The sequence below is a fragment of the Manis pentadactyla genome, chromosome 9 (assembly GCF_030020395.1).
Source record: "Manis pentadactyla isolate mManPen7 chromosome 9, mManPen7.hap1, whole genome shotgun sequence".
NCBI lineage: Eukaryota > Metazoa > Chordata > Mammalia > Pholidota > Manidae > Manis > Manis pentadactyla.
In genome coordinates, this window is record NC_080027.1 from 90251757 (window position 1) to 90391797 (window position 140041).

At 46.6% G+C, this 140041-nt stretch overlaps 7 protein-coding genes, 2 long non-coding RNA genes and 1 pseudogene across 25 annotated transcripts; 4 read left to right on the forward strand and 6 right to left on the reverse strand.

Moving 5' to 3' along the window:
* The first annotated feature begins 10409 nt into the window (after positions 1-10409).
* On the forward strand, positions 10410-13423 carry CD63 (CD63 molecule). Of its 2 annotated transcripts, XM_036918347.2 has the most exons (8): positions 10420-10532; positions 10978-11054; positions 11866-12054; positions 12249-12323; positions 12440-12535; positions 12642-12782; positions 13012-13095; positions 13273-13423. In XM_036918347.2, the coding sequence occupies exons 2-8, from the start codon at positions 10989-10991 to the stop codon at positions 13336-13338; spliced, it is 717 nt and encodes a 238-aa protein (XP_036774242.1). In that variant the 5' UTR covers positions 10420-10532; positions 10978-10988; the 3' UTR covers positions 13339-13423. The 2 variants fall into 2 exon arrangements, with proteins under 2 accessions (XP_057363766.1, XP_036774242.1); XM_057507783.1 differs by lacking the exon at positions 11866-12054 and having other exon boundaries at positions 10410-10532.
* Positions 13424-13560: 137 nt separating this feature from the next.
* On the reverse strand, positions 13561-18042 carry RDH5 (retinol dehydrogenase 5). Its single transcript, XM_057508220.1, is given in 7 exon segments — positions 13561-14420; positions 14423-14493; positions 14799-14960; positions 15947-16008; positions 16209-16414; positions 16567-16677; positions 16680-18042. Coding segments are annotated over 7 exon segments (903 nt in total). The 5' UTR covers positions 16924-18042; the 3' UTR covers positions 13561-14373.
* Positions 18043-18175: 133 nt separating this feature from the next.
* BLOC1S1 (biogenesis of lysosomal organelles complex 1 subunit 1) lies at positions 18176-21644 on the reverse strand. Its single transcript, XM_036918348.2, has 4 exons — positions 21488-21644; positions 20720-20792; positions 18659-18791; positions 18176-18374 (listed from the first exon to the last, which is right to left on the reverse strand). The coding sequence occupies exons 1-4, from the start codon at positions 21546-21548 to the stop codon at positions 18264-18266; spliced, it is 378 nt and encodes a 125-aa protein (XP_036774243.1). The 5' UTR covers positions 21549-21644; the 3' UTR covers positions 18176-18263.
* Positions 21645-22913: 1269 nt separating this feature from the next.
* On the reverse strand, positions 22914-24811 carry LOC130684926 (uncharacterized). Its single transcript, XR_008999302.1, has 2 exons — positions 24582-24811; positions 22914-24080 (listed from the first exon to the last, which is right to left on the reverse strand). It is a non-coding gene; the product is annotated as an uncharacterized LOC130684926 (long non-coding RNA).
* Positions 24812-24818: 7 nt separating this feature from the next.
* Positions 24819-28209, reverse strand: LOC130684924 (uncharacterized). The gene is made up of 3 exons (XR_008999300.1): positions 28073-28209; positions 27855-27986; positions 24819-27125 (listed from the first exon to the last, which is right to left on the reverse strand). It is a non-coding gene; the product is annotated as an uncharacterized LOC130684924 (long non-coding RNA).
* On the forward strand, positions 27563-46030 carry ITGA7 (integrin subunit alpha 7). 16 transcript variants are annotated; one of them, XR_008999296.1, is made up of 27 exons: positions 27567-28009; positions 32239-32366; positions 32466-32545; positions 33449-33704; positions 34144-34275; positions 34542-34661; positions 35490-35697; positions 35815-36056; positions 36356-36444; positions 36568-36695; positions 36829-36924; positions 37086-37147; positions 37281-37450; positions 37851-38000; positions 38635-38750; positions 39207-39399; positions 39479-39559; positions 39666-39745; positions 39867-39941; positions 40079-40181; positions 40741-40917; positions 41084-41215; positions 42914-43027; positions 43252-43350; positions 43446-43562; positions 43657-44243; positions 45184-45447. XR_008999296.1 is itself a non-coding variant. In XM_036918344.2 (26 exons), the coding sequence occupies exons 1-26, from the start codon at positions 27804-27806 to the stop codon at positions 43684-43686; spliced, it is 3384 nt and encodes a 1127-aa protein (XP_036774239.2). In that variant the 5' UTR covers positions 27567-27803; the 3' UTR covers positions 43687-45447. The 16 variants fall into 16 exon arrangements, 13 of the variants coding, with proteins under 13 accessions (XP_057363751.1, XP_057363749.1, XP_036774239.2 ...); XM_036918344.2 differs by having other exon boundaries at positions 43657-45447; XM_057507764.1 differs by lacking the exon at positions 43657-44243 and having other exon boundaries at positions 27570-28009; positions 41084-41181; positions 42892-43027; positions 43446-43571; positions 45332-46030.
* On the reverse strand, positions 45988-48576 carry TMT1B (thiol methyltransferase 1B). Its single transcript, XM_036918346.2, has 2 exons — positions 47704-48576; positions 45988-46739 (listed from the first exon to the last, which is right to left on the reverse strand). The coding sequence occupies exons 1-2, from the start codon at positions 48241-48243 to the stop codon at positions 46503-46505; spliced, it is 777 nt and encodes a 258-aa protein (XP_036774241.2). The 5' UTR covers positions 48244-48576; the 3' UTR covers positions 45988-46502.
* A 27705-nt stretch (positions 48577-76281) lies between these two features.
* On the forward strand, positions 76282-76558 carry LOC118928762 (U6 snRNA-associated Sm-like protein LSm5). The gene is given in 2 exon segments (XM_036918296.2): positions 76282-76344; positions 76346-76558. Coding segments are annotated over 2 exon segments (276 nt in total).
* Positions 76559-86974: 10416 nt separating this feature from the next.
* On the forward strand, positions 86975-87868 carry LOC118928764 (olfactory receptor 9-like; annotated as a pseudogene).
* Positions 87869-99203: 11335 nt separating this feature from the next.
* Positions 99204-100138, reverse strand: LOC118928763 (olfactory receptor 10P1-like). Its single transcript, XM_036918297.2, is given in 2 exon segments — positions 99204-99844; positions 99847-100138. Coding segments are annotated over 2 exon segments (933 nt in total).
* Positions 100139-140041: the final 39903 nt, after the last annotated feature.

Here is a 140041-nt window from a genome sequence, read left to right on the forward strand (position 1 = left end):
TGGGCTTCAGGAGGCCTCAGGCACTGGCTACAATCTGCTGTGCATTGCACTGGGTCTGGCCGATGCCTAGGGGACCCCAGTGGCCCCCATGTCTTGCTGCTGGCCCCAGGTGGAGGCGTGTGGAGCTGGAGGGCAGCCTGGCTCTGCTGCATGGGGAAGGGCAAGGGTGCCTGCCCCAGCTCACCTACCACTAGCCAGTGCTGGGCACCCACAGGACAACAGCTTGAGTCTTCCAGGGTGGCTCAGTGGGTTATCTGGATGCCAGGCACTTGAGCAGGTGATGGGGGCACTAAGGGGCCAGATCTGAGGTCAGCTGTGTCCTGACTCAAGAGGTACCCTTTCCAGGCTAGGAGCATGACTATTCTTTAAAAAAAAGATTGTGTGAAAGCATACATAATTTAAAACTTGCCATTTTAACCATTTAGTTAACCTACCATTTAGTTTGGCAGCATTAAGCACATTCATGTTGAGTGACAATCACTGCCATTCACCTCTGGAACTTTTTCATTTTTCCAAGTGGAAACTGCACACCCACTGGCCACTAAGCCACTAACTCTCTCCCCGCAAGCCCACACAGGCCTGTTCTGCAGGGGTTTCCCTGGCCCTCTCCTTTCCTTTCCTGTCCCCTGGCACCATCTTCCACTCTGCACTTGCCAGCCTGCTGCTAGCCCTTTCTCCTGGTGTTCCTCTGGCAGCCTCCCATTCTCTTGACTTTCACCTCAGCCCTACCGTTGCTCCACCTGGAGGTCTCCACCTTCTTGGGACAGCAGGTGCTCTGGACCTGCCTGACCCTCTTCTGGATACTTCCTTTTCCTTTTGGCTCCTTTACTGGCTAATGACTCCTCCCCAACGTTCCTTAAAAATAAGGGTTCCCTGAAGCTTCATCTCTGTCCTCTTCCTCTGAGCCTCATCCATCAACAGATTTAGAGATCTTTTTTTTATTGGAATAAAGTTGATATACAATATTGTCTTGGTTTCAGATCTACAACATAGTGATTATTAGATGCTTGCCACAGTAAGTGTGGTTCCCTGTTGCCATACCAAGATATTACTGTAAGATAAATTCTAACCAAAATGAGCAGGCGATGAGAGGCAACAAAAGGCCAGGCAGTTTATTTGAGCGCAATCCCAGGCGAGGTTCACCAGTCTGCACAGACACAGGCCAGAGAAGTCACCTGGTGGGGAGCAGAGAAGGAAAGGCTGCTTATAGTGATGTCTCAAGGTCACATTTGCTTCAGGTGTCTCAAATAATGGTACCTCCCCGATAAGTTTGGGCTTTGAGGGAGGGCCTGGAGGGCAAGGTAGGTTCTGTCTTGGTGGTGCCTGAACTGCTACCACAGGGGCTTCTATAAGGGAAGTGCAGAGGAAGCATTGAGTCAAGGAAATATTGGGGAGGGTGTGCTGGAATAAATCCAGCCCCTCCTGTAGGAGACAACCCAGAAAAGGGAAGGGTCCTAGCGTTTTGTTGTATGTGAGACTGTAGGTGGGTTTCCTGGGTTTTAATGGCCTGTTGTACTTCTTCAAGATGTTTGGGGGTGCTTACCTCCAGGTATCGGTGAATTGTGATGGTCTGGCAGGGGTATGCTTGAAAATTATTTAAGTAGACACCCCTTGTGATGCCCTCATTCCAGTGATTATGTAAGGGGTCCTTGATGTTTAAATACCTCTTTGCCCAGGGTGACCAGCGTTGAAAAGTAAGCATATGGCAGCTATCGCCCAGGTGGCCTTCTACCATCCAGTTCATGACACAGGAGGCCCAGGGGCACCCAAAATTTTCCTTGACCCACTGTGTTTTGCACTTTCCTGTTTGTTGAAAGGTGAAGCAGAGGGCCATGTTGGTAGGTGTCTCCCCATCAGGGCACCAAACTCGGTTAAGAGGGAGGGCAATTATGGACTGACAATTGTTAACCTCACAGAAGGCTGTCCTGATCATCTCCTCTACCTGCCCATTTTTTATGGTGTATCTTTGGGTGGCCTCAAATCGATACTTGACGAGAGGAAGTGAGGCCACTCCACTATGTAGGAGGAGGAGTAGGATGAGAAGCCTGTTGGAGTTGGATCCATAGAGGTCCAACTCATTCTGCTTACCAAACATCATCAGGGGGAGGGGCTTTTTTTAGTCGGGAAATATGGTACCATGCAGGGTGTCCCGATAGTTTGGCAGCAGTCGGGGTGGTGAGGATTGTAGTGTATGGTCCTGTCCAGCGAGGCTGGAGTGATCAAGGCTGGAGTTCTCTTAAAAGTACCTGTCTCCTGGCTGAAGGATCGCTGCATTTTCTGGGTTGTTGGATGACGTAGGTTGGGGTAGGAGCTGGTCTGTGTGTTCCCTGAGAAGATGTCTCAACAGTGAAAAGTAAGGAAGGTAGGAGGCCAAAGGAGGAGAGGTAGCAGGCAGGCCTGTGTGCAGTAAGAAGGGCCTGCCATACATTAGCTCAAATGCGCTTAGTCCAGCTGGTTCACGGGAGGCAGCACACAGCTGAGCGAGAGCGATAAGGAGAAGATCGGGCCATGAGAGCTTTACCTCTAGAGACAGCTTAGTTGGTCTTTTAAGAGACCGTTAGCCCTTTCAACTTTGCCTGACAATTGGGGGTGATAGGGTATATGGAGGTTTCAGGTGATATTGAGAGCCTCAGCTGTTAGCTGAGTGACCCGGGAGATGAAGGCAGGTCCGTTATTGGATTGGAGTGAAGTGGGGAGCCTGAAACGTGGAACAATGTGTTCTACCAGCACCTGCACCACCTCTGATACAGTTTCTCAGTAGGTGGGGAAGGCCTCAATCCACCCTGAAAAGGTATCAACCAGAACTAGTAAACACCGGAGCTTTTTATGCCTAGGCATATGGGTGAAATCGACCTGCCAGTCTTATCCGGGGATTGTTCCCCTCATCTGGTGGAGGGCCATCTGGGTCTTCAGAGCACCTTGAGATGAGACGCGATGACAAGTAGTGCAGGCCTGGTGCACCTGATCTACTGCCTTGCGGAGATTATAAGGGGCAAGTATGGGGGAGAGAAACCGGTGCATGGCCTCCGGCCCAATGTGTAGAAACTGATGAATTTTGGATATGATATCTCGGCCTTGGGCTCGGGGGAGGGCAATTCGTCCCCCGAGGTATATCCATCCCTGATCTCCCAACGCGACCCCCTTGATGTAGATGTCATCAGGGTATTGGGGCAATAGAGAGGGGGAAAGAAACAGCACAGAGGGTTGGCTAGACCCGCATGTTAACTGTCAGGCCATGGCGTCTGCTAACGCCTTATCCCTGGTTACTGGATGGTTTCTAGTCTGATGTCCCTTACAATGCACGATGGCCACCTCCTTGGGGTCCTGTAGGGCCTGTAGCAGGTGGCTGATAGCCCTGCCATTGATGATTGGGGTTCCCTTAGTGGTAAGGAAGCCCCTTTCCTTCCAAATTGCAGCATGAGTGTGTGTAATTAGGAAGGCATATTTAGAGTCAGTATAAATTGTGGCCCTCTTCCCAGCTGCCAGTTGTAATGCCAGGGTAAGAGCCACTAATTCGGCTTTCTGGGAGGTGGTCCCAGATGGGAGTAGGTTTGCTTCTATCACCTGCCACAGAGTCACCACTGCATAGGCCACCCTTCGCATCCCATCACTTTCTTTCACCGAGCTTCTGTTCATGAAAAAAGTCAAGTCAGGGTCTTCGAGGGGCAGTCTTGTAGGCCCTCTCTAGGTTTTCTAAGAGCCTCTACAATCTTTACACAGGCATGAGTGGGCTGATCTGCCTGATCGCTGACGGGAAGCAAGGAGGCTAGGTTAAGTGGTGGAGAGACTTGTAGGGTTACCTGTGGATGTTCAATGAACAGAAGATGGAATTCCTGTACCCTTGAAGGACTCAAGGAGGCTAGGGATTTATGACTCAAAAGATCCTGTAACTGGTGTGGGGAATACACAGTGATGGGCTGTTGGAGAGTTAATTTCAGGACTTCTTGGGCCAGACTTCCCACAGCTGCCAGGGCTCAGAGGCAAGGCTGCCACCCCCTGGCAGTGGTATCTAACTGTTTGGAGAGAAAGGCAATGGGACGGTACCCCGGCCCTACTGGCTGTACTACCACCCCAGTTGCCACCCCTGCCCTCTCTGCTGTATATAGGGTAAAGGGCTTAGTTAAGTAGGGGAGCATCAATGGGGGGGATGAGAGCAACGCATCCCACAACTGATTGAAAGCAGAAGTTACTTCAGTGGGGGAAGTTAGCTGCCCAGTAGGAGTCTCTGTGGCAGCCACATAAAGTGGTCTGGCCAGAAGGGCAAAGTTAGGCACCCAGTGTCTGAAAAATCCTACTAATCCTAGAAAGGATAGTATCTCAGCTCCTGAAGTAGGTGGCAAGAGAGCTTTAATTGCAGCCACTTGGTTCGCTGTTAGGGTTCTAGTGGTGGGAGTTAGAGCTAGCCTGAGCTATGTAACTTGAGATAGAGACAGCTCTGCTTTGGCAGGGGATACCCTATATCCCATGTCTGCCAGGAAATTAAGAAGGGATGTGGTGTCCAGGACCAAGGTCTCCTTCGAGGGGCTGCAAAGTAAAAGATCATCTACGTATTGGAGGAGAGGACTCTCGCCCATTGAGTGTCACGAGAGGTCCTCCACCAGGGCCTGTCCAAAAAGATGGGGGCTATCTCTAAAACCTTGAGGTAGAACTGTCCAGGTCAATTGTCTAGATTGACAGGTGTCAGGGTTCTCCCACATAAAGGCAAATAGCGGCTGCGAGTCTGAGTGGAGAGGTATAGTGAAAAAGGCATCTTTAAGGTCTAGTACAGGAAAATGAGAGGTACCGGAAGGGACTTGAGACAGAAGAGTATATATGGGTTAGGCACCACTGGGTGTAAGGGAATAACAGCCTTGTTAATTATTCGGAGGTCTTGAACAAGGCGATACGCTCCAGAAGCCTTTTTTTATTGGCAAGATGGGAGTAGTGCATGGAGAGTTAGTGGGTACTAAAAGCCCCTGCAAGAGCAGACGATTAACAATAGGCTGTAGTCCCCTTTGGTGAGCCTGTGAAACAGGAAATTGAGGCCGAGAAGGGAAGCGGGATGGATCTTTAAGGCGTATTAAAACTGAGGTGTGGTGGGTTGCTACTACAGGGGTGGAGATGTCCCACACAACTGGATTGGCAGCAGTCCAGGGAGTTGGGAAACTCAGGTCCCTGTCGTCTAACCCCCCTTCGCCGACCAAAGAGGGAATTTCTGGCATCCTGTAAGTGTTCAAAAGGTGGGAGGGAAATAGAGGCTCTTAACGTATAGAGCAAATCCCGTCCTAACAGAGGGGTAGGACAGGAAGGCATGACTAGGAAGGAATGGGTAAACGGGATGCTTTGAAAGGTGCAGGCTACTGGGCCCATCTCTAGAGGCCTGGAGAGGGTTTCCATGACCCCAACTATGGGGACTTTGGCAGGATATAAAGGCCCTTTAAAGGAGGGGAGAACAGAGTAGGTAGCCCCTGTGTCCACCAAGAAGGAGATGGGCTTACCTGCTACCCACAGCTTGGCCCTGGGCTCGGCGAGGGTGATCGGGGTGTCTGAGTCCAGGCATCTTCAATCTTCGAGGATGCCCAGCAGGTCTGAAGCGTAGTTTTTTGAGGGCATTTGCCCCCCGTGGGGCTCTGCCACTGGAGGAGGACTACCCCCTAGTGGACAGTCTACTTTCCAATGACCTCGCTTACCGCAGCTGGGGCACAGTTTGGTGGTCTGTGTGGTTGGTTGGGGCACTTCCGTGCCCAGTGCCCTTCGCTGCACCAAAAGCAAGGGCCCGGAGGTTCGAGTCGATCTTCAGGGACACCCTGATGATCTCTACGAGCTGGCTGCAGAGCAGCTGTTATGGCACAAGTCTGTTCCACCATTCAAGCAGCTGACCTCCTCTCACTCTTGTCCTCTTGGGCATGAAAAACTTTAAATGCCATATCTACCAGGTCTCCTAGAGGGGTCTGGGGACCATCCTCAGCCTTTTTAAGCTTGCGCCTGATGGCGGGAGCCGACTGAGTTATAAAATGCATGGCCAGGAGAGAGGAACCTAACGTTGAGGCTGTGTCGATCTTAGTAAAAGCCCTAGGGTTTCCTTTTGGCACTTGAGGAATTCTGATGGGTTTTCATCAGGCCTCTGGGTAATCTCTCTAAGCTTATAGTAATTGATGGCCTTTTGAGCAGTTAAGTTCATACCCGCCAACAAGTAGCAAACCATGAGATCCCGGCACGCCTCACCCTTGGGAGAATTATAATCCCACAGCGGTTCTTGTAGAGGAACAGCCTCTCTGCCCACAGGTTCCTGTTCATCTGTGGTGTGGGCCTCATTGGCACGGTGCTGTGCCGCCGCTGTGACATGGTCATATTCTTCCGGGGTTAGAGTGGATTGGAGGACTACATGTACATCGTGCCAGGTGAGCTTGTAAGCTCGAGTGAGATACTTAAACTGTTTAGCGAACATGACAGGGTTGGAGGAGAAGGACCCCAATTGCTGTTCCACCTGGGACAAGTCTGCCAGGGAAAAGGGAACATGAACCTGCACCACCCCTTCTCAGAGGACCCATCACATGAGCTTGAGACTGCTGTGACTTAGAGTGGGTTACAGGAGGGCTAGACCATTTGGGCGCTAGCCATGGCAAGTAGGATGGTGGCGGGTTTGAAGGAGGGGATGGAAGAGGCGACACTGGCAGTGGGGGATACAACCTGGGAATCGATGCGGAAATTGAAGGCTGGGGACCAGGATATGGGGAAGTTTTATCTGTTTTTTCCGAAGTGGAGTTGGCACCTGTGGAGCAAGACGGCGGCTGACCAGAAGAGAAGGGGAACAAGATGGCGGAGAGGCGGGAAGAGAAGGGGAACAAGATGGCGGAGAGGCGGGAAGAGAAGGGGAACAAGATGGCGGAGAGGCGGGAAGAGAAGGGGAACAAGATGGCGGAGAGGCGGGAAGAGAAGGGGAACAAGATGGACATTGAGGAAGGGAGCTGGCCCCCGTGGTGGGCCCGGAGGAGCGGGAAGGGGAGTAGCCGAGATCCTCCACTGAGTCCGTCAGAGAAGAGCCTCCCAGTAATAGGAGTGGTAGAGATCGGCAGTCCTTGGAGGACGCCTGGGCCAACAAAACTTGGGAAGGAGTACACTGAACACACAGATCTGGGTGGGCACACAAAGTTAAAAAAGCCTGTACATATGGGATTTCACTCCATTTTCAGCTCTGGTGGCAATAATTAGTCAAGTCGGTGAGGAGGCCAAAATCGAAAGTTCCCTCAGGGGGCCAACGAGATTGGTTGTCCAAGGGATACTGAGGCCCGGCCTCAGAGCAAAGGAAGACTAGCTTCCATTTGTGAACTTTCCAGGACAAATATAGAGTAGATAAATTAGAAATGAGACACCGCAGCAGGGTCTGAGCCTCTGCTTTTGAGGGCTGTTTCCCCATGTCTGCGTCACTCCCTCCCAACTAATCCTGCTGAGAGGAGCACCCAGCATCCCAAGTATGCCAAGTCAGGGGAGATGCCCTGGGATCCTGGGTGAGGGATGTCTCCCACACCACAGGGCCAGGGGCGGGCCGGATGCCCGCAGAGGATGGGCTGGATGCCCAGGGGCTGGATGCCCCAACCTGGACATAGCTATGATTTTGAACGGACCAGGTGAAAAGGAGTTAGGAAGGGAAACAGACCGGGGGAAACTGAGGGACTCACCGGAAAATAGTCCATGCAGCGGAGAGCAGGCTGAGGTCCTGGATTGGGGAAGGAGGGGGCAGGGCCACCGATGGCTGGTCAGGGCCCTGTGCTCACACTCCTTCCCGGGTTTCAGCACCAAATGTAAGGTAAATTCTAACCAAAATGAGCAGGTGATGAGAGGCAACAGAAGGCCAGGCAGTTTATTTGAGCTCAATCCCAGGTGAGGTACACCAGTCTGCACAAACACAGGCCGGAGAAGTTGCACCCAACCAGACAGGCAGGGAGTTTTTATAAACACAGGGAAGGGAGGGGGAAGTTGGCCACACCAGGGGTATGTGGGGAATTTTTATTGGCTCAGGGTCGGGTGATGGACAGCCAGAGGTCTCCTCCTTCCAGATGGAGGGGGTCTGCATCCGGGGTTTGTTGGCACGTCACGGGACTGGAATCCAGGAAGAGTTCTCCATTCCTTCCTTATATGGCACAGAGCTATTTGGTGCTTTGTTCTGCTTGCATTGTCCTCACTTTCCTCCCTCCAGTACCTCTAAACTTACAATTAGAACATCATTGATTATATTCTATACATTGTACTTTTTTTCTCCAATATGACTGCTCTTCTCTCCTGAGTTTCATGTCCCAATTACTGGTGGGATGTCTCCACCTGGGTGTCCCTTGTGTGCTTCCTGGCCTGGAGGACCACCACCTCCTCCCATGATGGCCTGGGTTTGGAAGCTCTGAGTCATCTTGGACTCTTCCCATGTCCTGTTCCACTCCCAGAGGCAAGTGATTTGCCCTCTGAAACACCACTCAGACTTCCGTCCTCTCTGAGGTCCGGATCTTCATCACCTCTCCCTGGACTGTGGCAGTGATGTCCCAGGCGTTTTCCAGGTCATCTGACATTCATTCCTCATTCCCAAGACAGCCCATTTCACCTCCAAACCTTCTTACTGCATCACATGGCCTTTAGAACATGTTCAACATAGCCTCCTAAGTTCTCAGCAGTCCTAACACCTAGACTACCTTCTTTGTGCTTCATTTACTGTTTGTGAAATATTCCAAATTACAGATATGATATTTCAGCCTTCAGCATTTTAGCATATGTCTGTAAAAATAACTCCTATATATGCATGCTATCATCATAGCTAACAAAATTATTTTCTCATGTTTAATTTTCAGTCAATATTCAGATGTTCCCAGTTGCTCCCAGTATGTCTTTCACAGTTGGTTTGTTCAGCAAAGATTCAAAGACCAAGTATTATTCTCTGTTGTTAGGTGTCTAAAGTGTCTCAATCTTGACTTCAGACCACCTTCCTGTCCATCTTTCACCACATCCTTCCTGAGACCTGTGGACCAGCAAACCCACCTGCCATGGACTTTTGAAATTCCTCCTTTTTTACTCTACACCCTTTCCTGTCCCTGGACCTGAGCGCTTGCACCTTATTTCTTGAAAATCATCTGGGACAGCACCTCCCACCTCTGTGAAATCTCCTCCTTTCATTTTCCACCACCTGTCCTTCCCTCTGATCTTGTCCAGGGGTTTCTGCCTCTGTTCCCAGTGTGGGCTTGGTTTTGCCTGCTGGCTGAGGGCACGGCCATTGTCTTTCAGCCTTGCTGCCCCTGAGCCCAGCATGATGAGAAAATGGATGACACTCTTTTCTTTGCCCTCCCCATGGCCTGCTTACTATGGTAATTGGGAACAAGGTCTAGCATGGGCCTGGAGTGTTGTGCTGGAAGGTTGTGCTCCTGGAAGCTGGCTCTCAGCCCAGTCCAGATTTCCTTCTGCTCTTCCGGTTTCTTTCCTTTTTTTGTGTACACACACCAAGACTCAGGAAGTGGTTCTTGAGGCAGGACCATAAGATCCTAAGGGCTGGGACCCAGGCTGGGGTTGCTGGAGAGGTACAGCTGGTTCTGTCCTTGGCCTGTTCACACAGCTCCTTCTGGGGACCACCATGGCACACAAAGGATGGAGCCAGCTTGAGCCCTGCTGCCTCCCCTTCCAGTCCTCACTGGGCTTTGCTGGCGGGGATAAGGAGGGATGTCTGCTAGGACGGCACAGGGAAATCAGGGGCTCTATCTATGTCATGCCTGTCTTGGTGTCCTCCCCCATGCCTCCACAACAGGCTGACCCAGGAGTGCTGGGGACACTGACTTTGCCGGTCTTCTCCCAGAGCGAGGGACAGGACTCTGATGTGTTATGATCAATTGGGTGGGATGTCCTGGGAACGGCTTCCTTTCCTACTCAGTCCACCACTCAGGACCCACAGAAAATGGAGAAGAGACTCACAGAGGTGGGTACCTGAACACCCACTCTAGAATCTTGGGGTACTTCCAGGACTCGAGGCCAGGGACTTTCTGCAAGTGTCACCGACCCCAGGGAGCCAGTAGCGCCCTCTGCTGACCCCGGAATGGGAGTGGGAGCCTGAACAGGGATGCAGCCAAAGGAAGGGAGTGGGCTCTGGGCGGAGGATGAGGAGGCCTCTTCAGGACCTTTCTGGCTGGGTGCAGCCCAAGCGTAACTCCAGGCCGTTCACCCGTCCTCTGGCTCTGGTGCGCCTCCTCCGCTTCCCCAAGCCAGGGCACTAGGCGGCGCTCGTTCCCGCTGTCCGGCCCCGACTCGGCACAGAGGTGGGGGCGCCGGGAGGGCCCCAGGGGCCCAGAGGCCCTGCTTACGGCCCGCGCTTTTGCGGGGTGGGTGCTGTCTTCGGGCGGGGCCACGTGGCCTTGACAGGGCGCTCGCCTCCCCCCTCCCCGCCCCCCGCCCGGCCGGTGACTCCGGCCGCAGCTGTCCGCGCATCACGTGAGGCGGCAGCGGGGGAGGGGCCGCGGGGGCGCCGGGGCGGGGCGGCCTGGGCCGCAGAGTCGAGGCGCGAGCGGAACTCACAACGCGGAGCGTAGGTGAGGCCACGGCCCTGTCCCCTCGCGCGCGCGTAGCGGGCCTCGAAGAGCCGCCGCGCCGCCGGCCGCCCGGGCGGAGTTGCAGAGGCTGGGCGGGGCGCGGCCGCACCTCGGTTTGCGGCGACCGGAGCCTGGGGTCGGGCGTGGGCCGAGGGCCGTGTTTCGGGGCCGGTTGGGTAGGGAGCTGGTTAGCGCCTCGGGCCGGCCGTCGGGGTGAGCGTCTGGCGCCAGCCCCGCCGGAGTCCCTGGTCGGTCCGGGGCCAGAGGCGGAGGGGCGGGGTCCGCACCGGCGGCGGTGGCCGCCCCTCTGCAGCGGGGAGCTGAGGGGGCGAGACGTGGGCCGACGGCGGTCTTCTGGCGGGAGGGGCCGGGAATGCGGGCCAGCGGGGAGCCCGGAAACCGAGGCCCCTCGCTGGGTCTAATCCCCGCGCGGCCCTCTGCCCAGGGCCGGCAGCCATGGCGGTCGAAGGAGGAATGAAGTGCGTCAAGTTCTTGCTCTACGTCCTTCTGTTGGCCTTCTGCGTGAGTGGGAAAGGGGGCACGAGCGGGGAGCGTGGGCACCGTGCGGGGAGACGTGACCCGGCAGTGGTAAGGGCTGAGGGCCGGGAATGGGGACCGCCGGAGACCAGCAAGTGCAAGGCAGGCCGCGGAACGGCCCGAGACGCACTGCCCCCTGCCCTATCTCTCAGGGACCCCAGAGGCTGGCCTGGACCGAGAGAGGCCAGCCTCGGGGCCAGCACCCTCCCCCAGGCCCTCCGGCCTTTCCTGTTTGGTGACCCAACCACTTATGATACGGGTTAGTGGGGCAACCAGCCAACGGCCGATGCTATCACCGCGGGCTTCTCTCTGCTCCTACCTTCTTCTGCCCGCCCTCTACTCCACCCACCTTGTTGCTCTCCACTCCCTCCTTCCTCTTCACCCCTCCCAGCTGCCTAGAGGTTGGGGAAGGTTTGCTCACCTCAATGTGCTCCTGGCTTGAGAGGACCGTCCAGCGAGGTGCACACCTCCTTTCTCCCTGACCTGAGGAAGCCTAGTCGCATCTAGTGACAATGGGTTGGACTTCTGAGGATAGTGACAGGGCAGCCCTGGAAGCCTGAGAGGCCCTTAGGAAGCATGCTCTTGGTTAGGAATTTGTGCCCAGGGTCAAGGCATTCTAGGAACTTCTCCTTTTGCATTTGATCAAACTGTGGGGTAAGGATGGGTGATCTTCCTACAGTTAGATGTTTCCCAGAGGCGTGAGAATCTGTCTCTCCAGGATGCAGGTTAAGGGGGCCCACTGTGGAGGGCTGATGGATTGTGGGTCTGGCCTAACCCTGACCTACCTTCCTTGCAGGCCTGTGCAGTGGGACTGATCGCTGTGGGTATATGGGCCCAGTTCATTCTGACTCAGACTATTATCCAGGGGGCTACCCCTGGCTCCCTGTTTCCTGTGGTCGTAATTGCGGTGGGTGCCTTTCTCTTCCTGGTGGCCTTTGTGGGCTGCTGCGGGGCTTGCAAGGAGAACTCCTGCCTTATGATCACGGTGAGTGTGGTGAGGAGCCAGCACGGGTGCCTAAGCTTGCTGGAAGGGCATTTCTCCGGAGGAGGATCAGGCGGGCCGGTGACACGAGGTGGGTGGGTGAGGGAAACCTTTGAGTGTTCCAGAGATTGGATGGGCCACAGCAGGCCCCCTCTCACTCAAACTCCAAACCTGACTTCTGTCCTTTGTTCCTGCAGTTTGCCATCTTCCTGTCTCTTATCGTGCTGGTGGAGGTGGCTGCAGCCATTGCTGGCTATGTGTACAGAGACAAGGTAAGCAGGGACTGGGTGTGTGTGTGTGTGTGGGGGGCCCTTCCTCATAGGCCTGAATGCTCTGTGACCCAGGTGCCCTGAATTCTGACCTCAATAGTACTCCTCCCCATTCTCAGGTGAAGTTAGAATTTAATAAGGACTTCTGGCAGCAGATGCAGAATTATAGGAAAAATAACCACACAGCTTTTATCCTGGACAAGATGCAGAAAGATGTGAGTGGGGTTGTGGGAGCAGGGTAGTGGGGGAAGAAGAATCTCATCTCCATGTTCAAGGTGGAGGTTCACTGACAACCTTCTGCCCCCATCTCTCCTCTCCCAGTTTAAGTGCTGCGGGGCGGCTAACTACACAGACTGGGAGACCATCCCACACATGCTCAAGGGCCAGGTCCCTGACTCCTGCTGCATCAATGTCACACAGGGCTGTGGGACTCATTTTAAGGTGAAGGAGATCCACACCAAGGTAGGAAGGAGGCTGAGATAGCAGGGGACTTGGGAAACCTGGGAAATGTCTCAAGAGGCAAATGGAACCAGGAATGGAGATGGAGAGGGTTGGGGCTCTGCAGAATTGGGGGTCAGGGATGGGGAGGCGATCTGGGAATGCCAAGGGAAGGGGCATGGCAGAGACCAGTGGAGGTTGGTGTGTGGTGTGTGATGGTGTTGCTTTGTGTGCCTGCCCTCCCCCACCCCAGGGCTGTGTGGAGAAGATTGGGGGCTGGCTGAGAAGCAATGTGCTGGTGGTGGCTGGTGCAGCGCTGGGCATTGCCTTTGTGGAGGTGAGAGGTGTTCTTGGCACTTACTCCAGGTCATTTGGGTAAGAGAGGCAATAGGGAGGAGGGTGCTTGAGCAGGAGTATTGGCCTGGGGAGAGGAACCCTGGTTATGTTTGTGGTCTTCGGTGGGTGTGGGGTACCTTGCCCTTTGACTTCCCTCCCCACCCTCCTTCCCTTCTAGGTACTGGGAGTTGTCTTCACCTGCTGCATTGTGAAGAGTATCCGAAGTGGCTATGAGGTGATGTAGGGGGTCCGGTCTCTTTAGCCCCCTCATCTAGGGCAGTGGGGTTTTACACTCCAGGTTTTTCAATTAAATGAATTATTTTTTCAGACTGATAAGATAAGTCTCAGTTTGTCATAAGAGGTCTACTTTATCCCTTCCTTCTCTTTATCCATGTTCCTGTCCTCATGGACCTGTTCTGTTTGTACCTCTGGGAAAGGCAGGCCTATTTGCGGGAGTGTTTGGGAAAGGCAGATTGTGTTCCAAGTATTGGCTGGGCTGGCAGTGAATGGGGTTTGAAGGGGGCTGTGACTCACTGCCCTCCTTATCTCCTAGTCGTGGGCTGCCAGGTTCCCTCCTGCAATGCTCACTAAGCCATCTCCTCCGAAAGTCAAGGGATTTCCCACAGAGGCCCTACTTGGGAGAGGTCAGTCCATGTCTACAGTGGACATGTCCTCCCTGGCCTTCTGCCTACCAGCTCCTCCCCTACCAAGGGTGCCTGTCTCCTCTCAGAGTGGTAGTAAGTTGCTTTGACATCTGTGTGGCCAGTGTCCATGTTTCTTGACTTACACTGGATAATCGGAGAATTTAAGTGGCTATTGCCGTTTTTTTCCCATGGAAACCACCCAGCCTGGTCCTGAGCCCTCTTCACCAACTTCCCTCCCTCGGAATAAAAGTAAAGGCCATTTCCACTCCAAATACTTAATTGCAGCTTTAGTGCACGTCAAAAATAAAGGAAACGTCCAACAGTGCCCCCTGGTGGCCATTCTCCAGGGGCTGCATCAAAGATCTTGTACAGATGCAAGGCAGTGCCCTTGCGCCCCCCCAGTGGGCACTAGTTGTTTTGCAAGCACTAAACAGGCCAGAGCCCCTGGGCCACTCAGCCTGGGATAGTTAGCACTTAAATGGTGTCAATTTCCCACTGGGTGTTTTCTCCTTTTTAGGAATTTTTTAGCAGTACACATTTATTGAGTGCTTGTTCTGTCAGGCACCAGGTAGTACCAGGGTGGGGAACAGCAGTGAAGTCCTTGCTCTTGAGGAACAGTTGTTGGAAGGCTGGGTTCAGCAGATGGCCTGGGCAGGCATGGGAAGGACTCAGGTGAGCACACCACCAGGCTGGCAGGTAGGTAGGAGGCTGGCAGCCAAAGCAGGTTGGCTTCCTAGCCTGGGCCGTGGTGGGTTCTGAGGCAACATGCGGTCAGCATAGTCAGCTCAGGCGCCTGCCCAACTTGGTCAGTCTGAGCTTGGGATGGACTGCTGCACTCCTAGGCCTGTGGCCCAGTGAGTAGCCATAGTCAGTGTCCCTGTCCCACCCCAGCCCTTCTCAGGTTGGGTCCTGGGAGAAGGATCTTTAGTCCCCTCCTGTCGGGTGAGGGGCAGGTCCACAGGGCCTGGGTGTTCTGTGGCATCCCATTCACCTTCACCTGTTCCCTGACCACTGCCCACCTCCTCCCAGCAGGGGTAGGACTGGCCTTTCTGGCACTCACTGCCCTTCATGCTCCCCTGTGTGGGCCCAGTTACTCCACCTGGTGAGGAAGGCCTCCCCACAGTGGCCCTGTATGGCTGGAGGGAGCTGTGCCCAGGCCTGCAGGGCATCTCCCAAACTCTTCAGGTTTGCTGTGGGTTTGGAAGAAGCCAGACTTACACCCCTAAAGGAGCCACACCCCACCTGTAGAGGGCGCAGAGGAAGGTTTCTGGGTTCTTGCCCTCCAGGACCATGGGTGTGGGGGCTAAGATGGGCGTTATCTTAGGGGTCCTGATGGTGAGTTAGATCTCTGCAGCTCTGGGATGAGGGGCAAGTGGGACAGAGGGATGGAGGTACTTGAGATGTATTTTCCTTTACATTTTCTTCTATGATCTAGAGCAGGGGTCAGCAAATTTCTTAAAGGGCAAGATGATGAGTATTTTCAGCACTGCAGGCCTGAACATTAATAATATAATATATAACCATTTATAAGGTGACCATTTAAAAATGTAAAAATCATTGTTAGCTTGTAGGTGGTTCACTGGATATGGCTTGAGAACCACAGTTTGCTTACTCCTGACCCTACTTCCTACTTCCTAAAACACAGGGTTGAGTCCTGAATGCTAGATAGGAAGGGTATATATAGACGGGTGTTTCCTAGGGGGAAAGCCGGGATACATCAAACTGTCCTGGCACAGATGCAGAAATCCAAGTGTATAGTACATGTTCTGTGATGCTGATTAGAAATTAAAAACAGGCTCAGGGACAAAAGTAGATACTGAAATGATCCCAGCAGGTGATGGTGTCAAAGGCAAGCTTTCTTCAGAAGGTGGGATTGGCTTGGGTTTGTGCTGCTCACAGCACAGGCCCTCCCATCATCCTCACCAAGGCTACCTTGTGCTTTCACGGGACTCTGAGCATTTGTCTAAAGATGAGGGCCAGGACAACACAGTGACCAGGCTCAGTAGGCAGGCAGGCAGGCCTGGGGGTAGTCCCAGCGCTTCTACAAAGTAGTTGTGTGGTCTTAGGGAGGTCATGTTACTCTCAGGGTATTAAGACCTACCCTTACAGGGTTGGGAGAATTAAATGAGATGTTCTATAAAGGTACTAGCTTATAGTCAGTAATAGTTACTGTTACTAACAAAAGTAATACTGGTGCCAGGCACATACCTCATTTCACTCACAACATCCACAAAGCAGGTCTTTTCATTCTGACAACAGATGAGGATGAACTGGGCACAGAGAGATAAACTGTTCAGGTCACAAAGCTCACAGGGGAGAGGGCTGGGATTCGAAGCATAAGGATGGTCCTACACTGTTCCCTTTTTGGTATTCCAGCAATTGCTGTTTTAATCATCTCTGTAGGGCAGGCTCTCATTCATTTGCTGAGTGTGCCACCCTTAGTCTGGGAGCCTGGGGCCCTGTACCCTCACCTCAGACTGTCAGAGAAGGTCTCCAGGCCAAACTTGGACACACAGTGGACCCCACCACTGGCTGCCAGGTGACCCTGGGCCTGCAGCAGGGCAAGGGTGACCCTGATGGGTCCCAGTGTGTTTGCATCCAGCACCCGACGGACATCATCCCGAGTCAGCCATGGCACGGGCCCTACAGCAGTATTACTTGTCAGGCCAAAAAGCCCTGTGCGAGGTGAGACAGCGCCTGGGGCAGGTGAGAGGCTCTAATGGTCTTCCTGGGAGGGTCTGAGCGCTGCTCTTCCCCAAATCCCTCTAACTGCCCACAGTCCTTGCAGGTGAACACCCTACACCATGTTTCTGGTGGCCCAGCTGTACTCCTGTTTCCCCAGTGTGTTTCCACCCAGTTGGCTGCCCGTTGGACACTGGGGATTGGTGGTAGCAGTGTGGTGTGGAGGAGGGGGGAGGCCACCCGCTGTAGGTCCTCTGCCCTGAGGGGCTCAGGCAGCTGGCCAGTCTCAGGGCCAGAGGCCACCTGAAACCTAAGGTGCGGCAGGGGATGAGGACCAAGGCTCCGCACTCTCCCAGTAGGCACAGCGTGGCCCCAAGCATGGCTCCCGGCAGCAGGGGCAGCCACATGGCCAGGGCCCAGTGACTGCAGATGGCAGCTGAGGCTGGGCACGAGAACTTGGCTAGTTCACTGTGGCCCTCAAAGGCCTCGCCTCTTACAGCCATCCTAACTGGGAGTCTCTGGTCTGAGCAGATAGAGGAATTATCTGCCTGGCTTGTAAGCAAAGATCTGGGCAGACGCTGTGATATGGCTGACACAGCTAAAGGCAGGTCAACCAGCTCCTGTGTGCAGACCCTGCTGCACAGGGCATAGGGATCTTCTCTGTTTCCACTGCTCCTGGCCAGACTAGGGACACCTGAACTCTCTAAATGTAAGCTGGGCCTTGTTTTTGGAAACACATACCAGGCAAAGAACCCTGCACTTCAGTCCTGATGGTCCCACACTGTGATGCTGAGTATTTCACTGCATCTCCGGATCTATTTTCTCACCTGCCAAGTGGGGCTAACGCCCACCATTCCCACTTGGGAGTTGTGGAGGGCCAAAGGGGCTTGTGTGTGGGGAAGCAGACAGAATGCTTAAAGCCTTCCGTTATCAGTCTGGGTAACATCTGGCTACTCTGCTCATGGTACCCTAGCTCCCAGTACCCTGCTGACCTCCTCTGGGAAAGCTAGGTGGCACCATATGCCTGTAGCTGCTGCTTTTCCTTCATCTGAGACTTTGCTCCCAGTACCCCCAGGCTCCCACACTAGCTGCAGCCAGAGTCTACAGTGGGCGGACTTGGTGCCAGAAGTGTTCAGTGCATGTGTGTCGGGGAGGGGCTGGGAGGTGAAGCCAGGGAAGCTGGAGGCTGCTGGTTGAAGCTGGGGCTTGCCACAGGCCAGGGATGCCTAGGCCCCCTTCCCGGCTGCTTTTCCAGCTAGGGCTCCTGACTACCTCTATCATGGGCTCCCAGGAGAGGGGATCTGTCAAGGATGGCAGCTGCCCCTTCCTGTTGGTTACCTTGGGCCTCTAATCCCTCTCCTTTCCCAGACCTGAAGTGCCCCCATGCTAAGAGTTAATCTCCCACCAGGTCCAGACTCATGACCCTGCTTAGCACCAGGCTAGGAGAGGCCATGAGCATGTGGAGAGGCAACAAGGCAGAGCTGGGACCAGGCTTGCCTCCTATCTTATTTCTCTGCTGCAAGAAGCTTGGGGCAGGGCCCACTGACCTTTTTGGGTGGTGTGGGAAACGCTCACCCTCTGCTTACCCAACAGGCACCTGCACCAGGCCCAATGAGGAAAAGAGTTGGGATGGTAAGAGGAAGCTAGTTCCACCCTCTACCCAAAAGGTACCTGTCCCTTAGGGAAATAGGTTTTGAACCTTCTACTTCCACCCCACACTGAGCTAATAGCTCCTTGAAACATGCCACAGATAAATGGAGGTTTGTGTTTTATTCATGGCCTGTCAGACTCCCTCCTGCTCCCATGGGGGAGGTAGGAGGGTGTGGGGGTGAGGGCAGAGGGGTTAGGAGGGAGCAGACTGCAGCTGCCCTTTGTAGACATATTCCAGTGCGGTGGCAATGGTGCGCATGTCCAGCTCAATGCTCCGAGCCCAGTTCTCAACATCCCCGATTTCCTAGGAAGGGGAGGATGTAGGAGTCCGGAAATCAGGGTGGGTAGAGCGTGGATTGAGGGGATGGAAGGATGGACAGGGGTGCTTTCCATCTACCCCTTAAAAGGACTTTGCTTGGACCCCCGAACTTTTACCTCTTTTTCTCTAGCTTCTCTGACTCTGGGGTCATAGATGGGATATCTGGGACCAACCCACTTCCTCTTTACTCCCAGGCCTGAGGTGACTTGACTGGAGGCAGTCCATGGAGGTGCAGGATGGGCCTGGTGATGGGAGGGAGGGTGGCCCACCTTGAGTGCCTGGTTGAAGTTCTCCACCATCCCAATCCACTGGCCTGTCTGCTTTGCAAATTGGGCAGCCTGGACCTGCAGAGTCTTCACCTCATGGTCCAGCTTCCTCTGGTTCATGTAGGCCTGGGCCACACTACAGATTGGAGGAGGAAGGTGGTCAGTGCATCCGACGGGGGTGGTGGTGGTGGTCTCCATGACTAATGCTCCAGGCGAGAGTGGGAGGCCAGCCAGGAGTCAGGCTGGGGAAAACCCCATGATTCTGGCCATTTTTGGCTGTGATGCAAATTATTACTGTACATGCAAGTGAACCCAGTTCCTTCCTCCCACTCCCAGGATTCCCAGGAGAGCCCATCTGGGAGCTGACTAGAAACATACCATCTCCTACACCCTAAAGGAGTTCCTAAAGCTGGGTGGGAGAAGGGAGGGTTAACCCTGGGGAACATCTCTGAGGAAGAAGTCAGGAGGGAAAAGGGAGAGTGGGGAATGCTGGGAAAATCCAGCAGTGGAAACACATCTGGCAGTGATTGGAAGCCCAGGGATCTGTGCAAGAAGTTGGGCCCTTCCCTGAATCTGGGGTGGGAGAGCAGTCCTCTCTCCAGGAACTCAGGGCCAGGAGAACATATTCCAGGGGCTACTTATTGACACCTCCCCCCCCCCCCCCCCCCCCCCCGCCGCCCAGGCTTTCTTTCCTCGTCAATCAAGGCTGCCTGCAGTTACTGCTACTGCCACCAGGTGGCACCTCCAACCCTTTGCCCCACCCTCACCAGCGTCCGCAATTATTCTATTTGGGCTCCTATCCCAAAACTCCAGGTCAGCCAAAAGACTCCACTTCTCCCTTCCCCCATGGAATCTGTGGGGGCTGGAGGGGGCAAGGGTTGTGGGGGGAGTTGAGAGAGTGGGAAGGACACCTGGCAGGGGCTGAGATAGAGTGCGCCTTTGTTTTCCTTTCCGGGGAAGGAGAGGGGCCGTGGGCTGCAACACAAAGTCCTTTCTAATCTGGCTTTGGCTTAGCTGCCCTCTGAGCTGAAAGTGGGGTGGCCCCTAGCAAAAAAGAGGAGGAGACGCCTGGGCCAACTTCACAGCAGAGCCCCAGAGGCGCCAGTGTGGGAGGGAAAGGGGGCAGACCCTGCCCCTTCTCTTTGGGATATAGCTGGGCTGAAAAAATGATAGCAGGGGTTTCTCAATGCTTTTGAGAGAATCCCTTGGGAGTTCGAGACCCCCAGTTTTTCCCTCTTGGCCCCTTAATTTCTATTACACTGAGTGAAGGGAGAGGCCTGGGGGGAAGGAGATGGGAGGCCCCAGCCCCAGCCTTCTCTTCCCCTATCTTCCCCAGAGATGAGTGATGAGGGCGACAGCCCTTGCGTGGCTCACTTGGGTGACTCAGTCTCTGGGTTCACCACCAAGCTACTTGACTTGCTGTGGGGCGGAAGGCATCATATTGCTTCCAGCAGATGGTACATCAGTCATCATCTGTGCCCTCCCAGGGTCGAGAGGCAATCTCTTTGCTCTTCCCAACTGTTTGGTTTGTTATCGACACTCTCATTTAGGACTGGAGCAGGGGTGGTCGCTGGGGACCCAGAAGGAAGGGAAGAGACAGCCTGGCTCTGCAACAGCTTCAGGCGTAAGTTCTGCCCTCACCCTTACCAGCTGTGCCTCTTTCCTGCCAGCTGCTCCTTGGGCCTGCCAGAGGGTGGGAGGTGGAGAAGGAGAGGGTGGTAAGTTGTAGGGAAGGAGGGTGCTTTCCCTCCCGCTGAAGTGACAGCTGGTCTTGGAGGGGTGAAGGGAGGTGGGCAGATGGCATCAAGTTGTGAGCATCAGGGAGGTGCTCCCTTACTGTGGGGAGGGGGAATCTGGCTGCTTCTCCAGCCACTGCAGCCGCTCCTCCCTATCCAGTGTTAGGGGTCGCAGCTGACCCAAGCCCTTGTCATAAAGTTAAGCTGGGTGGGGTTGAGGGTAGAGGAAGAAGTGGAACATTTCATCCCTTCAAGAGCAGTCTGAGGGCTAGACCCTGCCAGTGCCTAAACTTGGAGGGTGCTGGCGTTGATGTGAAAAGGTTCATACCCCACATTGAGGTGATCCACCAAAGCTTCTGTCAGGCAGGTCGCTGCAGTGATGGCCTCTCGCCTCCTCTTCTCTGGAGGAAAGGGGAAAAGGGATTGGAGTGGAGACTTCGTTTTTCTGACAGGTGGTGCTGGAGATTCCCCACTCATTCGTTACCATTCTGCTAGTTGTGGGTGCCACAACTAATCTCAGAGTGCCACAGCTGAAAAGAACCTTGCAAAACATAAAGCAAGCCCTTTCATTTTAGAGGTGTTTACTGGGACCCTGAGAGGGAGAGCCACTCGCCAAGGGCCGCTGAGACAGTCGTAGGGCGCAAGACTCCAGACTCCCAGGCACTCTTTTCCCACTCTTTTGGCCTGAGGATGGGTAACTCCGCGATTCCCAGCCCAGACTAGGGAAACAAGGGCCTCACCCTATTCCGGTAGTTTCAGACCCCCAAGAATCCCATTTCTGTTCAAGTCTCCAACACCCTCCGGCCTTCAGGAGCGTTCCTTCCCACTTCCAGAATGAGCGGCTCCCTCGGCCAATCGGCGCGGCGCCCCACGAGCAGGGGGCGGGACTACGATGTCGCCTAGACGGCGCTGGGGCGTCGCCGCGGGGAACCCGAGTGTTGCCGGAGGGGCAAGGGACCCCTCCATTCGCTCTCCGCGACACCATACCCACGAGCCCGCGCCCTTGCCTGGATCTGGGCCGTTACTCGAGGCTCAGGCTGCGGGCTGAGGCTAGGCCGCGGCGGGAGGGAAAATGGCGGGCGGGTATTTGGCTCACCCTGCAGCTCCTTGCGCTCGTTCTGCTTGGCCTGGTGGTCTTTCAGCAAGCGGGAGAGCATGGCTGCGGAGGGCTGCGCACGTCCGGCCCTTCGACCCCGGGAGCGGGGACACGCACCTCCGCTCGCGCCGGCAGGGTCACGTGAACACAGGGTCACGTGCTCCCCCCCACTTTTTAAACCAGGACTGGTCGGTGAGGAGCTCGGCCCAGGCAGGGGAGCGGTGGCGGGCTGGGGCTGGTGGGTACCCGTCTTTGTTTTGGGTGCACTTTTTTGGTGGGTATTGGGGGAGGTGGTGGTAGTTCCAGTATCGCAGAGCCAGTTTGAGTCTTTGGATGTCAGGCTCAGGGGAAGGTGGTGTCTTCGGCCTGCTGAGCACTGCTCCGGGGTGGGGGAGCAGCGGCTTTTCCTTTTTCTCTGGGTTGTCACGGCCGCTTCTCGGTCGATTCTCAGCTCCCTCTCTCTCGGAGGGAATGCGTGACTGCCTTACAGCCCTTTCTCTTCTCACCACCCCGCCAAGGTCCCTCAGCTCTGGATGACCACTGGAGAGAGGAAGCATTTGAGGCATTTCAAGCGCCCTCTTAGGAAGCTTTGCTAATTTGGCTGGCTCTGTGTGGTGAATATTCCACCTCTGTCCTTTTGTGGTCAGGGAATGCGAACCCGTTTCAGTCTTACCAGAAGACTTAGTGCTGCTGTCAAAGTAAAAGGTAAATTATGTAATACCTCTCTGAACTAAAGAGAAATGCTTCAGGGATTAACTTCAACAAGAAAAATTAAAAGCACAGTCAACATACTCATGCTGGTGCCACAGTCTGTCTTGGAGCACCATGCCGGATGACTTTGGGCAAGTGGCTTACTCACTCTGGATTTGGGCTTCCTCCTTAGTGAAATAAGACAATTGGATTAAATCAGTAGTTCTCAACCCTGGTTAAACATCAGCCCCACTTGGGGAAATTTAAAAAATGTCTTGTTCTTGGACTAATTAACTAGATTTCTGAGGGGCAGAGCTCAGGGCTAAGTATTTTTTTAAAAGTTGTTTAGGTGATTCTAATATGTATTGAAGGTTGAGAATCATTGGACTAAACCAAATCTAAGGCTTCTTTCAGCTTTGGCATTCTCTCTTTTTTCTTTTAGTTTACTAAAAAAATTGTTTTTGTGTATATTTGTTACATTAACTATATTTAGTTATTTGTGAGAAATTTACTTTCACAGTTCTAGAAGCTAGGAACCTCAAGATGAAGGTACCAACATGGTTGCCCTCTAGGGAAAGCCTTCTAGTTCACTGTGTCCTGGCATGGGTAGAAAGCTGGCCTTCTCTCTTTTTATGGCTCAGTTACAAAGTTGAAAACTGACTTCGTTATATCTACTTGCAGGGGAGGAGAAATGGGTGCTGACTGAATTAGAATAAGTCATTCTTGAATTTTCTGAGAGAGTGGAGAATTTTCTGAGAAACAGGATGACTAATTGATCAATTCATTAATTTGTGGTGAGTAGCATCTGAAATCCTGGGAGATGTGCAACCGTCAAAGTATTAGTGAGTGAAATGGTTAAGTGGCAGCATAAAGCAGAATATTAAGTGACAAAATAAAAATCCTGAATAAAAACGTTGGATGCTGTGTATGTATGTGTCTGTGCTTATCTGTGTGTGATAACTTTCCCCCCCAACATGCCCTGAGTAGTCACCATGGACCAAGCACTTTATATATTTTAATTTTAATGCCTAGAAATATCCTGTAGCATTGTTAGTGTCATCCGTGATTTTCAGAGGAAGAATCTGAGGTATGGAGCAGTTAGGCAATAGAGGTCATGAATGGCAGAGCTAGGGTGCAAATCCAGGCTATCTGACTCCAGAGCCTGAGCGTGACCACTGTCTGCCGTGGCATAAGCCATGGGAGGGACCCCAGGAGGGGAGGCCCTGTCACTAGGTACTTCTAGCTTGTGCGGCGCCAGCTGAAGGGAGTCTGGTTGGGGAGGAGCGTTTGGGAAGACGCTTCGCTCCAGAGGAGCTGATCAATAGAAGTGGGAAGATAAGAGCATCATAGGGCAGCCTGGCCAGGTCCGCCCCACCGCCTCTGGCTCCAGCCACAGTGAGCAAGCAAAAGAGAGGCAGATTAGAAAACTCTTGGTGCTTCACTCCCAGAACTGTGGGGCTTGTGAGAAAAGGGCAGGGGTTGGCAGGGGTGCCAGAGAATGGTGACTTGTGGGATGGGAAACAGGGCAGGGTAATGAGGGGGTTGAGGTTGGGGGTTTTGGTGGTGAGTCTGTGAATGTATTAGGCTGACTCAGGGAGAGTGCCAGGCCCATCCTGTATTACCCTCACCCCCTTGGCAAAACCGCTGGACATTTTCACAATGAGTATAGAGGGTGCTAGGATCCTACAGACATCAGCCCTGCCCCTGCCTCCCACGCACCGGCTGTTCCTTTGCCCTGGAGCTGGGCGGAGCACACCGGGACCACATCTGGGGACTCCAGCCGGTCTCCCCAGGGTCGTCCTCCAACTGTGCTTTTTCTAGGCCCTTGTGCTGGTTGTCTAGCCTCAGTTTCTGCTGACGGTGAAGCTCAGCTCCACCTGTCTTTTGTAGAAGTGGACACAAGCTGCACACACATCGGGAGAATGAGTCTTGAAATATGGAATCTCTTTCCACCTCTCTTTATAATTTTTCACCCAGATTATTTTCCCTCAGAATGAGTGAATGCAACTCCATGCTCCTTTTCCCCACTGATTTCTTTGTTCTTTTGAGGTCTCTTTCAGAGTTAGCTTTAATTAGCAAGCTCCACACTGACTGGGCCAAACATTAGGGCAGGGAGGTGCTGAGTTGTTAGGAGCTGGGTGATGACTGAGGGAGGACATGGAGTGAGAGGAGAAGGCTTCGCAGACTGGGAAATCTGGCTGGGCTTCAAAAGGGGGGCGCTGTTGGTGGTGTGGCCAAGTTCCAAATGTTGGCCTGAAGCCAGTGCTCAAAGAAAAATGGCCCTCAAGACAGTTGGAAAGGCTGCCTGTGAGTAGTGATCTCCCCGTCTTTCTCCCCAAAATGCAAGGCTTTCCCTTGGATCCTCAAAGACCAGGGCAGCCAGACTCCAGTCAGTCACACTTACATTCTTTCTCTCCAGCCACTCCCTGAGTTGCAGCTTTGGCTACAGCCAACTTTCAGAGCTGGGCAGAAGGATTCCAGTGCTGGAGAGGCGGGTGGGGTGAGGAAGTCCTCATGTTGCATGTGTTGGGAAGGAAAAGGCTGACCTTGAGACACAGGCTCCAAGGCTCCACTGCCAGATGAGGTGGAGAGAGACGTTAACTCCAAAGTGTGTGTTCTGGAAGTGTTTGCTTATTCTGGGAGTGCTGAAAAATAGGGATCCCAGAAGGAGGGGAGAAGGTTGTTAGGAGGGGAAGGAGCTGGAGAAAGCCTCAGCTTCCACTCAGACAAGGGCTGAAGTCTTTGCTGGGCCTGGACATTTATCAATTTTTAGAATTATTTTGAAATATTATAGACTCAGAGGATGTTGCACAACAGTACACAAAGTCCTGTATACCTTTCACCCAGCTTTCCTCAGTGGCCATAACTTCTCACACTTCAACACCAGCAAGCTGTTGGGGGTCCAATACTATTACCTAGCTTACAGGCCTTATTCATCTTCATCAGAGCTTTACAAGCAGTCATTTGTGTGTGTGTGTGTGTGTGTGTGTGTGTGTGTGTGTGTGTGTGTGTGTGTGTGTGTGTATGTGTGGGCACTTTTATTGAATTTCATCCCGTGTAGTTTTGAATAACTACCACCCAAACTCTATCACCCAAATGGAACTTTCTGGCTGTCTTTATATTCACCTTCCTCATCCCTGCCCCCTGGCAATCATATTTGTTTTTCATCTCAACAGTTTTGTTGTTTTGAGAGTATTATATGAGTGGAACGATATAGTGTCAGCATTGTTTTTAATGTAATGAATCCCAACTCTTGGCTCAAATACAAGAAGTTCTCTGGCAGGTTGTTTATTCTAATGCTGAGCTTCCTCCATTCTATGAATCCATGCAGCTTCGTCATCCCCTCCTCCACCTACAATATCGCCCTTCCATCCAACAATCTGGTCCCACTTCTTTAGAGAAAGTCTACATATCTAAATTTACAGGCTGGGCTAGGGCTCTGCTGTTCCGTGCCCTCCCTTGCCCCACTATTTATAGCCAAGCTAATTTTGGGCAGCCTCTCTCTTCTTCTTTCCTACTCCATTCTCTTGTGGTGGGCAAGGTGACTTCTCAAATATTTGGGCAGAGGAGGTCAGAAGCAGACTCTTGGCATCTGATTTCAGCCTCGGATTTAGCAGGAAACAGTGGAGGGAAGATGAAGGGAGGCAAAAGCTGCAGGTGCAGAGAGGCAGACAGCTGGGCTCTCAGGCATTTGACGCTGGCGGGAGGTCTGGGCTGGAGTCGGGAGTCCTGGATTCTATACTGACTTGGCTACTCTGTATTCTAGTCAGCTCTATCATCTGGGGCTTGAGATAGAAAATTATCTGGGAGATAACAAAAGTAGAGTCCTGGTGGCAGCATGCTGACAGCACGTGTGTTTCCTTCATAGCACCTGTTAGAGGTACCTTAGTCCCCTGGAGGGGATGTCCACAAGGGTAAAGTTACAAAAATGGAGGCCCAACCTTCAAATGTATAGTAACTTACTCAGGGAAAGGACTGTCCCTGGGTTATATCACAAAGCGAGCTCATCTGATTTGCTTGCTTGTTTTAAAAATATAATCTTGGACAAAGAAGTGTGAGAGACAAAGGGAGTATGGGATGAGGAACTGGGTAGGACACTTATTGAGGCTTTCAAGAAAGGGAGGGAGAAGAGGGAATCTTAAGAATATGGCAGTGTTTGAGGATGCAGAGACAACATTAGAGACATGGAGAAATAATCTGAGAAAGAGTTGAAGTGATAGAGACAAGAACGGGGACAAAATGAGAGTTTGGGATGAGACAAAACCTGATAGGGAAGGGAAAGACGGACAGATGGAGGTCCACAAGACAGACACTCTTTAGGATAGAGTACTAGGAAGGGAGGAGGAGCCAGCGAGGTCCCCTTGTGTCAAATTAATCCCTATCTCTCCTTAGGCCACATTTCTGGACTGGAGTTATAAATAGCAGAGAGTTGGAAAATGTCCCCCCTCCCTTTGCTTCTGTTACAGCGGGAGTGTGGATGGGGGGCGGTGGCTGGGGAGGAGAGGAAGAGGGACAGGCCTGGGGGTCCCTGTAGAGATAGATCCCTGCAAAGTGCCACCAACATTCTGCCTGGGCCAGCCCAGGGTCTGTTCCCCACAAGCCCTCCTCTTTGGCGAGTGGGAAATGCGCAGTCCCGAGAGGGCCTGGGAGCAGGCGACATCCTTCCCATCCCTCTGTCTCTGTGGCTCATCTTTGCCTTTCTTCGGCCCCCATTCCCCCAGCTTGATTTTCTCTTCCTATATCATTCTCAGACTTTCTCTTTCTTCTCCGTTCATCCCATCCCTTGTCGATCTAACCCATGCCCTTCTTTTTCCATCTCTTTTCTCTCTTTTCTATCTGCTTCCTTTGTTCTCCTCCTCGGACCTGCTGGATTTTTCTTTCTCTTCTTGCCCTCTGTTCCTCTGAGTGCTGTTGATGTGGCTACCATGGCCCTTGTCACTGCCGGGCTCTGGGGGGTGAAGTGGGACGGGGTGGGAAGTGGTTTAATTGGAACAGCATGTGACCACGAGAAGAAGGGAGCACTAAGGGACCACACTGGACACGGGCCCAAGACCGCACCTCCCCTTTCACCTCCGCCTTTTCCCTCCCAGTTTGTTCTTCAGCCTCACCCTCCTTCCCTTTTTCAGCCGCTGTCTAACTCTACTTCTCTCCCCTGCCCATCCCTAGGGTCCGCTTCCCCACTGGCGGGCTTGTGCAGGATTGGGGGAAAGGGAGGCGCGCGCGGTGGCAGGGCCCGGGCGAGGCTGGCGGGCGGGGAGCAACGCCGGTTCCCACCCCGAGCCCGCAGCCTGGGCTTACCCGGGCTCCGCGCGGCCTCCACCTGCCGCGGGTGCTGGCGGCGGGCCGGGGCAGCAGGGGGGCGGGGCCCAAGGAGCAAGGGGCGGGGCGGGGCGGCCACGAGCCGCCGAGTGCCCCGGAGTGGACGCCCGAGCGCGGCTGCTGCAGTAGTCGCCGCGGGTGCTGGGGCAGCGGCGCGGCGCGGAAGGGCTGGCGAGGGGGAGGGTTGCGAGACCTCTGAAAATCCAGCGTGACTCGAGACCAGAGTCTCGCCGTCTTGGGAGACCCGGGGCTCCGGGCACGAGAGAATTGCCTTGCGCTCCGGGGGAGCACGCGAGGTGTTCGCCCCATGGCTCGGACTTGGGGCCGCGACCCTTGGCTGGGTCCCGGGATTTGTTACCTTCTTGGTTCCCTGCTCGCCGGCCTGCTCTCCCTGCGGGCTGTCGCCTTCAATCTGGACGTGATGGGCGCCCTGCGCAAGGAGGGCGAGCCGGGTAGTCTCTTCGGCTTCTCTGTGGCTCTGCACCGGCAGCTGCAGCCCCGACCCCAGAGCTGGTGAGTCACCGCCCCAGTGCAGAGACCCGGTGGCTGAGCCACAGACCGCCCCCTCCACCTCACCTTCAGTCTTCCAGCCCCACCAAGACCCGGGCTGTACATGGATGTTTCACACCCCAACCTTCCTCATCTGTCGTGTGTCTGGAGGCGCCCCCTCAGGCCCTGAGGCCCAGGGCCTCTCTTTGGGCATAAATTGGAGAGCAAGGTACTTGTCTTGGCAGGGAACTTATCTCCCTTTCCCCCAATTTGCATCCTCGCCAGGCCCAGAGTCTGTGGCTCCCAGCCTTCAGTGAGCTGAATTCCCTCCAGGATGGGGACTGAGCATTTTGTCTCTGTAGAGGGCAGGAGAGGGAAGGGCCAGAGAGGCTGAAAGCGTGCTGGGAGGGATGGAGGGCAGACTGCAGGGATGTCTTCCTACCACCGGATCATTGCCGTGGGGTGGAAAGAGGGCAGCAGGGCCCTAGAGGAGAGACCTGACGTTTCGGAGGCTCAAGACCACCGGCAGATTGGGAGGGGATCTGGGAGGGTCCGGAAACCGGCAAGGTGTGGTTTGGTGGTAAGAGTGGCAGCACATGGAGCCCTCAGAAGCTGTAGTGTTGATAATGGGGGGAATCTAGTAACCACAATGTCGCTCATGTAAGTGTATATTAATGATAACAAAAAAAAAAAAAAAAAAAAGAGGCTGTAGTGCCAGCAGCAACAGTTACTCAGGGAAGATGCTGGCCAGGCTGTTCCCCTTCCTCTGCCTTGGGAAGTTTTCAGCTCCAGGAATCTCAGCAGTGGGGAAGGCAGGGTTGAGTGAGGGGCAGAGGGCAATTCTGGTTATTTTCTAATCAGTCCAGGACCCATGCGAGATGGACACACTTGTGTGGGGGGCCTGTGACTGCCATGCTTCCTGTGCTACTGGCTCCAGCTATATGTGTAATTAAACAAAACAAAACAGAGACAAGGGGCTCTCAAGAAAGCACAAGAAAGCTTCCCACCCCCTCCTGACAGGGTTTTCTTTTTGCCCCTAGGCCAGCGCCTAAAGCCACGCTAAGTATCCATTCCTGGGAATCAATGTTGCCTCCTGGGACTGTCTCCTTCCTGCTCCTGCTGGCTGGGGGGCAGAGGGTGGGGACAAAAGTACATTTCTCTTCCCCTGTCAGGGAGGAGGGGTCACTAATCTTTTTTTTCCCATTATCCCTGTCATCAGGGAGTAGGGTCAGTAGTACCCCAAACTTTGGGAGAGAGAGGTGATGGACTTCATCTCTTCTTCAACCTTCTATCCACTTCCTCGGTCATCTCTGTCTCCCGCCCTCCCTCTTTCCCCCATCTGCCAGAGTTCCAGGACTGGAGGCCTTTTTAGGACATGCTGAACTCTGAGCTATTTCCAGGCAAATTCTAGGTTATTTTTAATAGCCTGGTCTCTTGTCATTTCCCCCTCCTCTCTGAAGGTGGCCCCTGATTCTGTCTCTCAGAGCCAAGCAGTGGGCCTTCCCTGACGAGCCTGACTGCCCAACCCTGCCTTTGTTCCAGCAGGGGGCGCTCTGCTGTCTGGGGGCCCCTGGGAGACCTGGTACCTTGCTCAGTCCCTAACTTTTGAGTGGCAGGTTGCCTTCCCCAGCACTCACTGATTGGAAGTGCTCACATGATTTGATGTCTTTCAGTCTTGTCCCCGGATGAGACTTTGAAGTCTAACCTTCTTTGCTGTGTGGTAGTTTCAGCCTCATTTATATCCTTCAGCATAAAATGGAGTTAATAGTACTATACAGAGTTGTGGGGATTACGAGTTGTCAGTGTAGGTGAAGTGTGTAGAATTGTGTAAGGCCCATGGTGAGTGCTATGACAGTGTCAGTATATCGTTCCTGCATCGTGGTCTGTGGAGCTGGAGAACAGCTTTAGTGCGAAACAGTGAGCCTGCATGGAGAGGCTTGGCTAGAGCCCCTCCAGGCTGAGCCGGCCTTCATGCCAGGCATCCTCCCTGGAGGGCCACCCAGACTGAGAGAGTCAGAGGGCTGGGCTTGGGTCAGAGCTCCGGAGTGTATGGAGGGTTGAGGGAGCGGTGGTCATGGGCTACGCCTTCACCTTCACTTAGCCAGGCTCTCAGGCAGTTCCTCTATCAGCAGCTGTCAACATGTTTTTGCCTTTCTCTGTGCAGAGGTGGCACTGTGGCTACTGTTCTATCCAGAGGCTTGGGGTGGTTGGGGATCAGGGGCGAAGCTAGGAGAGTGTGTGGCTGGGGCAGAGGTGGAGGGACGGGAGAGGCTGGCAATTCTTGTTCAAGAAGGTGGGCCTGTCCTCCATCAGGAGTGGGGCTGGGTATAGCTGTGTGCTCAGCTTCTTTGCTCTGTGTGGGCGTCTGCCGTCCCTCCTCCTCACCTCTGGGGGAGGGGCGGGCACTGAACACCAGCTGTGGTTAGCTTCTGGTTGCTGCGCGCTGACCAGCTGAGGCACTGGGTGTCTCTGTGAGTCCGTATAAAGTGTGGGTCCAGCGAGCGCACCCGGCTGCCTGCTGTGGGCGAGCACAAAGACAAATGGCAACCCAGACCCTCTGGAAGGTGGCCACCTCTGAGTCTGGAGGCGGCGGCACTTTGGACTGGCCTGAAGGTTGGCTGTACCACCTGGTGTCTTTTTCTGCCTGGGGCTCCCCTTCCCTCCCTTTCCTTTCTGGGGTGGTCTCAGCCTTCTGGAGATGACCTGTCACTGGGTGTGGCAGAGAAGTCATAGTATCGGAGTCAGGCAGGTATGGATTTGAATGCCAGCTTATGTGTCTGTTTCCTCATCTCAAAGACAAGAAAACCATCCTCGCATGGGATTGTTGGGAAGAGTAAATGAGCTAATGCCCATAACTCGTCTAGCCTGATGTCCGGCACGTAGAGGGTGATAAATGTTAGTTCTTCATGTCTTTGGCCTCTAACCCAGGGTCTGACCCATAGTAGGTGCTGAATAAATATTACTTCCTTGTCTCACCAGGGCCTGACATGGCGCTTGGCAGATGATGGGTCGTCAGTAAACAGTTATTAATGAATGCCAAATGTATGCTCTCTTCCCTGCTACTTCCCACCCTCTTGCCACTGGCTCCGATGTAGGGTGACAGCTGCTAGAGACAGGAGTAGTTGTGGGAAGGGAGAATGGCTCTGTGTCCTCCCTTCCCCCTGCCCGTCAGAACCGGCACAGTGCCCCCTAGATGCCCTTCTGTAATATTGCCAGACACAGGCAGGGGCCTTGTGCCCTCCGCCTCCCCAAGAAAGATGAAGGAAGAGAGTGTGGGTCAGAGGCCTTGAGGTTTGCCTGCTGCCACTTTTGCTCCTCCTGTGAAGAGAGGATCCCTGTAGGCAGCTGCTGATCACCTCACCTCACCCCTCCTTTACTCCTGGCCTCTGGGTTTGGCCCCAGGGGAAGCTGGCAGTCTCCATTCCCAGCACAGTCCTCCCCAGGGGAGGAAGCCTTGGCTGTGATCATGGAAAATTGTTCCTGCCAAGAAAGCTGTAGCTGGGAAAGCGTCTAAGGGGGAGTAGGGGAGAAGACTGGGTGGGGGTGGGAAGGTGGGAAGAATGGGGAAAATCATAGATGTGGGGAGGGGAAGGAAGGATGGGATGTGGGGGAGAATGGGAGGATTGGAGGCCGAATCAGAAACTCATCCCTACTTCCATGCCAGCAGAGTGACTGACAGAATTATGAGCTGGCAAGGTTGCCGGGGGATGGGCTCTTTGATGGGCCCCTGATGAGGGGCTGGGGAAGTAGGTCCCTTTCTAGTCTCTTGGTTGGCCTCTGTCTGATGCTGGTCCCTGGGCCACCTCGCAGTGCCAGTCTGGGCCCCGGTTACATTTGCTCCCAGCATTTTGGCATTTTTGGGAGGGTTTCAGCTGTCCTTGGGTTGGGGAGAAGGGCAGAGCTTGGGGATGGAGCCAGGGAGTGGGCAGGAAAGGCCTGGTCAGGAACAGGTGCTGGGGACAGGTGGTTCTTTCAAATCAACGGTTCTGGCCAGGCTGCTTGCATTGGTGCTTGTACGTGAGTGTGTGTGTGCTGTGCATGTGGTCCCTCACCCAGAATGTGCATATGTAACATGGTGATTGCTGTCCTGAGGGTATTAATTTGTCCTTGCCAGGGCTTGGAAAAACGGACTTTTGGCCCTTTTCCTCAGTCCTTCAACACTCTTTTCTTGCTGAGGAGTTGGGCCAGGACAGGCAGCTCTGGGGAGGTGGAGCATTCTGGGCCCTGACTCCTGCCCCTGCCCTGTTGTGCAGGCTGCTGGTGGGTGCTCCCCAGGCCCTGGCTTTGCCTGGGCAGCAGGCGAATCGCACCGGAGGCCTCTTCGCTTGCCCCCTGAGCCTGGAAGAGACTGACTGCTACAGAATGGACGTCGACCGGGGAGGTGTGGGTCCTGTGGGGGTTGTGTGGGGAGCCCAGGAGGAAGGGAAGAGAGGACTGGGGCTCCTCTTCCCTCCCCTGATTCCCAGTGTCTTGCCTCCAGCTGATGTACAGAAGGAGAGCAAGGAGAACCAGTGGTTGGGAGTCAGTGTTCGGAGCCAGGGGCCCGGGGGCAAGATTGTCGTGAGTACCACTCCTTCTGACTGTGTGTGAGGGTGGTGTGTATGTGTGTGTGTGTGTACCTGTGTATGGTGTGTGCATATGTGCAGATACGCTTATAGAACACAGGATGGGCATATGATATGATAGTCTGATTCTCAGACTGTAAAACATGATCTCTATCTTTGTACACTTAAAAGCATCTAACTATGCATGCATCCATCCATTTGTCAAAATTACTGAGAACCTTTGCAGCATCAGGTGTCATGGCAGTTTCTGAGAGAACATATGTAAAGACAGGGAAAAACCTGGCCCATGGCTCAAATGGCTTACTGGCTCAAATGGCTTACTCTGGAGCTTCTCATTCTCTCATTCCATGTCTGTTTCTCTGTATCACCACTAATTTGTACACACAACCTTAGTAATACAAGTCATGATGGGGCAGAATATGGGCACTGTTGAGTTAGTGTATAGTCCCCAGTCTGTTAAAGCCCAAAGAAGGAGGGGAGAGAAGGGACTCCTGCAGGTGGGGTGACTGAAGCAGGCTTTCAAGAATAAGCAATACTTGGAGAATGGAGATGGGAGAAGTTCTCTGCAGACTAGGTGACTGCACTTGCAAAGGTCCAGAGACAGGACCAAGCTGGGGATAGTCTCGTATTACATGATCATGGAGATGTGAGCGCTTTGTGCTGGCTTGGTGATGCCTGTGGGTGCCCAGGCAGAATGCCAAATGAGGTCTTCTTCCTGCAGGGGCAAGGAAGTGGGTGCAGGCAGGACAGGGGTTATGTATGTACCTGCCTAACTTTGCGCTCGAGTGATGCCAGCATGGCTGTGCGTGTGCCCACACAGGAACCGGTGTCTGCTGAAGGTCTACATGTGGGTCCCTGGTCCACACAGGAGAATGATCCTCATCTTTTCCTCCCATAGACCTGTGCACACCGATATGAGGCACGGCAGCGAGTGGACCAGGTCCTGGAGACGAGGGATGTGATTGGTCGCTGCTTTGTGCTAAGCCAAGACCTGGCCATCCGTGATGAGTTGGATGGCGGGGATTGGAAGTTCTGTGAGGGCCGCCCCCAGGGCCACGAGCAATTTGGGTTCTGCCAGCAGGGCACGGCCGCAGCCTTCTCCCCAGACAGCCACTATATCCTCTTTGGGGCCCCAGGAACCTATAACTGGAAGGGTGAGTCACTCCTCAAAGGAGGGGACAAGGGAACCAAAATGTCCTCTTAGCTCAGGGAGGGGATGGGGGCAGCACATGGCCTAGCATGCCCACATTTTCCCTGCCATGATGCCTGGGGCACTGCCATGTCTGCCACCCATCCTGTCAGTACACATAGAGGGCCACCCCTCTCCTCCGCATGGCCGAGTGCTCCTCCACTTGCTGGCATGGCCCCCACGCAGCTGGGCCTGCACGCTCCTACACACTGCCCCACTGTGTCCTGTCTCCACACTCAGCCTCTAGCCAAGCGGACACTCGGTGAGTGGACCGAGCCTGGGCTGGGGTCAGGGTGGAGATGGGGCTGGAAGGAGAAGCGGGGCTCTCTGGGCACCTGTCAGCTAGTGTGGGCCTGAGGGGCACCCTTGTGCCTGCTCTGGCAGTAACAGGTCTGTCCTTACAGGCACGGCCAGGGTGGAGCTCTGTGTGCAGGGCCCAACGGACCTGGCGCACCTGGACGATGGGCCCTACGAGGTGGGGGGTGAGAAGGAGCAGGACCCCCGCCTCATCCCAGTCCCGGCCAACAGCTACCTTGGTAGGGACCCCACCCGTCCTGGAGCCGGTCTAACCCGCTGCTCCCCTCTCTTGTCCTCCCTCTCCACGTCCCATCCTCCTGTCTGTGTCCTTCACCCTGTCTCTGTCTTTCCATCTCTGATGCTTATCACCCTGGTTTCTTTCTCTCTCTCATGTTTTTTCTCCACCTCTTCTTCTACCTTCTTGCTTTTCTGTCTGGCTATCTCCCTTCTCTGTGGCCCCTCCTCTGGATGTCCCTTCCCTGGTGTCTCCCCCCTGCCCCTGCAGGGTTGCTCTTTGTGACCAACATTGATAGCTCAGACCCTGACCAGCTGGTGTATAAAACTCTGGACCCTGCTGACCGGCTCCCAGGACCAGCCGGAGACTTGGCCCTGAATAGCTACTTAGGTTTGTAAGCTCCCACCCACGTCCTTCTGGGCCCTGGGGGCTTGGCCTGGCCTCCCCTTCTCTCCTGCCCTGTCCCCACAACACACTCCTAGGGGAACACATATTGGGCCCAAGTTTCAGAAAAGAGCTGGGCCCAATGACCAGGCCCAGGAAGAAGAGGCCCCAGTGGGGATAGCCTATGGGGCTGTGAACAGGGGTCTCCATGGAGGAAGGACCAGGTGGACTGAGACCATACTGGGAAGGAAGGAGGTCAGACCCCTAGGGGGACTTCCTCTGAGGGATGGGTGGTAGGTGCCTGCTGGAGAAAGGTGGCAAGTGCCCCATCGTCTTACCTGCATCCCTCTGCAGAGGAAGGGGAAATGAGGCCTGGGAGGTGTTTGGGTGAATCAGCTCTTCTCCACTTGCCCTCATCTCCCCTGTCCACGTGAATGACTTCCTCTCCCTGCCAGAGTGGTGGAAGTGGGGGCAAAGGAGGGGCATTGGATGGGATTGGGGCCTTCTAGGGGTGCAGAGTGGAGAGCAGCTGTCTGAGCAGTGGCCCAGCAGCCCTTGCAGTGTGCTCAGCCTCCTGCCCAGTTGTCCAGCCAGAGCCTTTCCTTCCTCCTGGTCCCCACGGCAAACCTCATTGCACTCCTTGTGCCAAACTCTGGCCTGGGCGTGAGGGGGCTGCCAGACTCTGAGGGGGAGAGCGGCCCAGCTGTGTGCCAACTTGGAGACCACCTCCACCTTTTTCTGTGGAGCTGTGCGGAGGCTGCGTCTGGAAGCTGCCAAGACTCGTTGGCTCCTGTGGGGATGAAGGTTGCTCACTGTGAAGTCATCCCCACCCAGGTTTCTCCATCGACTCGGGGAAGGGTCTGTTGCGTGCAGAGGAGCTGAGCTTCGTGGCAGGAGCCCCCCGAGCCAACCACAAGGGTGCTGTGATCATTCTTCGCAAAGACAGTGCCAATCGCCTTGTGCCTGAGGTTATGCTGTCTGGGGAGCGCCTGACCTCTGGGTTTGGCTACTCGCTGGCTGTGGCTGATTTCAACAATGATGGGTGAGAGCAGGCAGAGGAGAGTGCATCCTGGGGGAGGCTGGGTCAGGAGGTGTGAGGGGCATCTCCTGAGTCCCCTGGCTAGGGAGACACACACTGACTGTCTCCCTCTCTCCATAGCTGGACAGACCTGGTAGTGGGTGCCCCCTACTTCTTCGAGCGCCAAGAAGAGCTGGGGGGTGCCGTGTATGTGTACATGAACCAGGCGGGCCACTGGGCTGGAGTATCCCCTGTCCGGCTCTGTGGCTCCCCTGACTCCATGTTCGGGATCAGCCTCGCTGTCCTAGGGGACCTCAACCAGGATGGCTTCACAGGTGTGACTGGGATCCGGAAAGGCTCAGGGGAGGAAAGCAGGGGCAGAGGTGAGGAAGTGCCTTACAGGTCAAGGGGGAGGTCCTCTGAGGGCTCAGGGAGTGGAGCAACCAGGCTCACACATGAGCTTTACTATTCCCCAGCTTTGTGACCTTGGGCAAGTAACCTTCCTGAGCAGGCAATATCTGCAGAGCAGCTGAGAGGGTTAAAAATGATGTGTGTGAGGTGCCCAGGACTTAGTAGCCTCCCAACCGAATAGAAAACATGATACTGCGCCAGGTGACTGAGGCAGAGTTGGGGCCTGGACCTGTCATTGCCCCCGTCCGACTGCCCTTTCCCATGCCTGCAGATGTTGCTGTGGGGGCTCCCTTTGATGGGGATGGGAAGGTCTTCATCTACCATGGAAGCAGCCTGGGGGTTGTCACCAGACCTTCCCAGGTGAGTGGGCACTGTTGGGATGAGGGAATGGGTGCGGGTGGGAGGAAGTGGGCAGAGCAGCAGAGGGCAGGGGAGGCAGAGAGTGGGTGATGGTGTGGGGATGCTCACAGTGTGGTCTTGCAGGTGCTGGAGGCTGAGGCTGTGGGTTTAAAGAGCTTTGGCTACTCGCTGTCAGGAGGCCTGGATGTGGATGGGAACCTTTACCCCGACCTGCTGGTGGGCTCCCTGGCTGACATGGCAGTGCTCTTCAGGTGGGCCCTTCCCTCCTCTCTGTCCTGGAGCCACGAGCCCCACTCTAGTGCCAAGTCTGGGGCTGAAGGGCCCACCTATCTCCCCTCTTTCCCAGCATCATGTTTCTTGTACTCTTGGCTTCCCATTCCCCAGGGCCAGACCTGTCCTCCATGTCTCCCATGAGGTCTTCATTGCTCCCAAAACCATCGATTTAGAGCAGCCCACTTGTGCTGGTGGCCACTTGGTCTGGTGAGATGGGATCAAGGAGAGGGTGGGGGAGCTTCCAGTCTAGTTTCCCCCTCTTTTTCCTTTCTTTGCCCAGTTTGGGGATGGAGGCTGGGGCTATGGCAGGAGTGGAGTCCAGGCCCATGAGCTGTGCCTGGCTCAGGAGCTGCCTTTTGCCCCCACAGTGTGAACCTAAGGGTCTGTTTCAGCTACATGGCCACCCCCAGCAGCTATAGCCCTATTGTGGGTGAGTGAGGTCCCCTCCTACATTCTACCCTATTGGGTCTCAGGGTCTGAGGTGGAGAGGAGGGTTCCTGGGGACAGTGTCAGATTGGAGCTCCCCAGCTCACTGGCTCCTCTCCTCTCCCCACATATTACAGCCCTGGAATATGTGTTAGACGGGGACACAGACCGGAGGCTCCGGGGCCAGGTCCCCCGTGTGACCTTCTTGAGCCGTAGCCCAGACGACCCCAAGCACCAGGCCTCAGGCACCATGTGGCTGAAGCACCCGCATGACCGAGTGTGTGGAGATACCATGTTCCAGCTGCAGGTGGCTGCTGACCCCTTGGCCTCTGAGGGTCATTGCCATGACATCATCTATTCCTTGACTTATTCGAGCTTCCCTGACACACTCACATCTCATTCTGGGGTCTTGGCTTTTGAGGAGCCTCTCTTTTGGGCTGACCTCTTCTCCTGCTGCCCTCCTGTGCCTCCTGTCAAGTGCTGGACTCCCTGGAGGTGGAGATGGGAGGTTCCATGGTCACATCTGATCTTCAAGGCCCTAACTCCAGGGTTTTCTGTCTGCACCCCAGTTATTCTCCACCTCTCTCCTTTATTTCCGTAGGTTTATTTCCAAATTTCAGAATCTCTCCTAGGTCTGGCTGGGGTTTTGGACAGGGCTGGGGCCCCGGGATTGTTCTAATATCCACATCCATCTTTTCCCTTCCCAGGAAAATATCAAAGACAAGCTTCGGGCTATTGTGGTGACCCTGTCCTATAGTCTCCAGACCCCTCGGCTCCGGCGACAGGCTTCTGGCCAGGGGTTGCCACCAGTGGCTCCCATTCTTAATGCCCACCAGCCCAGCACTGAGCGGGCAGAGGTGAGAGGGGTTTCGGCTTAGCACAGGTGAAGGAGCAGTGGGGCGAGGATCATGGTCCTCACTGGCACACTTGTTCATAGCTTGCAAGGCTCTCTCACATGTTACCCCTGTAGTTTCTCATATCTCACGGTGTTGTGACAAGTAGACTCCCAAATCCAAAATGGTCCAGATGATCTTGTGCTCCTAGTCAGAGGGGAAACTGCTCCTGTGTTCTGTGCATTTGTTCAGGGGCTGGGCCAGTGGGAGTCTGCCACCTTCAGATGTGGTGCGGGGAGTGCGAAGCACCATGTGTGGTTCTCGTGACCAGTCCTCAGTGGCCTTCCTTATTCTCATGCTTTAATCCTGGAACTCAGTTATGTGCAAGGAAGGACAGGGAATGTGGTCTCACTGTGGACTAGCCTGCTGTTCTCTACCACAGCATGGCAGCACACCCAGCATTTCACTGATGAGGACCCAGCTCAGAGTGGTTCAGTGGCCAGCTCAATACTACACAGCAAATAGGCAGCAGATCTGAGAGCTGATCCCAGGTTGCTGAATCCTGTGACACTCTACCCCACCACATGCCGTGGTAATACAAGCACCCCCTGCCTCCTGCCCTAGGAATGCTTCACCCTTTCCTCAAATCTCTCCCTAGATCCACTTCCTGAAGCAAGGCTGTGGTGAAGACAAGGTCTGCCAGAGCAATCTGCAGCTGGCCCACGCCCGCTTCTGTGCCCGGGTCGGCGACACAGAGTTCCAGCCTCTGCCCATGTGAGGGGGGCGAGGGAGCAGGTGGGGTGGGAAGGTGAGGCTCCAAGAGTGGCTGGAAGCTCCTCAGGAGGCCAGGCAGAGAGAGGGCGGGAGGTGGGGTGGGCCTGCGGGCTGAGTGCCACAGGGCCCTTCCTGGCCAGGAATAACCAGCTTGTAATGATACGGTTTACACACATCTCAGGGCCCAGTGAGGTGCAAATGATTATTAGTAATTAGTAAACTTGTGGATGGGGAGTGGGGACCCAGAGAGGCTAAGTTACTTGCCCCAGGTGAGGAAGTGGTGCAGCTGGGGCCAGAATAGAGGCCTCCTGATCTGGGCTGGTACTCTCAGTGTGGCCTGGGGTGTAAGGTGATTTGGGGGACCTGGGTGGGAGGAGAGGCTCAGGGAGTGAAGGCAGACAGCATGCGCTGGGGAAGGAGTTCAGCTCTCAGAGTGAGCGGTGTCTGGCCCTGCAGGGATTCAGATGGGACAACAGCTCTGTTTGCCCTGAGTGGGCAGCCATTCGTGGGCCTGCAGCTGAAGGTCACCAACCTGCCTTCAGACCCAGCCCAGCCCCAGGCCAATGGAGATGATGCTCATGAAGCCCGGCTCCTGGTCACCCTTCCTGCCCCTCTGCATTACTCAGGGGTCCGGGCGCTGGACCCTGCGGTGAGGACCTGGGGCAGGGTGGGTGGGGTCTTGGGAGCCCAGGAACTCAAACTGACCTCTCCTTGTCTCCCCACTCCAGGAGAAGCCTCTCTGCCTGTCCAATGAGAATGCCTCCCACGTTGAGTGTGAGCTCGGGAACCCCATGAAGAGAGGTGCCCAGGTTGGCACGTCTGCCCTTACCCCTCCCTGTCTGGGCGACTCTAGCCCTGGACCCCTCCTCAAGCACCCCCTTCCCCAGACTCTAACCTTGCTCCTCTCCTGGCTAGGTTGCTTTCTACCTCCTCCTTAGCACCTCAGGGATCACTATTGAGACCACGGAGCTGGAGGTGGGGCTGCTGCTAGCCACGTGAGCCAGGGGCCAGGGTGGGGCTGCTGGGCTGGTGACACCTGAAAGGGGCTCTGTTGTTCCCCCTGACCCTGGGATGGTGCCTGTGCCCCCTGCTCACATCTGCCCTGCCCCATGCCAGGATCAGTGAGCAGGAGCTGCATCCGGTCTCTGCCCAAGCCCGCGTCTTCATCGAGCTGCCACTGTCCATCACGGGGTAAGCCCTGCTCACGCGGGCTCCTCCGCCAGGGGGCAGGCATTGTCGCTCAAGCCCCAGCCTGGTCCTGCCTCCTGGACCGGCATTCCACCAGGCACCAGGCCTCTTCAGGCCCCGTTTTGACTCCTCCACACCAGGGTGGCCATTCCCCAGCAGCTCTTCTTCTCTGGTGTCGTGCGGGGTGAGAGTGCCATGCGGTCTGAGTGGGATGTGGGCAGTAAGGTCAAGTATGAGGTCACGGTAAGTGTCCTGGTAAGGCCCCTCCCTTCTTGGCACAGAGGAGAGGCCCAGGCATAAGCCAAGGGTTGCGGCTCCTCTACCAATAGGAGCTGGTGACCAGCAAGCTTGGGGCTTCCCCCAGTTCCTGGGCCTTGGCTGGGGGCAGGTGCTGGTATTGGGTCATCGATGGACATTTTCTGGTCATTCCTGTATGGCTGTGTCACCTGCTGGCCCAGGAGGCTGGGAGGGCCTGGGAAGCTTCCATCTCACCTGCTGGCCCGGGAGGCCGAGGGCCTGGAAAGCTTTGCTTCCAGGGGCCCCAGCTGGAGGAATGGAGACACCACGGGAGGGCTCTCCCCGGAACCTGCCCTTGCATGGCTGGAGCCTCCCAGTGACATCTCCAGGTTTTTCTGGGCTTTTGGTGGGCAGAGAATAGTGCCTGGTGTGTCTAGGATCCTGAGTCTTTGTTGAAACTGTACTTCCCATGGCCTTCCCCTCATCCCTGTCCCCTCCATCTCTGTGGATTTTGGACCTGCTCAGAAACTGGGCTCCCTCCTTTTGCTCTCCACTGTGCCCACAGGTCTCCAACCAAGGCCAGTCGCTCAACACCCTGGGCTCTGCTTTCCTCAACATCATGTGGCCCCATGAGATTTCCAATGGGAAATGGCTGCTGTACCCCATGCGGGTGGAGCTGGAGGGAGGGCAGGGGCCTGGACAGAAGGGGCTCTGTTCCCCTAGGCCCAACACTCTCCGCCTGGTGAGACCCAGGAGCTAGAAGCAAGGGGAGGGGTCAGGGCTGGAGGAGGGTGCCTTGAGCAGGGAGTGTGGGTGGTGGGGCAGGAGAAAGGCAGTGCAGAGGAGATACCATCTCAGGGGTGCTGTATTTGGCAGGACACTAACTGTACCCCTTTCCCCACACCCAGGATGTGGACAGCAGGGACAGGAGGCGGCGGGAGCTGCAGCTGCTGGAGCCGCCAGAGCCACATGAGTTACCAGGGTGGAGCCCATCTTGGTGGCCAGTGTCCTCTGCTGAGAGGAAGAGAAATATCACCTTGGTGAGAGTGGGGCAGACCTGGTGCAGTAGGTGTGATAGCAGGTGGTGGGCATCCTGGGAGGCTGACTTGTTGAGTCTGCATGGTCAAACACCTGGGGCAGATTGACACCAAGTGCTCACTGCAGAGCAGGGCATGTGCCTCCAGCCTGGTGAGCTGCCCCATGGGGTCTCCTCACACTTATGTGAAAGATGGTATTTTACAGGGGGATGGGCTGATTTTAGCCCTTGTTGTTTTGAACTCTTTCAGGACGAAAAAGTCAGTTTGCATGAGAAAACCTGCTTGATTTTCACAATGTGAAAAACATTTTCTAGAAGTTCTGATAATTGAAATGACAGTATGTTAGGTGGTTCGTTAAAGCTGTCCCTTTTGATTCCCCTTTTGCTACTTGTTTCACATAGTTTTGTTCTTTAAGTGGATTTGTCGAGAGATCAGCACATGCTCTGCACTTATCCCTTTTTGGATGGCACTGGCAGGGAGAGTGTGGGGCGGACACAGATTAGGGGGTATTTGGCCTGGCTGCAAGGAGATGAACCCCAGGCATGGAAAGGTGGGCAATAGAGGCCAGAAGTCAAAGAGGCCCTTTGCAGGGGTGTAAGCAGTTGGGCCAGTGCTGGCATCATCTGTGTGGGAGGCAGCACCACTGTCACAACCTGGTATTCTCGGGGCCCCTCAGCTTCCCTGCCCTCTGAGAGCATGGCACAATGAAACATAAAGGCATGGGGTAATGTGAGCTGGTGCAATGGGTGTCTCCCCATTATATGCATAGTCTTGCCTTCTCCAAGTGACTGATTTTTGTCTGAAAGGCCTCCCTTTTTGATAAGAACTTCGAATTGATTCTTTTACTTAAAATTGTTTTTAGAGAAATTGACCAAGGATTCTTGAATTGCTCAAAAATAATGGATGGCACAAATAATTCGAACACTCTTAAAGCCATTCTTCCGCATAGGAAGTGTGGTGAAAATAACATAAATTTTAGGCAAATGGGCTGTTAGGTGGGACTGGGCCAAATGGATTTAGGTCAGGCTTGGAAGTTGCAGGAGGGCCTCAGTCCCCAGTGCCCCACTGCTGCTCCTGGGGCGGCCTCTCCCTCCTTTGGTGAGTCCGGCTCAGCACAGGAGGGCGGCTCTGCCTAACCTGGGTCTGGGTTCACATATCTGCTCCACCACATCCCAGCTTTGCTGTGACCTGAGGCAGGTCCCCTGGCCTCTTTGGACTTTTATTTCCTAGTTTGAAAAATGGGGATGATAATAATGTGCACCTTGCAGGACTTGTGAAGCTTAAATGAGATAAGTACCTTGCAGATAGTTGGTACTCAGTAGATGGGACCATCAGTAGGAAATATAAACATCAATTGGGAGCTTCTGTACCTGCTGCTGTGAAGTAAGAGACCCCTCCCTGTTCCCCATGAATTTCAAAGCCAAATAGCCCTGATCTGGGGTAGGCTGCTATTTTGGAACACAGGGTTAGATTATTATTATTATTATTAGGGAAGACTTCCTGGAGGAGGAGAGTTTGAGGCCAGGTAAGGAAAATGGGAGAGATGTGAATGAGGAGCAGGGGGAAAACAGGATCCAAGGTGTGGGGTCTCACGGAGGGATGGAGTGAAGTGTCTGGGCAGCCTGGACCACCTTTGTGAGGGCGCTGGGCTCAGGGCTGGCTCAGTGGGCTGGACTCAGGGCCTTGCCTGTCTCCGTGCAGGACTGTGCCCGTGGTACGGCCAGCTGTGTGGTGTTCAGCTGCCCTCTTTACAGCTTTGACCGTGCGGCTGTGCTGCACATCTGGGGCCGGCTATGGAACAGCACCTTCTTGGAGGTGAGAGCACTGCTGGATGCCAGGTGGGCCTCCTGTACCCCAGCAGCACCCCCAGGACCCCTCCTCCGATCTCCTCTCTGTCTAGATGTAGCACTCTCTTAACCCTAGACAGGCAGAAACCCCCTGTGTTACGCATGATTCTATTTATAATTTCAGGTGCTGGGAGGCAGTGGGGTGGGGGCACAGGGCATTCAGGAAGAGGGTCTCCTTCCCTGCTCCCTTAGGAGTACTCAGCCATGAAGTCCCTGGAAGTGATTGTCCGAGCCAACATCACTGTGAAGTCTTCCATCAAAAACCTGCTGCTCAGAGATGCCTCCACAGTGGTGAGCTGCAGGGCTGGGGTAGGGGTGGGGGTGGGGGTGGGGATCTCCTCTCTCAGTTGCTGCAGCCCTTGGAGCCTTAACCCCTTGCTCCCCAGATCCCAGTGGAGGTGTACTTGGACCCTGCAGTGGTGGGGACGGTGGGAGTGCCCTGGTGGGTCATCCTCCTGGCGGTGCTGGCCGGGCTGTTGGTGCTGGCGCTGCTGGTCCTGCTCCTGTGGCAGGTGAGGCAGCGGGTGGTGGCCTTTGTGCTGTGCTTCTCTCATCCCCACCCCCTCATCCACTCAGCAAGTGTGCACTGAGCTCTTACCTTCATGGACCAGGATGTTTCAGGGATAAGTCACATGCAGGTCTTGTCCTCAGAGATTTACTAGTTTAATGCGGTGGGTGGTGAGCCTTGTAGTCGAGGACATGGAGAGAAAGCTTGAGACCACTGGAGGCAGAGAAATGTGGTCTGATTTAACTAGAGCATGGCAGGAAAGGCTGGGAAGGAAACTCACCAAGAAGGCCAACAGTGGAGCCTCTAGAACTGAACTGGGAGCCCGCACATACTAGGTGCTGCCTGAACAGTGTTGTACAAAGTGTGTAGAGAACCACATTTGTGTCTGAGTCATATGGAAGCATGCACATGCACATGGCGTACAGGGAATCATCTCCCCACCGGTGGTCATACCCTGGCCACATGCCACCTCTGGGCCTTGTGGAACCATGCATGTCCTTGGGGCACTATGGAGAACTGCCTGCACTGCCCCAGGCCCAAGAACACCCTTTGGTAAATGTGAGTCGTTAGTGGATGGGGCCCTGGAAGAGGGTCCAAACTGTTGGGTGGGAACCTGGCCAGTCTTAAGGAGATTGATGCCTTCAAGAAAGTGGCTCCAGGGTCCCTGCTCCCTGCTGTCATGGAAGGGGACAGAGCAGAGATAAGGGCCCCCATCCCTCCTCAGTGTTCCCATGCTCCATCTCTTCTGTTCCCCTCCTCCCTTGACATCCTAGTGTGGCTTTTTCCATCGGAGCAGCCAGAGCTCATCTCCCACCAACTATCACTGGGCCCATCTGGCCATGCAGTCCTCAGCTGTGGAAGTTGGGGGCCCAGGGACTGTGGAGTAACTGTTTTGTGTGTGTGCATGTGCGTGTGTGTGTGTGAAGGTATCTATGTGTGTGAATGCAAGTAGAGCTCCAGCATTCAGGGACAAGGAATGTGCAGGATGAAGAACTGAGATGGCACGAGGGTGGTATGGGTCTGAGGGACTGGGTGGGGGTAATTGTAAGGGTGAGTGCACACAGCCTGGGGCATGTACAAAGTGTCAGGTCAGAAAATGACCATGTGGGAGTGCAGGAGGAGTCATGCATGTCTTTTGTATGGGCATGAGTGTGCAGAGAGAAGTGTGCAAGGAGACAGTGCAGTCTGAGCATGTGGGAGTCTCGGGCAGTCATGAGTGAGTGTGCAAAGGGCCCATTTCCATGTCAGGCGGCATGGCCATGATTTAGGGAGGGGCCCTGCCCTGAGGCGATGCTGCCCAGTGTCCCAGTACACAGGGTGGTTGTGTATGACGCTTGAGAGGGGTCATCTGGACTATGCTGAAGTCTAGGAGGCTGGGCTTTCCCTCAGATATCATTTCTGTTCTGGTGGATGCTACTGGGTCTCTTAAAAAGCTTGGGTGGATGGATACTTTTGGGGTCAGTGGTTCTGATATTCCACCTTCAACCCCCACTTTCAGACACCAAGGGAGATTCCTTGGTCCTGCACACTGGGCCCCCGTCTGCATCTTTCTTTTGCTGTGAATGTCCCTGGGGACCCAGCACTGGTGCTGGCACCGGGGGAGGTGCTCAAGGCAGCGGGTGCTGCCCAGTTGGCCTCTTTTCTGCTACAGTTGGTTCTTTCTGTCCCACAGATGGTGGGGGCCGGGAGCTGGGCTGTGCTGGCCACCTCCTCCAGGCATCTCAGCCCTGCAGACTCCTCATGTCTAGCCTTCTGTCTTTACAGATTGGATTCTTCAAGCGGGAGCAGTACCCCGAGGCCACTGTGCCCCAGTACCACGCGGTGAAGATCCCTCGAGAAGATAGACAGCAGTTCAAGGAGGAGAAGACAGGCACCATCCTGCGGAACAACTGGGGCAGCCCCCTGAGGGAGGGCCCCGACGCACACCCCATCCTGGCTGCTGATGGGCACCCTCAGCTGGGCTCTGATGAGCACCCTGCACCAGGCACTGCCTAGCTTCCTCTGTCTCAGCCTGGCTTGTGGGTCCCCTCCCCCTTGTTCCCTAGAGGTGGCTCCTCGGGATGCAGAGAGTAGAGCGGGATGCAGGTTTCCCATCAGATTGGTAGCATCTATTTCCTCAGGGACATAGACCTCTTTCCCCATGAGGGCCATTCCAAGCTTCCCCTTAGAACACTGTGAGATGAGGGGGTAAGTCAGGGACTGTGACGTGGAGGGGGCAGAAGGGAAGAGATACTCTGACGCAAGGATGGGGAGAGGGGCCCTGATCCCCTTTTCTCTCATTCACCCTAGTAGCAGGGCTCCAAGGATCTGTCCCTTGAAAGTGCCTTAAGCCCACAGGGTCTGGAGGAGGTTGTGTCCTTACTCAGGGGCTCTTCCCTCCCTAGTTTCCCCTGTCCTCTGACTTTAATTTGCTGCATCAATCTAGTGGATTTTGTCTGTTTATTAAAAACTGTTTGAGTCCTGCTCCAGCGTGCCCAGGGCCCAGGAGGGGGCACTTCTCCCTGCATGCCCTCTACTTAGGAGGTGGTGGTGGGAGGGAGGGCTGGGGGCCTGGCAGGGGACCTGTGTCACGACTTCTGTGACCATTCCTGGAGGCACATGGGGTTGGTCTCAGAGCGGGAGGGGAACTTTACTATGGGAATGAGAGAAAGGGACAGGGAGCTGCCCTAGGGCCAGGTGGGAAAAGATGGGGAGACTCAGCCCAGAAATTTGCAGAAGCGCACGACAGGGTGTAATGGCCAGGGTAGGAACAGAGACTCTCCCCTGCAGAGGGAGGGATTGAAGGATGTGAGTCTCTGGGCAGAGGTGGGGAAGGAGAAATGGGCTGGGGGTGGGGTGGGGAGAATGGCTTCACTCTGCCTCAACAACTTCAGCAGGAGACAGGCTTGCTGGCTGGTGGCATAGTTCTGAACTGGAGGCAGGACATGGGGACGGGCTATTTCACAGCCTTTCCCATGATGTGGGGCCCCACAGGTAGCCACTTGAAGAGTGGGGGTTGTCGTTCCATCTGGAGTTCAGAGAACCGGGCCCTCTCGAGATCCTTCCAGGTCTCTCTGGTGAGGCAGCAGCCGTCCCCAATGTGTTTCCAGGTGGGCTCGGCCACTTGCTGCCACAGGAAGGCCCAGCTTCCACGGGGCTCAGCCACATGCTCCCAGAAAAAGAACACTCCTCCCTGGGAGGGCAGAGTCTGTCACTGATTTGCTGCATCCCACTGGCTTCCTCTAAGCCCCCGCACCTGCTCACCAAGCCTGGTCTGATGCCTCGGTGAAGGGGGCTGCTGGCCCCTGGGTTTGTGGAGCAAACTGTGCTGCTCCTGACATTTTCTGCATCTCCTGGCCCCTGCCCTCCCACTCAAACTGCATGCGAAGACCCTCCCCATGGAGAAAGCTGGTTAGAGGTCTTTAAGGGTTGGCATAGCAGGGGGCTGATGGATGGGAGATGGAGAAACAGGAGCAGAGATCTCACTGTACACAGAGATGCTCTCTCCTGAGACCCAGATGCACACATCCCACTGCTTCCTGGACATCTTGGCCAGCATCGCAGGAAAACCTCTTCCCAACTCCTGAATAAAGTTCTTTTCTCCTCACTCTACCTTTCCTGGATGATCTCATGAACCCTAAGCTCTGAGTTTACCAGCTACAAGCTGGCAACTTCCTAATCTCTATCTGGAGGCTTCATCTTTTCCTGATGTTTGGATGTGGACTGCAAACTGCCTCTGGCTTGCCTACCTGGCTGTCTCCTGGCGCCACAGGCCTAGCAAGTGCAAATGAGGCTTCTTCATCCTGGCAAATGGCCTTCTTTGACCCTTGCTCCCTCCCTCCACATGTGCTCCTGCAACCTTCCAGAACTCTCCACACCCAGTTCAAAATCTTTCAAACTCCACTTAGCCTAACCGCTCTGCCTAAAACACACTTTCCCACCCCCACACCCAACTCCCTGCTAAATCCCTCAAATCTTAAACATCACTCCCTAGGCCCCAGCCGCTGCTCCCCTGCTGGCTGTCCCAGCTTCCACTCTTCCTCATCTGGGTGCTGGGCTCACTTCCACTGGCAAATGAGGGTGGAGGCCAGTGAGCCCACACATCAGGGCTCCCATCCTGGGGCGGCCAGTGCCCAATCCCCTCCCTTGTGGCTCACCGGTCTCAGCACCCTCTGGACCTCCTTCAGGACCCTCGCTGGGCTCTGCACAGAGCATAACACAAGGGTGCTGACCACCACATCCATGGAGCTGTCAGCCAGTTGTTTCATGTCCTCTCCAGGAGCCACCACAAACTGCTCATATTGGAGGTGCCTGTTTTCAGCCATGTTCTTTGTCAGGAACTTCTTGAAGTGGGGATTCGGGTCCAGGCAGATGATCCTGCAGCCAGCTGGGTAGAACTGGAAGTTGGCGCCGGTACCACAGCCCAGCTCTAGCAGGGCCACCTTCCCAGAGGCTCCCGTAAGTCCCTTTATCTGGCCAAAGAGAGCCCGTTTCTTGCTTTCCATCTTGCGATTGCTCTTGGTGGTCACCACGGCCATCAGGTAGGGGAAGTAGCGTCTGCACAGGGGCTGCCAGCAGCCCAGCAGAGCCATGAGGTGCAAGGGCAGCGTCAACAGAAGTAACAGCAGCTGCAGGAGCCAGACCAGTCCGTCCATGGCCGCCGGGCTCCGTGTGGCTGTTCGGGTGCCGCCTTCCATCTGCCCAGCTGCAGTGGACTTTGTGCCCTGCTCACCAACTGCCTCTTCACAAGGCTGGAGTGGGCATACGGAACCTTCCAGAGTGCGGTTTCCAGAGCCCCACGGGCTCTCCAACAAGCTTTAAGTGGGGTGGAGAATGCATCGTGCCAGCTGCCCTGAGCTCTGAGGGCACTCTGCCCAGCTGGGGGGAGGATGTGTGCTGATCTCTCAGAGGAGAGTGAGGAGGGAAGGGGACGTCGCAGATCACCTCTTCATGGTGCTAAATATTGCGGTGGAGCTGACTCATGGGGCATCGCAGGCCACACTCTGGCCTCAGGCTCTGCAAGCTGGAAATCCTAGTTGCCTTGGCACACCCCCAGGTCTTTGTAAACTGTACCATGCCCCACACAGAAGCCAAACACGGTACATTCAGGGACAGGCCTGATCGGTCAGAAGAAGGAGGGAGGTTGCTGGCCAAGAGAAAGGCATTTGCTCAACTCACTGGTGTTTATTATCAAATCTAAGGCCTCAAGGCCCTAGAAATAGAGAAGAAGGGAGGAAAAGGCAGACTGGAGAAGAGTCAGGAGACTGGGTTCTAGTTAGTTCTGCCATTACCTCACTTTGTTCCTCTGGGCAAGTCTCCCACTTTCTGGGCTCCAGTTTTCTTGCCTGTGAAATGGGGAGATGAGGAGAGACCGGATGGACCATACACAGTTTCTAAGCCCTCCTCCTGCTCCCACCTTTGACATAAGGAGAATGGGCTGAGACAGGGAGCAGGTGACCCTAGGTATCCTCACAAGCCAGGACTTCCAGGACTCCAGGACCAGGCTCCAGGCAGGGTAGTCTCACTGGCCAGATTTTGGGGTCACAGGCATCTAGCAGGAAGTTCCATATCATTGTTATTATTAATATTATTATATATATATATATATATTTTATTAAGGTATCATTGATATACAGTCTTATGAAGATTTCACAAGAAAAATGATGTGGTTATTACATTCACCCTTATTATCAAGTCCCCCCTATATCCCATTGCAGTCACTGTCCACCAGTGTAGTAAGACGCCACATAGTCCCTATTTGTCTTAGCTGAGCTACACTGTCTTCCCCATGACCCCACACACACCATGTGCACCAATCATGATACCCCTCAATCCCCTTCTTCCCCCCTCCCGACCCGCCCTCCCACACCCCTCCCCTTTGGTAACCACTAGTCCCTTCCTGGAGTCTGTGAGTCTGCTATTTTGTTCCTTCAGTTTTGCTTCATTGTTATACTCCACAAATGAGGGAAATCATTTGGTATTTGTCTTTTTCCGCCTGACTTATTTCACTGAACATAATACCCTCCATCCATGTTGTTGCAAATGGTAGGATTTGTTTCTCTCTTATGGCTGAATAGTATTCCATTGTGTATATGTACCACCTCTTCTTTATCTATTCATCTACTGATGGACACTTAGGTTACTTCTATATCTTGGCTATTGTAACTAGTTCTGTGATAAACATAAGGGTGCACATGTCTTTTTGAATCTGAGAAGTTGTTTTCTTTGGGTAAATTCCTAGGAGTGGAGTTCTGGGTCAAATGGTATTTCTATTTTCAGGTTTTTGAGGAACTTCCATATTGCTTTCCACAATGGTTGAACTAGTTTACATTCCCACCAGCAGTGTAGGTGGGTTCCCCGTTCACCGCATCCTTGCCAACATTTGTTGTTCTTAGTCTTTTCGATGCTGGCCATCCTTACTGGTGTGAGGTGATATCTCATCGTGGTTTTAATTTGCGTTTCCCTGATGATTAGTGATGTGGAGTATCTTTTCTGTGTCTGTTGGCCAACTGAATTTCTTCTTTGGAGAACTGTCTCTTCATATCCTCTGCCCATTTTTTAATCAGGTTATTTGCTTTTTGGTTGTTGAGGTGTGTGAGTTCTTCATATATTTTGGATGTTAACCCCTTGTTGGATATGTCTTCTACAAATATATTCTCCCATACGGTAGGATGCCTTTTTGTTCTGTTGATGGTGTCCTTTGAAATACAATCTTTCTTTTTTTTAAAATTTTTTATTAAGGTATGATTGATACAGTCTTATGAAGGTTTCACATGAAAAAACAATGTGGTTACTACATTACCCATATTATCAAGTCCCCACCCATATCCCATTGCAGTCACTGTCCATCAGTGCAGCAAGATGCCACAGATCCACTATGTGCCTTCTCTGTGCTACACTGTTCTCCCCGTGATCCCCCACACCATGTGTACTAAACATAATACTCCTCAGTCCCCTTCTCCCTTGCCCCCCCACCCGACCTCCCACACCCCTCCCCTTTGGTAACCACTAGTTCATTCTTGGAGTCTGTGAGTCTGCTGCCATTTTGTTCCTTCTGTTTTGCTTCATTGTTATACTCCACAAATGAGGGAAATCATTTGGTATTTGTCTTTCCCTGCTTGGCTTATGAAATACAATCTTATAGTAGTTTCAAGTATACAGCACAGTGGTTCAACAGTTACCCATGTTATTAAATCCTCATCTCCATTACTATAGTTGCTATTTGTCAACATAGGAAGATGTTACAGAATCATTGGTTATATTTTCCATGTTCTACTGCTATCCGTGTGACCAACTTGTACTATGAGAATTGTTTTTCCCCTTTAAGCCCCTTGCCCTCCCTACCCACCCACCCCAAACCTCACCCCATTGTAACCACCAGTCACTTCTCAGTGTCTACTACTGTTTTGTTCACTCTGTTCTGTTTTGTATTTATATTCCACAAATAAGTGAAATCACATGGTATTTGTCTTTCTCTGCCTGGCTTATTTCACTGAGCATAATACCCTCTAGATTCATCCATGTTGTTGCAAATGGCAGCATTTCTTTTTTTATGGCTTAATAATATTCCATTATGCATATGTACCACTTCTTTATTCATTCATCCATTGATGGACATTTAGGTTGCTTCCATATCTTGGCTATTATAAATAATGCAGCAATAAACATAGGGGTGTATATATCTTTTCAAATCAGGAATTTAATTTTCTTCAGGTAAATAGCTAGAAGTGCAATCATTAGGTCAAATGGTATTTCTGTGTTTAGTTTTTTGAGGAACTTCCATACTGCTTTCCACAGTGGCTGCACCAATTGACATTCCCACCAACAGCGTAGGAGGGGTCCCATTTCTCCACATCCTCACCGACACTCATTATTTCTTGTCTTTTGGATAGTGACCATTCTGACTGGTGTGAGGTGATATCTCATTGTGGTTTTGATTTGCATTTCCCTGATGATTAGCAATGTGGAGCACCTTTTCATGTGCCTGTTGGCCATCCGTATTTCTTCTTTGGAGAAATGTCTGTTCAGGTCCTTCACCCATTTTTTAATTGGGTTATTTTTAATTATTTATTTATTTTTTTGGTGTTGGGGTGTTTGAGCTCTTTATATATTTTGGATGTTAATTCCTTATTGGCTAAATCATTTATGAATATGTTCTCTCATACAGTAGGTTGCCTTTTTGTTCAGCTGATGGTGTCCTTTACTGAACAGGAGCTTTGTAGTTTGATGTAGTCCAATTTGTTCATTTTTGCTTTTGTTTCCCTTGCCTGAGGACATATGTCTAGGAAAGAATTGCTCATACTTACATTCAAGAGATTTTTTGCCCATGTTTTCTTCTAAAAGTTTTATGGTTTCTTGGCTTACATTCAGGTATTTCATCCATTTCAAGTTTACTTTTGTGTATACAGTTAGGTACACATCTAATCCAGTTTCATTTTCTTGCATGTAGCTGTCTAGTTTTCTCAGCACTAGTTACTGGAGAGACTGTCTTTTCCCCATTGTATATTCATGGCTCCTCTATCATATATTAATTGGCCATATATGCATGGGTTTATTTCTGGCCTCTCTATTGTGTTCCATTGATCTATGGGTGTGTTCTTGTGCCAGTACCAAATTGTTTTGATTACTGCGGCTTTGTAGTAGAGCTTGAAGTTGGGGAGCATAATCCCCCCCCCCCATTTTATTCTTCTTTCTCAGGATTGCTTTGGCTATTCGGAGTCTTTTGTGGTTCCATATGAATTTTAGAACTATTTGCTCTAGTTTGTTAAAGAATGCTGTTGGTATTTTGATAGGGATTGCATTAAATCTGTAAATTGCTTTGGGAAGGATAGCCATTTTGACAATATTAATTCTTTGTATCCAAGAGCACGGGATAGATTTCCACTTATTTGTGTCTTCTTTAATTTCTCTCATCAATGTCTTACAGTTTTCAGAATATAGGTCTTCCTTAGCTAGGTTTGTTCCTAGGTATTTTATTCTTTTTGATTCAATTGTAAATGGAATTGTTTTCCTGATTTTTCTTTCTGACATTTTGTTCTTAGTATATAGGAATGCAACAGGTTTCTGTGTTTTAAGTTTATATCCTGCAACTTTGATGAATCCAGTTATTCTAATAGTTTTGTTTGATGGAGTCTTTAGGGTTTTCTATGTATAATATCATGTCATCTTCAAATAGTGGCAGTTTAACTTCTTCCTTACAATTTGAATGCCTTTTATCTCTTTTTGTTGTCTGATTGCTGTGGCTAGGACCTCCAGTACTATGTTGAATAAAAGTGGCGAGAATGGACATCCTTGTCTCGTTCCCAATCTTGTACCCCTCTGGCACCTTTTCCACTACTGGTAAATGTTAGCTGTGGTTTGTTGTATATGGCCTTTATTATGTTGAGATATGATATGTACCCTCTATTCCCATTTCACTGAGAGTTTTTATCATGAATGGATGTTGAATTTTGTCAAATGCTTTTTCAACATCTATTGAGATGATCATGTTATTTTTATCCTTTTTGTTAATGTGATTTATCATGTTGATTTATTTACAAATATTATACCATTCCTGCATCTCTGGAAGAAATCCCATTTGGTCATGATGGATGATTCTTTTAATGTATTTTTGAATCCAGTTTGTTAATATTTTGTTGAGGATATTTGCATCTATGTTCATCAGGGATATTGGTCTAAAATTTGATTTTTTTGTACTCTCTTTGTCTGGTTTTGGTATTAGAGTGATGCTGGCCTCATAAAATGAGTTTGGAAGTATTCTCTCCTCTTCTACCTTTTAGAATACTTTAAGAAGGATGAGTATCAGTTCTTCTTTAAATGTTTGGTAAAATTCATCTGTAAAGCCATCTGGTCCTATTGGGAGTTTTTTGAGTACCAATTCAATTTTGTTACTGGTAATTGTTCTCTTTAGATTTTCTGTTTTTTTTTCCTGGGTCATTCTTGGAAGGTTGTATTTTTTCTAGTAATTTCTAGAAAATTCTTCTAAGTTGTCCAATTTATTAGCATATCATTTTTTCATAGTATTCTTTAATAATTCTTCATATTTCTGTGGTATCTGTTTTGACTATTTCTTTTCATTTCTGATTTTGTTTATTTGTGTCCTCTCTCTTTCTTTCTTGATAGTCTGGCTGGAGGTTTGTATATTTTATTTATCTTCTCAAAGAACCAGCTCCTGGTTTCATTGATTTTTTCCTATTGTTTAATTCTTCTCTATTTTATTTATTTCTGCTCTGATACTTTATTATGTCCCTCTTTCTACTAACTTTGATTTTCATTTCATTTGTTTGTATTTTTCTAGTTTCTTTAGTTCTGAGCTTAGACTGTTTTTTTGGGATTTTTCTTGTTTCTTGAGGTAGCCCTATATTATTATGTACTTCCCTCTCAGAACCACTTTTGTTGTGTTCCACAGATTTTGGACTAGTGTATTTTTGTTTTCATTTGTCTCCAGGCGTTGCTTGATTTCTGTTTTGAGTTGCTCATTGATCCATTAATTATTAAGAAGCATGTTGTTTTGCCTCCATATTTTTGTGTGCTTTTTTTGTTTTTCATTGTGTAATTTATTTCTAGTTTCATACCATTGTGGTCTTAGGAGTTTCTTTATACAATATCAATCTTTTTAAATCTATTGAGGATCTTTTTGTGGCCTAGTATGTGATCTATTCTGGAGAATGTTCCATGTGCACTTGAGAGGAATGTGTATCCTGTTGCTTTTGGTTGGAGTGTTCTGTAGATGTCTGTTAAGTCTATCTGATCTAATGTGTTGTTCAGTGCCTCTGTTTCCTTATTTATTCTCTGTATGTTGATCTGTCTGTTGATGTGAGTGGTGTGTTAGAGTCTCCTAAAATGTAGATGTTACAATTTATCTCCCCCTTTCATTCTGTTAGTATTGCTTTACATATGTAGGTGCTCCTATGTTGGGTGCATAGATATTTACAATGGTTATATCCTCTTGTTGGACTGACCCCTTATCATTGTGTAATGTTCTTCTTTGTCTCTTGTTACTTTCTTTGTTTTGAAATCTATTTTTCCTGATATAAGTACTGCTACTCCTGCTTTTTTCTCCCTATTGTTTGCATAAAATATCTTCTTTCATCCCTTCATTTTTAGTCTCTGTATGTCTTTGGGTCTGAAATGAGTCTCTTGTAGGCAGCATAGAGATGGGTTTGGTTTCTTTATCCATTCTGCCACTCTATGTCTGTCTTTTGATTGGTGCATTCAGTCCATTTACATTTAAGGTAATTATTGATAGGTATGTACTTACTGCCATTTTATTAGCTGTTTTCTGTTTGTTTTTATAGCTCCTCTCTGTTCCTTTCTTCCTCTCTTATACTCTTCTCTTGTTATTTGATGGTTTTCTTTAGTGTTGTGGTTGTATTTCTCTTTAAAAATTTTTTTGTGTATCTATTATAGACTTTAGGTTTGTGGTTATCATAAGGATCAAGGATAGCTTCCTGAATATGTAAGTCTATATTAAGTTGCTGATTGCTCTATTTCAAACACAATCTAAAAGTACTTCTTTTTTTCTTCTTCTTCCTCTCCATACTTTATGTATTAGACATCATAATCTGCATTTCTTGTGTATCCCTTGATTGATTTTGTGTATTTGTTTTCACTACTTTTCAATGTTTTGTTTTGTTTTAATTTCTTGCTTGGTAAGTAATGGTCTAATACTTTACTGGGGTTTATTTTCACTGGTGAATACTATTTAGGCTTAGGAACATTTCCATCTACAGCAATCCCTTTAACATATCCTGTATCGCTGATTTAGTGGTTACAAATTTCTTCAGCCCTCATTTATCTGGGAAATGTTTACTCTCTTCATCAACCCTGAATGATAATCTTGCTGGGTAGAGGACTTTTGGTTGGAGGTCCTTCTGTTTCAATACATAAAATATTTCATGGCACTCCCTTCTGACATGTAAAGTTTCTGCTGAGAAATCTGCTGATAGCTTTATGGGGTTTCCTTTATAAGTAATTTTCTGCCTCTCTCTAGCTCCTTTCAATACCCTTTCCTTATCCTTAATCTTTGTCATTTTAATTATTATATGTCTTGGTGTTGCCTTCTTAGGGTTCCTTTTGTTAGGGGTTCTCTGTGCTTACAGGACCTGGGTGTCTATTTCCTTCCCCAGATTGGAGAAATTTCAACAACTATTTTCTCAAAGAGACTTTCTATCCCTTTGTCTCTGTCTTCTCCTTCTGGCACTCCTATTATGCAAATATTGTTTCATTTGATTGATCACACAGTTCTCTTAGCATTCTTTCATTCTTAGAGATTCTTTTCTCTCTCTGTTCCTCAGCTTTGTTGTGTTCCTGTTCTCTAATTTCCATCTCATTGATTATCTCTTCTATTGGCTGCAGTCTATTATTCATTGCCTCCATTGTATTTTTCTTTTCAGTTACTGTATTCTTCATCTCCTAATGGATCTTTTTCAGCTCTTCTATTTCTTTGTTGAAATCTTACCCAAGATTTTCAACACTTTTCCAAAGGTCAATGAGCATATGATTGCCATTTTTAAATATTTATCAGGAAGATTGGTGATCTCCATTTCATTTAGCCCTCTTTCTGGTGTCTTATCCTGCTCTTTTGTTTGGAGCATATTCCTCCTCCTCCTCATTTTGTCTGTGTTTCTGTGTTTCTTCCTTTGTATTAGATGGATCCACTATGCCTCCTGGTCTAGAGAATACTGGCTTTATGAAGGAGGCATCTCTGATGCCCAGAAGCTCAAGACTCTTTGCTCACCTACTCCTGGATCTTCTCTGCAGCAGACACCTACCTGCTGCTGGTGGGCTGTGGGTGTGGCTGCCTTTCTGCCTCTCTGCCAGCAGTGGCCATTCTTGTCCTCTACAGCTGGCAGATTTCGTCCTCTGCAGCTGGCAACTCCCTCAGCTGGCCCTTTGTGAACCATGAAGCAGTGCTTGTGCTGGGATTGTAGTGGGTGGGGCTGCCTTCTACCTGCCTTGCAGTGATGGTGGTGCTGCTCGACTGACAGGGTAGGTGGAGCAGGTGCACAGGGGAGCATTGTGGGGCTGGGCCTCCAGTTAGGTTGAAGGAGAACTAGGAGTTGGCTCCTCTCTAGTTGGGCTGAGAGAGGGCCTGGAAACTAGGAAATCCTCCCTCTTTCTGCTCCGCAGGTGGGCAGACAGAGAAGTGCCTTGGGTCTGAGACACCAGAGGGGGATGGAGCATTTGGGGTTCTCACAAGCACCCAACCATTTGGGGTAAGGGAGGGCTGAGGAAGCATCATCCACTTTCCCTTTCTCCTGTGGAGAGAGCTCTATCCAACCCACACCCCTCTGGCATCTTTTCCACTGTTGGTAAATCTTTCAAACTGCCATCTCTGTTTCAGGGTCTCAGCAGGACTGGTGGAGCATGCCTGTCCTCCACAAGTGGCAGGTCTCACCCTCCCAGAGTGCTACAATTCTCCCTGGTGTCCAGCTCAACTAATCATCAAAGCCAGATGCAATGTGAACTTGTGTTCCCAGAGCATATCTCCAGGGCCAGGTGTGCAGAGTTTCTGAGTGCTTATCCCCTCCCCACTCCATTCCTCTTCCTCCTGCCTGTGAACTGGGATGCAGGAAGGGCTTGAGTCCTGCTTGATCATGGCTCTGCCACTTTACCCTTCTCTGTGTGGTCCTCTCTTCATCACCAGGTATAGATGGTCCATTCTGCAGTCTTCTGGTCATTTTCAGGGTTAGTTGTTTTTGATGTAGTTGCTTCCATTGTGTGTATGTGGGAAGAGGTTCATGCCTTGCCTTCCTACTCTGCCATTTTTTCCATTGAAAGTCTATTTATTAATTTAAAATGTGTAATTATGCTTTTATTCTGGCAGTGTCATTAAATTTTTTTCTTTTTGGTGGTAAAATACACACAACACAAAACTTACCATCTTAAAGATCTTGAGTGTGCAATTCAGCGGTATTAAATACAACTATGCTGTTGTGCAACCATCACAATCTTCCATCTCAGAACACTTTTTATCTTGTAAAACTGAAACTCTACGTCCATTAAACAATAATTCCTCATTCTTTGCTCCCCATATCCCCTGGCAACTACCATTATAGGCTCTGTTTTATTATTCTCTGTGTTGCACAGCCCTCCCTGTGCCCCCCCACACTATACATACTAATTGTAATGCCCCCTTTCTTTTTTCCCCGCCCTTATCCCTCCCTTCCCACCCATCCTCCCAGTCCCTTCCCCTTTGGTAACTGTTAGTCCATTCTTGGGTTCTGTGATTCTGCTACTGTTTTGTTCCTTTAGTTTTTCTTCATTCTTATACTCCACATATGAGTGAAATCATTTGGTACTTGTCTTTCTCTGCCTGGCTTATTTCACCAAGCATAATACCCTCTAGCTCCATCCATGTTGTTGCGAATGGTAGGATCTGTTTTTTTCTTATGGCTGCATAATATTCCATTGTGTATATGTACCACATTTTCTTTATCCATTCATCTACTGATGGACATTTAGGTTGCTTCCATATCCTGGCTATTGTAAATAGTGCTGCGATAAACATAGAGGTGCATCTGTCTTTTTCAAACCGGGCTGCTGCATTCTTAGGGTAAATTCCTAGAAGTGGAATTCCTGGGTCAAATGGTTTTCCTATTTTGAGCATTTTGAGGAAACTCCATACTGCTTTCCACAATGGTTGAACTAATTTACATTCCCACCAGCAGTGTAGGAGGGTTCCCCTTTCTCCACAACCTCGACAACATTTGTTATTGTTTGTCTTTTCGATGATGGTGATCCTTACTGGTTTGAGGTGATATCTCATTGTGGTTTTAATTTGCATTTCTCTGATGACAAGCGATGTGGAGCATCTTTTCATGTGTCTGTTGGCCATCTGAATTTCTCTTTAGAGAACTGTCTATTCAGCTCCTCTGCCCATTTTTAAATTGGATTATTTGCTTTTTGTTTGTTGAGGTGTGTGAGCTCTTTATATATTTTGGATGACAACCATTTATCGGATCTGTCATTTATGAATATATTCTCCCATACTGTAGGATACCTTTTTTGTTCTATTGATGGTGTCCTTTGCTGTACCCAAGCTTTTCAGCTTGATATAGTCCCACCTATTCATTTTTGCTTTTGTTTCCCTTGCCCAGGAAAGTATGTTCATGAAGAAGTCAGTCATGTTTATGTCCATGAGATTTTTGCCTATGTTTTTTTCTAAGAGTTTTATGGTTTCATGACTTACATTCAGGTCTTTGATCCATTTCGAATTTACTCTTGTGTATGGGGTTAGACAGTGATCCAGTTTCATTCTCTTAGCTGTCCAGTTTTGCCAGCACCATCTGTTGAAGAGACTGTCATTTCCCAATTGTATGTCCATGGCTCCTTTATCATATATTAATTGACCATATATGTTTGGGTTAATGTTTGGAGTCTCTATTTTGTTCCACTGGTCTGTGGCTCTGTTCTTGTGCCAGTACGACATTGTCTTGATTACTGTGGCTTTGTAGTAGAGCTTGAAGTTGGGTAGAGAGATCCCCCCCACTTTATTCTTCCTTCTCAGGATTGCTTTGACTATTCGGGGTCTTTGGTGGTTCCATATGAATTTTTGAACTATTTGTTCCAGTTCATTGAAGAATGCTGTTGGTAATTTGATAGAGATTGCATCAGATCTGTATATTGCTTTGGGAAGGATGGCCATTTTGACGATATTAATTCTTCTATGCCAGGAGCATGGGATGAGTTTCCATTTGTTAGTGTCCTCTTTAATTTCTCTTAAGAGTGTCTTGTAGTTTTCAGGGTATAGGTCTTTCACTCCTTGGTTAGGTTTATTCCTAGGTATTTTATTCTTTTTAATGCAATTGTGAATGGAATTATTTTCCTGATTTCTCTTTCTATTGGTTCATTGTTGGTGTATAGGAAAGCCACAGATTTCTGTGTGTTAATTTTGTATCCTGCAACTTTGCTCTATTCCTGTATAAGTTCTAGTAGTTTTGGAGTGGAGTCTTTAGGGTTTTTTATGTACAATATCATGCCATCTCCAAATAGTGACAGTTTGACTTCTTCTTTACCAATCTGGATTCCTTGTATTTCTTTGTTTTGTCTGATTGCCATGGCTAGGACCTCCAGTACTATGTTGAATAACAGTGGGGAGAGTGGACATCCCTGTCTTGTTCCCAGTCACAGAGGAAAAGCTTTCAGCCTCTCACTGTTCAGTATGATGTTAGCTGTGGGTCTGTCATATATGGCCTTTATTATGTTGAGGTACTTGCCTTCTATGCCCGTTTTGTTGAGAATTTTTATCATGAATGGATGTTGAATTTTGTCGAATGCTTTCTCAGCATCTTTGGAGATGATCATGTGGTTTTTGTCCTTATTTTTGTTGATGTGGTGGATGATGTTGATGGATTTTCGAATGCTGTACCATCCTTGCATCCCTGGGATGAATCCCACTTGGTCATGGTGTGTGATCCTTTTGATGTATTTTTGAATTCGGTCTGCTAATATTTTATTGAGTATTTTGCATCTACGTTCATCAGGGATATTGGTCTGTAGTTTTCTTTTTAGGTTGTGTCTTTGCGTGGTTTTGGTATTAGGGTGATGTTGGCTTCATAGAATGAGTTTGGGAGTATTCCCTCCTCTTCTATTTTTTGGAAAACTTTAAGGAGAATGGGTATTATGTTTTCTCTGTATGTCTAATAAAATTCCGAGGTAAATCCATCTGGCCCGGGGTTTTGTTCTTGGGTAGTTTTTTGATTACTGCTTCAATTTCATTGCTGGTAATTGGTCTGTTGAGATTTTCTGTTTCTTTCTGGGTCAGTCATGGAAGGTTGTATTTTTCTAGGAAGTTGTCCATTTCTCCTAGGTCTCCCAGCTTGTTAGCATATAGGTTTTCACAGTATTCTCTAATAATTCTTTGTATTTCTGTGGGGTCCGTCGTGATTTTTCCTTTCTCATTTCTGACTCTGTTGATGTGTGTTGACTCTCTTTTTCTCTTAATAAGTCTGGCTAGAGGCTTATCTATTTTGTTTATTTTCTCGAAGAACCAGCTCTTGTTTTCATTGATTTTTGTTATTGTTTTATTCTTCTCAATTTTATTTATTTCTTCTCTGATCTTTATTATGTCCCTCTGTCTGCTGACTTTAGGCCTCATTTGTTCTTCTTTTTCCAATTTCGGTAATTGTGACATTAGACTATTCATTTGGGATTGCTCTTCCTTCTTTAAATATGCCTGGATTGCTATATACTTTCCTCCTAAGACTCCTTTTGCTGCATCCCACAGAAGTTGGGGCTTTGTGTTGTTGTTGTCATTTATTTCCATATATTGCTGGATCTCCATTTTAATTTGGTCATTGATCCATTGATTATTTAGAAGCATGTTGTTAAGCCTCCATGTGTTTGTGAGCCTTTTTGCTTTCTTTGTACAATTTATTTCTAGTTTTATACCTTTGTGGTCTGAAAAGTTGGTTGGTAGGATTTCAATCTTTTGAAATTTACTGAGGATCTTTTTGTGGCCTAGTATGTGGTCTATTCTGGAGAATGTTCCATGTACACTTGAGAAGAATGTGCATCCTGTTGCTTTTGGATGTAGAGTTCTATAGATGTCTGTTAGGTCCATCTGTTCTAGTTTGTTGTTCAGTGCCTCTGTGTCCTTATTTATTTTCTGTCTGGTGGATCTGGCCTTTGGAGTGAGTGGTGTGTTAAAGTCTCCCAAAATGAATGCATTGCATTCTATTTCCTCCTTTAATTCAGTTAGTATTTGTTTCACATATACTGTTGCTCCAGTATTGGGTGCATATATGTGTATAATGGTTATATCCTCTTGTTGGACCAAGACCTTTATCATTTTGTAATGTCCTTTTTTTTATCTCTTGTTACTTTCTTTGTTTTGAAGTCTATTTTGTCTGATACTAGTATTGCAACACCTGTTCTTTTCTCCCTGTTGTTTGCCTGAAATATGTTTTTCCATCCCATGATTTTTAGCCTGTCCAAGTCTTTGGGTTTGAGGTGAGTCTCTTGTAAGCAACATATAGATGAATCTTGCTTTTTTATCCATTCTATTACTCTGTGTCTTTTGATTGGTGCATTCAGTCCATTTACATTTAAGGTGATTATTGAAAGGTATGTACTTATTGCCATTGCAGGCTTTAGATTCGTGGTTACCAAAGGTTCAAGGTTAGCTTCTTTACTACCTTACTGTCTAACTTAACTTGCTTATTGAGCTATTATAAACACAGTCTGATGATTATTTCTCTCCCTTCTTATTCCTCCTCCTCCATTCTTCATATGTTGGGTGTTTTGTTTTGTGCTGTTTTTAGGAGTGCTGCTATCTAGAGCAGTCCTTTAAAAATACCCTGTAGAGGTGGTTTGTGGGGGGCAAATTCCCTCAACTTTTGCTTGTCTGGGAATTGTTTAATCCCTCCTTCATATTTAAATGATTATCATGCTGGATACAGTATCCTTGGTTCAAGGCCCTTCTGTTTCATTGCATTAAATGTATCATGCCATTCTCTTCTGGCCTGTAAGGTTTCTGTTGAGAAGTCTGATGATAACCTGATGGGTTTTCCTTTGTAGGTGACCTTTTTTCTCTCTCTGGTTTCCTTTAGTACTCTGTCCTTGTCCTTGATCTTTGTCATTTTAATTATTATGTGTCTTGGTGTTTTCCTCCTTGGGTCCCTTCTGTTGGGAGTTCTGTGTGCTTCCATAGTCTGAGCAACTATTTCCTCCCCCAGTTTGGGGAAGTTCTCAGCAATTACTTCTTCAAAGACACTTTCTATCCCTTTTCCTCTCTCTTCTTCTTCTGGTACCCCTATAATACAGATATTATTCCTTTTGGATTGTTCACACAGTTCTCTTAATATTGTTTCATTCCTGGAGATCCTTTTATCTCTCTCTGTGTCAGCTTCTATGCGTTCCTGTTCTCTGGTTTCTATTCCATCAATGGCCTCTTGCATCTTATCCATTCTGCTTATAAATCCTTCCAGAGATTGAGATTGTTTCATTTCTGTAATCTCCCTCCGGACCTCATCCTTTAGCTCTTGTATATTTCTCTGCAGCTCTTTCATTATGTTTATAATTTTTATTTTGAATTCTTTTTCAGGGAGACTGGTTAGGTCTGTCTCTGCAGATCCTCTCTCAGGGGTTGTCTGAGCTATTTTGGACTGGACTAAATTTTTGTGCCTTTTCATGGTGATAGCGGTGGCTGTAGGCAGGTTGCGGGTGTGTCAGCTGGGAGAAGAAAGTCCTTTCCTGCTTGCTGGATGCCTTGCACTTCTCTGCTGCCTGTGTTGGTTACCCGCACTCCTGGAGCAACCTCTGGGTTAATCCCCTTAGCTGCTGTGTGCGGGTTCTGTCAGAGCAGTGTGGAGCCCTGAGGGGAGTGGCAGCCATGCCAGGTGCACTCCTCCACAATAACGGTGCCCCTGCCAGGCAGCTGTGTGCCAACAGTGGCATTTGGGTCTGGCCTGGGTGGCTGTGCATTGGGCTGGGATTCCATTCGGCTGCTGGGAGCATGGCTGCTCCCTCTAGCACCTCTGCAGGTGCTCACGGGCCTCTCCCGCGTGGACCTCTCCTGGGCTCCTCTGGCGCCACTGCCCCCAGCGCGCATGGGACACTCCCGGGGTGTTTGGTTGCTGCTGTGGTGGGCTCACACGAGCCGCTCCTGGTCCCCTCCAGTGCTGCCACCCCCAGCGTGTGCTGCCACTCTCCCACTACTGGGCTGGTGTGTCAGGGTCCGTGCCAGTTGTGGGAACGACTGTCAGGCTGCTTAGTGCCGTGAGGGGCTTTAGAGCTGTGCTGCCACCCAGGGGTTTAGGGCGCCTAAAAGTTCCCTGGGATTCCCAGCTGCTGGCTAAGGGTGCCGGGATGACTTCATCCAGCTGTGGGGGTCCCTGTCTCTTTAAGGCTTGCAAAAAGCATTCGCTTTTCTTTTGTCTCAGGGGCGCTGGTTGCGGGGACCTGTCTGCAGGTTTTGCTTTTCTGTTTCTCTAATATCCATCACTCTGTGCACCTTGTGTCTGTGCTCTGGGTGCGGATTTCGAGCTGGTTGTTTAGCAGTCCTGGGCTTTCACTCCCTCCCTGTTCTGACTCCTTTCTTCCTGCCAGGTTCTAGGGTGGGGGAGCGTTCAGGTCCCGCATGGCCGCAGCTTGTATCTTACCCCCTTTGTGTGATGTTGAGTTCTCGCCGATGTAGATGTATCCTGGCTGTTGTACTGCATCCACTGGTGTCTCTTTTAGGAATAGTTGTATTTATTGTATTTTCATAAAGATATATATTTTTGGGAGGAGATTTCCACTGAACTACTCATGCCACCATCTTCCTGTCATATAGTATTTGTATTTTTTATGATTGACTTATTTCATTTAGCACAATGTCCTCAAGGTCATTGATGTTGTAGCATATTAAAGAATTTCTTCCTTTTTAAGGCTGAATAAAATTTCATTATATGTGTATACCACATTTTACTTATCCATTCATCTATAGACACTTGGGTTCCACTTTTTATCTACTGTGAGTAATGCTGCTATGACCATGGGTGTACAAATATGTCACTTAGACCCTGCTTTCAATTCTTTTGGGTATATACCCACTAGTGGAGTTGCTGGGTCATATGGTAATTCTGTTCTTGATTTTTTTGAGGAACATCATACTATTTTACAATGGCATGCTGTTTTATTTTCCCACCTACAGTTCACAGGGTTCCAATTTCTTCACATCTTTGCCAGCTTTTGTTTTCTTTTTTGGTGGTAGCCATTCTACCTCTGTGAGGTGGTATCTCACTGTAGTTTTGATATGCAGTTCTTTAGCAATTAATGATGCAGAGCATCTTTTCATGTGCTTATTGGTCATTCATATTTCTCCTCTGGAGGAATAACTATACAAGTATTTCACCTGTTTTTGAATCAGTTAGTTTGTTTTTTGTTGTTGTTGAGACTTAGGAGTTCTTCTTATTTCTGGGTATTAATCCTATATCAGATGTATGAGTTGAAAATGTTCTCTCTCATTGTGGGTTGCTGTTTTACTCTGTGGGTAGTGTACAAAAAAAGTACAAAGTACACAAAATAGACTAAGTTCAATTACTCTATTTTTCCTTTTGGTACCTGTGCCTTTGGTGTCATTTTCAAGAAATGATTGTCAAACCCACTGTCATCAAGGCTTTGTCCTGTTTTGTTCTAAGAGATCTATTGTTTTAAATCTTACATTTAGGTCCTTGATCCATTTTGAGTTAATTTTTTGTGTATGGTGTTAGGTAAGGGTCTAATTTCATTCTTTTGCATGTGGATATCCAGTTTTCCAGCACCATTTGCTGAAAAGATAGTCTTCTCCTCATTGAAAATGAGGTGTCTTGGCACCCTTGTGACTAATCATTTGGCAGTATATATGGGTGTTTATTTCTGGGCTCTCTATTCTATTTTGTTGGTATGTATGTTGGTCTTTATGCCAGTACCACACTGTTTTGATTGCTGTGACTTTGTAGTGGATTTTGAAATAAGGAAGTGGGAGACAGCTAGTTTTATTATTCTTTTTCAAGATTATTTTAGGCATTTGGGCTTGCTTGAGATATCATATGAATTTTAGGATGTGTTATTGTATTTCTGCAAAAACACATCATTAGATTTTCATAGCGATTGCATTGACTCTATAGACCACCTTGGGTATATTGACATTTTAACAACATTAGACCTTCTAATCTATGAACATGGGATGTATTCCATTTATTTATGTCTTCTTTAATTTCTTTTAACAATATTCTGTTGTTTCATTATACAAGCCTTTCATTTTGGTTTAGTTAATTCTTAAGTGTTTTATTCTTTTTGATGGTGTTGTGAAAGGAATTGTTTTTGTTTCTCAGCTTGTTCATGTTCTTGAATAGAAATCCAGCTGATTTTTGTGTGTTGACTTTGTATCCTGCTACTTTGCTGAATTCATTTTATTAGTTCTAATAGCTTTTCTGTGAAATCTGTAGGGTCTTCTATGTATAGGATCATATCATCTGCAAACAGATAATTTCACTTCCTCCTTCCCAATCTGGATGCCTTATATTTCTTTTTCTTGTCTTATTGCTCTGGCTAGAACTTCCAGTACTAATTGAGTAGAAGTTGTGAAAGTAATCATCCTTTTCTTGTACCTTATCTTTGAAGAAAAGGTTTTAGTCTTTCACCATCAAGTATGATGTTTGCTGTGGGCATTTTGTTAAGATTATATTAAATATATTTTAGGAAGAACCGACATATCTTTTTACTCAAGAGTATGTTATATCTTCCCAATTGGTCACATCTTTTTTTTGTCCCCTTTGTAATATTTCAAAGATATCTTCATGTAGATATTGAACATTTCTTAAGTTTATTTCTGTTATTTTACTTTTTTTGGTTAATATAAAAGGAGCCTGTTCACTGATATCTTTGCACTGGTTGCCATTTGCATGTATATATAATCACTTTTGATTTCTGTATATTTGTTTGTACCTAGTCATTTTACTAAATTCTTTTATTGTTTATAACCATTGTTTTTATTTGATTCTTTGGGTTTCCTAGGTATAAAATGATTAGTGCAAATAATGTAATTTACCTCTTTCTTCCCAATTTTTGAATCCTTTGTTTCTTTCTCTTGCTTAATTGCTTTAACTAATTCCTTCAGAACAATGTTAAATAGTAGTTTGGATATGAAACATCTCTTATTGTTCCTGAAATTCATAGGAATACATCTAACACTTTTTCACATGTTTCATCTTTTTATTCTCAGTTTTATTACCCTTTTATTCTTTTATTACCTTTTCTACTTGTTCTGTACTGTTGGGGTTAAGAGTCTGCAAACTGTATTTACCTGGCTCCCTTGCTTGCTTGCTTCTTTGTGGGTTCTGCTAATAGTCAATATTGGAGGCAGATCAGGTTGTGGGAGGAAGAGGACATCTTCCCGCTTTCAAACTGAACTGTGTGGCAGTTGTTGGCAGTGGTGATGGTGCAGCAGCAGTGGGGTTGGGGCGACTCCAGACTCCATCAGCCTAACCCAAAGGCTGCACCTTTTTAGCAATTCCAACTCTTCCCTCTTTTTAGATCTAGAACATGTTGTGACAGTGTTGATGACAGGACAGCAGCAGGGGTTTGTGGGCTCTAGCCTTGGGGTAAGTGGCTCATGATCTCTGGGTATCCTCCCTTCTCCCTTTTTGCCCCTGCAATCTTCCTAACTTCTCCCTTTGGTTTAATACATTTTAAACTAGTTCTCTACATTATGTTTCTTCTGTTTGAAATTGCTAGAGTGATTTCTGTTTGTCTGACTGGGCCTTGACTAATATACCCATTAGGAATGATGTGGACTTTGGGGTTGAGATAAAAATACTTACCTATGTTAAATAAGTATTGAGGTGAATGTTTCATACCAAATCCTCTGTCCTCAAACCTCTCATAACCTTTCTTCTATCCTTACTGTCAATTGGTGAATTTGCCTCATGCTTTATGACAGACCCTATCTGATATAAACTTCTTTATTTTCTATCCTAAGGCCTGCAGATTATCTGCATCTTCTCCCATCCTCTTCCCTCATTATACTGGAGGATGTGTTATTACTTCTGTCAAGGGTCAATCTCTGTATATATCACAGCCTCTTTCACCTTCTTGATTTCTCTCATAACAGCCTTGTTGAGATATAGTTCAAATTTATATACCATAACATAACATTTTGCCCATTTAAATTATGCTATTCAGTGTTTTTTTTAGTATATTCAGAGTTGTACAACCATCACCACAATTAACTTTAGAATATTTTCATCACCCTAAAAAGGTACTCTATACTTATTCACTGTTACTCCTCTTTCTCCCAAGTCCCCTATCACCATCAATTTACTTTCTGTCTTTATGGATTTACTTATTTTGGACATTTCATATAAATGAAACCATACCATATGAGGCCTTTTGTGACCAGCTTCTTTCACTTGGGGTAATGTTTCCAAGATTCATTCATACTGTAGCAGGTGTCAATGCCTTATCTTTTTTTATGTCTGAATAACATTCCTTATATAAATATTCTATATTTTGTTTATGCATCATCAGTTGATGTTCATCTGGGTTGTTATAATTTTTGGGATATTATGAACAATGCTGCTATGAATTTTAACCTTAGTTTTATCTTCTCTCTCTCCTAAATCACTAATCTCTACTGCTCAGTAGATCTTTGAACATGCTAATATGCTCTAATATATGTCAGGTTAATAATAAATTAATCTTCTTGTGACTCTACATCTCCCTGTAGCTACCACCCATTTTATAGGCCTACTTCATATTTATACTTCTTGAGTCATCTGCTCTTGTCTCCATTTCCTCACCTTCCTTTCACTCTTACTCTCTTTCCAATCCATCACTCTAATCTTGATTGTTAACAACTTTTTATTGTTAAAAACTATTCTTCTCAAGGCTGTCAATGGCTTCCACATTGCCAGACCCAGGCAATATTCCTGCTTTTACTTTATGTGACCTCCTAGTGGCTTCAGAAAGTTGGTACTGCTTCGTCCTTGAAATACTGTCCTGAGGTTATCCTGAGGCTGTCCTGACCTCCCAGTTTTATTCTTCCCATACTACTCCCTGGGCTGCTCCTTCTCAGTCTCCCTTTTAAGGCCTTTCTCATCTTTTCAACCTCTAGATTTTTGGATTTGGCCTTAGATCTGCCTCTCTCTAAATTCTCTCATTAAGTAATTTCTTTTTTAAAAATTATTTTGGTATCATTAATATACACATGAGCAACATTATGGCTACTACATTTCCCCCATTATCAAGTCCCCACCACATACCCCATACAGTCACTGTCCATCAGTGTAGTAAGATGTTATAGAATCACTACTTGTCTTCTCTGTGCTATACTGCCTCCCCTGTGCCCCCCTACAATATGTTCACTAATCCTAATGCCCTCTTTCCCCCTTATCCCTCCCTCCCTTTCCACCCATCCTCCCCAGTCCCTTTCCCTTTGGTAACTGTTAGTCCATTCTTGGGTTCTGTGATTCTGCTGCTGTTTTGTTCCTTCAGTTTTTTCCTTGTTCTTATACTCCACATATGAGTGAAATCATTTGGTACTTGTCTTTCTCCGCCTGGCTTATTTCACTGAGCATAATACCCTCTAGCTCCATCCATGTTGTTGCAAATGGTAGGATTTGTTTTCGTCTTATGGCTGAATAATATTCCATTGTGTATATATACCACATCTTCTTTATCCATTCATCTACTGATGGACACTTTTAGGTTGCTTCCATGTCTTGGCTATTGTAAATAGTGCTGTGATAAACATAAGGGTGCATCTGTCTTTTTCAAACTGGGCTCCTGCATTCTTAGGGTAAATTCCTGGGTCAAATGGTATTTCTATTTTTAGTTTTTTGAGGAACCTCCATATTTCTTTCCACAATGGTTGAACTAATTTGCATTCCTACCAGCAGTGTAGGAGGGTTCCCCTTTCTCCACATCCTCACCAACATTTGTTGTTGTTTATCTTTTGGATGTTGGCCATCCTAACTGGTGTGAGGTGATATGTCATTGTGGTTTTAATTTGCATTTCTCTGATGATTAGTGATGTGGAGCATGTTTTCGTGTGCCTGTTGGCCATCTGAATTTCTTCTTTGGAGAAATGTCTGTTCAGATCTTGCCCATTTTTTAATTGGCTCATTTGCTTTTTGCTTGTTGAGGTGCATGAGTTCTTTGTATATTTTGGATGCAAACCTCTTATCAGATGTGTCATTTATGAATATATTCTCCCATACTGTAGGATGCCTTTTTGTTCTACTGATGGTGTCCTTTGTTATATAGAAGCTTTTTGGTTTGATATAGTCCCATTTGTTCATTTTTGCTTTTGTTACCCTTGCCTATGGAGATATGTTCATGAAAAAGTTGTTCATGTTTATATTTAAGAGATTTTTGCCTATGTTGTGTTCTAAGAGTTTTATGGTTTCATGATTTACATTCAGGTCTTTGATCCATTTCGAGTTTACTTTTGTGTATGGGGTTAGACAATAATCCAGATTCATTCTCTTGCATGTAGCTGTCCAGTTTTGCCAACACCAGCTGTTGAAGAGGTTGTCATTTCCCCATTGTATATTCATGGTTCCTTTATTGTATATTAATTGACAATATATGTTTGGGTTAATATCTGGACTCTCTATTCTGTTCCACTGGTCTATGCATCTGTTCTTGTGCCAGTACCAAATTGTCTTGATTACTGTGGCTTTGTAGTAGAGCTTGAAGTTGGGTAGAGAGATCCCTCCCACTTTATTCTTCCTTCTCAGGATTGCTTTGGCTATTCGGGGTCTTTTGTGGTTCCATATGAATTTTAGAACTATTTGTTCCAGTTCATTGAAGAATTCATTAAGTAATTTCACCCATTTTCATGGCCTTCAATACAATGTGTGTGATTATTACTCACATATTTATCTCTTCAGTGAAGGTTTTCCTCTGAGTTCCATTCAGATTTGTGTATCCAGATGCCCTCTTGCCTCTTCCTCAGCATGTGTCCTGGATGTGTCAAACTTAACATGTCCAAAATGGGATTTATAAGACTCCCGAAATCTCGTTTCACTTTCTGCCTGTCTCTTCACTATCTCAGTAAGTGACACCATCAGTTGCTCAATTATTCAAACAAAAACCTATGACTTAACTCTTTCTCCTTCTCCTTCTCCCTTCCGCCCTCCTTCCACTTAACCTCTTCTTCCTCCTCCTCCTTCTCTCTTTTTAAACTTGGCATATTGGGACATTTTCAGTATACATAACATTGGTAGACTAGTATGGTACACCCCCATGTGTACATCAACCAGCCCCAACACAACTCTCACACCATGGTCGACCCTTCCCCATCTCCTCCTCACTCACTTTGTCCTTCTGCCCCCCAAGTATGGTTTTGAAGTAAATCCCAGACATCATGCCATTTCACCTGTAAATATTTTAATATATGTTTTTAAAAGAGACATAAAAAATAAGCACAATATTACCACACCTAAAAAAGCCTAACATAATTCTTAGGACTCATTTTTGGTTTTTCATTTTCCATCCCTCCCACATCCAAGCCATCTCCAAGTCCTGTCAGCTCTGCTTCCTGAAGGATCGTGATTTCATGCACTTATGTCCTTTGCACTGGCACAGTCCTGGAGCAAGCTGCCACCTGTCTCTGCCTGACCCACTACAATAGCTTCACGACTGGTTCCCACTGCCACTCCTCACTTAAAATCCTGTAGTGAATTCCCATTAACTTTGGCATAAAACTCAGCTCCTTTCCACGGTCCAAAGGCCTGTAAGACCTGGCCCCAGCCCACTTCTCCTGTGACATCCCCTGTCCCATGCTTCATGCAATCTTTCAGGTTCCTCAGACTCTAATTCTTTTTTGCTTCAGTGCCTTTGAACTTGTCATTTCCTTGCCTAACATGCTCTCACCCTCTTCAGCAGTCCTCTTCTCCCTCCTGCCTAGTTAATGTTTACTCACTTTCCTGGCCTTCCATTGAGCATCCTTTCCCTTCCCCCAGCCAGGTCAGGAGGCCTTACCTCAGTTTATTGCTGTTCTTATCTGATTAGTATCTATCTATAAGCTCTGTAAGATTAAGAATTGTGTCTTTTTTCCTTATCGCCTCATGTCCAGCACCTAGCATGATGTCAGGCAAGTAGTAGACACTGAAAGCATGTGTGTCAAATAAACGATGAATAGATTTAACATGTTTTATAATTTAAAAATTTTGTTCATATTAAAAAATCTGCTACCTCCTTAGTGAGTTAGCTTTACAGTGTCAGAAAGCATCTTGGCACCTCCATATACTCAGAGCCATTTCCAGTGTTGGCCTCAGGGGCCACTCAACATGTATTTATTGGATGGATGAATAAATAGTCTATATCACTGAGAAAAGGGTCCATACACTGAGAAATGTCTATATCATTGAGGGCCTTATAAGCCAACCTAAGGCGTTTGGATTTTATTGTGCAGGAAATGGGAAGGAGTTATATGGTCTGATTGGCTTGTTGGAAACATTTCTGACAACTGACTTATGGGAAAAAAGACGAGGCTGAGAGACCAGTTAAGACGTGATTTGTAATGGTCCAATGAAAGGATAATGAGAGACAGAGCAATGGGGGTAGAGAGGAGATTTATGTCACAAGTGTTAGGAAGATAACATTGATGATAGTTTTAAAAATTTAAAACATTTAGGAAAATATGCATAACATGAAAGTTACCATTTAAATTACTGTAAAATGTATAGCTCAGTGGCATTGAATACATTCCCATTATTGTGCAACCATCACCATCATCCATCTTCACAACTTTTTGATCTTCCCAACTGAAACTCAATACCTGTTAAAAAATAACTCCTTATTAGCTCATGGCAACCATTAAACATTTATAATGCTCAGCAGATTGATTACTCTGAGACTTCTGTCTCTATTCACTGGATATAATTTGCCAGAATAAGGAGATTTTTTTCTTGAAAGATGGTGAATATGGTTTTGCCACGCTGACTTTGAGGTGATATATTCAATGAGCAGTTGAATATTGAATCTGGTATTTCAAAGAACATTTTAGCCTAGAGGTAAATATTTGAGATCCATCAGTATAGAGGTTGCATCTGGTCCTAAACTCCAAACCAGAAACTCTTCCTGTGCTCTTTGATTTGGTTGGTTAAAATTCCCCCAAGTCAAGTACCTGGGAGCCATCCTTCACCCTCCTGTTCTCTCAGCCCTGTCCCCCATTCACTCCATAACTAAATCTTATCATGTATTTCCAAATATCTTCTAAACATACCTTGAATCTTCTCTTTTTTATCCCAACAACCAGGGCTTTAGTTCAGGCCCACATCATCTAGTTTCACAACCATGTAACTAATGGATTCCCCTGTTTCTAGTTTTGACACCTTCAAGTCCATTCTCCACACATTATTTAAATAATACCATGCCTTTATTTAAAAATTTGCACTGTTTCCTCATTGTCTACAGGATGAAGTCCATGGTCCTTACTACTTGGAAAGATTGTCTGTGATCCGCCTCTAACTGACACCCCAGCCTCTTCTCTGGGGTTTTCTCCCTTGCTGACTGTGCTTCCACAGCCCTGCATATGTGGTCCCCCTCCTGGCCAGCTGTTTCATCCTTGGCTCACTCCCTCTCTTTGTCAGATTCAGCTTGGACTCTTCTTTGCCAGAATGGCTCTCCTGATGATTCCCTTATTCTGATATGGTTCTGGGTCTCTCTTCCCTCACACTACACACAGATACCATTATTGTACTTACCATATTGTGCTGAAAATGTCTGTTTACATATCTGTCTCCCTTAATGGCCTGTTGGCTTATTGAGCACAAGAACCATGTCTTCCTGTAGCCCCAACTCAATAATAATCAATACTGTTACAGAATGAATGAATGCTGTATAGAAATAGGAGGCATAAGTAGTAAACCAAACACACATATAGGAAACTATTAAGTGAAATTCAAAGTGGTACTGCATGTGATTAGTGTAAAATATGTGTGGGATAGACTAAATTCTCTGTGCAGGAGCAAACTCTGGGGATATATTCTCCTCTTCCCATGGTGGACATTGTTGTTATTTCACTGGGTGGGCTGTTGTTACTGGAAACTATTTTTGTATTTTGCAAAGTGGAAGTAATTAGTATTTAGAAACTTGTTATACAAAAGTGTGTTCCCTGGACCACTAATATTGGCCTTCCCTGGGCCTTCATTAGGAGTGCAGGGCTCCGGGCCCCACACCAGGCCTATTGAATTTATGTGTGCATTTCTCACAAGATCCCAAGGCCATTCCTATGCACATACAAGGTTGAAAAACACTGTCTCAAGAAACAACTTTCTTGGCTAAAAGGGATGGAGCTTGTCAGCTCAGGTCCTTGGTCCCTCTCACTTCTCTAGGAAGCTGTGTTGTGTGGGGCTTGGCTGGCTGGACATTCCAGAGCATGGCTTCAGGGAGGGGTGGTGGCAAAGGGCTCAGTCCAGCAGCTGTGCCCAGATGCATGGAGCTAGAGGCTCGGCACCTCACAAGCGGTGTCAAACAGAAGCTGCTGGAGACTTGCGGCTGGACTTGGCCAAACAGGCCCAAATGTAGTCAAGCCAAGATCAGGTGAGGGGAGGTGTGTGGCAATTGGAGGCCTGGTCAGTGAGCACAGGTCAGGGCCAGAGGATCAGATGATACAATTCCTGGGGTTGGGGCAAGGACTGGGGCTGGGCACTCAGCTTCAGGAATGGGGTGAGGCTCAGGGCTGGAGTAAAGGTCAGAATGTTGAGTGTAAACATACTTCTTTATCATCCAAAGCAATGCTTCTACCTTTGAAGGGTTGGCTGTGCTTTATCCTTCAGTTGGCAGACTTGCATTCTTCTCTGGTCACCGGACAGATCGCAGGGAGCGTGGGGGGGAGTGGCAGAGGACCGTGTGCCCTGCCAGCATGCTCATGTGCTCTCCTTGTGCATTTGCTTTTTGTGACTCCTGCATGTAGCCTCTTCTTTCAAATATGATGTTTGGTATTTCACAGCAAAAATAATGGAAGCTATTGGATGTGAGTCAGAATGTGGCTGTGATGTGTGCTGAGAAGTAGAAACCTTCCCTTTCCCTCTACTGGGAGAGAGAGACTTGGGTCAGATTTGGAGCTTACACTTGGCCTGGGAGGGCTGAATGACCTATTCAAGCTAATGCAGGCTTGAAGTCCCCTGTTCCTCGGCACAGTCAGGGTTATCATTTTGCAAGGAATAGGGTAAAATCTTAACATTGGGAGCAATATACACTTTCTTAATATGAAGCCACATTTTATTGACTTGGGAGAAAAGTTAATCCTTGCTCTGATGAAGTGTGCTTCTTTTTAGGTAACTTGTGGGGAAATTGGTTACAGCACATAGGGTCTAGGTCATTCATCAGAGCAGAGATAGCTCCTCCCCCACTTCGGATCTGGTAAAACATGGAGAGAAGCAAGCTTCTGTGAACATTGGGCTAAAATCTGGAGCTTGAACATGGGTTGAGAGAGAGCAAAGTTCCACAAGGAACTCTTTTCTTCTTAAGATCTAGGTCTGTAAGGGCTTTTCTGCTTGTGTGTGTCAAGGGAGTGACTTGTTTAGACAAGGAATTGTTGCCAGTCCTTTTCCTCTAGACTTCTCCGTAATAGCGCCTGGCCAGACAGGAAAGGAGTGGTGTAGATTTTATCATAGCACTGGGCGGAAGTTTCTGCCTGGGGAAGCGTGGAGGGGCAGGAGGATACTGGCAGGGCTGAGGCAGGCTGTGGCTTGGAGGAGGCACTTCTCCCCACTCCCTGGGTTTGCTAGTGGAGCTGTCTCTTTGATCCGTGGGGCTGCAAGGGGCTTCCTGGTAGGAGTAGACTGGAAGCTGTTTTACCTGGATTCTGACTCCTTTCCTCTCATTGGGGAGCAAAGTACTCCCTAGTATCCCAGAAAGAAGGGGTCTTATTATCACTTGAGGAAGCAGAACTATATGGCCTGGGCCTTGTATTCATGAAAGGCCTCAAATATAGACTTTGCCCTATTGCCAAATAAGGTCATGTTGTCTTTGTGTTTACTAGTTGTGTTCAGAGTTTTGGCTGGTTAAAAACAAATATCTAAAATATACCAGTATTTTAGTAGCTCTGTTCTGGCATTTCTTCATTTTTTAGTATACCCACAGCCTGGAAAATGCAGGCAGCCTCTTTCACCACAAATGGCCCTGCCTGTCCCACGCAGCTTACAACAATTGTAGAGAGTTACTCATGGTTCTGTACGCTCTGAAATACATGAAAATTGAATTTCCCCCTTTCAAGATAGGTACTAAAAACAAAGGAAAGCCATGTATGCCAGGTTTATGGAGCAACTAACTGATCTCACAGAAACTTGTGAGTGCCCCCAGTCCAGCCCAGCATGGGAGGCACTCCTGTTGGAGCTGGCCCTGGCCACCCAATGTGACTGTTGCACCTCCAAACCATTGAAGCTGGTCCTGGGACACAGAGGGCTCATCCTGAGGTTTCCCAACTCTGAATCTGGATGAAAAGGTAGAGTTTCATTATAAAATGCTCTTTATCTCCAGTAATAACTTTTGTCTTAAATTCTATTTTTGTCTGATATTAGTACAGCCAACTAACAACAGAGCCTCAAAATGTGGGAAGCAAACAGTGACAGAATGAAAGGGAGAAATAGACAATTCAACAGTAATACTGGGAGACTTCTACATTCCACTTTCATGAGTGGATAGAACAATTAGGAAGAAGATCAACTAGGAGACTGAAGATTTAAAACACATGCTAAACCAACCAGATGTAACAGCAGAATATACACTCTTCTCGAGGGCACATGAAACATAAGATAGGGCCCCATCCATTTAAAATGATTAGATTCATCTGAAGTATCTTCTCTGACCACATGGAATTAAATTAAAGATTAATAACAGGAGGAAATTTGGTAAATTCACAAATTGTGAAAATTAAACAACACATTCCTAAATAACCAATGGGTCAAAGAAGGAAATTTATAGCTATAAACAGCTGTATTGAACTTCATTGGAATTAGAAACTTTTGTGCTTCTAAGGATGGCACCATCAATAAAGTGAAAAGATGACCTATAGATGGAAGAATATGGTAAGAGACTTGTATCGAGAATATATAAAGAAGTCTTACAAATCAACAATAAAAAGACAACTCAATTGAAAAATGGGAAAAGGATTTAAAGATGTTTTCCCAAGAAGATATATATATATATATATATATATATGAATGACTAATAAGCACATGGAAGATGCTCCACATCTTTAGTCATTAGGGAAATGCAAATCAAAACCACAATGAGAGCCTATTTCTGGTGTAGTCATGACAGCTAATGCTACCACCAACCTGTCCCAGCTACTACCTCAAGAGCTTGTGGATAAATGTATAGATAGGGTCAGGAACTCACACTTTGATGAAGAGTGATCAGGAAATTGTTGGCGTGCTTCTAGGATTGGATCACTTTGTCAGTAGGGTACTAGAGGATGTCACCGAGTTTGAAATCACCCCAGAAGGAAGGATTGCTAAATTAGATCAGATTTTGCTAAATAGAAATAATATAACAATGCTTGTTCCTGGAAGAGAAAGACCTAAAGTATGAATGATTTTCTTGTCCTGTGCTAGATTCTGTTTTGTCTTATAATGACAACAAAATAGAAATATTTTTAACCTTTTGGTATTTGGATTCTGTGAAGCTAAGTTTTCTGTTAAAGGCAAATACTTTGATGATGCATTGTAAATGCCCATTTTATAAGTTAATCACAGTTATCTTGGAAAATGAACACTTTATTCTTTGAAGACAAAAGTAAAAGTGTTTTTGGTTAAAAAAATCCCCAATGAGATACAACTTCATACTCACTAAGATGATCAAAATAAAGAATAAAGACGATAGTAAGTGTTGGGTGTGGAGAACTTAGAACTATCATTCATTATTGGTGGGAGTATAATATGGTCCTGCTCTTTTGGAAAACTGTCAATTAATCAAAATATTAAACACAGAGCTTCCACAATTCTTAGGCATATACCCAGGAAACATATACACACAAAAACTTGTACTTAAAAGTTCATAACAGAATTATTCATAGTAGCTCCAAAGTGTAAACAACCCAAATGTCCATAAACTGATGAGCTGATAAGTAAAATATGATCTAGCTATACAATGGAATATTATTTGTCAGTAAAAATGAATGAAGTACTATACACTACAACATGGAAAGACTTTGAAAAACATTACGCTGAATGAAAGAAACCAGGCATAAAAGACCACGTTTTTCATAATTCTATTTATAGGAAATGTTCAGAATGGGCAAATCCATAAGAGGGAGAGATGGTGGGTTAGTCATTACCTGTGGCTGGGGAGAGGGAAGATGGTGAGAGACTGCCTAGGGGCACAGCATTACTTTTTGAAGTGATGGAGATGTTCTAAAATTAAATGGTGGTGATGGTTGCACAACCCTGTGAGTATGCCAGAGACCACGGAGTCATATACTTTAAATGAGTGGGTTTTGCCCATTGTGATATATAAATTATATCCCAATAAAGCTGTAAAAAATAATAAAAATGAAACCAGGTCTCTGCTTTGCCTCTCCACATTAAAAAGGAAATAGGAGTCAATCATTTTTCCTTTTGGATCAGTGATTCTCAACTTTTGTGGGTAATTTTGTGCCCCAGGGGGCACTGGCTGTGTCTAGGGACATTTGTCACAACTTGAGGGAAGATTGCTACTGACTTCTAGTGGGTAGAGGCCAGGGATGCTGCAGAACCACCCTATGGTACACAGAATACGCACAACAAAGATTATTCAGCCTCAGTTGCCATAGTGCCTAGGTTGGGAAATCCCGCCCTAGATCAACCATCACTAGGACTGAGTATGATGCATCCTGTCTCTCTCACAGCCACAGAGGCCCTCTGGTGGGATGGAATCCCCTATAATGAGGGAGTTACTAGAACCCATCCTAGGTAACTCACTGTAAAGGCAGTGATAAGGACACCAACCACAGTCATCTTTTTAGGAGTGTTCTTGGAGCAACTTCTGTCTGGTCTCAGCTCCAAGAATAGATGTACTGCCCTGAGCAGTCTGTCTCTGTTTTATGTCATGGACACTGAGCTCTGGAATTGACCAGACTTTTTTTTGGATTGGCTGCTAAACAGCTTTGGGCCAAACCTGTGGCTTACCGGTAGGAAGGGCATAGGTCTGGCAATTTATACTTCTTTCTCTTTATCTCCATTGTTCCTACTTCTCATTTTTGCCATCTAGTGGTGTTTGATATGTGTGTGGTAAGTATGCTGTGCAACAAAAAACAAGACATTGAATAAACAGATAGAAACAGAGTGTCTCCTGAGCACTGGGAAGGGAGTGGGAGGGAGCAGGAGGCAGATGACCGAGCAGAATTGTAGGCAGTATTCTGGAGGTATACTGAGGACTGCGGGCAGAGACTGATGACTGCCCAGTAGGTCTTGCTCCAGAAAGCTGGTGCGGAGGGTGGGCAGTAGGAGAATTCTAGGAGGCGGCCAGCTGTTCCTGGGTTGTTGCATAGGATGATGTGGCTGCGGTCCTGGAAGAAGGAGCTGGGCTTTCAGAGGTCAAATAGCAGATGTGGGGACAGAGCAGGTGGGAGAGGTGGCCCCAGATGGGCAGGACCAGGTGCTGTGGTAGATGCCCTGAACCTGGAGCAGGGATCTGGCTGTGGCTTCAAGTTCCAGTTCCACCCTTCTTGGCCCAGTGATTGTGCAATGGCTCCATAGTTTGTCTGTCATTAAAGCAGGGTGGCTTTTAGTAGTTTTAGGTAGTTTTGAGAGGTAGTCTGTTAAGCCCACCTCTAAGGCTGGCATGGGGACTGAATGGCACAGTGAAAGGAAATTGCTCAAGGGCTCTGTTCATTGCTAGACTGTAAACTGTTTCTTTTTTTTTTAAATGTGGAGGGACCAGAATAACAGTGGTGTTCTCCTTGCGGTAATCACTGTGGTGCTGGCAGGGGTGCTCCTGTCTGGAAAGTGTGGGAGGCTGCGGAGCCCAGAAAAGACTTGGCTGACTCCGGGGAATTAATTAAACTTACACAATATCCACAGGGAGAAAGTATCTGTTAATCATTTCATCTATGCGTCGGGGTATATGCAAGTTACTCTTTAGACTTCTAGAGTTAGAAAGGATCTCAGGGGGTTGTGGAGGCCAGGCCCCCACCTCCAGCTCTCTCTCTCAGGAGCTCTTAGCGCCTATGAGATCTTTGCTCACAAAGAGAAAGCTTGGCCCAGGAGAGCCAAGAAGGTCTGGGGCTTGGGGTAAATGGATTTTCATGATCTTTGGGTGGAGGCATATTTCTCGGGTCTAAACTTGGTGTTTTCAGCTGCAACTTGAGGCCAACTTCATCCAACCTTTGTGGGGCTGGCCGACAGCCACTGGCTCCCTTTTATCTTTATATTATTCTTCAGCTCACCATCTCTCTCCTTGGTTCCCTCATGTCCCCCCATCAGCACACCCCTGATACTGCAGTCAACCCATTTCTACTTCCATGGGAATATATATGCTCTGAAGAAGGTCCTGGAAAGTGGCCAAGAAGCCCTCTCCCCGCTGTGAACCTGGGAGAGGAGGGCTTCCTGTGTCTTCTCTCCACTTAAACTAATAACTTCCAAGGTACTTTTCCTTCAATCCCATCTTTTCTTCCATATTGGTACCCTTTGGGTAACTTTTTTGGTTTTGAAATTATATTGTCTTCCTCTTAGATCAGGGTGGAAATGGATATAGTGAACTCACTTTCTCTATAGAATACACATTCTTCTCAAGTGCACATGGAACATTTTAAAGAATAGATCATATACGAGGCCACAAAAGAGCCTCAGTAAATTCAAAAAGATTGAAATTGTACCAACCAATTTCTCAGACCACAAATGTATGAAACTAGAAATAAATTATGCAAAGAAAATGAAAAATCTCACAAACACATGGAGGCTTCACAACATGCTCCTAAATAACCAATGGATCAATGACCAAATAAAAACAGAGATCAAGCAATATATGGAGACAAATCACAACAATAATTCAACACTGCAAAATCTGTGGGATGCAGCCAAGGCCGTGCTAAGAGGAAATTATATTGCAATACAAGCCTACCTCAGGAAAGAAGAACAATCCCATATAAGCAGTCTAAACTCACAATTAATGAAGCTAGAAAAAGAACAACAAATGAGGCCCAAAGTCAGTAGAAGGAGGGTTATAATAAAGATAAGAGCAAAAATAAATAAAATTGAGAAGAATAAAACAATAGAAAGAATCAATGAAAGCAAGAGATGGTTCTTTGAGAAAATAAACAAAATAGATAAACCCCTGGCAAGACTTATCAAGAAAAAAAGAGAGTCTACACACATAAACAGAATCAGAAATGAGAAAGGAAAAATCACTATGGACACCACAGAAATACAAAGAATTATTAGAGAATACTATGAGACTCTATATGTTAACAAACTGGGTAACCTAGAAAAAATGGACAACTTTCTAGAAAAATACAAACTTCCAAGGCTGACCAAGAAAGAAACAGAAAATCTGAACACACCAATTATCAGCAACGAAATTGAACTGGTAATCAAAAACCTACCTAAGAACAAAACTCCTGTACCAGATGGTTTCACAGCTGAATTTTATCCAACATTTAGTGAAGACCTAATACCCATTCTTCTTAAGATTTTCCAAAAAATAGAAGAGGGGGGAATACTTCCAGACTCATTCTATGAGGCCAGCCATCACTCTAACACCAAAACCAGGCAAAGACACCACAAAAAAAGAAAATTACAGACCAATATCCCTGATGAACATTGATGCAAAAATACTCAACAAAATATTAGCAAACCAAATTCATAAATACATCAAAAAGATCATCCATTATGATGAAGTAGGATTTATGCCAGGGATGCAAGGATGGTACAACATTTGAAAATTCATCAACATCACCTACCACATCAACAAAAAGAAGGACAAAAACCACATAAGCATCTCCATAGATGCTGAAAAAGCATTTGACAAAATTCAACATCCATTCATGATAAAAACTCTCAACAAAATGGGTATAGAGGGCAAGTACCTCAACATAATAAAGACCATATATGACAAACCCACAGCCAACATTATACTTAACAGTGAGAAGCTGAAAGCTTTTCCTTTAAGATCAGGAACAAGACAAGGATGCCCACTCTTGCCCGTTCTATTTAACATAGGACTGGAGGTCCTAGCCACAGTAATCAGGCAACACAAAGAAATAAAAGGCATCCAGATTGGCAAGGAAGAAGTTAAACTGTTCCTGTTTGCAGATGACATGATATTGTATATAAAAAAGCCTAAGGAATCCACTCCAAAACTACTAGATCTACTATCTGAATTCAGCAAAGTTGTGGGATACAAAATTAATACACAGAAATCTGTGGCACTCCTATACACTAACAATGAACTAGCAGAGAGAGAAATCAGGAAAACAACTCCATTCACAATTTCATCAAAAAGAATACCTAGAAATAAACCTAACCAAGAAAGTGAAAGACCTATACTCTGAAAACTACAAGATGCTCATGGGAGAAATTAAAGAAGATATCAATAAATGGAAACACATCCCGTGCTCATGGATAGGAAGAATTAATATTGTCAAAATGACCATCCTGCCTAAAGCAATCTATAGATCCAATGCAATTCCTATCAAAATAACAATAGCATTCTTCAACAAACTAGAGAAAATCGTCCTAAAATTCATATGGAACCACCAAAGACCCCAAATAGCCAAAGCAATCCTGAGAAGGAAGAATAAAGCAGGGGGAATTACGCTCCCCAACTTCAAGCTCTAATACAAAGCCATAGTAAACAAGACAATTTGGTACTGGCACGAGAAAAGACCCATAGACCAATGGAACAGACTAGAAAGCCCTGATATAAACCCAACCATATATGGTCAATTAATACATGATAAAGGAGCCATGGATATACAATGGGGAAATGACAGTCTCTTCAACAGCTGGTGTTGGCAAAACTGGACAGCTACATGCAAGATAATGAAACTGGATTGTTGTCTAACCCCATACACAAAAGTAAACTCGAAATGGATTAAAGACTTGAATGTAAGTCATGAAACTATAAAACTCTTAGAAGACAACATAGGCAAACATCTCCTGAATATAAGCATGAGCAACTTCTTCCTGAACACATCTCCTCGAGCAAGGGAAACAAAAGCAAAAATGAACTCATGGGACTATATCAAACTAAAAAGTTTTTGAATGGCAAAGGACATCATCAACAAAACAAAAAGTCATCCTACAGTATGGGAGAATATATTTGTAAATGACATATCCGACAAGGGGTTAACACCCAAAATATATCAAGAACTTACACACCTCAACACTGAAAAAGCAAATAACCTAATTAACAAATGGGCAGAGGACATGAAGAGACAGTTCTCCAAAGAAGAAATTCAGATGGCCAACAGACACATGAAAAGATACTTCACATCACTAATCATCAGGGAAATGAAAATTAAAACCACAATGAGATATCACCTCACACCAGTTAAGGATGGCCAGCATCGAAAAGACTAAGAACAACAAATGCTGGTGAAGATGCGGAGAAATCGGAACCCTCCTACACTGCTGGTGGGAATGTAAGCTAGTTCAACTATTGCAGAAAGCAATATGGAGGTTCCTCAAAAAACTAAAACTAGAAACACCATTTGACCCTGGAATCCCGCTCTTTGGAATATATCCAAAGAATACAACTTGTCAGATTCAGAAAGACATATGCACCCCTATGTTTATTGCAGCACTTTTTACAATAGCCAAGATATGGAAGCAACCTAAGTGTCCATCAGTAGATGAATGGATAAAGAAGAGGTGGTACATATATACAATGAAATACTATTTAGCCATAAGAAAGAAACATATCCTACCATTTGCAACAACATGAATGGAGCTGGAGGACATTATGTTCAGTGAAATAAGCCAGGCGGAGAAAGACAAATGCCAAATGATTTCCCTCATTTGTGGAGTATAACAATGAAGCAAAACTGAAGGAACAAAATAGCAGCAGACTCAGAGACTCCAAGAATGAACTGGTGGTTACCAAAGGGGAGGGGTGTGGGAGGGCGGGAGAAGGGGATGAGGGATAATATGTTTACTACACATGGTATGGGGAATCACGGGGAGAACATCTCTGTGTATCACAGAGAAGTTACATAGGTGAAGTCACAGTCTATTGTAACCTGGACCTTTAGGGCCAGAACTGGTGGCTTACTCCTAACTAAGTGCACAGCAAAAGCGATAGGATGTCACTCTTGAGGTTAGGTTGCAAAAAGCCTTGCCTCTATCGTGTTCTTCCTCTCCCATCTCCTTTGCTCACTCACTTGGAGGGAAGGCAGCCGCCCCATGGTGTGAGTTGCCCTCTGAAGATGCCCCTGCGGCAAGGAAAGGATGTCCCAGCCAGTGAGTGCCGGGTGCCTGCTGGCCGCCCTGTGAGTGAGCTTGGAGGCAGACCCCCCTCAGTGGAGCCTTGCACTAAGGGCAGCTCCGAAAATCTTCACAGAGCCCCAGGATGAAGCCACGCCTTGATCCCAACTCAGAAAACATGAGATAATCTATACTTGTTACTTTAGGTTACTACGTTTTGAGATAGTGCAACATGGAAGGCAGTGGGATAATGTGGTTTCTCTGGGAGAACCAGGGAAGACTTCTTAGAAGAGGTGTGTCTGTGCTGGACCTGGAAGAGTGGACAGGATGCCCTTGTGAGGGGAAGGTGGAAAAAGGTTCTCAGGCAGGGTAACAGCAAACAGGAGCATCCCAGGAGGTTGAAACCTGGTTTGGTGGAAATCACATTGCCTGGACGGAAACATCCTACCTGAGGCATGAGTGGCCCCTTGGTGTCAGGGGTGCGTGCCTTCCCAGGGCCTGGGGCCTCTGTCCTGTGTTGCTTCACAGTTCGCTCTTAGGCACCCTGGCATGAGCTCACTGGCACAAAGGAACGCCCACTCCACTTCAGCTCTCTCACCCATTTCTACAGCTATAGGTGTGATTAATCAAACCTCCACATGTCAGGGTTAAGTGAGATGATTTATGCAACTGTGAACGATGCATGTGGTATTACTGGTCCCAGCTCTGTGCTCAGTTCATGGAGCCATCTTGGGTTATCCCAGTGAGCTTTTCTAGGCCTAAATTTCCTGCTCTGTAGCCTGGAGTTTAGATGAGTAGATCTCCAAGGTCCCTTCCCTTTACCATTTCCTCACAGCTCAGAGAGGGGACAGGGTTGAGCTTGGCTAGTGGGAGATTCACCATCCTGGGGAAATGGGTTCCTATTTTGAACGAACTCCAGAATTACTCTGCTCTGTAAGAAAAAAGTCTGCCTTCTTGAGGCCGTTTTCCATACTTTCCACATCTTGTCCTGTTTTTATTTATAACTCTTCTAAATTGGAAATTTCAGAATTGCTCATATTATAAATCTGGAAGCAACTTAAGTGCCCATAACTGTGTTTTACTCACAGCCTTTAAATGATGCATATTTTTGAAAAATGTGTGCTGATATTTAGAAACACTCACTATTGACCAAATTGCAAATCAAACTATTGATTGAAGCATTTCTAAAGGTGTAAGTAGGCATAATTGGCCACAAATAAATTAGATATTTAAAAATATTAGTACATTAAAACAAATTCCATTTTTTTCTTTTAATGATCATTGGATCGAAAATACACTAAAAATAAACAACCCACAGAAAAAGAACATAATGAAAACTCCAAGACTTTTCCATTCAGAGACTATCATTTTTAATACTTTGGTTTATATCTATCTATCTATCTACTATCAATCATTCAGTTTTTCATCTATGTGAATATATATTTTGTATTGGGAATTTACTATTTTTTGCCTTATTTTTTATCACTTAATAATACTTTGTGCATATGTCAACAAATTAACTTTTAAAAATAAATATTTCATTTTAGAATAGTTTACATTTACGGAAAAACTGCAAAGATAGTGCATAGTTCCCACATACCTCACCTGCGGTTTCCATTATTAATACCTCTTAAATTAGTAGGATGCATTTGTCACAATTAGTGAATCAATATCGGTACATTATTATTCACTAAGATCCATTTTTAATGCAGACATTTTCCATTATCTAAGATCACTGGATTCCTTGTTGTTCACCTAGATCCACACGTTTTCAGGTTTCCTTTGCTTGTTTTCTCCCGGACACCACGTTGCCTCTGGGTGTTGTGTCTCCTTGGTTTCTCAGGTTCTCCTTGTTTTGGGTGTCCTCCCCTGACAGTTTTGAGGAGCACTGCTCAGGTGTCTGGTAGCATGTCCCTCTACTGGGCTTTGGCTGATGTGGTCCTTGTGATGGGGTTATGAGGAAGGCCACTGAGGTGAGCGCTGTTGTCATCCCATCAGGGCAAAGGTGCTCACTGTTGACATGATGTGACATGGATGGTGATCACTGGGAGAGGTGGTATTTGTCAGGCTGCTCCTCTGCAGTTACTCTTTTCCCCCTCCTTTTCAGAAAGTCTCTGTGTATTAGCCACCCTTAAAGATCAGGGAGTTATGCTTAAATTAAAAAATGTAAATTATTTAGAATTCTTCAAAAATAACTTTTTTGCAACCCCTAAAAGAAAATTGCCCAGACAAATGAGAGACTGCCTTGAATCAGAAGGATCTCCAAAGAACATCAAGCGGCAGGTAAACCTGTGGTGAACGAGGCTCCCTTGCTGGTTAAGTGATACACTTAATGCTAAGGACCTGCTTTTTCTCCCTGGTCTTTGTTCATTGAGCCACTAGTGCTTGAGGCATCCTCTTGGGTCACCTATCATCCCTGCTGTTGGGATGTCATTTGTCCTAGCTGAGATATGGGCAAGTGTCTATTTTTTCTAAAGCCTTCCTCAGGAGCCAGAGTGGTGGGGAGGGTTGAACCTCTGGCTGGGTTGAGAAGTTCTACCAGAAGTCAGAGCTGTTGCTATTTGAGCAACTGTTTTGCAAAGGAGTATTAGCACGGTTTTGCAAAGGATTTTGTAAAAGTGCTTTCCCTGCTTTCCAGCGCTGGAAACAGCCCAGTGCCCGTTTGGGAACCGTCCCCAGCGGAGGGCAGCCCTTGAGGCAGTGGGCTGAGCAGTTCAGCACATAGACACTGGCCAGGGCGCTAGCACACTTGGTTTCTGAGCCCAGCTTCATTCAAGCCTTGAGGAGGGACTCTGGGTAATCCCAGCACCTCTGCATTTGGTCTCTGCTGTCTTTGGGACAGCTGTCCTCCCTCCTGGACAGCAGGGGATTCAGAGGGGCTTAGGCTTGGTGAGGGGCAGGAGGAAACTACTACCTTCTCCCTGGTCCCTGGGCAAAACTCCCTTCCCCTTTAGTCAGCCTCCTGCCTGCTTGCCCTCCCTGTCCTCTGCTCTGGGAATCAGGGTCTCATGGGGTTGGGGGAGATTGAGCTTCCTTGAGGAGCTCTATGGGGGGGCGTTCTGAGGGCTGTGGGGACCCACCTGCAGGTAAAAGCCACCTGCCTCCTGCCTTCTCTAGAGAACTTTTGATCCTGTGTCCCCTCTTGCTTTTCCTCTCATTCCAGCTCTTCCTCCCGGTGGGTCCATTTTTCTTCCAGTCTCCTGAGAGCTTTATATATTCTGTCTGGACACCCACCTTTTTGCCCAGATTCCTCACTGCTTTCTCAAGGGAGCTGTTTGAACTGTTTCAGCTCTGTGCTCTCAGAACCTGGAGCTCAGGTGAGTGGAACAGACCACCCAGGTGTATTCCAAGCTGCCAGCACCAAGGCAGGTCTGCCATTCCCCATCAGCTCCCCAGGCTTATCTTCTTTCCCTTCTGAGGGTTTTTCTGGGAGGGAGCTCTTAGCAGCCCAGGGGCTCTGCCATCCTACTCCTGATAATTGGGATTATTTCCTGTGGATGCTTCCACACCTTCCCTGCCACAGCCAGAGCCTCTGTGTTTGCCTGTCTGCCTCCTGGTGCTACATGAGTCCTCTCCCAGCTCTTCCCTCCAGTCTGGCCTTGGGAACATGGCCGATGGCAATGGTACAGCAGTAATGGAGTTTGTTTTGCTGGGGTTCTCAGGTCTTGGTTCCCCTCAGGGCCCTCTGTTTTGGGGAGTGCTCTGCATCTACCTGGTCACCTTGCTGGGCAGCTAGCTCCTCACCCTCGCAGATGCTGCCAGGTGTTTGCTCACGTATGTCTTCCTTCACCACTTTTCCGTGGTGGAGATCCATTACACCACAACCATCCTAGGATGCTGGCTGATTTCTCCTCCCGCTCCACCATCCCACCTGCCTGCTGCTTCGTGCAGATGTACTTCTTTATCCTGTTGGCATTGCTAAATGCTGCTTGCTCACGATTGTGGCCTGTGTCTACTACACTGCTGTTGGCTGGCCACTGTATTGCACCAGCCTGAGAAGCCAGGGAGCCAGTGCCAGTGTGGCGGGGGCCTCCTGCCTCGCGGGCATCATCAGCGGCACTCCCTGCTTCACCTGTATCTTCACCTTGCCCGTCCATGGTGCCAACACAATCCATCACTTCCTGTGTGACATCCCGCCTGTGCTGAGATCTTCTGGGGTTAAGTGGGCAATCTTGCCTTCACCATAACCTTTATCCTGACCCCCTTCTCCCTGATCATAGCCTCCTATGCCTGAATCCTTGCCACCATCCTTGGGGAAGTGACATCCCAGGGACACCGTAAAGTCTTCTCGACTTGTTCCTCCCACCTGTTTGCAGTCATGCTCTTTTTTGGAACTGGGACTATTGCCTGTATAAGGCCTCGGGCAGGCTCCTCTCAGGATGTGGACCTCTTCTACACAGCTGTCACTTCCACGCTCAACCCTTTTGTCTACGCTCTGAGGGACAAGGAGGTCACAGGGGCAACACGGCAGCTTGTGGAGAGGTATATTTGGAGCCCTTGACTGCCTCGAATTCTTGGAGATGAGGGCCTGACTCTTGGGTATTTTCCAGGAGAAGTGAGAAGCTAGGAACCCCATGCCCAGGGGTCTGGCCTGCTCTGTGTGGTGTGTGGAGTGCTTTGGCCTGCCCAGCTGGAGGGCTCAACTCAGTGATGTGCTGCTCAGAGCTCTGTGTCTGGGCCTGCTCTTAGGGCCCTGACCGGACTTGTTTGTAGCTGCAGACCTGCAGAAACAGGCATTTGAGGGGAGGTTGGGGAGGCAAGGCAGCTGGGCCTGCTTTATGAAGACTGAGCAGGTACGTCTTTTCTGAGGCTCCGGTGCCTTCCAGGGGCTGTAATTCCTGGAGACACCACTCTTCCGCCTTCCTACAGACTCCCCGTGGAAGCCGTTCTCTCTCACAACAGCCGTCTCTGGTGCAACGTGGCTCCTTCACCCCAGTGTGAGGTGTGGCCCGGTGACTGGGCTGGCGGGAATGGAAGGAGCAGGGCATGGCCAGTCTGGTTCCGGCAGCTCAGGCCCCGAGTCTTGCCTGGTGCTGCTTGTGTTCTGGAAGCATCTGTCCAGTTACTTTGCACCTAACTTACAACTGCTCTCCTGGCCCCGGGAGGTTGAGATTCCCTGATTGGCTTCTTTCTCATCTGCTGGCTGGCTTGCTTTTCATTTTCTCCTCTGGTCATGAGGCAGAAATGCACGTGCATCTTTCCCTGGACTGGTCAGAAGCTCCGATCTGGCCCCTATACTCTCATTATTATGCTTTTGTTTCCTGCAATCTGTCCACTGTTTCTACGTGGAGTCCACCTTAACTTGTTGTCCAGGGGGATCAAGCACCATTTTGTTTTTCTTGGGAAGCCAGTTTGTGCTTGTTCATGAACTCTCCTTCAGCAATAAGCCATAGGAGGGAGCAGTATAAGTAGAGAAATCACTCTCAAAACACAATAAATGCAAGCCTTTAAAATAGCACTGGTTTTTCTTTTCCAGTTTTCTAAATTGATACTTAATTGCAGAGAATTTTGCATCCAGAAGAAAAGAAAATAACCATTGTTATTTTGGAGCTAACATCCTTGTGAAATTATTGAAGTCTAGTTTCCCTCTATATATGTATATATACACACTTTTAAAACCTAAAAATTGGATCATATTGCCTAGTAGAAAACTTTTGTTTTCTACTTATTAAGCTATATCATAGCATTTTACCATATAAGTAAACTTCTAAAACATGATTTTAATATCCTACTTAAATATTCTGTAGTATCCTACTATATGGATGTACTATAATTTTAATCTCCTGTTGTAATTAAGATTTTTAAATTAATATTGCTGATAGAGATATCATTGCACTTGTATCTTTGTATACCTATTGTTTTTCTGTGCACAAACTTCTAGAAATGGAATTGCAGAGTCAAAAAAATATGCACGATTTTAGAGTTTTTGGGACATATTGCCAAATTGCCCTCTGAAATAACTTTTATCGTTTTACAGTCCATTTGAGGGCAGTCCAATTTCCAGGGCAAGGACATAGACTAAGAGTCAGGAATGGACTGGACTTAGATGGCCTGGGCCAGAGAAGGACGGGGAGGCATGGGTATTTAATATTTTCAAAGTGCAAGGAAGAGCTGATGACGAAGACACAAGCCCCCTTTCCCTTAGTCTGCTGAGGACTGGGACAGATGTACCTAGATTGGTGGGCACAACATGAGGTATCAAATTTAGATTCAAGGCTGACATCCCGGTAGGGTTGATACTTGAACAAGACAAGGGGAGAGGCTTTTCCCTCCATTGTTCTCAGCTGGGAGTGTTAGTGGGAGCAGAAGGACATGATGAAATTGGACAGGCTTGGCCTTAAGTGGCTACATGCTTCTGTCACCTGAGATGGTGACCATCAGCTCTGGAGGATGAGGTCCCTCTTGTCAGGGTCCCCAGGCAGGGTTGTCAGAAAAATACAGGATGTTCAGTTAAACCTGAATTTCAGTTAAACAACAAACATTTTTTTTTTTTAGTATAAGTATGTCCCATGAAATATTTGGCCAGGGGGATTTAGCACCACATTATCCTTCTGGGGAAAGAAATATTCAAGACATAATTTACATTAAAAAAACTATCCATTATTAATTAGGACATCTAATATAACTGGATGTCTTGTATTTTTATTTTTAAGTCTGGCAGTTCTATCCAAGGTGGTGTTCAAACTGGGCTGGAACTACAGTTGGAGGTGAGGATCTAAATAGAAAGCTCTGATCACCTCCATTCAGGAAGAAGGAAGCCTCTTGGGAAAAGAGAGTAGTTTCCTCTGATGTGAGTCCTTTGTTTGACCAGAGACCCACTTTTAGTATTTGTGTGAATGTTGGCTCTCCTGTTAGTGCAAAAGAGGATATGGAAGGCTGAGGATGGAGGAGCCCATTCTCTCTTTGGGATTCTGGGGCATTAAAGAGTGGAAGAGGATTCCGTATCTTATCGGAAAGTCTAGGAGTGGAGAGTATGGAACTGGCCAAGGAAAGTTTTTCCAGAAGGCTAATTCGTAGATAGCGATATGGCGCAGTGATTTGGAACCTGGCTTTTGTGTTAGGCCAGTTCAGGATCAAATCCTGACTATCATTTACTATCTGTAAGATCTTGGGAGATTTCTTAATATTTTTATGCCTTAATTTCCTTATTTGTAAGATAATGATGACAATAGTTTCTATGCTTCACAGTATGGTTGTGAGGATTAAATGTAGTCAGTCGTTCTTTACTACATAATCAGTTAGCATGATCTGAAATCAGCTTGTGCGTTTGTTTTATAGTTTCTCTGTCTTTAAAATATACATCCCATAAAGGCAGGAATGTTCACCAGTGTTTTGTTTCACCAGTGTTTTCCTAGTGTTTGGCTGGTGGATGTTGAAGAAATATTTGTTTAATAGATAAATAAGTAAATATAAGAAAGCTGCTAGCACAGCGATGGAAATAGTAAAGGAAATAGTGAAACTATTTTGATTACTATTATGATTGCTACTACTATTATTTGCATTTCTATGAACTTCACTGATAACTTTCATCGAGGTTTTTAAATGTCTTACAAATTTTGGGAAACAAGAGACCAGAACTGCAGCCAAGGTGGGAGCTCAAGAGGTTATGGTTAGGATGCTGTTAGTATTGCTACCACTGGTTAGAGGTGACCCAGCTGGCACTGTGTCCTACTGCTGCCTCTGGGCCCTGGACACCACAGCTGCCAACACCAGAAATGAGCTGTAAACTTTCTCTACTCTCCAGTCCCTTGCACCTGATTTAAAGTCTGAGGAAGATGCAGCCACTAGGATCAGCTAAGGTCAGAGGCCTGTGTCTTGGCTGCCAGAGTTTAGGGAAAGCCAGTATTTTGGCCTTACTGGCTTCTGTAGAGAAGGATGCAGATCTGGCTCCCACAAAGCTCTTAGCCACTGACCCAAAGTAATTCTCAGCAGGTTGAGCTCTCAGCAGCGATGGTGACTGGGTTAGCCTGGTGAGTGGAAACACCTTTTGTTGAGTTCACGCAGGGCCTCCTTTTCTGCCGTTATGGCCATTACATGCACAGGCCCATTAAGAATGAATTGGGTGTGATCTGCTGGGTGAGGAGGCAAATGTAACTTTCTTGTGTCTGCAGGACATGCTTGGGCCCCGTCTACATTGAACACCTGCACTTGCTGAAGTGCTATTGGGACCTAACCTTAGGCTGGATGGATCAGGTTACATACATTCTGTGGTGGGCAGAGCAGCTCAGTAGCCGCCTGGCGTCCAGCAGTCAGGTTTTCAGTACATACCATTGCCTGGGAGAAGCCCAAGAATAGCTTCATGAAAGGATATCTGCACAGCCCACCCCCCCCCCCACCCCATATTTTTTTGCCCTCTGTAATTATATGCTGCAACAGGCAGTTTGGCTTCCAAATCTGTGATTTTTGTTTTGGGCTCACAAGAGGCCCTAGTGCCCCTGGCCTGGACCGTGTTAGCAGCAGCTGGGTAGTTCAGAAGGCAGGGCTGTAGCCTGGAACAGCTTGACAGCCTTTCTTTGCTCTGGCTTTTAAGACATTTGTTAAGTGGTTTGAAGTAGCCCAACCAAATAGGTTATATGTTGCTTCCTAAATCCAGAGAACCATCAGAGGTCTTTTCTTTTCTTTTCTTTTTTTCCTTTTCTTTCTTTCCTTTCCTTTTCTTTTCTCTTTTTATTGATATGCAATCTTAGATTAGTTTCAAGTATACAACATAGTGGTTCAACAATTACCCATATTATTAACCCCCCACTATTATAGCTACTATCTGCTAACATAGGAAGATGTTGCAGAATCACTGGCTGTATTCTCCAGGCTGTACTAGCATCATGGCCAACCTACATTATGATTGAGAATTTTTGTGTCCTTTATCCCCCTTGCCCTCCACACCCACCCTCCCTAGCTCCTCCTCCGTGGTAACCACCAGTCCCCTCTCAGTGTCTGTTAGTCTACTGCTGTTTATTTCCTTCCATTTTGCTTTGTATTTATATTTCACAATAAGTGAAATCATATAGTATTTGTCTTTCTCTGCCTAGCTTATTTCACTGAGCATAATACCAGAGGTTTTTTTCTTATAGTAGAGATAAAAAGATGAGGCAACTTATCCTTGACATTTGAGGAGATATTGTGGCATCTCCAGAAAACCTTCACTGAGGTGGCAGGCCCCTAAATTTGATAGGATTTATCTCCCACTCTCTGGTATAAATGGAAATCTACATCATCTGCCATTTGCTTCTTTTCAGACGCTATCAGCATACAGCATAGTCTCATCCACATAATGGCCAGTGCAGTGTCCTTAGGGTGAAGCAATCGCCAGACACCTGCAAATTAAATGGCAAATGAGCTGGAGGGCTGATGTGAGTCTGAGGCCAGGCAGGAAAGGTGAGCCTCCGTACCTGCCAGGAGAAGGCACTCTGATTCTGGAGTACTTGCCACTTCTGAGATAGGGAAAAATGCAGGTTCTTACTCAATATTTGCATGCCCAGTCCAGGAGAGAAGAGGCTTCCTGGCAGTACAGGTGGTCCTGCTTCTCCTTCTCTGTGCCACCAAACTCATTTTCTTCCTCCTGCCTCTCTGTTTATTCTCCTTAGCTCCTTGTCTGTTCTCATCTTCCTACTTTCTCTAAACTCACATGATCAGAGGGAGAATTTACAGTGCAGAGACTTAAAAGCATGGGATCTGGAGCTCCCCCCTCAAGCCTGTTGTTCCCCAGGGAAAAGCTGTTCATCACCTGTGTGCCTTGGCTTCCTCATCTTGTTAAAACTGATATAATGACAGAGTCTGCTTAGAGGAGAACTGACTCTGAAGCTTAAGCTTTTGGAGCCCTTCACTTGTATGGGCTCCTTATAAAGGCCTGGCAGGAGCTCTAAGAATTGTGTATCTGTGGTCATGTGTCCTCATAGTAACTGCAAAAGTGATGTGTTTTAATGGCAATCTGTCTTGACTTCTGTCTCTCTCTACTTTGCCTTCCTCTCTGCCACATTTTCCCCTGTGGTGGGTGGGTAGGGTTGAAGTGGCCATGGATATTTTTGGATCTAAGGCAAATTTGAGTAGGGGATAGATTAAGTTTGAGTTTGGTGGGATGTGTTTATGTAATTCACAGTCACTTTTGAGCACAGTTAAGTCATCGCTAGTTGTACTGAGGCAGAATGACCTCTGGGAACGTGCCTTCCAGCCCTGTGCCGTATCACTCAGCACTGCCACAAAGGCATGACATCAGAGATTATATTATGATAAAAATGTATCTGATGGTGTCTGGCACTGAAAATATGTGAGTGATGGAGGAGAAACAAGGTTGGAAATGTATTGCTCAAGAAGTTAGTCTATGGAAAAAAATCTTCCACTCATCACATGTATAAAGTTGTAAGCAAGGATGTGATTTTCATTCTCTAAGTAAAAAAAAGTTCTCTGCTATTAGAAATGTCTTTGATTTATTTTACATAATAATATATATATAATATATATATAAATATATAAATGTCTTTATATAATTATAAACACACCATTAATTTTTTCTTTTAAAAATACTCAAATTCTTCATTTTAACTGAAATTTGGAAAGACGTTTTGGGTGTTTCAATAAAAAAAGTGAGAAATTATAGAACTCTATAATCTATATAGAAATTATATATGAAGTTACCTGCTTTTGTCAGCTTCAAATTTATTTATAAATAAACTAGGAGAAAATCTAGATGAAAATGATGAAAGGTGAAACAAAAGCAATAAAGATGATGAAATCAATAGAAATCAGCTCATATTGAGAAGTGAATTGTAACAAAAATTTCAAATTGTATTAAAAGCTGTAATTCATTAAGAGGAAGAGATAGATTTTGCATAAGTACAGGCTCTTGGGTTATTTGATAATCTCTCTTCGACAGTATCTACCGAAGATCACTGCAGCGATTTCCCATCCCAGCGCACGTCTGCATCTGACCTTGCCACTCTCCTACATCCCGAGGTGGAGTCTAATCCTCCCTACCCTTACATCTGGACTGGCCTTAGAGACCCACTTGTAACTAATAGAAAGTGGTGGAAATGATGTGTGTGACTCCCAGGTCAGAAGAAACCTCACAGCTTCTGTCTTGGCTCTTGAAATGCTTGCTTTCTGGATGTTTTCTCTGGATACTTAACTCTTGGAATCCAGCTGCTGTGCTGTGAGAAGCCCAAGCCACACGGAGAGCTCATGTACTGGTGTTCTGGTCAGCAAACCCAGTCACTGCAGACACCTAACCTGAGAATGAAGAAACCATAAGATCATTCTGCTCTCAGCTGTTCAAGTCACTCCTAGCTATTGAGTCTTTCCACCTGATGACACAAGCATTGTGGAGCAGAGGCAAGCCATCATTGTCTAAATTCCTGTCTACTTGTGCCCTGTCTAAATTCCTGATCTACAGAAATTTTGAGCATAATATAATGATTGTTGTTTTATGCCACTAGATTTGGGGTGGTTTATTTTGCAACCATAGATAACTTGAACACTATTCGATTAATGAAGAGGAGTGAATCATGCAAAGAGATTGGAAAACAACTCATATTCCTTGCTGATTAGACACAAAACCACTGACATCAAAGGAAACAAAAAATTTAATATGCTACTATAATGAGAACCTTGAGGATAAACTGGCTAGTGAGTGAGGTCTGTTCAAAACCTGTTAAAGATAATTCATTACACAAGAGAACTTGAAATGTGAAAATTTCAAATATCTGAAGGACACTTGATCAAATTTGACAGCAATCTTAAACACATACATAAAATTACCAATAGAGAGTTGTGAAGTTGAGAAAATTTCTTCTAAACCATCAGTAGAAGAACAACAAACTTCAATCAACCATGCTAGGGGAAAGACAGATCACCTTTTAATCTTCCTGCAGAAAGTATATTACAAGATCATTGTCATGTGAATATGAAGGCAAAGAGCATACAGCAAAAAACACAGGAAAAAAGGAATTATAGAGGTGATCAAACAGTTAATTAATAAAAACATAATTTTCTGGATTATATGACATTTACGGCATTTGCCAGTTCAAAGAAATTTCTAATTTTTGTAATTTCTTTTTTCACTTTAAATAAACATTTCTACCTAATTTAAAATTTATATTTTCATCTTAGGAACATCTTGAATTATATAAGCTTTAGGTTTCCATAAAATTGGGATCTGTTTCTATACTATCACATGGGTTTTTATGGGAATTAAATAAGATAATATGACAAGACAATTACTAGTCAAGAGGTTAGTATCATGTTACTATACTAGTATTGCATGTACTCAAGCAATATGAGCTACTATTATGGCTATTCATTCTGGCTGAACTGCCATTCTGTGCTTCCTGTTCAGGCCCTGATCACTTACTCTCTGCCTCAGATACCCACCAGCTCATTGCACTGTATTTCTCCCTTCTTTTCAATGGAGAGTGAGCTGGAATCACCTGGATTTCAGTTACAGCAGTGGGATTTGTACCTGATGGACATTTGTCCTGCTTTCTGTCTTTCCAGCATCTTTTGAACACCCCTGTAACATTTGAGAAGTTTTCTGCCTTATGAGTTCCCATGCCCAAACTAGTGGCCAGAAAGCTTGCTCTCCCAGCTACCTTTGCAGCACCAGTTGGACTCATCTGCATGAAACTCTGGTGCGGGGATGAGCCACGTGGCAGAGAGAGGCAGAATCGTGGTCTGGAGAGCAGGTGGAGGAGACATCTGGCTACTGGGGACAGCTGTGGCCCTGTTCTGACACCTGGCCCCGAGCACTATCCATGTGCACGGGGCAGTGTTGTGTGGCCCAGCTCCCAGTGCCAGCGGTGTGCATGCTGGTGCCTCCCTCATAGGCTGTTGAGTGTCAACCCTGTTGCACAGCTGAGGAGACTGGCTTTCTGCCCCCAAAGACCCTGGGTATAGTTAAATCTTCCTCGACTAATTCTTCTCTGCTTCGTCAGATCAGGGTGGCACCTGTTGTTTGCAGCTAGATACTCTGACTGATCACCTGGACAATGGTCTCTTGGTCTCTTTTCTGCCACTGCTATCTATTCTTCACACCATAGCCAGAATGATGCTTTAAAAATGCAAATCCTGATGAGTCCCCAGATTCGTAAGTGACGCCTGACATCCTTCATGACCTGTACTGGGTGGAGGTGGGAGCGCACCAATTACCTGCTCCTTAAGTTTTCCACAGGAAGAAGGTATTTTTTTCTTTCACTCCCAGAAGGGAACAAGGGTAGAAACTCTCTGCTTCTCCCCAGCCCTGTACTTGCTTCTCTGTGGGGGGAGGTTTGAACTCACTGAAGATACCATAGGAAGCGTTGTGCCATGTATGGCCTAAGGCCCCTCTGGCTGTCTTTTGCAGCCTGGCCTGCCTCAGGCTGCATATGCTTTCCCCCTTCAGGTGGTGAGACTGGGGACAGGTCTCCTCGCAGTGACCTGTAACTGGGGGCTGTTGGTGATGTGGGGTGTAGGAAGCCCCTTGACCTCGGGTCCAGCCGTACCCTCCAGTTCAGCTTGACCCGTAATAAGGCTGATGTTTGGTCCTTTCTGATTCCAGTGTATTGTCCACTTGGTAGAGAACCAGAAAGGGAGGCACATGTAGTTAGCTGTACCTCTTCAAACCCCAGTAGCTTTGGCCACTTCTTGCATCTCCCTCCTGTCTTGTCACTTCCCTTTGTTCACTGTTCTTGGTTTTAGTGAGCACACGCAGTTCTGGACTGTGCCATGCTCTTTATACTAGGAACCTTTGCTCATTCTATACCTTTCTTCTTTTTCTGGATAATTTCTCCCTGGTGTCCAGACTTTAGTTAAGATATCCCTTCCTCCCTGACGCCTTCTCTGTCCCTCTCCAGTGGGACTAGGGGCCTCTCCTTTGTGCTCCTTACCACCCTGTCTTGCTGCTATCTGTGGTATGTGTCTCATAACATTGGAAGATTGAAATGGACTGTTAATTGGTCCATGTCTCCCATTAGGTTGTGTTTTATTCTCCTTTGCACCAAATTCCTGGCACACAGTTGGACGTGGTGTTTTCTAAATGAAAACTTGAGCTTCCCAGAGGGCACACCATGGCAGCCAGTGGGCCACATGGAGTGCAAGTGCTCTGTAAGAGAGTGATCCTTTTAGCCTTGAGTTTTGTGTGTGTGGGGTGTTGGAATGGGCAGAACTTCCAGGCCCACTCTCATTTGGCCATAAATAGACTTGCCTGGGACTCTTCAGGGGGCAGCTGAAGAGTGGGATTTGGTGATACACCCGAGGTTCTTGCATTTACTGAGAAGAATGAGTCATATCCACTGAGTGGCCTCAGTAGGCGGAGGATAGCCCAAGAGGTGCTTTACAACTTCCATGTCATTCCAGCTGCCGGCTCCTGGGTTCTTGCTGCTCACTGTGGATGAGGGGCTTGCGAGCAGTGGAAGGGTTGGACGGTGGGGACTCTAGGGGACCTCCTGAGGGCTCCATTCTCCAGAGTGGTCCTGAATCTCTGCCTTTCTGTGTTCCCGATATTCTGCCTGTTAACTGCTGGCATGCCCTGTTGTGTCTTAGCCCGCTGTATGGAGGCTGCTCTAGCAATACAGGCATGGGCTGCAAATTAGAGCTCTAACAGTAGTTTTCAAATACTTTACATGAAAAAGTATGATTGGATATGAACTCCTTCATTGTTCCAAGAATTTTCAACATCACCATTTGTCAGTGAAAGAAAAAGAAGGACTGGTAAATATAAATATGTATTTACATATATTTCCAACTACTGCAATTTTGAATTACTTTGAAAAAGGTTTTACACATTTTATCACCCACTTCTGTGAGGAGTTTTCTTTGATGGTGACCATCAGTTATTTGAGGAAATTAGTACTTAAAGATCTCAATGAGCAGGTGTTTAATCATTTTCAAGCACAAAAACCTAATATAAAAATTATGTTCACAGAAACAAGTTTAAACAGTTTTTTATAAAAATTTAAATATTTTATTTGGAAGTTTTATGTAAAACTTCCATATTACTGTATATTTTCTTTTCCTTATAATTATATAGTAAAAAGAGCAGTAAAAAGATGAATTTTTTTCCATCAAGCCTTGTCTAGATACCTCCAAATCCTCTTCAGCTTATTCTGGTAAGGAGGTACAGGATCAAGCAGATGGCACACGTTGGGAGGAGAACAGGGAAGCCAGGGAGATCCTCTTGTCCAGTTGGGCATGTTATCACCAGTTATGGATGGTGTCAGAAGTCAACAGTGGGGAAAGGCTGGGAACAATATTGATGTGGAATATTTCAAGGGGGAACAACTGCCTGTCTTCTAAAGGGCCTCAAGAGCATAAGACTGCAGTGTGTTTCTGGGAGGAAACTAGATCAAAGGGCCAGCCAAACTCTTCTGTGGGCTCTGGGTGGGTCACTTAATTGGATTTCAAGTTCATAGACATCTGCCTTCATGACAGCACAGATCCCTGACTACATGGCAATCATCTTGCTCAGGGATCCAGCACAATCTGGAAGATGCTGAATGTTCTTCCACATAGAGGAGCTCTACCACTGACAGGTGGTGCAGGAAGAAGTACATGGGGGTGTGCAGTTCAGGGATACCCTGAGTGAGGAAGGTGATCACAGAATTACCCAGCAAGGTGGCCAGGTAGACCAGAATCCTTCCAATCTACCTCATCCCAATAACTCTGCTGGTTGCTCTGTCCTTGCTTTGATAGTCAGTCTGGAGTATGGGATAGGAAGTAAGATTTATCTCTGTTTTAATTACAACACTTTCTGCCAGGAAGCCTTCTTTCTTTGAGGTGCTGGACAGCGTCTGTTAGGTTGGGGTTTAAGTTCAGCACCTGTAGGCTGTGAGGGGCTGCAGGCGGTGAGGGAGCAGACACCCCTGGTTCCTTCAGGGTGAGAAGCCCTGCCTCTTCACCATTTGCCACAAGGCCCCTGTCACCTCCTTGTTCCAAAGTGTGTAGATGCTGGAGTTGAGTATGGGTGTGATGATTGTGTAGAAGAGGCTGAGGATACGGTCTGTGCTGGCCAAGGAGCCTGCCTGGGGCCAGGTGTAGGTGATGGTGGCTGTTCCAAAGAAGAGGAAGACCACCAGTAGGTGGGAGGAGCAGGTAGAGAAGACCTTGTGGCGGCTCTGGGTGGAGGTCATTGCCAGGATGGCACCCAGGATGCAGGCATAAGAGGTGACAATCAGAGAGAATGGGACTATGATGAAGACCGCAGCGGCTGTCATCACGGAGATCTCGCTCCTGGGCTTCCCTGTACTGGCCAGCCTCAGTACTGGCAGGATGTCGCAGAGGAAGTGCGGGACCACTGGGCAGCTGGGGAAAGGCAGAGTGAAGATGAGTGAGGAGTCCATCGTGACTGTGATGATGCCCATGAGCCAGGAGATGCCCACCATGGCTGAGCAGGCCTGCTGGCTCATGAGGGCGGGGTAGTACAGGGATTGGCAGATGGCAGCATAGCAGTCATAGGCTGTGGCTGTGAGCAGGCAGCACTCTGAGATGCCCAGGACAATGAAGACATACATGCTGCACAGCCCTGGAAGGAGATGGCCCAGGGGTGTGGGGAGGCCAGGTCAGCGAGGGTTCTGGGCATGATGTTGGTGGTGTAGAGGAGCTCTACCACTGACAGGTGGTGCAGGAAGAAGTACATGGGGGTGTGCAGTTCAGGGATACCCTGAGTGAGGAAGATGATCACAGAATTACCCAGCAAGGTGGCCAGGTAGACCAGAAGCACCACCCAGAACAGGGGCCTCTGCAGAGTCCTGAGGTCAGCAAATCCTAGAAGAAGGAATTCAGGCAGAGTCTGATTTTCCTTAGCCATTGCTCAGGCCAGCACCTATGGCACAGCCAGGAAAGAGAAGTTTATTGAGAAACAATCAGCATTACTGTAATTCAGTAGCACTTTTTACACAGACCCTCCCTAATTAACTGAGAGAGGGAGGATCTCCACCTTATGAGTGAGGCCATGGGTCTCAGAGGGGTTAAATAATTTGCCCAAGGTAATACTGATGGAGTGGCAGGCCTGGGACTTGAATCTAGGTTTCTTGACTCCAAACTCCACACATTTCCCATTGTTCCTTCTGCTCTGGTCCTGTGTGTAGGGTCCGACTGCCATGGATAGAGACTGCAGCCCTGCACTTTTGGTCTTTCTCCAGAGTCTGGATAGAGCAATGTTATGTCCTAGGCTCCTTTGTATTCCCTAGACTGAAACCCCAGCATGAAGGAACTATGTAGCACCCTCACTGTGGGCTCAGTGAGGGACTGTCAAAGCTGGTGTCTAATGATCACCAGGTGGGCTGTGGATTTAGAATGTCATGTGCTGGTATGGCTATGATAATGCCTCCCATTACATCATGCTTTGGGATTCTACCCCACCCTTTTTCATAGATAGTTTCTGGCTCCTACCCTGGGAGGGAAATGGGGCAGGGACTGGCCATATTTGCACTTTGCTCTCCTCTTGTCTGGGTCCTGTGATCAGCTACACCAGTTGCTCTTTCTCAGCACACTCTGTTCTCCCAGGCCTCCGTGCATGCCCACAGAGGGTTCCCCCTGCACAGAACATTGCTAAACAGCCTATTAAAACCCCACTCATCCTTCAAACCTAACTCAAATTCCACCTCCCCTATTGCAGCTTCTCTGTTCCTCATGGTCAGAAATACCCGTGGCGTTTTGGTGTTAAAAGTGAAGCCAAGGGGATATATTTCAGTGAGGCTGCTATCTTATCTACAACATCTTAGATGCTGGGCAGGGTCTGAATATCTGCAGTGATGGTGAGCTCCCCATCTACTGAGGCCACCTGCTCCAGGTTAGGTCTTGTCTGTCTGTAGGAAAGCCTTCATTATATTGGTCTTGGATAAATTCTTAGTATTTTACAGAATGTCTAACCCCTCTTGCATCAGACAGCCCGTCAAGCATTTGTAGAAAACACCTTCATCCTTGTTCTCATGAGACATTCCTTTTGTCTAGGTTCCAGCACCTTTTAATGCAAAATCTCCACTGTGAGATCCTGCAGGACAAGTTGGGGAGGAATGGGGGGCTGTCCATGTTGACAGCTACTAATGCTTCCCAGGTGCCTGGTCCCTGCCAAGCACTATGTCAAAGGGCTTAACATTCATCAGATCATTGAGTCTTCACAATCACCCTATGACATGGAGGCCGGTATTTACTCCATTTTATAAGTGAGCATAGGGAAACCCAGACAGTATTAATAACTCTCTCATAGTAACTCAGAGAGTTTGGGCTCAAATCCAGGCCTGCCTAACTCCAGCACCTATGCTCTTAATCACTAAGTTATTAACTGTCTTGGAAGCTAGTTTAATCCCCAGAACAACTAGCACGATACCTTGCACATGCCAAGTGTTCAGCTAAACATGAACTAGATGAATGAAAGTATCCCACTTAAAAAGACAGGAGAGCTGATGAACAGGAAGATGAAATGATTTACCTAAAGTCAGGCAGTTAGTTAGAAAAAGGACACTGAGCCCAAGTCTTTTAGAAGCTGTGATTCCCAAGCTTTGCAGAGGTTTAATACCCATATTCAGCCCACACGTGAGATCAGCCCAGCCATCTTCATTTTTAGGAGGAGGGTTTCAGACTTTCTTCCCATTGTTCTTGACCTAACCCTCCTCCCACCCTCATTTTGTCCACTCACCATTATTTTTTTTGTCTTAAGTGCTCATAGCTTACACTTAGAGACTGCTATGTGCTGGGCATTGTGCAGTATCTCAGCTGACTTCATAACAACTCTAGTGATAGTTGTTATTTTGTCTTTTCTGGTGAGGTACCAGAGCTCTGAGAGCTTAAGTTTTGTACCCTAGAGCACATGATTAGTCAGTGGCAGGACCAGAACTGTAGCTGGAGCCTGAGTCTAAGCCACTATACCTGCTGTATCTCCAGTGAGGCCAACAGCCTTACCCGCACTTCTGGGAAATGAGCTCCATCTAGTCAGCATGGTCAGGTGTATCTCAGTCCACTGGGCCTGTTCATTCCCATCAATACCCTCCAGATACTTATATGATTAAATCACCTATGGGATGGATCTTGCTGTTTTCACATTTTAAAAGTGTTGCTTTTGCAATTAAAATATTTGAGAAATATTTGGCATAAAGTCATCTATTATTCACCACCTTAGATCTTTTTGTTCTTTTATTTTGCCCTCAAGTCTTTGCCCCACTGTAAACCCATTTTACATGCATGTAGTCATAGTGTATATACTATTTTGTTTTTCTCTTTCTTTTCGAATGCTTTCTTGAAACATTGTTGTAATGAGACCACATAGTATTCTGAATGACCCCTTTTAAGGTTCTTGGGAGTCCATTGAATTTCTCCACTACCATTTAACAAACACTTCTCATCTTCCTGCTGTTTAGTTCTTCCAGTTATTTGTTGCTTTAGATAATGATGCAAACAATATCTTTATGTATGTCTCATTTTGCTTCTGTTAAATTATTCCCTTGGGAAAAAATTTCGGGAGTGGGATAATTGGCTAAATATATGGGTTTTTTATGGGTATGGACCCCTAATGCATAGTTTTGGATTTCCTTCAACTGGAGGTGAGTGGCAATCCCAGGCTTCCCTCCCTGAGTAAAGCTGGGCTTCTTTGTTCTGTCCATCCTCACAAGGCCTCCCTCCATACACAGTTCACCTTTGCCACACCATGAGTGTCTCTTTCCTCTCAGGCCTCTAATTATTATTATTATTAAAAATTTTTTTTAAATTAAGGTATTATTGATATACACTCTTATGAAGGTTTCACATGAAAAAACAATGTGGTTACTCCATTCACCCATATTATCAAGTCCCCACCCATACTCCACTGAAGGCATTGTCCATCAGTGTAGTAAAATGCCACAGATTCACTATTTGCCTTCTCTGTGCTACACTGTTTTCCCTGTGATCCCCTACACCATGTGTACTAAACATAATACCTCAACCCCCTTCTCCCTGCCTCCCTACCCGCCCTCCCACATCCCTCCCCTTTGGTAACTACAGATTCCTTCTTGGAGTCTCTGAGTCTGCTGCTATTTTGTTCCTTCAGTTTTGCTTTGTTGTTATACTCCACAAATGAGGGAAATCATTTGGCACTTGTCTTTCTCCACCTGGCTCATTTCACTGAGCATAGTGTCCTCCAGCTCCATTCATGCTGTTGCAAATGGTAGGATTTGTTTCTCTCTTATGGCTGAATAGTATTCCATTGTGTATATGTACCACCTCTTCTTTATCCATTCATCTACTGATGGACACTTAGGTTGCTTCCATATCTTGGCTATTGTAAAAAGTGCTGTGATAAACATAGGGGTGCATATGTCTTTTTGAATCTGAGAAGTTGTATTCTTTGGGTAAATTCCAAGGAGTGGGATTCCCGGGTCAAATGGTATTTCTATTTTTAGTTTTTTGAGGAAACTCCATATTGCTTTCCATGATGGCTGAACTAGCTTACATTCCCACCAGCAGTGTAGGAGGGTTCCCCTTTCTCTGTATCCTAGCCAGCATTTGTTCTTAGTCTTTTAGATGCTGGCCATCCTTCCTGGTGTGAGGTGATATCTCATTGTGGTTTTAATTTGCATTTCTCTGATGATTAGTGATGTGGAGCATCTTTTCATGTGTCTGTTGGCCATCTGAATTTCTTCTTTGGAGAACCGTCTCTTCATATCCTCTGCCCATTTGTTAATCAGGTTATTTGCTTTTTCGGTGTCCTTTGCCATACAGAAACTTCTTAGTTTGATGTAGTCCCATGTTCTCATTTTTGCTTTTGTTTCCCTTGCTCGAGGAGATGTGTTCAGGAAGAAGTTGCTCATGCTTATATTCAGGAGGTGTTTGCCTTTGTTGTCTTCTAAGAGTTTTATGGTTTCATGACTTATATTCAGGTCTTTGATCCATTTCGAGTTTACATTTGAGTATGGGGTTAAACAATAATCCAGTTTCATTCTCTTGCACATAGCTGTCCAGTTTTGCCAACACCAGCTGTTGAAGAGGCTATCATTTCCCCATTGTATGTCCTTGGCTCCTTTATCATATATTAATTGACCGTATATGGTTGGGTTTATATCAGGGCTCTCTAATCTGTTCCATTGGTCTATGGGTCTGTTCTTGTGCCATACCAAATTGTCTTGATTACTGTGGCTTTGTAGTAGAGCTTGAAGTTGGGGAGCATAATCTCCCTAGCTTTATTCTCCTTCTCAGGATTGCTGTGGCTATTCAGGGTCTTTTGTGGTTTCATGTGAATTTTAGAACAATTTTCTCTAGTTATTGAAGAATGCTGTTGGTATTTTGATAGGAATTGCATTGAATCTGTAGATTGCTTTAGGCAGGATGGTCAGGCCTCTAGTTATATTTTGCTACAAGCACTCATCTCTAAGGTTAGAGAGATGAGCCTCTCGTGGCCCTCTGCTCCCTACTCTCCTCCCCAGCTCCCTCTTCCCATTCCACTCTGCTTCTGTCAATTTCCCTCTTCAACTTCTGTTATCTCCTATATGTCCTGAAAAGGGGGACAGTCTTCAGAGAGAAACTGGCCCTGAGCCACTACTGGTCTTTTTTTTTTTTTTTGGATGAACTCTTTGTTTTACCATTCTTTAAAAAAATTTTTTTATTAAGTTATCATTGATATATACTCTTAGGAAGGTTTCACAAGAAAAACAGTGTGGTTACTACATTCACCCTTATTGTCAAGTCCCCCTGTACCCCACTGCAGTTACTGTCCATCAGCACTACTGGTCTTTTTGAAAGTCTCCCACAGAGAGAAGGTGGAGGTCCTTCTGGGTCATAGGGAAGGGCCGAGGCTCTTTTAAAAAAGTTTTATTTTTAACTGTGGTGAAAAACACATAACAAAACTTACCATCTTAACCATTTTGAGTGTACATCTCAGTTGTATTAAGTATATTCAAATTATAAGACAGCAGATCTCCAGAACTTTGTCATCTTGCAAAATTGAAATTCTTACACATTAAACAACTCTCAATTTCCCCCTCCCCATGAATCTTTTAAAACAGAGCCCCATTCCCTTCAATAAGTCTTAATGAGACAGGCAGGTGGATAAATCAATCAGCTAATGGGTATGTGGATGGAGTGACAGATAACTTGTGGATAACAGGCTAGGTGGACAGAGGATGAATGGGCAAAGGTGTGGCTGGTCATCCTGGAAGCCCTGAACGCAGGAGCTGGGGGTCTTCCAGGAGGACTGGGATAGAAAGAAAATTTGCCATCTTGGAGGCAAGGAGCTGGGGCTCTGGAGACTACTGGGGGACATGGGAAATGTGGGGACAGCCTTTTTTAAGTCAGGGAGATCTTGGGGAGCACAGCAAGACAACTCACCTTTGTTCTTTCAGATTTTTCTTGCCTGTAATATTAATGGGAGCCACACATGGGGTAGTGTGTGTGTGTGTGTGTGTGTGTGTGTTGAGGAGGGCATGGGGCAGCAAAAGACGATGCAGGCAGATACAGATAGCTCTGAGATGGGGACCATTAACAGAAACCTAGAAAGTTTCCTAAGTTTTCATCAGACACTGGCCATAGGTGGCCTCGAGGTTCTGAATGCCCATGTGATCTGCATACTACTTGGAGTCCCACAAACTTGCATACCCTACACTCTGCTTCAGCCCCACTATCTCACCACACACACTCCATCCTGTTAGGTTATGTGCATATCACATAATCACCACACTGATTACATGGTACTGCCTGTCGCCCAGCTCCGCTACTCATCTCAAAGGTTTTTTGAAAGTCTCCCACAGAGAGAAGGTGGGGTCCTTCTGGGTCACAGGTTTGTCTAGGCTGAATGTACACACACTTGCCTTGATGGATTATGTGCAGTTTTATCTGGGAGAAATTGTCCAGGTCTCCCTGTCTCACCCCTCCTCCCTGTCCAGTCAAGGCTGGTGGCATCTGAATCTCGGCTCTGCAAATGCTATAGTGAAGATTTGGAAACCCTACCTGGACTCTTCTCCCATAACCAGGGACAGGTGTTGGCTCCAAGGTCACAGAGAGAGGTGCTAAGGCCCTGAGTGGGCCCTGATATATGCTCTGTTCCTCTTCTATCCTGGGCAGGGTCCAGCCTTGTCAGGGAAAGAGAGGCGCAAGGATGCCCAGCACTGTATGAGGCACTTACCTGGGGGAAATGGAAATGGTCACCCAGCCAGGGCAGGGGCTGCTGGGCACTGGCTCAGGCTCTGCTATTCCCTACCTCCAATCTGGAAGACTTGGCCTCTGTGGTGCCAGTTTTTCTCCAGCAGCTGGTGCGGCTCCATCCCCTGGGGCCTTGGGGGGCCTTGACTCATGGGGTTTCCCTGGAGTTGAGCTCAAGTGGTGTCATGGGCCAGGTGATTCTGCCTGTGTCCCCAGTGCCTGCTGCATCCTTCCTCCTCAACCTCATTTGTGTCCTCCCTTTCCTTTTACTAACGTACTTACTCTCCTGACTTTCACCTCCCCACTCATCGAAGGGTCTCCTTGATCACAAATGGCATGAGATTTGAGGGTCTCCCTCCCTTATGTCTAGAATCTCACCAGGGTAATTCATATTTCTCTGCATGAAATTTTGGCTCCCTGTCAAATGTAGGTACTTCCAGAAGATTCTAGAAGTTAATAACAGTGAAGTATGATTTAGTCACATTGGTCTCCATGCTTGGATGGAAAGTGTTTCAGCGAAGACATTTTCTGTTTGGTTACCAGAGGTTCATGGCAGGGAGGATGGGGCTCCCACCATTTCCAGGTGTCTCATGCTATGGACCCAGAAGTACTTAGTGTAGTTCTTATACAAAGAGTTAGGTCTTCCGAATGTTTTTTTTTGTCTGGGAGGGTGTTGAAATTTGGGGGTAGAGCAGAGGTGTTACCTGGAACAGCCTGGACCTTTTCCTCAGCTCCTGATGCCCTCTGAGTTGACCCTTGCTCTCTCTGCTTCTCATCTCCCATTTTTTCCATTTGTCTCTGCAACTCCACTAATTGTCTCTTATCAAGATCACCAAAACCCCCCATGTTGCTAAATCTGGTGGATAAATTTCATTATTAATTTTAATTTCTCAGCAGTATTTGACACATTTTATCCCCTCTCCTTCTTAAAACCCTTTTTATAATTTCTGTGTCTGCCCTTGAATGTATAACTGAATATCTCCCCTTAGGTGTCTTAGAGGCCTCTCAGACTTACCAGGTCCCAAATAGAACTTTTTTCCCATTTCCTTGTCTCAGGAAGGGACCTCTTACCATCCAGTTGCTTGGATAAAAAAACAACAACAACAAACCTAGCTCTCCATTCTAATTCAATTTTTTTCTTAATACTTCACATTCAGTTTATCAGCAACTCCTGTCAGTTCTGTCTAAAATATTTAATCCCAAATGACCACTTCTAATTATCTTTACTGCAAAAATTCTAGTCCAGCAAGTTGTTCCTCACGAGAGCTATTGCTGTCCTCCATCCTGACTCAGCCCAGCCGGTGTGATTTTTTCTATGCGTCAGTCAGATTAAATCATCTCCTTCCTTTAAGTCTTCCAATAGCTCAATAGGTTTTCCTTTTAGGTGGAATAAACTGCAAACTCCTCCTCTTAATTTATGACCCTAATGATTAGTCCCTGTTTATTAAGCATATCTTTTTATTCTGATATTTTAACATCTGGGGACTTTCTGACTTGGGTAGATGGCTCCTCCCAGAGTCAGTTAATTCTCAGAGATAACAAATTACTCACTTGCAAGTGTGCTTTCATATGCAACCCAACCGACTCAGAGTCCGATCCAGAGTCTGTTCCCTCAGCTGCTACCTTTACTGGGTTCTGACACTTAGACCCTCATCATCCCAAGGCCAGACAACCAGAGACAGCCCCTAACCCAGGGCCTGTTGAAGTCACTCAAACTAGCTAAGTCTAAACCCACCTAGTCTGCTTACCCTGACTTGCCTGTTCCTCCCCATGACCACTGCAGTAAAGGCTCTCGCCCACACCTCTCTCCCTCAGCTCTTGATGGATCCTGGTGCTCCTCTGTGTGATTCTGGGTGGTGGGCGAACCCTCCTCCTCTTGGGAGCTGTGAGTAACAAACTTGTCTTTTCAATGGCAATTGTCTCCTGATCTGTTGCCCTTACCAGGTTAGGATAATAGTAATAAAACCTACATTTTAAAACATGCCACCCTTGTCTTTTTATCCTCCAGGCTCCAGCCATAGCAGTCTTCTCTCTCCTAGTTAAACACACTGCCTGCCCTTTGCTCTTGCTCTTCCCTCTGTCCAGAGTTTCTTAGCCTTGATCTTTCCATGGGTCTTTTCATTATTCAAGACTCAGCTCAAATTCCACCTCTTTAGAAAGGTTTTCTCAAACTACCTTAGACTTGGTAGCACTTCTATATTCTTCACTGCATGTATCTCAGTGGGAATTACATGTGTATTTTTTCATTTGGGTGTTTAGTGTCTCCCCATCCATTAGGAAGTATGGTTGAGGCAGGGAGGGGATTTGTTTTGTGCATAGCTGTTGCTTCAGAGTTTAGAAGAGGATCCAGTTAGCAGCTTAGCAGAGAGGTGTTTTTATCGGTGTTACAGATGGCTCATTCAGTTCCATTCTGGCTCTTCCATATGGCTTTCTATCTCCTGGAGTCTAAAAAGCTAAAGAATACAACCCCCAACCACCTGAGAGCTCTCTACATGACCTTGTTTCCACCAGGGTGAAGTATCTGTAGGAGACTCAGGAATGCAGTTCCTTGGTTCCAGTAGTGCAGGAGCTCGGTCTCTGGCAGGTTTACACTGGACTTGGCGAGACCAAAAAATGACAATGGAGCATTAGATAGAGGATTCATACCAGGCTTTATTCTTGTGGTGGCTGGTCAAGCACTGATATCACACCCACACAAAAGTATTTGGCAGTCGTCCTTTTATAACAGCATAAACAATAGTGGCTCACTGCCAGCAATTATACAAGCATGGGCTTGCACGGTGGGCCAAGGTATTATATAAACATGAGACAGCATGCGCCTGCACAGTGGGTGCATGCAGGAGAGCATCCAGGCAAGTATCTTGGCCATGGTGATTCCATTTTCCTACACTCAACACCTCCAGACCCTCACTTCACAATCTATGCGATCACAGCCTTCTGCAATGGTCCCTGTGCTAGAAGGCTGGAACAGTGCATCCAGATTCCACAAACAGCAATAGAGGCTACAGCAGCATGCTAGGATAAAGAAAGCTGCATAAATTATGGTGACGATAGCCATCTTCCAGCCTGAGGAGAACAGTTGCCACAAGTGGTCAGAGGGTCATATGATAGGGCTGTGATCTGTTGAGTTTCATGTTGTAGGGCTTGTAAAGCTAGAGTGACATTATGTTGTCCACCTGGTATGTACAAAAAATATTCTATATGTAGGATGACACCCCCCCTTGAGCTGCCACGAGCATGTCTTAAGCCATGTGATTTTGTAGGACTACTGTCTTAAGCTGTCCTACTTCTCTGCTAAGGAGGGTAATATCTTTATGCGTAGCATTAAAGCTGTGCAATGTGTGCAGTGATAAAGCACTGACCGCTGCCTCTGTTACCATCATTGCCCACTGTGGGGCAAATATGGCTAGAGGATAATACCACCCATGGAATGTGCTTCACCCTACACCTGTACTTGAAACTGTCCCAGTTAAGGGAACCTGTGGTGGGGCAGCCAGAAACCTTCCATGTATGTACGGCTGTCCTCAGGTGCAGCAGCCTGTCCAACTGTATGGGAGATACAGCCATCCATACTGCCCACACATCCAAAGCGTACCCCAGGGAACAGGGCATGCTCCTGACATATGGTTTGCGTTTTGTCTACCCCATTTATCATCCTCTGTTGCTACATGGATTTGGACACAAAGGGGCTCAGGGACCCACCCAACATGTTCCAATATCTTAGTCCGGGTGCCATTGCAGTGCTCTATACACTTTAGGGTCCTTCCGTTTAAGGCTATGGACACAGTGGTAAGCCACCCTATACCATCCCAAATAGAATATCCTATGACCAGCCAGGAGGCATTAACCTGCTCCCATCCCTGTTGTTTTATGGCGGTTATTGTGTCATTCCTTATAGAAGTGTTGAGTTGGTCATTCCAGCTGTGTTAAAGCCAGTTCCACTCGGATGAGTTCATGACCCACACTATCCACTGGAGGCCTATAGTGGAGCCGGTAGGGAGCTCTGTGCACATCCAGCAGGCAGACATGTTAGCAGCTTTTGCTAGGGTGTGTGCCCAATCCATGTAGACATAGAGGAGATTAGCCTTAAGGATGACAAGACACATGCTCTAATGATGCCAACATGGGCAAATCTTGCCCATCAAGTAGGATGCATGCAAGGGAGTGGTCCTGTGATAGGACTGTGGCATACCTTTACCCCTCTTCCTGTGGGGGTCACTGAGGGGTATATATATATATAGTGCTACAGGAGGTGTGTGCACCGGCCATAAAGATAAGACAAAACTCCCTGGTAAGAAGCCTTTACCTTCCAGTAGTTTAGGGTACACTACTATGATCCATGGGGGCCAATCGGCTGTTATCTCAGGAATGCACAGGAGTCCAGCCTCCAGGCCTTGTCTCCAAGGTGCCTGGAGTGCCAGCCATTGCTGGTGTGTTTGTTGAAATGTCCAGGGGCACATTGACTGAATGGAGTCTCTGGGGTTTATTGCAGTTGGTGCTGGCAGCGAGATATTATTCTGGTGGTCAAACAAAGGCTTTAACAGTTTCTCCTTGGTCTGTACTTGCAGGTTGTATAGGGGAGGTAGCAATGTGTGCTAGCATGTCTATGGGGCTCAGTGACTCCTTCCAGAGCTTCTCATTCAAATGCCATAGCACTGTCCATAATTTGACAGACCAACCCCATATTCTATCATTGTCTGAATTCAGGCCAGATTTTAACAAACCATTGTACCTCTCTATCATGACCGCTCCAGTAGGGTTATATAATATGTGGAACTTCCACTTTATCCCTAACTGTTGCACGCATTCTTGTAGTGCCTGCCCAGTAAAGTGGTACCTTGATCACTCTCAGTTACCTGTGGTCGGCTATAGGCTGCAAAATGAAGCTCTAGGCCTTTTTTAGTCATTTTCTGATCCATGTGATGTGTGGGAAAAGTGACCAAAATCTGTGTCAACACAAGTCAGGGCATATTGATACCCTTCTGATATGGTCAGAGGCCCAATGTAGTCTATTTGCCACCTGATGAGGGGTATCGGCCCCTGAGCTATCATTGTCCTGGGTTGTGGCGGGACTTGGTGTAAGTCCCTTTTAGAGTACACAACCCATTCCTGCAAGGCTCTGCTGACTTCTTCAAAAGTTGAAGTTAGGCCCCACTATTGGGCTACTGCCCACATGTTTTCTCTTCCTCATGCAGCAAACATCAATGTTACCACTGGGCCACATTGGAGGTGGACTTACCTCCTAACCAATGTTCTGAGACCAATGTGTCTGCTTCATAAGTTCCTGGGGCTGCCGGTGGCAAAGGGGTTGTCACATGATAAACTCTTGACTGTTTTAGTCTGACCAGATGCCCATAGGTCTTGCCACAACTCTTGCCCTGAAAAGTGTCGTTGACCAACCAGTTGGCATGGTAGCATGTTGGTAGCCACAGGGACAAGCCCCAATAGACGGCCCAGCTATTGGTGCAAACAACTAGCAGGGAGGACTCCTGGGTGATCATGAGCCACCCTGCCTGCAACTCTGCCCATTTACTGCTCTCCCCTACATTGTCTTCCATCCATAACATCTCAGTCTTAGGATGGAAAGCTGTAGTCCTCCATTTCTGGGGCTGCCAATGGCTGGAGGTGTCTGTGTACCATGTATCTTCAGGTATAGGGATTCTTTCCTCCCGATAAGGGCTCTCTGTTACTAGTGGCTTTAAGACAGGTTCACAGGAATGTGTACTGGCTCCAGAAGGCTTTGGAGTTCTCCACTCAATGGGCTAGTAGAGAGGGTGCTACACTTCTGTAGGTATGTGCCGCATTTGGCCAGAGTAGGCATCTGTGACATGCCATTTCACTTTTTTTGGGTCTAATACCGTATCCACCCTGTGAGGGGATAGGTGGTCATTACCTTTATTGGGGCTGTTCCCGCCATAACCATCTTTGGTTACATGAATATCCAACTTACAGGGCCTTGACAGGTCTATCACACTCAAGGCCTGCATGGCCTTGATGGCCCATTTTGCAGTGATAAAGGCAGATTCACATGCTTCATCCTAGTCCCACCTGATGCCCTTTCATACCAAATGGTATAAGGGCTTCAGAATTTTTGCCAAGTGCAGGATAAAAACCCTTTAATAGCCTAAAAGATCCCAAAATATTGCAGCAGTGCTACAGTTATAGGGGTAGGAAAGGCCTAGAGTTTGTCACTGCTTCTGGGATAACTTTAGTTTTACCTGAGCAGATGACCCCCCAGAGTTTGACTGACAAACTGGGTCCCTGAACCTTAGTGCCATTCACAGCCCATCCTTTCTCCTGTAGATGTTGAAGCAGCTTAGAAACTGCAAATATGCAAGAGAATCAGATGTGAGCATGATATCATCAATATAATGGTACAGCCACACCATTGGCAGTTTTTCCCATGCTGCTAAGTTCTGGGCTACAGGTCCATGACAGATTGTGGGGCTGTGGAGGTATCCCTGTGGAAGGACAGTGAAAGTCCATTGCCGTCCTTCCAGTGTGAAGGCAAATTGTTCCTGACTTTCTTTATCTATGTCAATAGAGAAAAAGGCATTAGAAATATCCACAACATAATGGTACGTCCCTAGTTCATGACTGAGGGTGTATATGAAAGCAGCAAGAGAGGGAACAGCAGCATGCATAGGGGGTATGACTTTATTCAGTTACTGGTAATCCATGGTCATATGACAGGATCCATCCAGCTTTTTTACTGACCACATTGGGGAATTGAAAGGATTATGAGTTCATGACCCACACTGATTATGGGTGGGCTTTATAATACCCACCTTTTTCAGTTCCTGGAGGATTTCTCCAATTTCTTTATGTTCTCCCAGCAATTTGTATTGTTTGGTATTAGTCACCCACCGAGGCATAGGCAAAACTATGGGTGGGTGCTTGGCATGTCCCTTCAGATCTGCCCTCACTACACATTTCCTCAGTCTGAACTTACCTGCAGTCTGAACTTATCTCAGTCTGAACTTAGTCTGCAGTCATAGGCCCTGCAGTATATCTATCCCCAGAATGCATTCAGGGATGGGAGACGTATATACTGTATACTCCTTTGGGGGTAGTTGTCCTCTCCCTAATAGGATCTGGGCTTATTCACTCTGATGGCCTTGCTCCTGCAATCACCTTTCATGGCAAGGGCCCTGGGAAACTGCCACGAACCAGTGAGCATTCAGCCCTTGTGTCTACCAGCATCAGGACACATTGTATATTCACTGAAGACCATAAATTGATACTTCAACATGTGGCCTCTGGTCCCCACCTCTCCTACAAGGTGGGTACCTTTGCCCTCCCCTCAGTCAAACCATATTGCTCAGGTGGTTTCCTGTGAAGGCCCAGGCAGGGCAGGCTTGCTCCCCCCACAGGAAGCCCTGCAGGCATGCTGCCTGGACTGTGGCTTTGTCACTGGCTCCTGTTCTTTGGCTGTTGCCGTAGCTGGTGGTCAGAGCTGCTGCTCCCGCTTCACATGTTGCCATAGCTCCAACAAGGTTCTATTTGATTTCCCATCCATTTCTCTTTGTCTGCTCCTGTCTCTATCAAACCAACCCACATCGGGGTCCTTTTGACTTTCACGGGGTCCTTTGATCCCTGTCTCTCAGTTGTGGACCACATTCCCTTCTGCATCCAAATTGCTTCAGCATCCCCCAGTGTGCCACCGTACAGGTGACCATATTTGTGGGCTCTGCCAGGCAGGAGGCGAGAATGGCCACTAGCACCCAAAGAAGGACAAGGGAGTTGTTTGCAGCATGGACCCCTCATCTCCACTGCGAACATCTCTTGGACTGGGCCATGAGTCCCTGGGTTATAAATGGCATTCTTCATGCCCAACTCTCATAACACCTGTTGGAGCTCTGTGTATGTCTGCCATTTAGTGGGGGAAGGTTGTAAATCACCTCAACTGGGCCATGTGGTGCAAAGGGCTGCCATCAAGCAATCAAGGAGCAAATGGTTACCTTGGGTCTGGTGTACATCCTGCAATCAGTGCTGCAAGGCAGGATGAGCTGTCAGGGAAGCCAGCTTTCCCATCTTTGTCCCAGACAGGAAGATACCATCCATGCTTACATCCCAGAGACACAGGAGACAGACTGCATGGACTCTTAGGGTTTCTGCTAAAACCAGGAATCCAGATCCACCAGCTCTGCCTGTGTAAAGGGGTGGAATGTGGAGTGCTCCACACCCTGAGGAGCAGGCTACACCTCTCTTGGAGGGGCCCATGGTTGCTGCATCTTTACTTTCTTGACTACACCCAGGAAGGATTTAAATAGAGGAGGGGTCAGTGCCTCAGGTACCACCTTGTAACCGTCCTTTTCCTCCTCTTCCGTTGTACCCTCCCTTGCTTCCATGGCAGAGACAGCGGCTCTTCTGCCACTGCATGGAGTGCTGCCACCTCAGCCTGTAATACCCCCTTCTCCACAGCAATCCACATCTCATATTCTTACACCACCTCTTCTTGTGCTTCTCACAGGAGCGCATCCTTTCAGAGGGACTCATATCTGGCCTTTGTTAATACTGTGAGAAGTAACCAATCTACAGTTCCCACACCCACGCAGGCACTCCACTTCTCCAAGCTTTCCCCAATTTTTTGGGGGGCCTCCTCCATTGCCTTAGGCATCATCCCACTTTTCCCCAGTCCTGGGGAGGGGCCCATGCTTCCAGGAGGGTTGCCATCTAAGAACACATGCCCATGGGGGACATCCAGGTATTCCCCCACCCATAGGGGTGGCCTGCCCTATGTTTTTGGTCTGTGGCAAATCCTGCTGAGTATGCCAACCATAGTGCAGGAGCTCGGCCCCTTGCAGGTTCACACTGGACTCGGCAAGACCAAAAAATGGCAATGAAGCATTAGATAGAGGGTTCATACCAGGCTTTATTCTTGTGGTGGCTGGTCAAGTGCTGTTACCACACCCACACAAAAGTACTGGCAGTCATCCTTTTAAAATAGCTTAGACAATAGTGACTCACCACCAGCAATTATGTAAGCATGCACCTGCACGGTGGGCCAAGGTATTATATAAGCATTAGACAGCATGCGCCTGCACAGTGGGTACGTGCAGGAGAGCATTCAGGTGAATATTCTGGCCATGAAGACTCCATTTTCCCTACAGTCCCCTTCATGTTTGTCTTCAATAAGTCATTGTCCATTTACCATTCAGGTAACCTAATAAAATTTAACTGGTAGTTTTTGTGTCTAAGTTCAATACTACCAATTAAAAGATTATGTAACAATAATAATAACATTTTTGAAGAATTACCCTGTAATTCTGCCACCCTAATATGACTATAGTTCATTTTTACATATTATCTTCTAGGTTGTATATATGCTGACTCATTTTACATGCTTTCTGCCTTTCCTCATCAACACATACTGTAAGTGTTAGATTGTTGACCTTGAGTTACTAAACTAGACATTTAAATTGTTAAATCAGACTGCCAGATTTGTTTTTATAATTTTGCTCTTTTAACTACTTCTGTAAACAAAGCTTTATATATATGAATTTTGCAGTTGTTCAGTTATTTCCATAAGATAAATTTCCAAGATACCAAGCATTTGAATATCTTTATATCTCTTGCTAACATTTGACATGCTGCTTTTACCTGGGCAAAGTGCAAGCTGAACTCCCATCACCAGAGTTAGCAGGGATTCTTCTTGCCCTCTCCTTTTTGCTAATGTCTGTGCCCTTCCTCAAGCTCAGTCCCTGATTCCTGCATCTCTTTTTCTGACTGGCTTCCAGTTCTGCACTTCTCTACCTTTCAGCTCCCAACTTTCTTGATTTCACTCTCTCCTTGCTTTCGCCTCTCCTTGCTCTGCCTGCCTTCCTCCCTAATCCCATCATAGATTGGGTGAGTTTGGGTTATACTTCTCCAGAAGAGAGTATGGAACCTTTCATGATGGAATAGAGGAGCAGGTTAGTAGGAGGCCCCAATTTTCTCTCACCTCATGCTGGAGTTGGTCATCCAGAGGGTGTGATTATATTGGCCCCCTCCTTCTGAGTGAGGGTTCCAAATATACCTTGATGGGTGTGGACACTGAGTCTGGCTTAACCCAAGGTTTCCCCAGTTGGTGCTCTAACCAGATTGCCACCTTTAGGGGGTTAGAAAGGCTGAGGGGAGAAGGTGGGGCTCCTGGTCTGGCATATCCTGTCGCTAGTACCTATACGCTCATCAAATAGTGATTCTTGTTCACATGTCAAAGTTCATGATATGCAAGACAGAGCAAAAAGGACATGACATTAAATGGAAGTTCCATTTCCCCTGTAACCTGAAAACAGTAGGGTTGGTAGAAAGGAAAAGTGGAATATTAAAGTAGCAGATTAAATTAATAACAAGTAAAACCACTTTGGCTGCTGGACCGAAGTACTATCCCTGGCTTTAATACATTTGGATGATCAGTGATAGGATATGCTGCTCCATATGCCAGGCTGGGCACCCCTGCCTGCCAAGACACCAAATTCTGGAAAGGCATGGAGGTCATGGGAAACAGCCATTACCCCAACTCCTACTGTGGATCAACTCACTGGTGCTATGCTGCTGAGAATTCCAAGCCCATCATGCCTGAAAAGGCATTATGTATTGGAATTTGCAATGGGATGTCCCATCAGGATGGGTGACTAACTTTATACCCATGGGTGAGGGGGAGCTGTTGATCTCCACTGCAATCCCACTGTCCAACTTTGTTGAATTCAGTTATTAGTTGTAGTTGTTTTGGGGTGTATTCCTTAGGGTGATATGTATTCAAAATCATGTCATCTGCAAACAGTTACAGTTTCACTTTTTCCTTACAAATTTGGGTGCTTGTATTTCTTTGTGTTGTCTGATTGCCATGGCTAGGACCTCCAGTACTATGTAGAATAAAAGTGGGGAGAGAGGGCATCCTTGTCTTGTTCCCGATCTTGGAGGAAAAGTTTTCAGCTTTCGCTGTTTAGTATGATGTTGGCTGTGGGTTTGTTGTATATGGCCTTCATTATGTTGAGGTACTTGCCCTTTATACCCATTTTGTTGAGAGTTTTTATCATGAATGGACGTTGAATTTTGTCAAATGTTTTTTCAGTATCTATGGAGATGATCATGTGGTATTTGTCCTTTTTGTTTATGTGGTGGATGATGTTGATGGATTTTTGAATATTGTACCATCCTTGCATCCCTGGAATAAATCCTACTTGATCATGATGGATGATCTTTTTGATGTATTTTTGAATTTGGTTTGCTAATATTTTGTTGAGTATTTTTGCATCTATGTTCATCAGGGATATTGGCCTATAATTTTCTCTTTTTGTGGTGTCTTTGCCTGGTTTTGGTATTGGAGTGATGCTGGCCTCATAGAATGAGTTTGGAAGTATTCCCTCCTCTTCTACTTTTTGGAAAACTTTAAGGAGGATGGGTATTAAGTCTTCTCTAAATGTTTGATAAAATTCAGCAGTGAAGCCTTCTGGTCTAGGAGTTTTGTTATTAGGTAGTTTTTTGATTACAAATTCAATTTCCTTACTAGCAATTCGTCTGTTCAGATTTTCTGTTTCTTCCTGGGTCAGCCTTGGAAGATTATATTTTTCGAGAAAGTTGTCCATTTCTCCTAGGTTATCCAATTTGTTAGCACACAATTTTTCATAGTATTCTCTAATAAATCTTTATATTTCTGTGGTGTCTGTAGTGATTTTCCTTTCTCATTTGTTTCTACTTTTTTTGCTTTTTATTTTTATTTATTTTATTTTTTATTATTTTGTTATCATTAATCTACAATTACATGAAGAACATTATGTTTACTAGGGTCCCCCTTCACCAAGTCCCCCCTACAAACCCCATTACAGCCACTGTCCATCAGCATAGTAAGATGTTGTAGAATCACTACTTGTCTTCTCTGTGTTGTACAGCCCACCCCATGCCCCTCCCCTACATAATACATACTAATTGTAATATCTCCTTCCTTTTCCCTGCCCTTATCCCTCCCTTCCCTCCCATCCTCTCCAGTCCCTTTCCCTTTGGTAACTGTTAGTCCATTCTTGGGTTCTGTGATTCTACTGCTGTTTTGTTACTTCAGTTTTTCTTTGTTTTTATACTCCACATATGAGTGAAATCATTTGGTATTTGTCTTTCTCCGCCTGGCTTATTTCACTGAGCTTAATACCCTCTAGCTCCATCCATGTTGTTGCAAATGGTAGGATTTGTTTTCTTCTTATGGCTGAATAATATCCATTGTGTATATGTACCACCTCTTCTTTATCCATTCACCTACTGATGGACACTTAGGTTGCTTCCATTTCTGGGCTATTGTAAACAGTGCTGTGATAAACATAGGGGTGCATCTGTCTTTTTCAAACTGGGCTGCTGCATTCTTAGGGTAAATTTCTAAAAGTGGAATTCCTGGGTCAAATGGTATTTCTCTTTTGAGCTTTTGGAGGAACCTCCATACTGCTTTCCACAATGGTTGAACTAATTTACATTCCCACCAGCAGTGTAGGCAGGTTCCTCTTTCTCCACAACCTCGCCAACATTTGTTTTTGTTTGTCATTTGGATGGTAGCCATCCTTACTGGTTTGAGGTGATATCTCATTGTGGTTTTAATTTGCATTTCTCTGCTGACTAGCGATGTGGAGCATCTTTTCATGTGTCTGTTGGCCATCTGAATTTCTTCTTTGGAGAACTGTCTGTTCAGCTCCTCTGCGCATTTTTAATTGGGTTATTTGCTTTTTATTTGTTGAGGTGCATGAGCTCGTTATATATTTTGGATATCAACCCTTTATAGGATCTGTCATTTATGAATATATTCTCCCATACTGTAGGGTACCTCTTTGTTCTATTGATGGCGTCCTTTGCTGTACAGAAGCTTTTCAGCTTGATGTAGTCCCACTTGTTCATTTTTGCTTTTGTTTCCCTTGCCTGGGGAGATATATTCATGAAGAAGTCACTGATGTTTATGTCCAAGAAATTTTTGCCTATGTTTTTTTCTAAGAGTTTTATGGTTTCATGACTTACATTCAGGTCTTTGATCCATTTGGAGTTTACTTTTGTGTATGGCGTTAGCCAGTGATCCAGTTTCATTCTCTTACATGTAGCTGTCCAGTTTTGCCAGCACCATCTGTTGAAGAGACTGTCATTTCCCCATTGTATGTCCATGGCTCCTTTATCTTATATTAATTGACCATATATGTTTGGGTTAATGTCTGGAGTATCTATTCTGTTCCACTGGGTCTTGTGTCAGTAACAAATTGTCTTGGTTACTGTGGCTTTGTAGTTGAGCTTGAATTTGGGGAGTGAGATCCCCCCCACTTTATTCTTCCTTCTCAGGATTGCTTTGGCTATTCGGGGTCATTGGTGGTTCCATACGAATTTTTGAACTATTTGTTCCAGTTCATTGAAGAATGCTGTTGGTAATTTGATAGAGATTGCATCAAATCTGTATATTGCTTTGGCAGGATGGCCATTTTGAGAATATTAATTCTTCTTAGCCAAGAGCATGGGAAGAGTTTCTATTTGTTAGTGTCTTCTTTAATTTCTCTTAAGAGTGTCTTGTAGTTTTCAGGGTATAGGTCTTTCACTTCCTTGGTTAGGTTTATTCCTAGGTATTTTATTCTTTTTTATGCAATTGTGAATGGAATTGTTTTCCTGATTTCTCTTTCTATTGGTTCATTGTTGGTGTATAGGAAAGCCACAGATTTCTGTGTGTTAATTTTGTATCCTGCAACTTTGCTGTATTCTGATATCAGTTCTAGTAGTTTTGGAGTGGAGTCTTTAGGGTTTTTTATGTACAATATCATATCTTCTGCAAATAATGACAGTTTAACTTCTTCTTTACCAATCTGGATTCCTTGTATTTCTTTGTTTTGTCTAATTGTCATGGCTAGGACCTCCAGTACTATGTTAAATAGCAGTGGGGAGAGTGGGCATCCCTGTCTTCTTCCTGATCTCAGAGGAAAAGCTTTCAGCTTCTTGCTGTTCAGTATGATGTTAGCTGTGGGTGTATCATATATGGCCTTTATTATGTTGAGGTACTTGCCCTGTATACCCATTTTGTTGAGAGTTTTTATCATGAACGAATGTTGAATTTTGTTGAATGCTTTTTCAGCATCTATGGAAATGATCATGTGGTTTTTGCCCTTTTTGTTGATGTGGTGGATGATGTTGATGGATTTTCGAATGTTGCATCATCCTTGCATCCCTGGGATGAATCCCACTTGGTCATGGTGTATGATCCTTTTGATGTATTTTTGAATTCGGTTTGCTAATATTTTATTGAGTATTTTTACATCTACATTCATCAGGGATATTGGTCTGTAGTTTTCTTTTTTGGTTGTGTCTTTGCGTGGTTTTGGTATTAGGGTGATGTTGGCTTCATAGAGTGAGTTTGGGAGTATTCTCTCCTCTTCTATTTTTTGGAAAACTTTAAGGAGGATGGGTATTATGTCTTCTCTGTATGTCTGATAAAATTCTGAGGTAAATCCATCTGGCCTGGGGGTTTTGCTCTTGGGTAGTTTTTTGATTACCACTTCAATTTCTTTGCTCACAATTGGTCTTTTTAGATTTTCTGTGTCTTCCTTGGTCAGTCTTGGAAGGTTGTACTTTTCTAGGAAGTTGTCCATTTGTTCTAGGTTTTCCAGCTTGTTAGCATATAGGTTTTCAAAGTAGTGTCTAATAATTCTTTGTATTTCTGTGGGGTCCATCTAGATTTTTCCTTTCTCATTTGTGATTCTGCTGATGTGTATTGATTCTCTTTTTCCCTTAATAAGTCTGGCTAGAGACTTATCTAATTTGTTTATTTTCTCAAAGAACCAGCTCTTGGTTTCATTGATTTTTTTCTATTGTTTGATTCTTCTCAATTTTACTTATTTCTTCTCTGATCTTTATTATGTCCCTCCTTCTGTTGACATCAGGCCTCATTTGTTCTTCTCTTTCCAATTTCAATAATTGTGACATTAGACTATTCATTTGGGACTGTTCTTCCTTCTTTAAGTATGCCTGGATTGCTATATACTTTCCTCTTAAGACTGCTTTCGCTGCATCCCACAGAAGTTGCGGCTTTGCGTTGTTGTTATCATTTGTTTCCATATATTGCTTGGTCTCTATTTTAATTTGGTCATTGATTCATTGATTATTTAGGAGCATGTTGTTAAGCCTCCATGTGTTTATGGGCCTTTTTGCTTTCTTTGTACAATTTAGTTCTAGTTTTATACCTCTGTGGTCTGAGAAATTGGTTGGTAGAATTTCAATCTTTTTGAATTTACCGAGGCTCTCTTTGTGGCCTAGTGTGTGGTCTATTCTGGAGAATATTCCATGTGCACTTGAGAAGAATGTGTATCCTGTTGCTTTTGGATGTAGAGTTGTATAGATGTCTATTAAGTCCATCTGTTCTAGGGTGTTGTTCAGTGCCTCTGTGTCCTTACTTATTTTCTGTCCGGTGGATCTATCCTTTGGAGTGAGTGATGTGTTGAATTCTCCTAAAATAAATGCATTGCATTCTATTTCCTCCTTCTGTTAGTATTTATTTCACATATGCTGGTGCTCCTGTGTTGGGTGCATATATATTTAGAATGGTTATATCCTCTTGTTGGACTGACCTCTTTATCATTATGTAATGTCCTTCTTTATCTCTTGTTACTTTCTTTGTTTTGAAGTCTGTTTTGTCTGACACTAGTACTGCTATACCTGTTTTTTTCTCTCTGTTGTTTGCATGAAATATCATTTTCCATCCCTTGACTTTTAGTCTGTGCATGTCTTTGGGTTTGAGGTGAGTCTCTTTTAAGCAGCATATAGATGGGTCTTCCTTTTTTTCCATTCTATTGCTCTGTGTCTTTTGATTGGTGCATTCAGTCCATTTACATTTAGGGTGATTATTGAAGGATACATACTTACTGCCATTGCAGGCTTTAGATTTGTGGTTACCAAAGGTTCAAGGTTAGCTTCTTTAGTATCTTACTGTCTAACTTAACTTGCTTATTGAGCTATTATAAACACAGTCTGATGATTATTTCTCTCCTTTCTTATTCCTCCTCCTCCATTCTTTTTATGTTGGTTGTTTTATTCTCTGCTCTTTTGTGTTCCCTTTAAATGCTTTTGTGGGTAGTTGATTTTATTTTTTGCCTTTAGTTAGTATTTGTTTGGTCTGCTTTCTTTGCTGTGATTTTATTTTCTCTGGTGACATCTGTTTAGTCTTAGGAGTGCTCCCATCTAGAGCAGTTCCGCTAAAATACCCGGTAGAGGTAGTTTGTGGGAGGCAAATTCCCTCAACTTTTGCTTGTCTGGAAATTGTTTAATCCCTCCTTCATACTTAAATGATAATCGTGCTGGATACAGTATTCTTGGTTCAAGTCCCTTCTGTTTCATTACATTAAATATATCATGCCATTCTCTTATGGCCTGTAAGGTTTCTGTTGAGAAGTCTGATGATATCCTGATGGGTTTTCCTTTGTAGGTGTCCTTTTTCCTCTCTCTAGCTGCCTTTAAAGCTCTGTCCTTGTCCTTGATCTTTGCCATTTTAATTATTATATGTCTTGGTGTTTTCCTCCTTGGGTCCCTTCTGTTGCGAATTCTGTGTACTTCTGTGGTCTGAGCGATTATTTCCTCTCCCAGTTTGGGGAAGTTTTGGGCAATTATTTCCTCAAATACATTTTCTATCCCTTTTTCTCTCTCTCTTCTTCTTCTTGTACCCCTATAATGTGGATATTGTTCCTTTTGGATTGGTCACACCATTCTCTTACTATTCTTTCATTCCTGGAGATCCCTTTATATCTCTTTGCGTCAGCTTCCCTGTATTCCTGTTCTCTGATTTCTATTCCATTAACGGCCTCTTGCACCTCATCCAGTCTGCTCTTAAGACCTTCCAGAGATTGTTTCATTTCTGTAATCTCCTTTCGGACTTCATCCCTTAGCTCTTGCATAGTTCTCTGAAGATCCATCAGCATGGTTGTGACCTCTATTTTGAATTCTTTTTCAAGAAGATTGGTTACATCTATCTCCTTCTCAGGGGTTGACTCTGTGATTTTGGTCTGGATCAAATTCTTCTGCCTTTTCATGGCGATAGAGGTAGTTGTGGGGAGCTGGTGTGTGTGTCGGCTGGGAGAACATCTCTTCTTGCTAGTTGTGGCCTTCCTCTCCTGGGAGAACAGCAACCCCTAGCAGCTTGTGCTGGGCAGCTGCATGCAGACAGGGTGTCTGATTCTTGCCCGGCCACTGTGGAAGAAGCTCTGCCCAGTTGCTGTGGATGTGGCCACCTCCACTATGGCAGAGTTGCGCCAGCGGGCAAATGGGTGGGAGTCTGTTTATCACTGTGAGGGACCTCCAAGATGCGCTGCCATCCAGGGGATTGGGGCACCCGGAGTGCACCAGGATTCCAAGCTACTGGGTTGATTGTGCCAGGTCACTTCCATCCAGCTGTGAGGCCCCTGTCCCTTTAAGATTTTCAAAGGGCAGTTGCTTTTCTTTTGTCCCAGGGGTGCTGACTGCGGGGACCCACTCACAGGTCTTACTGTCCTGTTTCCCTAGTATCCAGCACACCACACACTGTGTGTCTGTGCTCTCGGTGCAGATGCCTGGGGCTGGGTATTTAGCAGTCCTGGGCTCCCTCTTCTTCCCTGCTCTGACTCCTCTCTTCCCACAGGAGCTGGGGTGAGGGGCGCTTGGGTCCCACTGGGCCACGGCTTGTATCTTACCCCTTTTGTGAGGTGCTGGGTTCTCGCAGGTGTAGATGTAGCCTGGCTGTTGTCCTGTATCTTCTGGTCTCTCTTTTAGGAATAGTTGTATTTGTTGTATTTTCAAAAATATATATGTTTTTGGGAGGAGATTTCCACTACTCTACTCATGCTGCCATCTTGGCTCCACCCTTCATTTCTGATTCTATTTATGTGTGAAGGCTTTATTTTTTTCTTGATAAGTCTGGCTAGGGTTTTATCTTTTGTTTATTTTCTTTAAGAACCAACTCCTTGTTTCATTGATTCTTTTTATTGTTTTATTGTTTTATATTTTATTTATTTCTGCTCTGATCTTTATTATGTCCCTCCCTCTACTGTTGTTCGGCCTCATTTGTTCTTCTTTTTTTGGTTTCCTTAACTCTAATAAAAGTTTAGACTTTTTATTTGGGATTGTTCTTCTTTCTTGAGGTAAGCCTGTATTGCTATATACTTTCCCTCTTAGAACTGCCTTTGCTGCATCCCACATATTTTGGGGTGTTGCATTTTTGTTTTCATTTGTCTCCATATACTGCCAATTTCTGTTTTTTTTAAATTTGGTCATTGATCCATTGAAAACTTAGGAGCATGTTGTTAAGCTTCTATGGGTTTGTGGGCTTTTTTGTTTTCTTTGCATAATTTATTTCTAGTTCATACCTTTGTGGTCTAAGATGCTGGCTGGTACAATTTCAGTCATTCTGAATTTACTGAGGCTCTTGTGGCCTAGTATGTGATCTATTCTTGAAAATTTTCCATGTGCACTTGAGAAGAATGTGTGTCCTGCTGCTTTTGGGTGGAGTGTTCTGTAGATGTCTCTTAGTTCTATCTGTTCTAATGTGCTGTTCAGTGCCTTTGTCTCCTTTCTTATTTTCCGTCTGGTTGATCTGTCCTTTGGAGTGAGTGGTGTGTTGAAGTCTCCTAAAATGAGTGCATTGCATTCTATCTCCCCCTTCAATTCTGTTAGTATTTGTTTCACATATGCTGGTGCTCCTATGTAGGGTGTATATATATTTATAATGGTTGTATCCTCTTGTGGGATTGACCCCCTTATCATTATGTAATGTCCTTCTTTGTCTCTTGTTACTTTCTTAGTTTTGATGTCTATTTTGTCTGATACAAGTACTGCAACTCCTGCTTTTTTCTCCCTATTATTTGCATGAAATATCTTTTTCCATCCCTTCACTTTTAGTCTCCATATGTCTTTGGGTTTGAAGTGAGTCTCTTGTAGGCAGCATATAGACTGGTCTTGTTTTTTTATCCATTTGTTAACTCTATGTCTTTTGATTGGTGCATTCAGTCAATTTACTTTAGGGTGATTACCAATAGATATGTAATTATTGCCATTGCAGGCTTTTATTTCATGGTTACTGAAGGTTCAAGGACACCTTTTTACTATCTAGCATTTTAACTGAACTTGCTTATTATGCTATTTCAAACACAATCTAAACATCCTTTTTTCCTCCTCCCTTCTTTTTCTTCCTCCTCTACTCCTTATATATTAGGTGTCACATTCTGTATTCCTTCTGTATCCCTTGACTGACTTTGTGGGTAGTTGATTTAATTTTGCATTTGCTTAGTAATTAATTGGTTTGCTTCATTTACTGTGGCTTTATCTTATCTGGTGATAGCTATTCAGCCTTTGGTGCATTTCCATCTACAGCAGTCCCTCCAAAATACACTGTAGAGATGGTTTGTGTGAGGTAAATTCCCTCAACTTTTCCTTATCTGGAGATTGTTTAATCCCTGCTTCAATTTTAATGCTAATCTTGCTGGGAAGAGTATTCTTGGTTCAACGCCCTTCTGTTTCATTGCATTAAATATATCATGCCACTCTCTTCTGACCTGTAAAGTTTATGCTGCAATGTTGGATGATAGCCTGATGGGTTTTCTTTTGTATGTGATCTTTTTTCTCTCTCTGGTCACTTTTAATACTCTGTCCTTGATCTTTGCCATTTTAATTATTGTATGTGTTGGTGTTGTTTTCCTTGGATCCCTTGGGAGTGTTGGGAGATCTGTGCACTTCCATGGCCTGAGAGACTATTTCCTTTCCCAAATTGGGGGAGTTTTCAGCAATTATCTCTTTGAAGACACTTTCTATCCATTTTTTTCTCTCTTCTTCTGGTACCCCTATAATGCAAATATTATTCTGTTTGGATTGGTTACACAGTTCTCTCCATATTCTTTCATTCCTAGAATCCTTTTTTCTCTCTGTGCCTCAGCTTTTTTTTATTCCTGTTCTATAATTTCTATTTCATTTTCTGTCTCCGCTACCTCATCTAATATGCTTTTCAATCCCTCCATTGTATGCTTCATTTCAGAAAACGTATTTTTCAAAGTTTCTATCTCTTTCTTGAAGTCCTCTCTGAGGTGTTGCATATTTTTCTGTAGCTATATGAGCATATTTATGATTTTTGTTTTGAAATCTTTATCAAGAAGAATGGTGACCTCAGTTTCACTTAGCCCTCCTTCTGGTGTTTGTTGGATTTTGGTTTGTACTGGGTTCTTTTGCCGTTTCATATTTTTAATGGTTATTATGGAATAGTAACTTTGTGGAGGTGGCACCCCAGAGGATCTACTCTCTGGAGCTACCTAGCCCCTGTAGCAATGTCGGGGGTCATAGATGCATGGTGCCACTACCTCCCATGAGGAAAAAGCTATTTCCTCCTTCTCGGCTGCAGTGCCTGCCTCCACTGCCAGGGACAGTGGGATGAGCACACAGGGAGGATTCTCTGTGTTATGACCCTGTAGCTGCCATAGGTGTGGCCACCCTCCAGCTAGCCTGGCATGATGGCAGGTTTGCAAACTGATGCCAGCCAGGAGGAAGGAGTGGCAGGCTGCATATCGCAGTGGGGGGACTCTTCACCCATCGCCAGCCAGGGGGATGGATCACCTGAAGCTCCTACAAGTTCCCAATCTGCTTGGCTGAGTGTGCCAGGATGATTTTGCCCACCTGTCTTTTCTCCTGAGTGGTAAGTTCTGTGTAATTCCTTTCCTCTTTACCAGCCCTCTTGCTGTTGGGAAGTCTTTCAAAGTGCCCCCCTTCTTTTGTGCTGGAGTGTTGGTTGTGGGTACCTGTTCTCCACAAGTGGCTGGAATCTCAGTCTCTCCAAGTATTCCACCTGTCTTTGCTTTCCAACCCCTCTAATCTCCAAAGCACCATGTACTTTGGATTTGTGCTCTCAGAGCAGATATCCAGGGCTGGGTGTTTAGCATTCCTGGGCTTCTACTCCCTCCCCCACTCCATTTCTCTTCCTCCTGCCAGTGAGCTGTGGTAGGGGTAGGGCTTGGGTCCTGCTGAATCACTGCTTTGCTGCTTTTCCCCTTTCTGTAAGGTCTTCTCTTTTCCCCAGATGTAGGCTGTCTGGTGCAGCCTTCTTTCTGGTCTCTCTTTCAGGATTAGTTGTATTTGCTCTATTTTCGTGTTATGTGTCATTTTGGGAGGACGTTTCTGCCTCACTTCTCATAGTGCCATCTTTTTAATCTCTTGAAGTGTATGAGATTTTTAGTGCCATCCTCAAGGGCTGGAGTGCTCGAGTAGATCAGGGAGAGTAGGCACAATTGGAGGTGCTTCACTTGCTTTGCTATCAGTGGGATGCTCTTTCTGCCCACTGTACCCACTGTGGGAACCATTTTCTAGGGCCCAGCCCTAGGTGTGTTGTTGAGAGCATCTGTACTAAGTATGTGACAGAACCTGGTTAAGGCTTCTGTATAAACTTTTGAGCTTTTGACAGGTGGGTGAAGAAATATACTCACCTTGCCACTGTCCAAGACAAGCCCCATAAGTTCCCTTGCTTGTTAAGTTGCTACCCACCAATCTGGGATGGTCTGCCTCTTCCATCAATCCTTGCCTTCTGTATGTGGAGGACAATTTATGGACTAACAACTCAGGGGTCCCTCTGCTTGGGCCAGGAGACAAGCCTCCCCATTTCTGGGATGTGGTGACCATCAGAGTCTTTGTCTGATGCACATTGAGAGCACTGGTTCCCCTGGCCTGAGAACAGAGACACTGGGCCAGTTTCCCTGCTCCTGGGGTAGCTCTCCTGTCTCATTCACAGAGATTTGGAATGGGAGTGGGGCAGCAGCTCCTTAGGGTTTTTGATAAGGATCTTTGTGGCTCTGATAACTATGCTGACAAGTACAGGAGAGACAGACCAATGGACAAATTAACAGACTGATGGATAGATAGGTGCATAAATGGATGAATAATTGGCCACATGGACCAAAGATGGATGGTGGAAGTGTGGATGGTTGGCTGGATGACTGGAGGGCCAGGTGAGCTGTGTGGCAGGAGGTGACACTCTTGGAAGAGTTATGAAGAAGAAGGAGGCTCCTGAGGGTAGTTTGGTCCCACTGAGGCCAGGCACCTCTGGCTTGGAGTCACCAGGAACTCGTTTGGAATTTGGAACAAGAAAAGGCAATCTTTTCTTAAGCTTGGTACCTGAGAAAGAATGTTGAAAATTCCTATTAGGCACTGGCTCTGGGAACTGAGCCTGTAGTGTGTGTGCTGGGAGTGAGCAGCGTGGTTGTTCAGGGGTGTAGAATGGCACAGTTGTGACATGATGGACCTATGGGTGTTTGTGGTGTATCTGGTGAGGGTGATATGTCAGAAATGGTGTTTACAGGATCCCCGCTGGACTGTCTATTCTTCAGCCAGCTGCACAGTTTCTCTTTGGGGATGCCTGGGAATGCCTTTCACTGTCTCTTGAATTAGAGGTCTTGCTTCCTGGATCCAGTGTCTTTCTCTTCTTTAGTTTACTCTTGTTTTGATGCCATACATACTACAGGAGCTCCATGTGCTCTCGGGTGGTGCAGAGGATATTTAATTTTTGCATATCTGAAAAATTCTCTACTCAGTCTAGATGTGGTTACTTTTTTTTTTTGGAATTTGAAGGTATTAATCCATTATCTTCAATATTCCAACACTATTGTTGAGATATCTGAGTCCTTACATGGGCATCTCCTGTTTAAGAGCAACATCCCATTTATAAAAAATAACTGTTTTGTGCAAAAATGTTAACTGGAAACCTATTTCCCATCATTTTAAATGGGAGAAAGCATTATGTGATACATGTCAACAATAAGCCTCTAATTTCCTAAAAAATAATTAAGCAGAGTAAAATGGTATCTATAAATAACAGACTTTCATGTTAGGATGTAAAAAGCTTAAAACGTCACCCCTGACCATCAGTTATTATGGGTGTTATCTGTTGCCCTGTGCAACAACACTGTTTTCTAACCAGTATGCACATTCCTTTTCAAATGACATTCATTTCAAATAATCTCTGCGAGTTTTTAGAATGTAAGTCAAGACTTTTACTACAGAGTGTTTTTCTAAAACGTTTGACATTTTAGGAATGTAAATGTGAAGTGTTCTTCTATAAACACTAGCTGAGAAAAGAGCAATTGTTAAAATACTTCCAATGGATTGTTGTTTACTCTGTAAAATTACTTTTTAACAGAGAGAAACAGGAGTTTCTTGCTTTTTTTGGCTTAGAAACTGCTGAAAACTCTCTCTCTGATTAAAAATATCTTTAGATTTTAGTGTCTCTAAGATCACCCATCATTTTTAGATATACTGAATAGAATGTCCCAGGTCTCAAGACAAATTTGTATTTTTTTAAGGATACTAATTTTTTTTGGTATCATTAATCTACAGTTACATGAGGAATATAATGTTTACTAGACTCCCCCCTCCACCAAGCCCCCCACAAACCTCATTACAGTCACTGTCCATCAGTGTAGTAAGATGCTGTAGAACCACTAGTTGTCTTCTCTGTGTTGCACAGCCCTCCCCATGCCTCCCCCACATTACAGATGCTAATCTTAATGGCCCCTTTCTTTCTCCACCCCCTTATCCTCCCTTCCCACTTTTCCTCCCCAACACCTTTCCCTTTGGTAACTGTTATTCCATAGTTGGGTTCTGTGATTCTGCTGCTGTTTTGTTACTTCAGTTTTTCCTTTGTTCTTATACTCCACAGATGAGTGAAATCATTTGGTACTTGTCTTTCCCCACCTGGCTTATTTCACTGACCTTAATAACCTCTAGCTCCATCCATGTTGCTGCAAATGGTAGGGTTTGTTTTCTTCTTATGGCTGAATAATATTCCATTGTATATATTTACCACCTCTTCTTTATCCACTCATCTACTGATGGACACTTAGGTTGCTTCCATTTCTTGGCTATTGTAAATAGTGCTGCAATAAACATAGGGGTGCATCTGTCTTTTTCAAACTGGGCTGCTGTATTCTTAGGGTAAATTCCTAGAAGTGGAATTCCTCGGTCAAATGGTATGTCTATTTTGAGCATTTTGAGGAACCTCCATACTGCGTTACACAATGGTTGAACTAATTTACATCCCCACCAGCAGTGTAAGAGGGTTCCCTTTTCTCCACAACCTCGCCAACATTTGTTGTTGTTTGTCTTCCGGATGGTGGCGATCCTTACTGGTGTGAGGTGATATCTCATTGTGGTTTTAATTTGCATTTCCCTGATGATTAGTGATGTGGAGCATCTTTTCATGTGTCTGTTGGCCGTCTGAATTTCTTCTTTGGAGAACTGTCTGTTCAGCTCCTCTGCCCATTTTTTAATTGAATTATTTGCTTTTTGTTTGTTGAGGTGCATGAGCTGTTTATATATTTTGGATTTCAACCTTTTATCGGACCTGTCATTTATGAATATATTCTCCCATACTGTAGGATGCCTTTTTGCTCTATCAATGGTGTCTTTTGCTGTACAGAAGCTTTTCAGCTTGATGTAGTCCCACTTGTTCATTTTTGCTCTTGTTTCCCTTGCCCAGGGAGATATGTTCATGAAGAAGTCACTGATGTTTATGTCCAAGAGATTTTTGCCTATGTTTTTTTCTAAGAATTTTATGGTTTCATGACTTACATTCAGGTCTTTGATCCATTTCAAATTTACTTTTGTGTATGGGGTTAGACAGTGATCCAGTTTCATTCTTTTACATGTAGGTGTTCAGTTTTGCCAGCACCATCTGTTGAAGAGACTGTCATTTCCCCATTGTATGTCCATGGATCCTTTATCATATATTAATTGACCATATATGTTTGGGTTAATGTCTGGAGTCTATTCTGTTCCACTGGTCTGTGAGTCTGTTCTTGTGCCAGTAACAAATTGTCTTGATTACTGTGGCTTTGTAGTAGAGCTTGAAGTTGGGAAGCAAGATCCCCCCTGCCCCCACTTTATTCTTCCTTCTCAGGATTGCTTTGGCTATACGGGGTCTTTGGTGGTTCCATATGAATTTTTGAACTGTTTCTTCCAGTTCATTGAAGAATGCTGTTGGTAATTTGATAGAGATTGCATCAGATCTGTATATTGCTTTGGGAAGGATGGCCATTTTGACGATATTAATTCTTCGTAGCCAGGAGCATTGGATGAGTTTCCATTTGTTAGTGTCCTCTTTAATTTCTCTTAAGAGTGTCTTGTAGTTTTCAGGGTATAGTTCTTTCACTTCCTTGGTTAGGTTTATTCCTAGGTATTTTATTCTTTTTTATGCAATTGTGAATGGAATTGTTTTCCTGATTTCTCTTTCTATTGGTTCATTGTTGGTGTATAGGAAAGCCACAGATTTCTGTGTGTTAATTTTGTATCCTGCAACTTTGCTGTATTCTGATATCAGTTCTAGTAGTTTTGGAGTGGAGTCTTTAGGGTTTTTTATGTACAATATCATATCTTCTGCAAATAATGACAGTTTAACTTCTTCTTTACCAATCTGGATTCCTTATATTTCTTTGTTTTGTCTAATTGTCATGGCTAGGACCTCCAGTACTATATTAAATAGCAGTGGGGAGAGTGGGCATCCCTGTCTTCTTCCTGATCTCAGAGGAAAAGCTTTCAGCTTCTTGCTGTTCAGTATGATGTTAGCTGTGGGTGTATCATATATGGCCTTTATTATGTTGAGGTACTTGCCCTCTATACGCATTTTGCCGAGAGTTTTTATCATGAATGGATGTTGAATTTTGTCAAATACTTTTTCAGCATCTATGGTTTCATCTATGGATCATGCGGTTTTTGTCCTTCTTTTTGTTGATGTGGTGGATGATGTTGATGGATTTTCCAATGTTGTACCATCCTTGCATCCTTGAGATGAATCCCACTTGGTCGTGGTGTATGATCCTTGTGATGTATTTTTGAATAATTTTGGTAGTATTTTGTTGAGCATTTTTGCATCTATGTTCATCAGGGATATTGGTCTGTAGTTTTCTTTTTCGGTGGGGTCTCTGCCTGGTTTTAGTATTAAGGTGATGCTGGCTTCATAGAATGACTTTGGAAGTATTCCCTCCTCTTCTATTTTTTGGAAAACTTTAAGGAGAATGGGTATTATGTCTTCTCTGTATGTCTGATAAAATTCCAAGGTAAATCCATCTGGCCCATGGGTTTTGTTCTTTGGTAATTTTTTGATTACTGCCTCAATTTCACTGCTCATAATTGGTCTGTTTAGAGTTTCTCTTTCTTCCTTGATCAGTCTTGGAAGGTTGTATTTTTCTAGGAAGTTGTTCATTTCTTCCAGGTTTCCCAGCTTGTTAGCATATAGGTTTTCATAGTATTCTGTAATAATTCTTTATATTTCTGTGGGGTCCATCATGATTTTTCCTTCCTCGTTTCTGATTCTGTTGATGTGTGTTGATTCTCTTTTTCTCTTAATAGGTCTGGCTAGGGGCTTATCTATTTTGTTTATTTTCTCAAAGAACCAGCTCTTGGTTTCATTGATTTTTTTCTATTGTTTGATTCTTCTCAATTTTATTTATTTCTTCTCTGATCTTTATTATGTCCCTCCTTCTGCTGACTTTAGACCTCGTTTCTTGTTCTTTTTCCAATTTCAATAATTGTGACTTTAGACTATTCATTTCAGATTGTTCTTCCTTCTCTAAATATGCCTGGATTGCTATATGCTTTCCTCTTAGAACTGCATTTGCTGTGTCCCACAGAAGTTGGGGCTTTGTGTTGTTGTTGTCATTTGTTTCCATATATTGCTTGATCTCTATTTTAATTTGGTTGTTGATCCATTGATTGTTTAGGAGCATGTTGTTAAGCCTCCATGTGTTTGTGAGTCTTTTTGTTTTCTTTGTACTATTTGTTTCTAGTTCTTTCCCTTTGTGGTCTGAGAAGTTGTTTGTAGAATTGCAATGTTTTTGAATTTACTGAGGCTCTTTTTGTGGCCTAGTATGTGGTCCATTCTGGAAAATGTTCCATGTGCACTTGAGAAGAATGCATATCCTGCTGCTTTTGGGTGTAGAGTTCTGTAGATGTCTATTAGGTCCACCTGTTCTAGTGTGTTGTTCAGTGTCTCTGTGTCCTTACTTATTTTCTGTCTGGTGGATCTGTCCTTTAGAGTGGGTGGTGTGTTGAAGTCTCCTAAAGTGATTGCATTGCATTCTATTTCCTCCTTTAATTCTGTTAGTATTTGTTTCACATATGTTGGTGCTCCTGTATTGGGTGCATAGATATTTATAATGGTTATATCCTCTTGTTGGACTGACCCCTTTACCATTATGTAATGTCCTTTTTTATCTCTTGTTACTTTCTTTATTTTGAAGTCTATTTTGTCTGATACAAATACTGCAACACGTGCTTTTTCTCCGTATTGTTTGCATGAAATACCTTTTTCCATCTCTTGACTTTTAGTCTGTGTATGTCTTTGGGTTTGAGGTGTGTCTCTTGTAAGCAGCATATAGATGGGTCTTGCTTTTTTATCCATTCAGTGACTCTTTACATTTTGATTGGTGCATTCAGTCCATTTACATTTAGGGTGATAATTGAAAGATATGTACTTATTGCCATTGTAGGCTTTATATTCATGGTTACCAAAGGTTCAAGAGTAGCTTCTTTACTATCTAACTGTCTCACTTAACTTGCTTATTGAGCTATTATAAACACAGTCTGATGATTATTTCTCTCCCTTCTTATTCCTCCTCCTCCATTGTTTATATGTTAGGTGTTTTATTCGGTAATTTTTTGTGTTTCCTTTGATTGATTTCATGAATAGTTGATTTTATTTTTTGACTTTAGTTAGTATTTGTTTGGTCTGCTTTCTTTGCTGTGATTTTATTTTCTCTGGTGACATCTATTTAGCCTTAGGAGTGCTTCCATCTACAGCAGTCCCTCTAAAATAATCTGTAGAGGTGGTTTGTGGCAGCCAAATTCCCTTAACTTTTGCTTGTCTGGAATTGTTTAATCCCTCCTTCATATTTAAATGATAATCATGCTGGATACAGTATTCTTGATTCAAGGCCATTCTGTTTCATTGCATTAAATATGTTATGCCATTGTCCTCTGGCCTGTAAGGTTTCTTTTGACATGTCTGATGATAGCCTGATGGGTTTTCCTGTGTAGGTGACATTTTTCTCTATCTGGCTGCCTTTAATACTCTGTCCTTGTCCTTGATGTTTGCTATTTTAAGTATTATGTGTCTTGGTGTTGTCCTCCTTGGGTCCCTTGTGTTGGGAGTTCTGTCAGCTTCTGTGGTCTTAGAGATGATTTTCTCCCCCAGTTTGGGAAGTTTTCAGCAATTATTTCTTCAAATACACTTTCTATCCCTTTTTCTCACTCTTCTTCTTCTGTTACCCCTATAATGAAGATATTTTTCCACTTGGATTGGTCACACAGTTCTCTTAATATTCTTTCATTCCTGGAGATCCTTTTATCTCTCTCTGCCTCAGCCTCTGTTCCTGTTCTCTGATTCCTATTCCTGTTCCTATTCCATTAATGGCCTCTTGCACCTCATCCAGTCTGCTCTTATCACCTTCCAGAGATTATTTTATTTCTGTATTCTCCCTCCCAACTTGATCAGTTAGCTCTTGCATGTTTCTCTGCAGCTCCATCAATATGGTTATGACCTTTATTTTGAATTCTTTTACAAGAAGATTGGTTAAATCTATCTCCCCAGGCTCCTTCTTGGGGTTTGTCTTGGTTATTTTTGTCTGGATCAAATTCTCCTGCCTTTTCATGGTGTTAGAGGTAGTCGTGGCCAGTTGGCACATGTGTCAGCTTGGAGAACAAAGTCCCTTTTTGCTTCCTGGTTGCCTTTCTCTCCTGGGAGAATGGCGACCCCTAGCGGCTTGTGCTGGGCAGCTGCATGCCAACGGGGCCTCTGAGTCTGGCCCAGGCTGCTGCGGAGGAGGCTCTGGGTGTGGCCACTCTCAGGCTGCTCCTCTGCTATGGCAGGGCCATGCTGCAGGGGGAATGTATGGAAGGGTGTTTATTGCCATGAGGGGCCTCAGAACTGCACTGTGTCCCAGAGGGTTAGGGCGCCTGGAGTTCCCCAGATTCCCAGCTGCTGAGCTGAGTGTGCTGGGATGCTTCCATTCAGCTGTGAGGCCCTGTCCCTTTAATACTTTCAAAAAGCACTCACTTTTCTTTTGTCACAGGGGCGCCGGCTCCAGGGACCCGCTCACAGGTTTTACTGTTCTGTTTCCCTATTATTCAGCACACCACGCACTGGTTGTCTGTGCTCCTGGCGCGGATGACTAGGGCTGGTTATTTAGGAGTCCTTGGCTCCCTCTCCCTCCCCGCTCTACTCCTTTCCTCCCACTGGGGAGCTGTGTTGTGGGGGGGTGCTCAGGTACCGCCGGACCGCAGCTTGTATCTTACCCCCTTCGTGAGGTGCTGTGTTCTCGCAGATGTAGACGTAGCCTGGCTCTTGTACTGTATCTTCTGGTCTCTCTTTTAGGAATAGTTGTATTTTCAAAAAAACTCATGGTTTTGGGAGGAGATTTCTGCTGCCTTCTTCACGCTGCCATCTTGGCTCCTCCTCGACAAATTTGTTTTGAAAGCTTGCATCTTGTCAAGGGGTTTCAGGTCCAGGGAAGTTTACTGTGGATTCATTGAGACTGAGGAATGACAATAGAACATTCTTGAGGTGAAAGGGTTTATTACCCAGCTTGTTCTCCCAGCGTTAGGTCAAGTACTAGAATTACATCTGCACCCAAAAATGTGCAGGTCTGTAATCCTCCTTTGTCTCTGCCTCCACCCAGAGCACCTTGCAGAACTCTTTCTATAGTGACTCAGTCAATGATAGCTTATTACCCATGGGCGTGGGAGCAGTAGCCTAGCAGCAAGCCAGTTATATCATCAAGTAGTTTAGGTTCAGGTGAGGATCCTGCCCATAGGAACCCCAAATTTCCCCACACTCTACCCCTTCAGGATTCTTGCCTCGCAATCTACACTCTCTCAATCTTCCACAATGGTCCCTGTGTGAGAAAGCTGGGGCATTGTAACCAGATTCCACAACAACAACAGAGGATGACAGCAACATACAGATAATAACCAAAATTAAGATACAACAAGATTTTGATACAGGTAACAAAAATCATAATAATCCTCAAGCCTGAGGAAGTTTTTTCAGCTATATTCAAAACCAGTTCTACTCAGATGAGTTCATGAGTCACACTTAGTAGTGGTATGGATAGGGAGCTCCATGCACCCCAGTGAGTAGCAGGTTTTTTTTTGCTAGGGTGTGTGCCCGATCTACAAAGACCTTAAGGAAGATAAGACACATGTTTTGTGACACCAACATAGGCAAATCTTATCCATCAGGTAGGATACATGCAAGAGAGTGGTCCTGTGATAGGACTGTGGCAGGGAGGGGGTTCCATCCAGGTCTAGTATACCATACCTTTACTCCACTCCCTGTGGGGGATACTGAGGGATCTATATATAGAGCTACTGGAGGTGCATTCTCTGGCCATAAAGATAAAACAAAACTCCCTGGTAAGATGCTCCTACCTTCTGGCAATTCAGGATATACTACTCTGATCTTTGGGGGTCACTCTGCTATTACTTCAGGAATATACAGGAGGCCAGCTTCCAGGCCTTGTCCTCAAGGTGCCAGGAGAGGTAGCCATTGTTGTTCTATGTGTCAAAATGTCCAAGGCTATGTCCACTTAATGGAGTCTCCTGGGTTTAGTGCAGTTCATGCTGGTAACAAGATATTATTCTGGTGGCCAAACTTTGGCTTCAACAATTCTTCCTTGGTTTATACTTGCAGTTGTATAAGGGAGGCAGCAGTATGTGTTAGCATGTCTATGGGGTTCAGGGATCCCTTTCAGGGTTTCTCATTCAGATGCCATAGCACTGTCCTTAAGCACTTTGCTTATCAAACTGACCATCCCTGCAGACTATTGGTGCCTGACTTCAGTCCAGATTTAAAAAGCCATTGTACCTCTCTGTCATGCCTGCTGCAGTAGGATTGTATGGCACATGAAACTTCCATTTGATTCCCAAATGTTGCACCCATTCTTGTAGTGCATGTCCAGTAAAATGGGTGACCTAATCATTCTCAAATACCTGTGGTTGGCCATAGGTGGCAAAGAGACACTTTTGGTCATCTGCTGGTCTGCACAACATGTAGGAAATGCAACCAGAAGCCAGTAGCTGTGTCCACACAAGTCATGGCATATTAGTACCCTTCTGACACGGGCAGAGGCCCAATATAGTCTGTCTTCCACCAGACAAGGGGTATCAGCCCTTTAGCTATTGTCCCATGTTGCTGTGGAACTCAGTGTAAGTCCCTTTTAGAGCATATGACACACTCCTGCCAGGCTCTGCTGACTTCTTCTAAGCTCAAAAGCAAGCCCCACTGACAGGTTACAGTCTAGATTGTCTTTTGCCCCATGTACAACAACACTGATGTAACCATTGGGATACATCAGAGGCAGGCTTTCCTTCTAGCCAATGTACCTGGGCCAATTAATCTGCTTCATCATTTCCTGGGGATGACAGTGGCAAGTGAACTGTCACATGACATACTGTAACTGTTTTAGTTGACCACAGACACATAAATCTTGCCACAATTCTTGTCCCCAAAGGGGTCTGTGACCAACCAACCAGTTGTCATGGTACCATTGTTGGTAGCCACAGGGTCAGTCCCAGGTAGCCCAGCTGTCAGTGCAGACAACTATTGGGGAGGGCTCCTGGGTGATGACAAGCCACCCTTCCTGCTGTTCTTCCCTGCACCATTTTACATCTATACTGTCTCAGTCTTACAATGGAAAGCTACGGCCCTCCATTTTGGGGGCTGCTCATGGCTCGAGCCTTCTGTGTACCATGCATCTTCAGGTATAGGGGCTCTTCCCTCCCCTTAAGGAGTCTCTGCTACTAATAGTTCTAAGGTAAATTCTTTCTGCTTTTCACTAGTATGTGTCACTGGCCCCAATAAGTGTTGGAGTTCTTCACTCAAGGGGCTACTAAAGAGGGTGCTACTCTGCTGTAGGTAAGCACCCCACTTGGCCAGTGTAGGTGTTTGTGCCACACCACTCCCTGGATTTTGGGTCTAGTCTTGTACTCACTTCATGATGGGATAGGTGGTTATTACCTTTATCGGGGCCATTCCAGTGATGGGTGCTATAGCCAGGAGGGCGTGATACATGGCAGCCAGTTGTTTTCCTATCAAAGCATATTGTACCTCTGCCCCTTCCCAGAGCTGTGACCAGAATCCAATAGGTTGAAGAGTTCATTCAAGCCGCTGCCAGAGACCCCAGCCATAACCATCTTCAGTCACATGAACATCCAGCTCACAGGGCCTTGATGGGTCAATCACACTCGAGGCCTGCACAGCCTTGACTGCCCATTTTGCTATAGTAAAGGCAGATGCACATGTCTCGTCTCAGTCCCACCTGATGCCCTTTTGTACCAACCGGTATAAGGGCTTCTGAATTTGTGCCAAGTGCGGGATAAACACTCCAGTAGTCTAGAAGACCCAAAAACTCCTGTAACAATGCCACAGTTGTATGGGTAGGAAAGTTCTGAACTTTATTTATGACTGCTTCTGGTATAACTTTGGTGTTACCTGACCAGATGACCACCAAGAGTTTGACTGATAAACCAGGTCCCTGAACCTTGGTATTGTTCACAGCCCATCCTTTCTCCTGTAGATGTTGCAGCAGTCTAGGTGCTACACCTTCTAGATCTGAAAGAGAATCAGACGTGAGCATGATATCATCAATACAATGGTACAGCTGCACCATTGGTGGTTTCTCCCATGTAGCCAAGTTCTGGGCTACAAGTCCGTCACAGATGGTGGGGCTGTGGAGGTATCCCTTTGGAAGGACAGTGAAAGTCCATTGGTGTCCTTTCCATGTGAAGGCAAACTATTTCTGACTTTCCTGCTCAATGCCAATGGAAAAGAGGCATTAGCAAGATTAATCACATAATAGTATGTTCCTAGTTCATGGCTGAGGGTATCCCTCAAGCCTGCAATAGAGGGGACAGCAGCATGCATAGGGGGTATGACTTTTTAAATACTTTGAGAAGCAGCCAACCCACAGTCCCCACTACCTCTTGGGCACTCTTTCTCAAAGACCTACTTACTATACCAAGGGCCATCCCTACTGCCTCAGGTGTCACCTCCACCTGCCTCCCCTTCTGGGGTGGGTCCCAGCCCTCTAGGAGGCAAGTGACCTCAGACCACATGCCCACTGGGGGACAATCGACTGTCTGCCTATTCATAGGGGCAGCCCTCTGAAGCACCCCTCCCATAAGGGCAGCCTGTTCTTTTCCTTGGTCAACAGTGAATCCTGCTGAGTATGTTAATTGTCTTGCCAATGGGTTTCCGCCCTGGGAAAGTTCACTATGGATTCAGTGAGACTGAGAAGTGACAAAGAAATGTTCTTGGAGTAATAGGGTTTCTACCCAGATCTATTCTCAAGGCCGTTGGTTGAGCACTACAATCTAATCTGCATCCAGCTGTCTATAGATCCATATTCCTCCTCCATCTCTGCCTCTCCCCAGAGTACTGGGAAGAGCTCTTTATATAGTGACTCAGTCAATAATAGCTTATTGCCTATGGGTGTGGAAACAGTAGCCTAGCAGCAGGCCAGTTACATCATCAAGTAGTTTGGGTTCAGGTGAGGATCCTGGCCATAGAAACCTTCACTTTATCCACAGCTTGTGTGAAGAAAATGAAGGTTCCTATGGCCAGGATTTTCAC

Bases quoted from the DNA above. Each gene is read 5' to 3' on its own strand.
- ITGA7 (XM_036918336.2), top strand. From the start codon at position 27,804: ATGGCTCGGACTTGGGGCCGCGACCCTTGGCTGGGTCCCGGGATTTGT. The intron at 36,925-37,085 runs GTGAGATGGGAT...TTGCCCCCACAG, and splicing joins GCTGGTGGCCACTTGGTCTG to TGTGAACCTAAGGGTCTGTT. The intron at 38,001-38,634 runs GTGAGAGGGGTT...ATCTCTCCCTAG, and splicing joins CCAGCACTGAGCGGGCAGAG to ATCCACTTCCTGAAGCAAGG.
- BLOC1S1 (XM_036918348.2), bottom strand. From the start codon at position 21,548: ATGCTCTCCCGCTTGCTGAAAGACCACCAGGCCAAGCAGAACGAGCGC. The intron at 20,793-21,487 runs GTGAGCCAAATA...CCTTTCCTCCAG, and splicing joins CGAGCGCAAGGAGCTGCAGG to AGAAGAGGAGGCGAGAGGCC. The intron at 18,375-18,658 runs GTGGGCCACCCT...TCCCCTTCCTAG, and splicing joins ACTTCAACCAGGCACTCAAG to GAAATCGGGGATGTTGAGAA.
- TMT1B (XM_036918346.2), bottom strand. From the start codon at position 48,243: ATGGAAGGCGGCACCCGAACAGCCACACGGAGCCCGGCGGCCATGGAC. The intron at 46,740-47,703 runs GTGAGCCACAAG...CTGCCCTCCCAG, and splicing joins TCCAGAGGGTGCTGAGACCG to GGAGGAGTGTTCTTTTTCTG.
- CD63 (XM_036918347.2), top strand. From the start codon at position 10,989: ATGGCGGTCGAAGGAGGAATGAAGTGCGTCAAGTTCTTGCTCTACGTC. The intron at 12,324-12,439 runs GTAAGCAGGGAC...CCCCATTCTCAG, and splicing joins GCTATGTGTACAGAGACAAG to GTGAAGTTAGAATTTAATAA. The intron at 12,783-13,011 runs GTAGGAAGGAGG...CCCCCACCCCAG, and splicing joins TGAAGGAGATCCACACCAAG to GGCTGTGTGGAGAAGATTGG.